At 26.5% G+C, this 126,320-nt stretch overlaps 8 protein-coding genes and 1 long non-coding RNA gene across 9 annotated transcripts; 6 read left to right on the top strand and 3 right to left on the bottom strand.

The window, feature by feature from the left end:
- Nucleotides 1-707: 707 nt before the first annotated feature.
- Nucleotides 708-1,908, top strand: LOC135929875 (uncharacterized). The gene is made up of 3 exons (XM_065466611.1): nucleotides 708-1,049; nucleotides 1,152-1,505; nucleotides 1,547-1,908. The coding sequence occupies exons 1-3, from the start codon at nucleotides 726-728 to the stop codon at nucleotides 1,673-1,675; spliced, it is 807 nt and encodes a 268-aa protein (XP_065322683.1). The 5' UTR covers nucleotides 708-725; the 3' UTR covers nucleotides 1,676-1,908.
- A 6,303-nt stretch (nucleotides 1,909-8,211) lies between these two features.
- Nucleotides 8,212-9,094, top strand: LOC135929559 (NADH-ubiquinone oxidoreductase subunit 8-like). Its single transcript, XM_065466200.1, has one exon. The coding sequence runs from the start codon at nucleotides 8,280-8,282 to the stop codon at nucleotides 8,982-8,984; it is 705 nt and encodes a 234-aa protein (XP_065322272.1). The 5' UTR covers nucleotides 8,212-8,279; the 3' UTR covers nucleotides 8,985-9,094.
- A 5,214-nt stretch (nucleotides 9,095-14,308) lies between these two features.
- On the top strand, nucleotides 14,309-16,411 carry LOC135930223 (zinc finger BED domain-containing protein 4-like). The gene is made up of 4 exons (XM_065467006.1): nucleotides 14,309-14,348; nucleotides 14,621-15,763; nucleotides 15,809-15,991; nucleotides 16,146-16,411. Exons 1-4 carry the CDS (start codon nucleotides 14,309-14,311, stop codon nucleotides 16,409-16,411), a joined length of 1,632 nt encoding a protein of 543 aa, XP_065323078.1.
- Nucleotides 16,412-16,867: 456 nt separating this feature from the next.
- LOC135929610 (fatty acid-binding protein, heart-like) lies at nucleotides 16,868-17,798 on the bottom strand. The gene is made up of 4 exons (XM_065466274.1): nucleotides 17,638-17,798; nucleotides 17,417-17,589; nucleotides 17,113-17,220; nucleotides 16,868-17,072 (listed from the first exon to the last, which is right to left on the bottom strand). The coding sequence occupies exons 1-4, from the start codon at nucleotides 17,705-17,707 to the stop codon at nucleotides 17,019-17,021; spliced, it is 405 nt and encodes a 134-aa protein (XP_065322346.1). The 5' UTR covers nucleotides 17,708-17,798; the 3' UTR covers nucleotides 16,868-17,018.
- A 22,632-nt stretch (nucleotides 17,799-40,430) lies between these two features.
- LOC135930224 (GATA zinc finger domain-containing protein 4-like) lies at nucleotides 40,431-41,080 on the bottom strand. Its single transcript, XM_065467007.1, has 2 exons — nucleotides 40,986-41,080; nucleotides 40,431-40,920 (listed from the first exon to the last, which is right to left on the bottom strand). Exons 1-2 carry the CDS (start codon nucleotides 41,078-41,080, stop codon nucleotides 40,431-40,433), a joined length of 585 nt encoding a protein of 194 aa, XP_065323079.1.
- A 7,827-nt stretch (nucleotides 41,081-48,907) lies between these two features.
- LOC135930225 (uncharacterized) lies at nucleotides 48,908-51,352 on the top strand. The gene has a single exon (XM_065467008.1). The coding sequence runs from the start codon at nucleotides 48,908-48,910 to the stop codon at nucleotides 51,350-51,352; it is 2,445 nt and encodes an 814-aa protein (XP_065323080.1).
- Nucleotides 51,353-62,813: 11,461 nt separating this feature from the next.
- Nucleotides 62,814-81,381, bottom strand: LOC135929950 (antistasin-like). The gene is made up of 4 exons (XM_065466708.1): nucleotides 81,240-81,381; nucleotides 72,362-72,550; nucleotides 63,925-64,032; nucleotides 62,814-62,953 (listed from the first exon to the last, which is right to left on the bottom strand). Exons 1-4 carry the CDS (start codon nucleotides 81,328-81,330, stop codon nucleotides 62,916-62,918), a joined length of 426 nt encoding a protein of 141 aa, XP_065322780.1. The 5' UTR covers nucleotides 81,331-81,381; the 3' UTR covers nucleotides 62,814-62,915.
- A 6,743-nt stretch (nucleotides 81,382-88,124) lies between these two features.
- Nucleotides 88,125-95,805, top strand: LOC135929743 (uncharacterized). The gene is made up of 6 exons (XM_065466445.1): nucleotides 88,125-88,263; nucleotides 88,303-88,393; nucleotides 88,613-88,771; nucleotides 91,542-91,645; nucleotides 95,074-95,265; nucleotides 95,595-95,805. The coding sequence occupies exons 1-6, from the start codon at nucleotides 88,150-88,152 to the stop codon at nucleotides 95,637-95,639; spliced, it is 705 nt and encodes a 234-aa protein (XP_065322517.1). The 5' UTR covers nucleotides 88,125-88,149; the 3' UTR covers nucleotides 95,640-95,805.
- Nucleotides 95,806-99,022: 3,217 nt separating this feature from the next.
- On the top strand, nucleotides 99,023-99,788 carry LOC135930081 (uncharacterized). Its single transcript, XR_010572725.1, has 3 exons — nucleotides 99,023-99,277; nucleotides 99,401-99,468; nucleotides 99,661-99,788. It is a non-coding gene; the product is annotated as an uncharacterized LOC135930081 (long non-coding RNA).
- The last annotated feature ends 26,532 nt before the right edge of the window (nucleotides 99,789-126,320 follow it).

A 126,320-nucleotide genomic window follows, 5' to 3' on the forward strand; every position in this document is an offset into this window, starting at 1 on the left:
TTATTGAAGATTCGGGATTTCAAAGAATTATAAATCCACTCCTATCTGGGCTCAATTTAGTTATAAACAAAGAAAATTTATCCAGAACTATTAATAAAACAGCCCAATCAATTAGAGACAAAATATCGAGAGAGGTAGAAGGAAAATTAATAAGTTTAAAAGTTGATGCAGTTCAACGACTAGATAGGTCAATTCTTGGTGTAAATATTCAATTTATATCAAAGTCCATTATAAATTTGAGGACTCTTGGAATTGTAGAGCTGAAGGAGAGATGTACAGGAGAATATATAAAAGAGAATATATTAAAAACTTTACTAAAATTTAAAATTAATATTCAACAAATATACACAATTACTTCTGATAATGGTTGTAATTTTTTAAGAGCTATAAAGCTCCTGCAATCTGAAACTGATTATGATATAAGGAGTGAATCAGCAGATGAGGAAAATATGGATGTAAATGTATATAAATATGATATTGATGATATACAAAATACTTTTTTATCAACTATTATATCCTATCCGATTTATAGTGTACGGTGTGCAGCTCACACACTTCAGCTGGCACTTCAAGATGCTATAAAATTATCACCTATTGTGGAAACCATTGCAAAAGCTAGGAGCCTAAATTTAAAATTAAGACATCCCACTTACCAAAAGTTATTAAAAAATATGAAACTCCCTAAGCCTGTGTTAGATTGGCACAGATGGCATTCAACCCATGATATGTTAGAAAGGCTGATTTTACTAAAACCCAATATCGAAGATTTTTTTACAGAGCAATCTGATTATTTATTGACTGAAGATTGGAAAGAGATAATAACGATTGTTGAAATTTTAAAACCGCTAAAAATCGCAACCAAACAATTCCAATCTGAACAGTTAACACTGACAGATTTTTATGCAGCATGGTTAAGATGCTGCATCGAACTGGAAAAAAATCCAAACCATTTTGCTCAATTACTATATTCTTGTCTTAAGAACAGAGAAGAAAGGTTTATAAAGAACGAAATTCTCTTAGCTGCCATATACCTGGACCCAAGATACAAGGTTAATTAAAAGCTTAGTAAATTAATTATTTTAGATTTATATTAAAATTGTTATTTTATGAAATATTTAAATATAAACAATATAAATCCTTAAATATTACAGGTATTACTTAGTGATGATGATAAGATTTGTGCGAAAAAACATCTTGTCAATTTATGGAGACGAATTAAAAGCTTAACAACGCCGATTTTATCTGATGATATTAGTTCCGATGAAGTTATTGAACAAGAAGATGATTTAGAGAAATTGATACAACTTAAAGAAAGGCAGGAGAAAATATTTAAAAGAGGGCCAACGATTGCTGAGAAAAGTATTGGAACAATAATTACTGGATTTAGCGATTATAAAAGATTAGATAAGAAGGAAAATATTTTGCATTTTTGGGAGTCTGCTAAGCTGGAACACCCTGAATTATATATTTTATCTAAAATCTTATTTGCTGTTCCTGCAACCCAAGTTAATTTTCATATTTTCACATATAAATACATTTAACATAGGTTAGCGTTGAAAGATCTTTTTCACATTTGAAATTCATTCTTTCACCACATAGATCGAGGATGAGTGAACAACTCTTGGAAGATATTATGCTAATACGTCTAAATAAAATTTTTAAAATTGATACATGACTATAGCTTTGTATTTTTAACTATATTTGCCTATAAATAAAATAAAAAATTTATTTTTTATATCAAATTTATGTCTAGTTTTTTATTATGATTTAAATATAGAATTTTTTTTATCAACTCAAAAATTCTTGAACCCGAACCGAACCCGAACCAAACCCGGGTTCAAAAATATTTCCCTGAACCGAACCCGAACCGAACCCACCTTTTTTTTTATACCCCGAACCGAACCCGAACCGAACCCTGGCAAAAATTTTGTCGGGTTCGCATCCCTGGTAAAATTAATAAAGGTAAAAAAAATATAAAAATATAATTTGCGAAAGAGGGTAAGGGATAAAAGAATGGAAACTAGGAAAGAGAAGGGAGAGAGAGAGCATAGACATAGGAGATTATTCAATGGAAGAGATGAAACTTAGGTAGTTAGAGCGAATGAAACTTAGGTAGTTAGAGCGAATGATGGCGGTAAATTTATACCAACACCTCAAGGAACCATTATAATTGAAAATCTTTTATAAAATATAAAATTGCCTCGATGTAATAATTGATTCATTTAATGATTAAATAAAGATTAATTATAATGTGTAGATTTAAAAATATATTTAGATATTTTTATAGGAACGTTCCGGAAAGTTCCGAAATGGAACCGAACGGTAAAAGAACAATTTTTGGAACTGGAACGGAACGGGAACACAAAAATGCCCTTGTTCCAGGTCCCTTACAATATATCTAATTCGTCGATGTTTGGCATTCTAAATATCTATATTAAATATATCTATATTAAATATGTCTATAACGAAGGTATTATATAAATTTTTACAGCAATATATTTTGCACTATTTTATCTAAATATTTTATTCTTACTCTTAAATAAATTTAGTTTAAACCCCTTAGACTTATCCTTAAATATCTTTCCTCTACCCATTAAAAAATTGAAAACAAACTGCTCCTGTCTCCCCACTTTAGATGATGTGAGCATCCATTCCTCCTTTGGATGGACCCACATCTTCTTCTTTTTTTAACACATATTTTTTTAAATACCTTTTTTATCCCCTCTTTTAGAATTTTTTTTAGACATTCCTTTTTTGGAAATGTGTTTTTATATATACACCCATAATTCTTATAATTAAAATTATACATGTTATATATAGATTAGATTTATTTTAGTTTTGTTACGGTGTGATTTAAATTTTTAGTTTTGTTTATATTTTATCACTTAAGTTAAATTTACATTTTTTATTATTCTATCACTTAAGTTAAATTTAATTTTAAACGAAGAACATTTTATTTTCGTTTTGCCTAACTTAATGATTGATCATGATTTTATTATTATGTATTTTATCGATCAATAAAATAGATATATATAGCAAACATTTTTGTAATAGGACATTCATTTTTATACATTCTTTTTTTGATTTCGCCAACGAACACTTTGATGATGTGAAATATTATGCTAAATTATATGTATCATACTGTGATGTTCTTCTTTGTACTTACTATTAATCTCATGTTCTGTTTATATGTTAATGAATAAATATACAGAAAACAGTCTCGGAATCTTATTATTTTTAGCTATACAATATATATTTTTTTTATGTTATTTTTATCCGAGATAAAAACATGTATATTATAAATATTTTTAAATTGAAATCGTTTTTAAATATAACACTCGAATATAATTATCATATATATACTATCCTTGATAAAATAATTATTATTGATGATTTATTTTAAATTAGAGTGCCACCTAATTTATTTTAAATTCAAAATGTTAATATACTATTTTATAGAGCTGCTTAATTTAAATATGATAGACTTAATAGGGTGCACATATATTCGATTCTTTAGTTTAGTGTTGTTAAACGACTGAGTCGAGTCGACTTAGTCGAAAACTGAGTCTAAGTTTTGGGTCGAAAAAAGCGACCCAAACTGACTTGAGTTATAAACTCGAGTCGTGAACTCAAGTCGACTAAAGTCGTGCAAGTCATAAACTCGAGTCGTGATTTCAAATTAGTTTTTTTTATTATTAATTAACAATACAATTATTTTTTTTAATTTAGACTTCCAACTTGAGTCGGTCGTGAATAATTACACAAGCATTAATTATTATTTATTTATTTTTAGTAAAATAATTTATTTTATTTATATTTAAAAAGAAATGATATAATTTAATATTTTTTATTTTATATTATATTATGAAAATAATGATGAGTATTTATTTGATATCTCTCTTTTAATAAAAAAATAGGCTCAATGTAAGTTAAGTAATATCATTTTTGTTACAATTAATTAGTGATTTTCACGCCCAAATTTTAAGCAAAATTTGATTTGATTTGAATTTTAAATGATTTTTTCTTTTTTGTTAATTAACTTTTTTTATTAATTCTTTTGTAAATTTTATTATAAACAAACAATTTTTAAGTTGAAATCTTTTATTTATAGGGTATTTTTATCATTTTTGTAAAATTATCTATTTTTTTAGTATATAAGAACTGAACTAGTTTAAATAATTTATTTTTAAATATTTATATTAAACTTTTATAAGTTATTTAAATGATCGTCTTTGTGATAATTGTCATGTTATTTTTTAACATTTATGAAATCTTTGACAGAAAATGATAAAATATAATTTATATTATAAAGATGTTAAATTATAAATTCAATTCAATGGTGATGTTCCTTTCTAAAAATGACAATTATCATAATCTGTATTTTTAAACATATTAGTTTATTTTTGACGCTAATGGGTAAAAATATAAATTGTAAATATGTTAAATTAAAATTTCAGTGAAGATGTACCCTAGATAAGTGACAATTGACATAATCGATTTCTAAAGTTTTTTGAAATTTTTTGACGCATATAGGTAAAAATATAGATTGTAAATACGTTTAAGTAAATATTCAGTGAAGTTGTACCATAGATATGTGACAATTGCAGAGTTGTTAAACGCTATTTTTAAAAGTAGCGCGCTACCGCTATAGCTATTTGTCAAAAAAAGTAGCGCGCTATTAGCTACCTTTTTCCAAAAGTAGCTTTAGCTACTTTTAAGCTACTTTTTAGAAAAAAATGAAACAAATTTTTTTTATTTTTTTTTTTGCTTATGTAAATGTATAATAAATAATATATAAAAATCAACATTTATAAATATAAAAATATAGTTAGTTTAGATTATAAAAAAATAAGCAATCTAAATAAATATTTATTTTAATTTGTTGCATTTTAATAATAATATATATAATATCTCATGATATTTATTGCATCAAACATTAAAATTTATTTATTAAATTCCTAGAATAAAATATAATAAAAAAATGTATATAATATTAAAAGTATTTATTAATTTTGTTCTTAAAAATACCCCTCCCCCTCCTTCCTTGATTTAATATTTTTTTAAAAAAAAATTTTTTCTCTATCAATGAAAAAAATAACAATTCTATTTCTATTTTACTTTTAAATCCTTTTGCCGAAAAAAATTTCTTTATTTTTTTAATATTAATAACTTCCATTTATTACTTATTTTTTGTTTTCCCCATAATAGCATAACTATATAATTTTTAAGCTAACTCTATGAATATGGATTTTTTTTTATAAAAAATAGGGGGTAATTATTAGTTCTTTCAAAACTATCAAAAGTCGTAACAATTTCATTAAAATTATTTTATTTATTCTATGACAAATATAAAATTATTCACAAATATTATTAAAATGAATATCAAAAAAGATAACGTTGTTTAACAAATTTATATTAAGTTTTATGATTAAAATATCGTCTAAAGTATATTTGTCAAATTTATTTCGTAATATGGTTACTTCGTAGTGCACTGAAGGATCTTTCCATCGATATATGTGAGCAAAGATCAACTAGAACTACTCGCTAGAGGGATATTTTGGATAAATGTAAAAATATTTTGATGGGAAGGCAATTTTAGGCTATACATTAATTTGTAATCTCCATTATCGAATTAGAGTTAAACAACAAATAAATGTATTTCAGCTTAAAATTAAAGTTGGGCCTACTAGAGTCAACTCCTGAGGTGACTAATGTCAACTCCTGAGCCAGCATATCTAATCTGTTTGAGCCTTAGCCAATTTTTACAACTTTAGGGCAAGAATTAAATTAACATAAATTATTCTCATTTTTCGATGATATATGAATTATAAATATCTAAAAATCGATAAATTCCTATAATAAATTTTTCCCAGAAGGTAATTATTTCGAATTTCATATCAATTATTTAATTAATATGAAATTGAATTACTCGTCCTCTAATTTTTAATTTTAAATATAAGTATACAATTTTTAAAAAAAGACTATTATTGAAATATTCGTCCTCTATGCATAAAATTGAGCAAAACATTAACAATAAATTATTATAAGTTGATTTGGGTCGATGCTCGGGTCGGTGCTCGGGTCTGTGCTTGGGTCGGTGCTCTGGTCTATGGATTTGGTCGACCAGGTCGGCCAATTTGGTTGCTTTGGTTTTGGTTCATTTTTTCGACCAAAAACCCAACCAAAAATCATGCTAATTCGACCCAACCAAGCAATTTAACAACACTAGCTATATTTAATACGTTATGAAGAAATAAATATAAAAATAAGGTATATAAATATTGTATTAGCAGAAAATAATCTAGGTTGTTTAATGTTTAGCCGCAATTTAAACAAGATTGTCTGATGAAAATAGACAAAAAAGATAATTTCTATATTAGGATTATATATTATCATAGTAATTTTATATATTTATTTCTTTCCCGATGACGGGGTAATAAAATGCCAATTTGCCTCGGTTTTGGGGGATAAATCTTTTTATAGAATTCAAAATCTTAAAATAAAATTTATAGGATGTCTAGTAATTTTTACTGATATTTTAATTTAACATATTTACAGTATATATTTTTACCTATTTGCGTCAAAAAATTTCAAACAACTTTAGAAATAACGATTATGATAATCGTCACTTATCTAAGGTACATCTACACTGAAATATCAATTTAACATATTTACACAATATATTTTTACCTATTTCCGTCAAAATATTCAAAAAACTTTAAAAATGAATATTATAATCTATGGTACATCTTCACTGAGTTTTTAATTAAACGTATTTACATCTATATTTTTACCTATGTGAGTCAAAAAATATCAAAAAACTTTAGAAATAACGATTATGATAATCGTCACTTATCTAAGGTATATCTTCACTGAAATTTTAATTTAACATGTTTACAATATATATTTTATCCATTTGCTTTAAAAAATTTCAAAAAACTTTAATAACGATTATGACAATTGTCACATATCTATGGTACATCTTCACTGAATTTTAAATTAAACGTATTTACAGCCTATATTTTTACTTATTTGCGTTAAAAAATTTCAAAAAACTTTAAAAATAACGATTATGACAATTGTCACTTATCTAGGGGAAATCTTATCTGAAATTTTAATTTAACATATTTACAATCTATATTTTTACCCATTATAGCGTCAAAAATAAACTAATATGTTTTAAAATACAGATTAAGATATTTGTCATTTTTACAAAGGAACATCATCATTGAATTTATAGTTTAACATTTTTACCCTTAGTACCAAAAATTTCAAAAATGTTAAAAAATAACATGACAATTGTCACATTAAAATATTATAAATAACATAAAAATTTAATACAAATATTTATAAATTATTTAAACTAGTTCTTTTAATATACTAAAAAAAATAGATAATTTTACAAAAATGATAAAAATAAACCTATAAAAGATTTCAACTAAAAGATTAATAATTCACAAAAAAATTAATTAAAAAAGAAGATTTTAAATTCTTATCAATTCAAATTTTGCTTAAAATTTTTACATGAAAACCACAAATTAATAGTAAGAAAAATAATATTATACAATACCTATTCGAAATATTCTATTTCTTTCTTTCTTTCTATTTATAAATTATTTAAACTAGTTCTTTTAATATACTAAAAAAAATAGATAATTTTACAAAAATGATAAAAATAAACCTATAAAAGATTTCAACTAAAAGATTAATAATTCACAAAAAAATTAATTAAAAAAGAAGATTTTAAATTCTTATCAATTCAAATTTTGCTTAAAATTTTTACATAAAAACCACAAATTAATTGTAAGAAAAATAATATTATACAATACCTATTCGAAATATTCGTCCTCTAGTCGAATTAAGTTCACGACTCAAATGGAAAACTCATGTTCTCGACTCAAATCGACATGAGTGCATGACTCGAGTTGACTGGAGTTTATGACTTGAGTTCACGACTTAAGTTCACGACTTGAGTCGACTTGAGTTCACGGAGTTGACTTGAGTTCACGACTTGAGTTCTCGACTCGAGTTCACGACTTCAGTGAGTCGACTTATTCGAATCAGACTCCGAGTCAGAGTCGGGTGAACTCGACTTTTTAAAAACACTACAGTTCATGCACTTCTAGCTTGCTCATTTCATCATTCCCAAAATAAATAGAATTATGACAATAACTAAAAGTGAAATGTCACTCTAAAACATATGTATTATTTTCTAACATAAATCTTCATGTTACTTGTAAAATCTTTAAACCTAAATTAAGATACATAAATTTATTACGATGTTTCACATTAATTCCTCATATAAAAACATTTTAATTCGATTTTTATTGTCTGGAAATAATTTTACTAAGCATTGTAATAATTTTTTAATAAATAGAAGCAATTTATCATCAGATAATGTAACAAATAAAATAGTAAATTCAAAAGGAGATTATATCATGATTAATAAAGATTTTGAAATGGAAATGATGGATTCAATGGGTAAGACTCCGTTAAAAAGTTTAACTGAACGAGGATTTCAATATTTATTCTTAACTGAGATGGTATCTGGAATGTTAGTGGCGATTGGACAAATATTTAAGGAACCAGCAACAATTAATTATCCATTTGAGAAAGGGCCTTTATCACCTAGATTTAGGGGTGAGCATGCTTTGAGGCGATATCCTTCAGGAGAAGAAAGGTGTATTGCTTGTAAACTTTGTGAAGCCATATGTCCAGCTCAGGCCATTACCATAGAAGCTGAAGAAAGAGAAGATGGAAGTCGTAGAACTACACGTTATGATATTGATATGACAAAATGTATTTACTGTGGATTTTGCCAAGAGGCATGTCCTGTTGATGCAATTGTTGAAGGTCCAAATTTTGAATACAGTACTGAAACCCGTGAAGAACTTTTATATAATAAAGAAAAATTATTAGCAAATGGTGATAAATGGGAATCAGAAATTGCAGCAAATATAAAGGCAGATTATCTTTACCGATAATGTGTAGATTTTAAGTTAAATATGTAATATAATATTTTACAATCATTATTTTTTAAATTAGTTATTATTTTTTGATTTATAATTCTTAGTTCTGATGCAATAAATATAATTATTTAAAAATATTATTTTACAATTTTTTTAAAATTATTGGATTCATTTTGTGAAAAAAATTATTCAAACATATTTTGGGAAACTTTATCTAGAAAAAGAATAAAAATTCTATTCTTTTAAAACTTTTCCTTACCCCTTTTATCTGAGATCTGACAGTTCTATATATTGATGTGATTTTTTTTTATGATAAAAACTTATGTAGGATATATTTTTCAGTCTTTATTATTAACTGATTAATTCTACGTAAAATGAATTAGCAATTATAATTAACTAACATCAAAGAATGAAATTTAAATCAGACATTTCTCAAATATTTTATGGATCAGAAACTATTTTTTTTTATGAGGTATCAATCAGAAATTTACCCTTTATTTGATAAGTTTTTCTCAAAATTTCAGTTTTAATTTTGAGGAATTAAATAAGAGCCTCTCAAAATTTGTTAAATTAATTATTAGTTTATTTTATTAAATCAAATTATATTTTAAAATATTCAACTTTTAAAATAAATTCTCTATTTTAAAATAAATTCTCATTTAGTTGCCATTTTAAAATATTTATCTTTGTACCAAACTGAATAATCTTCCAACTGGTGCTTATAAAGGCATCACAGTATTATATTTAAAAAAAATCCTTATTGGTATGATAATAACATTCAGCTATCTTATTTGTGTTATTAAACTCAGCAGCATTTGCTTAAAAGAAAAATAATGATCAATTGTTTAATTATGTACTAATAGGGCTACTTTTAAAAATATTTTTCCAAGGTATTTTTTGTCATATGACTTGATTTATAAATTCTTAAAGTATGAATGTGATAATTAAAAAGATATCATTATACATCACAAGGAAAAATCTTTTTCCTATACCATCTTAAAAACCTTTTAATAAAGGTAGACAATATTTCCAACCATAAACTTATCCCAGATTTTCTTAAGGTTATTGGGGGGGGGGGGGCATTTTTTAGTGAGATTTTTCCTGTAAATTGTTTCTCACCATAGTATATTTTCATAAAAATAATTTTGGGGTTTCATTTTATAAAAAATTCTATTTTCAAAAAAATATAAATTATAGTTATTTAAAAAATTAAACTACTAATTTTCTTTCAAATTCTTCTTTATAGTTGATATATTTTGAGAGGATAGGGGAGAAATTTTTATTAGCTTAAAATGAAATTTATGAGAATAGGCAAATTTGTGATAGAGGGGAGGTGATTTGTGCCAGTTTTGACTTTAATTTTCAAGTTAATTAAATGATATGTATATGAATTCTTCATAAAAAAAACTTATCTATCCTTGTAATTTTTCCAATACATTTACTATGAAACCTTCAACTGATTGCCTGCCTTATCTTCTGAAAATTTGGACCATTCATATGCATTTTATAGCTTTGTACATTTCCCATAACTACATAGTGAATCCTTCCAAGGGACTTTGAGTTTGGGATTGATTACAATACTATTTAAGTAGAAGCTAGGATAAAGAGTGCCATAACAGGCCAGCCATTATTATTTTTTTCTACTAAAATAATTTTAAAATATTTTCTGCCTAAAATTTTAAGATTTGATCTAGATGAACTTATTTACATAGTTTCTTATTCATTATCATGAGTGCTAATCATCCTATGAATTAAAAAATATTATATAATAGTGGTATTCTATTCAGCAAAGTTGTTAAAGTATCTAGATACAAAAATATGATATCTGTATCTAAATTAGCAATTTAAAATTCACGGGAATTTAAGTCTTGGGAAAATTACCAGGAAAAATAGCAAATGAGAAATCAGGCAGGAAAATAAGGAAGAATGAGAAGTTAAAAGAAAATATTTTATTTATATATATCAGAGACCTGCAGCTCCGGCCCTAAGCCAGGGTTTAGGAGGCTGGGCCGTATTTTAATTTTTTAAAATATACCCGGGCCAAGCCACCTTAAATTTTTTTTGTAAAAAAATCCGGGCCGGGCCTGAAATTTTTTTATTTAAAAAAAGCGAAGCCAGGCCTTCTTAAAGTATAAAACTCTTGCCGGGCCTTAAAAAATTTTTGAAAATCCAGGCCGAAAATTTTTTAAATAAAAAATCCTAGCTGGGCCGGCAGGTCTCTGATATATAAAATGCAATTGATATGAACATTGAACAATATAAGTCCAAATAGAAATGAAGTTATATTATTAAAATAGTTTAAAAATTATCCCCAGAATCAGAAATACATTCAATACTAAACATATTTATCTCTTCATTGGTTACTCCCATTTAATTGAAATCTGGAATGTTTATAACGATTTGAAACCAATTCTCTCACCTCTTACATGGGTAGTTAATTTCTTAACTTTGATTGTGTTTTTCCAAAAGCAGACTTTTCTAAGTCTGCACTGGATGAAGAGATTGAGAATAATTTTGCAGCTAATATACAGATTATTGGATTTGTACACACCCCATTCCACCATAATAGCCAAATATTTGCAATACCTTTTCATAAAGCACAAAATTACCAAAAACCTTATTTGCACCAAAATTCAGCTAAATTTGCCATTGTTGTTTCTAAATACATTTAGATGTAAAGATTGCTTAAACCATGCAGAATGGAAAAGGCTTGAAAGATTTTGCCAAGATAACTTGGATCCAAATGATTTGCTGTGAAATTTTTTCAGTTTGTTTAAATGTTGAATATTATCAGGGAAAAAGTATACTCTTTATTTTAATATTTAATCCGCTTGGTAAACAGAATAAATATAAATAAAATATGAAATTAATAAAATTTATACCAAGATTCAAGATAGAACGAAGATTCTAGAGGTACCAAAGCAATTGTAATAAAATATATAACTTTACTATTATCAGCATTATAAAAAATTAATTTTTTATCATCTTTCAAAATATGAGACTGTCTCTGGATCCTTGATGTTTTTATAATTTAATACGATGGCATAAAACAATAATCAAACAGACTTGTGGTATCTTTGGAAAATGTGATACCAAAATAAGATAGTGGTTACGTTAAAATTGAAGCGGTATTAATAGCTTATTTTTCACCTTCAAGTGCTAAAGTTGAACGATTATTTAGTAACGTAATATTAATACTGCGCTTTTACAATTGTAAATAGAAAAGTCAAACGTTTATCCCATATAAATTATAGCGTCTTTAGAAAGTTTCCCATTTTTTAAATTATTGTTTTAAAAATTATATTATACATTTTTTTAAAATAAAAATTCCTAAATTTCTATAGAATTAAATAATTTAGGAGGGGATTTTATCAAATTTAAAAAAAAGGAAAGCAAATTTTCCTCTAAAATAAATTATTACCTAATCATATTTTCTATGGATAGCTCCACTCCACTACAACTTTCTATGAGATTAGTTTAATATTATAATAATTTACTACATTATATTTCTTTATTATATTAAAATATTTTAAAATAAAAAAAATTATTTGACAATTATGAATGATAAGCTCTTACCTAGTTGATATTTACAATATGGATAAAAGACAACAAAAATTAATGACTTTATATAAATGTGATTAACTAATATTATATTTCTTTTTTCCAATAATTGTTAATATTATAACTTATTTTGTAATTTTATAATCATTTTTAACTTTATGGTAAGCTTTTCTATTAATCGAATAGTTAATTAATTAATAAATTTATTATCAATATAAGATATAATAATTTAAATTTTCATTATAATAAATTTTAATATATTTAAAAATGTTTGAAAAATATATAATAATACTATTAAAAAAAAAGAACGGAGATGGTGTGACGCAGGTAAACAAAAATGAAAAAGGGACGTAAGCGTTGTCTATGATAGCTCTTTGGCTAGAAGGCTACCATTGAAACTGACATAATTAGCTTTGTGAATCGCTGTGGATAATCATTGACGAAGAAAAAAACCCTCTCGAGGTTCTTCTGAGAGTTTGCTGATTTGTGATCCTAAGTTTTTGAAAAATGCTAAGGCGAGTTTGCTGAAGGTGCCAAGAGTGGTTGATATGATTGGGATGAAGCAATGATCGTTTATTATTTCTGTGTATTTAGAAATTTTAAACTGATAATTTAACATTATATTTTACAATGGATTTTTATTAGGATTAACAACAATTCAAATATCAACAAAAAATTGTGCGGAAAAGGAAAGCAAGGTATGTATGCTGGCAGAGGATTATATAATTTTCTAATTTTATTAAATAACGCCGAGTAAAATTAATTATCTTTATCCTTGATAGAATTGTAGTGGGATCTCTTGAAAATATTGTGATTTTATATGTAAAAATATAATAAAATAACTCCACAAAGTGTTAATACGCCCCCCGTGATTTTTTAAATATTTAAATTTTAAGTCTTTTAAGATATTATAGAATATAATGATATATTTATTAAAATGCAATAAAACCCCTTTTTTATTATATGTATTAACTCTAAATCCACTATTACTGTGTCCTTTCTTACCTTCAATGATAATCCTAAACTTTTCTGCTTATAATTCAGTTAAAAATAAAATATAGGGAAATTACACTTGATAAAAATTTAATAAATAAAGTAACGAAATTTCGGAAAATAGACCTCTCTTTAATTATTATTTTTACATAGTTAAGCTCCCTTTAGGATTAGACGATTCTATTTTTCTAAATAGATTTAAAAAATATATCCGTAATATGCTTATGTTGTATAACTTGTATTTGCATAAAAATTACAGTTAAATTAAGAGCTTCCAATAACTCTCGTAACTTAAGCCTGGTCCACTTCTTTAGTTGGGTCAAAAGGCTTAAAGGTAATAATTTTATCTCTTACCTTTCTTTTAACTAGGGCTGTGCCGATATTAAATATCGGATCGGATCGGTCCTGATATTTGGCGTTTTTCAAAAATATCGGATCGGCCCGATACCTGTAAAAACCCGATCCGATCCGATCCTTTTACTAAAAATGCAATTCTTATAAAACTTTTGAGTAATGAAACTTTGAATTATTATTTTTTAATAAAAAAAAATTTTTTTAAATATTTTAAAAAAAAATAAATTTTTTCGAGTTTCTATTTTACATTAATAATATTTTATAAATAATTTTTTTTTAAACAATGCAAATGTTATTTATTTTTTTAAATAGATTTTACAAGTTTTTTTATAAAAATAGAAAGGAACACCCAAAGTTTTATTTATTTTTAATTTTTTAAAAAAATAACACCAATTTTATTATTTATACTTTAAATAAAAATTATTTTAAATATGGTTTCTGAATTATGGAAATATTTTGATAAAGATGAAGGTAATTTTGCAAAATGCGTCATCTGCTAATTTCACGGGGAGGAATACTGAAAAATTCGTTCAATACAACTAACATTAAGAAACATCTGAAGCGTTGCCATCAAAAGGAATTCGAAGAGCTATCACAAAAAGAACGAGAAATATTAGAAAAAACAAATCAAATTTTTTAAAAAAAGAGCCCTGAAAGTCAGCCAACAATATCAGCCATTCTTAATAAAACTAATATTTGGAAACATTCTGATCCTAAATCAATAATAATTTCTAAATTTATAGGGGAAATGATAGCGTGTGACCATCAGCCGATTTCTATCTTGGAGGATATAGGCTTTAAAAGGCTTTTACATCATTTATGTCCAAATTACAAAATTCCCAATAGAAAATATTTTTCGCAAGGAGTTATTCCGGATATATATGAAAAACTCTCCGAAAAAATTCGTAAAGAAATTTTGGTTGACGATTCTTTTTTATCCTTTACGGTAGATATATGGACTATAAATTCAGGTGGCGATTCTCACATCTCATTAACATGCCACTATATAAACCAAAATTTTCAACAAATTAATAGAGTTCTAAATGTTAAAACATTTAATGAGTCGCATACAGCAATAAATATTGCTCAAATTTTAGAAGAAATTATTAATTATTGGGGTATAAAGAAAAATAAAATACACCTAATCATTAGAGATAATGCACCCAATATAACTTTGGCCATGAAAAATGGGAAATTTCAAAGCGTTTCTTGTTTTGCACATAGTTTGCAATTGGTTGCACAGGCAGCAATTTTATCACAGAGATCTATTATTGACATGCTTGCCCGGGTTAGAAAAATAGTAGGACACTTTAAACATTCTTCTATTGCACAAAATTGTCTAAAAGAAATCCAAATTCGATTAAGTCTAGCCCAGCACAAATTAATCCAGGATGTGCCCACCCGTTGGGATTCTACCTATTATATGCTCGAAAGATTGATAGAACAAAAAAGGGCGGTACAGCTGTTCATTATCGATAATCCTAATTTGGGAAATCTCTCATTATATGAGTGGGAATTAGCAGAAAGGGTAATTGATGTTCTTGAACCAATTCAGAGAGTAACAAAAGAAATAAGTACGGAATCATGTTCAATTAGCAATGTTATACCCTTTGTTGAAATTCTGAAAAGTGAATTAACAATTAATGGGGACACAGATAGAGGTGTGCAGACTATGAAGAATACCACTAATAATCAATTAACAACTCGGTTTTTTTATATTTATGATGATGACAATTATGTTGTCCCAACATTACTTGATCCTCGATATAAGGATTTCTTTTTGCCAAAAAACATATCATACATAGAAAAGCTCAGGACTGCATGTGAGTCTTTTTTTAAAGGTGATGATAATGTTCAACTTCCAATTTCTAATAAAGATTCGCCAGGTTTTATATTTTTTAAAATAAATTTAGATTTTATTGTTAACTTAGGTAATGACAATGAGAAAAATGTTCCACATAACATTAAAAAATGCAAATTTAATTTAAGGGTTGCTTATAAATTGAAAATCAAAGAAAAACTAGTAATAAATGAAATCGATAGTAATGTAAATGATGACCTGCCATACCTAATAGAAATCAAGGAATATTTAAAAGAATCTTTATATATAGAAAGTATGACAATATATTATATTAATTTAAATATTGCTTGGTTGGGCTATGATTGACCCATTTGTTTGGGTGATTTTTCAAAATCAACAAAAGATTGGGTTTGTATGAAACCCACTATTTTATAAATGTTAATTTTATATTTGTGTTATTTATTTAGAAAACTCGAATAACATTGATGATATTAATATTATATCCCCAGTGAATCCACTTGAATATTGGAGAGTTAATGCTGTAAAATTTCCAACTTTATCAACACTTGCACGTAAATTTTTGGCTCCTCCAGCAACAAGTGTCCCATCTGAGTCTGCCTTCAGTACGGCAGGGGATATTGATAGTCCTCATCGTAGAAGCCTATTGCCTGAAAATCTAGAGGCTCTTATATTTATTAAAAAAAATCTAATATATTATAATTTTATATATTAAATATTACAATTTTATAAACCAACATAAAATGGATATATTATTATATATTTTTTTTAAAATTATTGTTGAAATAAAAAAATTAAATTATGCATAATTCTTTTATGCATAAAAAATATTGATTTATTAATTACATTTGGTTCAAAGAGGGGTGGTAAAAAATTAATATAAATATCGGATCGGTTTTGAACCAATATCGGAAAATATCGGATCGGATCGGTAAAAAATATGTGGATCGGCACAGCCCTACTTTTAACATTAAAAGCGCTTTAACAGCGTTAAAAAAATCGACCAGCTTTTATAATTCAATTCAATGTAAACTTATTTTATAACTATTTTGAGTTAGTATATAATAAATTATAGATAAATCATAGGATATGTAATTATGAAGCTTATAAAACCTTAAATTTTTTAGAATTTCAAATAATCGAATAATTAACAGCGTTAAAAAAATCAACCAGCTTTTATAATTCAATTTAATATAAACTTATTTTATAACTATTTTGAGTTAGTATATAAATTATAGATAAATCATAGGATATATAATTACGAAGCTCTTAATTTTTTTAGAATTTCTAATAATCGAATAATTTCCAATTTAATATAGATTTTATTCAATTTTTTTGTATATCCTTGTGCAAGTTATATTTCCGGCCTTCAAGGTCTAAAAATAAATTCTAGTTATAATAAGATTTCATAATTACCATATCCATTTCATCTCCGTGGAATTCTCGTAAGATAGAAGAATCTTTTCCACCTTCAGAAGATTTTTGATTATGAATTAACTTTTCACCATCGCGTGTTATAATTGACTGTATTAAAAATACATAATATAAATTAAAGCATCTGTTATTAGAAAAAATAATTTGCATAAGTTTTTATCCATCAATAAAATGCATATAAAAGTTAGGCCTCAAAAAGTGACCACATCATAATCAAGTTATAGTTGGTTCCCAACTATTTAAGTTAAGTTTTTGTTTTTTTTAAATCAATAATAATCATTTTAACCTTACATTTGGTACCATCTGCTCTGTCTTCTTCAAATTCTTGCCCCAATTTAAATTTAATTGTAGTGCTTTTAAATAACATATCCGTTTTGATCGTCCATTCATCGCCATTAACTTCAATTGTGGTGACTGGTTTAGCTGCATCCGCCATTTTTCGTGTTAACAATCCAACGCCTAATAATATATAAACGTTCAAACGAATCTTTTTATTCATTTTATAACCTAATTCTTGCATATACTCATCAAAGTTTTTGCTAGAAATTAATTGATATTTCCCAGTAATTCCGGCCATTTTTTATAGGAATAATTTTCTTATGAAACTTGAACCTATAATAATAAACTAATAAAATGATATGATTTAAAATTTGAATAAAATAATATGAAAAATAATTTTATTTACATAAGCAATTACTATTAAAAAATAATATTTTTATATTACCAAAAGTTAATAATAATAATAAAAAAAAATAAAATGCTGGCATTCTTAGCTATATGAAAAAGAGAATTGTAAAAAAAACGCGTGATAAAATATGTTTTAAAAACTCGGATATGCAAATTAAAAAAATTTTATTTCGAGGGAATTATTTCTCTAAATGAAGGATGAATTTGACACAATCATGTTTAATTAAATATTTGATTTAAATTTTTAAGTTATGAAATATAAAATATTTTCATTTTCGCTATGATCTTAAATCAAGATAATTCTAAGTTTAAACTAGTTCAACTTTTTATGCTAATCAAAGAAAAATATTTTTCTTAAATTTATTTATGTATAGATAGTTTTATGACAGATAAAAAGAATAAAAAAATTTCGAATGTTTATAATTAAAATAATCTTATTTTAAAAGGAATTACTTATAATATGTTCGAAATGTAGCGAAATATTTATGAGAAATCATATTCATTTTAGTTGTATTTTTTTTATTGAGAAATTAATAAGGTTTGAGATTTTAAAAAGTATAAAATTCCCTATATTATCAAAAAATATATAAGGGAATATTTTCATCTATATTGTATTTTATAAGCTTCATTTTAACTTTTTAAATTTATATTCAAAGGATTCATTCTAAATTTATTGTTTATTAATACATAGAAGACTACAGGGTAAAGAGAGACAGGGTAACAATGTTAACTAACATAAATAATTTTTAGCCATTGAATATAAAAACCTTAAAATTAGGGTGAAGATGTATTTATATAAATAGTTTCTTACCTATGTTCATGTTTGGCGATTTGATATATTTTGTCAAATAACCGTTTTTTACACTTAAATGATAAAAATCACTTTCTAGTATTTTTTGCTTTTAGCAAAATATATTTATCCTAATGATCTGAAATTTTGTGCACATATGTTTAGTTATAAAATAAAAGTTATTGGACGTTTGTAACTTTGCCAGAAGTCATATAATAACGATTTATATAATAAATCTCATCTTGGTGTAAAGCAGAAATGGGTAAAACGGTTAAAATGTTTTATCTGATTAAAACTATAAAAAAATGAATGTATAAATACTAACATCAACACCATATAAGAAAATATTTTTGAGCAAGAGAAACATTAATAAGTAGATTATCACCCCTTAAAAATATTGATCACTTTTTAGATATCACCTTTGTGAAAATTTTAGTTAGAATTACTTTTTTGGAAGGCTAATTTTAGATATCTTCATTTCTTGCTCATTTTAGATAGAATTATCTATTTATTGCTAGTGTTTAAAAAAATTTGAGTATGAGCCTCTTCATTTTGAAAAACTAGTAATGCAAGTGAAACAGGTTAAATAATATAAATTTTAGAGCTTATCTACACATAATCCACGACAATATATCCTGTTAAATTGAGAATGATGTTAACTATAAGGAAATTATATATACTGAAAGATATGTTCCGAAATTGTTAAAAACTAAAAAAAACACAGAAATAGTGTTAAATAAGGGAATTTCAAAACTATGGAAAATATGCAATGAATTATGATTGACTTAATCTAAAATAAAAATTACGTCCAATGATGACTTCTTATAAAATAAAAGTTTGGAATCAAGTGAAAGAACCAATAACTTATGAAAATAGAGCACTGACTTTGAAGATTTCATTAATAAAAATTTTGATTGGTTCATTGCAATCAGGAATTTCTCCCCCTTAAATTAATGACGATTTATTCACTCCTGTCCTATTTGCCCCCATTCCCCTTTCTACCAAATCAAAAATAGCAAAAAAATGGAAATCAAAATTAGCAAAAAAAAGGAAATTCAAATTAAACTACCTTCTACCCCCTCAAACCAATTACCCACCACACACGAACTCCCCTCACATACTCTCCTTTTCCATGTCACAGAGAATTTGAGTCATACCTACCCCTTCCGTGGTGGAAGTTTCGGATTGGAATAATAACAACCTTGCCGCTTCTGTCAGCGATTATTACAAAATATAACCATTTTATAATGTTAGGTAGTGTCAACAAATCTTATATTTATATTAGTTCACCAAATATGTATTTTCCCCTATAATTAATATATGGAAGGTGGTGATTTACTTATGTTTTGGATGAATATTTATGCATCTACCTAATTTAGTAGTCATAGCTTTGTGGGGAGCACAAATTCAATTAATATTAAGTTAACCCAAGCCATCGTATATAGAAGACTAGTCCTAGTCCACATCAAGTTTGTACCATATTTAATTAAGATAAATCAAACAATTTATGTTCAAATTGGACAAACACGTTATATTTTTTCTAAAAAATTTTTAATTCGGCTTACCTTTTTTTCTATTTTGTTTTTTATATTTCCGTATGTGCAAAGATTCACCCGCCGATACTACTTTTTTTGCCGATATAGATACCCTGATATTAATCTGATATCGATTCTTATATAAAAACAATTATCTAACATACACATCCATTACATGGTAATAGGTTAGAAGTGTCCTGAACAAAAACACCACGGACCAAAATATCCCCTGACAAAATGACATCAAATAAAAACAAAATACCCTCCAAAAAAAATACTAGACAAAAATACTAAAGTTTAAAAATTTTTTAAATTTTAAAAAGGGGGAAGCAAACCCCTCTCAAAACCCTATACCTACCAAGATAAGCAGCCAATAAGTTTCTTTTAGTTACAATTACAGTTCAAAGACCTGATCCTGAGATAGTGAACAGCGTTAGCGGTTAGCTTAGACCCATGCAACAAAGATATGGGATAATATTTATATTAGATGAGGAAAATTACTAGAGTTGTTAGAAGTTACTTACTAGTTACATTCACAAGTTATATTTCAAAAATAACTAGTTACATTATAAGTTACTTTATAAATCATTTATATAACGTATCATTTTGTTATTTAATATAAAAAAAATTACGATTTACAAATCTTAATTAATGGTATTTAAAAGAGAATATACAATTTATATAAAAATATAATTACACAAAAAAATCCAGAAAATAGAATATATTTACACCGATATAAAACCGTATATCAGGTCAATTCAGCGAAACATTTATCGCGAATGTCATTTATCGCTCAGGAATTTTATAACAAAGGAAATATCGAACCAATTCCGCGAATTTTTTCAGCGAAATTAGCTAAGACAATATCGCGAACCTTATCGCGAACCTTATCGCGAATTTACTTTTGTGAAATCTTAAACGCGAATACTTTAGAGCTAATACAATTTAGAGAATCTTTTATCACGAACCCGTTATAGAGGAACTTTTATCGCGAACCTTTTATTGCGAATTTTCTACCATGAATGTGTTTGCACGATGTCGTTATCGCGAGCGTATTACCGCGAAACAATAAATATAGAATATATTTATTTAAAGGAAAACAACATGTTTAATATTAATTTACCCACAAAAGTTCTTTAAATCATAAACGCGAAATGTTTTATGGATCTTTTGTTATTTATTGTATATTAAGCAGAGACCTGCAGAGGTACCATTTGCACGGCCCGGCCCGGTTTTAAATTTTTTAGGCCCGGCCCGGTCCGGATATTTAAAAAAAAATTTTTTAAGGCCCGGCCCGGATTTAAAAATTTAAGGCCCGGCCCGGATATTTTTTAAAAAAAAATTTCAAGCCCGGCTCGGAATTTAAAATTATATTCGACCTGGTTGGTATATACAAAAATTCACCTATGAGGTATTTTACCATATTTTTCAGCGAGTATTATCGCTTATTATTTAAAAAATACATGTAAAAAGCTAATATTTTGAGAATATTATATTGAATTTATAAAAATTATAAAACTGTTATTTATAAAAATGGATATTTTGAGCATATACTATATTTTATATTGCATTTATAAAAATAAAACTAATATTCATAAAAATGGTAATAATATTTGTCATATACTATATTTTATATTACATTTAAAAAAAATAAAACTAATATTTAATTTATAAAAATGGGAAATATTTTGAGAATATAATATATTGTATTTAATTTACTATTTAATTTATAAAATAAAAATAAATCGCTATTTAAAAAAATGCATGTATAATAAATAGTATTTTGAAAATATAATCTAATTGCACAATATTAATATAATTTATTTTATAATATAAATTTTTAACAAAAGAAGATAATTGTATTATATAATATTGTAAAAAAAAATAATGAAAAATGTTGGATTAAAAACTTTCATGACTCAAGGTAAATATAATAAATGCAATAAATATTTGACAGTTTGCAAAGTAAAAAACCAGCATGATTGACAAAACCCTATACTCAAGAAAGATATTAAAAATTCACAAATTATCATGAAGAAAGAGAAGCATATCTACCTTTTCAGGTTGAAGATTACTTCTTCTTTCTTCAAGAATTCTCCCAGTAGTGGAAAAATTCCGCTCACAGCTTGCACTTAAAGCAGGAATTGCCAATTTTGCTAAAATTGTAAATTCGCTTTGATGAGCCGCCCACCACTCTAACAAATTATCCACCTTAAATGTTTTATCTATTTTTTATGTAATTATAATATTCATCATCGGGTATTGACATATTACCAGAATTACCATCGCCCCATTTGTCATAAAACGATTCAGTTTATTTAACAACAGTCCTAATTTGACTGGTCGATGGTATTTCATTTACTTCCTGAGCCTCTTGTAATTTAATATAATCTTTTATATAGTTTTCCGTCATTTTGCGATCTGTCCCTGACTACATACGTAATTGGTTGAATTTGGGACAGAGAAAAAGAGAAATAAAATGATACTTGTGTAAAACAAATTTTTCAATTAAAAAATGCTTTATATTAAGTAAAATCAATTTTATTTCTCCTTTTCGCTTTGAAAGGTATTACAAACTTTAAGAAGTGATATTCCTTTATTTGATTGTTTTGGTAAAATATATTTTAAATATTTAGATATGAATTATAAAAACATATATTAATAATAGTTGAATATTGGGGCTTATTTAAGATATTCCTTTATTTGATTGTTTTGGTAAAATATGTTGTAAAAATTTAGATATGAATTATAAAAAAATATATTAATACTTTGAATAAATTTGCAGGAAATTAATAATTAGATCGATCTGTGGGTTGTTAGATAGTGTTAACCATCACCCAATATTATATTAATCATAACTAAAATATAATATAATCTTATAACTATTAACTCATAATGTAAAAATTTTTATAAAAAATATTTAGGCCCGGCCCGGCCCGGCCCGGGTTTAACAATCTTAGGCCCGGCCCGGATATATTTTAAAAAAAAATTTTTAGGCCCGGCCCGGATATGTTTAAAAAAAATTTTTTTAGGCCCGGTCCGGGTATATTTAAAAAATTTAAAATACGGCCCGGCCCTGCCCGGGCCGGGCCGGGTTTAGGGCCGGGCCGGGTTTAGGGCCGGGCCGGGTTTAGGGCCGGGCCGGGTTTAGGGCCGGGCCGGGTTTAGGGCCGGGCCGGGTTTAGGGCCGGGCCTGCAGGTCTCTGATATTAAGTAAGTATGTAATGTTTATCTGATGTGATAAAAAAAATAAATTAGCTAAAATTTTTCTGGTCTCTTCTCACTCATGGTTGTAAGTAACGAAGGGCCATTTTGGTACAGGTTTTGCCTACCCCACTAAATTTACCCTCTTCCCCCACATAAATTTTTAAAATATGTCATTAAAAGTAAATTTTAACAAATAATAAAGTATACTGAAAGCTAAAAAAAATTTAAATTTTATCCGAATTATTTTTATTAAATTTTTTGAGTTATTAAGGCATAAAGTAGTGATAAATTTAAAAAAAATCATCCTTATGCACTTAAAAATAAAAGAAATAGTAAAAATTTTTGAAATTCTGAGATTAAAACTTATTTTTGAGAATTCCGTAAAAAATACTTTATGTAGTTTTAATTCTGAGTAATTAAGGGAGGAAAATAATATATAATGTAGCACTAAGCATTGTAATTAAGCATTACATATTTACTCTAACTTCAGAACTAGTGGTTTTCAAAGTTTGGCAAACTTCATGCGCAAAGCCATCTTAATATTAGACTCAAAATCGAAATTTTTTGAACTAATATTTTATATCTAAGTAAACATAAAAGATTAAAAAAATCTTATAAAGATCGTAAATCATAAGATTCAAAATATTTTGAATTAGGGAAATCCCTTATTCACTTAGATGTGATTTATTTTTGAATCGCCATTTACAATTCGATAAAGACAGTCTAATAGCTTAAAACTATGTTGGTTAGTGTCTGGTAAAGTTGATTGATGAAGCACCACAGATATCAATTCCGCCAATAAGGATCAAGATTTAACTAATGAACTCAATGATTAATATATTAATAAAACCTAGCCTAGATTCCTTGTGTGCGATTCTTATAAAATAAGACATCGAGGAAGCAAGGGGCAGGATAACAAAATTTTTATTCTAATAATAAATTTTATAAACCAAAATTTATCATTATATAAATTTATTAAAATATTATTCAATTAAAATGATCATAAGAATAATTGTTTCTAAATAAAATTGTCCCTATTAGCAATTATCGCGATATTAACCTCATGATATTAAATTCGCTGCGATTTGGATGTCGTGATAATGACTTCGTTACAAAAAATTCGTGATATTTGTTTCTCGATATTAATGTGGATTCGCGATAAAGGTTTCGCTATAAAATCCATTCGCGCTAAACGACATTCGCGATAAAAGATTTGCGAAAAAGTGTTTCGCGATAAAAGTTTCCCAGAATAACATGGAGTCTATCATTTTAATATGCACTGATTATTTTTATAAAAATTTTGGCTTAATTAATTTTTATTTGTCTTTAATAAACTATTTTCAAAGTCTAAAGGATACGCCTGTTTCTCATTAAAAATAAGCCTCTCTAGAGTAATAAAATGTTCTATGGGAGCACTTAGTATGATTACAATATTATATTTAATAAGAAGTAATTATTTAATTTCTTTTTAATTAGTTCAGATGATGCCCCAGATTTATTTTGTAAATTCCACAATGGTCGACATCTTTACACGGCCATGTTATATGCTCTCTTATATATAATTATATAAAAAGATCTTATTGGCATCTAATGTTTATACTAAGTATAGTGAATTACAAGAGCATCATCATCCTGGGAAGGTAGTTAAAGTAATTTTAATTATTAGGTTAGTTTATTTAATTGATAATTCTATATAATATTTAGCTAAACAAAAATCTTGTTACATGTACATCTAACTAAAATAGTACATTTATTTAAGACATAATATGTGAAAAATTTATCATGGTGATGTATTCCTATAACTTGGTTGTGGATGATTTAGATGCTGAAATATATCTTTTTTTTGAAGGCAGAGGAGTAATGTTGTTAAACGGCACGTGGGCTGACTTTTAAAAACAATTCGATTAAGATTTAGCAAAAATAATATTATGCAAGCCTCGAGATTTGCCTAATAGAAGTCCAAACCAACACGAATTTGGAACATTTATAAAAACAAGAATTTGAAAGAAAAATAAGTAAAAGTTAATAATTTTTTTAAATAACGACTATAATTCAAAATTTTTAGAAAAAAGTAAAACCCTGGAATTAATTTTATAAAAATATAACCTAGCCAAAGGCATATAAAGCTTGACCTACCAATAAAATTACCCCTAGCAAAATCTAGGGTACGGCTATGATTCTATATCTGTCTGATTCATTTATCAATATTAACTAATGGCCAGTATATAGAATCAGATATTTTATAAAAATTCAAAATTATAATTAATTTAAAATTAATCTATTATGATATAACATAATTAAAATTAAATTAATTATTTGAAAACTGTTATATTTTATATATTTTAAAAGGTTATAATATTCAACGTTATTTGAATAACATATTTATCATTCAATAATATAACGTACTTATATTAAAAGGTCATTTAATTGAATACTTATAAAAGTTAAATTGAATAATTAGAGAATAGTACATATATACAAGAATTGATATTAAAAGACAATCATTAAATTGACCATATTTTTATGAAGTTTCTAGGTATAAAATTGGCGACTTAATAAAAAAAACGCGGTCGGTTAAGTTAAATAATAAATAGAATTGTATAATCTTTTTTTTTAAAAAAAATATATTTTTAGAAATTATGGGTGATATTTCAAAAATTATATTAATCTAATTTCGTAAAGAGGAAATTTCTTTAGATGATTATTTGGATTATATTAAATAAATATATTTTGAAAAAGAATATTCCTCAAACAGACGCAATTTTGAAAAAATTATTCATAGCATATGGATGAATAAATATAATAAGATATAAAAAAATTACTATTTCCAAGGAAAATTGATGATGGGCAGATTTATATAAAATTGCAAAACAACTTTTTAAAGATGAAAGAACTGTCTTGGCATCAAGAATTGATTTTATTAGGTTAATTCGCGGACCAACAGAATCAGTAATGAGTTATTTAAAAAAATATAAAGGAATTAGCCCTTAGATGGGAATTTGAAGATAATATAGAATTACGAATTCGTGATCAATTAATCGCTGGATTAAAGATGTTGCAACTAGATAAAGAACTACGTTTAAGATACCCAGACTAGAAGTCTGCATTGGGCGGGTTTTTGGACCAAAAGCCTGCCCACCCAATGTTTTAAAAATTTAAAAATATTTTTCAAAAAATTATATACCCGTCTAAGATTCCTTGGCCGGATGCCCGCCCATTAGTTTTAATTTTTTCACCCGCCTGGCCATTATTTATAAAAAAATTTTAATAAGCATGTAATAAAAAATATTTCAGCAATACACCTCTACAAAAATTTAATAAAAAAAATAATTAATTTAAATTATGGACAATTTATTTGATCAAATAGAATATTTATGAAAAAAATTTAAATATAAAATTGATATTTTATGTAATTATAAGCAAAAGTAATAATTAATCGACATTTTCTGGATTCAAACACGTTCTTCTTTGTTCTAAGAACATTCCAACAATGCTAAATCCTCATTCAGAAGAAGCACTAGTTGCAGGATTTGCCAATATTTTTCTTGCTAATCTTGATAGCTTTGGCAAATCTCTTTATTGTCGTTTCCACCAAAGTAGAATTTTGAAGTATATTCTCTTCCTCAAGTGGCTTTCAGTATTTTTTTTTTATCTAGATTGGAAAAAAAGTATTTCAGAAATACTTTAAATGACATAAAGCACACTTTAAAAATTTATGTTGGGGGGGGGAAGGGGGATTTACTTATTCTGGTAAAAAACCCAAAATGTTCCCTCCATACTTACAAGCATGAGTACCAGAAAGACTAATATATTTTCTATCACATCAGATGAAGGTTAATGCTTACTAAATAAACAATATGTAATAAAATATTCTTAAAACATTCGCGTTTTTAAAAAACTTTGATTGGTAAATTGATATTGAATATATCAATTTCACTTAAATAAATGAATTCGCAATTTTCGCGGTCATGCGCTCGCTATAATAATTTCGCGCAAATACATTCGAGGTAGAAAATTTTCTATAAAGGGTTCACGAAAGTATCGCTATAACGAGTTCGCGATCAAAGTCTCGCTAAAATGTATTCTCTCTAAAGTATTCGCGGTTTAGGTTTTGCGGAAATAAATTCGCGATATTGAGTACGCGATATTATCTTCGCTAAAATGTATTCGCTATAAAGTATTCGCTATAAAGTATTCGCGGTTTAGGTTTCGCGGAAATAAACTCGTTACGAGTTCGCGATCAAAGTTTCGCTAAAATGTATTCGTTATAAAGTATTCGCAGTTAAGGTTTCGCGGAAATAAATTCGAGAGTTCGCGATATTGTCTTCGCTATAAATGTTACGCGGAATTGGTTTCGCGATATTACATGCGCCATAAAATTCCTTCGCGATAAACGACATTCGCTATAAAAGTTTTGCGAAAAAGTGTTTCGCGATAAAAGTTTCTCTGAATTGACCTGATATGATAGAATAGTATATGTACAAGAATTGATAATAAAAGACAATAATTAAATTGACCATATATTTTATGAAGTTTCTTAAAGATATAAAAGTAATTAGTTATATTCAAAAAAATATAACTAGTTACAATTTTTAAAATATAACTATTTTTGCAAAAGCAACATCTTTATCAACACTAAAAAATATTAATTTTATTAGATACTAAACCCATTATACTCGATAAATCCAAAAGATGTTTAGGCTGCTGGCTTACGCAAGTAGCCAATGTATTTTAGTTTTTATAGAACTATGCGGGTCTGGCCAAGACCTGATATTGATCTCGTGTACAGCATTAGAGGTTGTCTAAGACTTGCGCAACAAAGATGAGGGTTAGTTGTGCACAGTAGCAATATAATAAAACGAATAATTCTAATCACTCATAACCAAGAGAATCACAAATAGTCAAATAATTTTATTTGAAAATAAAATAAAGTACATAATGATACTATATTGCCTTAGGATCCCAGTGCAAACCCTAACTCCAATGCTATAGAGTCATTTCTCATTGCCAAAACCTCACATCGTATCTCGCATATCCAAAGGTGCAGTAGCTTGGTAATGGATGGGGCTCGAGCCCCCTTAAAAATTTGAAGAGTCTTTCAAAATTTTGATTTTTTTAATGCCAAATGTAATTTTGATAATTTTAGTTGGTAATTTTGAATAATGTTATCTAAAATTTTGAAAATAAATAAAAACTGGTAATTTTGAATAATGTTATCTAAAATTTTGAAAATAAATAAAAACTGGTATTTTTGAATAATGTTATCTAAAAAAGGTAAATTTGAAAATAATTAAAAAAACAAAATTTGAGCCCCCATAAATTGTAAAGGCTAGTGACACCCTTGCAAAGGTGCAAGGCTTCAAATAGCAAACTTATTCAATGATAACATTTTTGCTTATTAAATTTCTATCATATTTCAGCACCTTACAAACACCTGACCCATTTAGTAAAGAATTACTTACGCAATATAAAGAGGCATCTGAAAATCTCTATCCTTAGATCGATGGCCCATATCCTTCAAAAACAGAAATAGCAACAAAAAGAAAAGCCACAAAGCCTTTAAAATGAGACTTATCTAACAAACTAGATAACTTGAATAGTTGATCTGTCATATTCTTGCTATCCCAAAGATAATCTGGCTTTTTATAACAATAATTCATACTTGATCCTGCCTTAAAAACACCAATGGTATTATATAGATACTGATAATCAAATTGAACCAGTATTTGCACTACGACCTTTATGGCGACAGATGTTAAAAAAGCAATACTATCTTTTAGAAGCGATTCTTCACCTAATTGAAATCTGTTTTATAATCCTTCAGGAGACACTCATAACAAATTTTTTTTTTACCTTTACTATATATTCTTTAATATTCCTTACTACAATTTAATGATTATATATTTTTCTTTTTTTTCTTTTATCCTTTGACCGAATGAATGGCCACCAATAATAATTTTACAACAACAATTTAAACTCACATACTCTACTATTTATTTTTTCTTTCTGGTTATTTTTTTTACCATCTCAACCCAATTTTTACTTTAGCTATATGCTTTTTTTTAAATCTCTTAACACCTTACTTAAATCTAATTCATAATTTTTACATTTTCATGTTTCTATATTAGAATATACTAGAATGTTTTCCACAGATAACCTTTTCCTTCTTCTTTTACACAAACTTTTTTTTTTAATTATTTCCAACAACCCTTTTATACTTTTAAAATAAGTAATAAACTTTTGGCATATCATCCTTACTTCTCCAGAATCTAATTTTATCTTAACTTTATTCTTTTTCCCACTATTTTTCCCTACTTCTATGATTTATTACCCTTTTCTCTCTCGTTCCTTTCGTTTGTCAAATTACCCTTTATCAATTTTTATTTTGATATTTACAATACGCTATATTTATGAAAATTAAATAAAGTCAAATTTACCCAGCACCAGCTGTCTCCTTAACTTATTTTTTTCAAAAAAAACTTTTCTTTCTTTCTCATATTTAAATTTGCTTCTTATAAAATAATTCAATTCAAACTTACCCCTCGTTATCTGTACCAAATAACTCTCCAATTAGTTTGAGAATTTCTAAGACAAACAACTATTAGTTAAAGAATTTCCAAAAAAATGTCCCTATTAATTTCAACAATTTTAACCACACGTATCACATAACCCTCAATTATTCCAAAAATTTTCAAACATTAAACCAAATAACTCTCGAATAGTTTACGAGATAAGAAAATACAGATACTCTCAATAAATTAGAAACACACCAGATAAATGTCCTAAAATGCCAACATTTCCCATTTCTTTAAACTTCATTTAAGATATAACTCCTGGAATATATTTTTCGGTGTAATTTTCTTATTGATCCCTTACATTACTCGACCCCCTCTCAACTTTTCTGCTTTTATCTTTCTTCGAAGCTGATCTCGGTGTGAATACCTTCTCTCCCGTCTGAAAGTTCTACTCTACTCAATTTGCTTACCATATTTTCTAAAATCAAACCGGACTTCCATTTTTTTTACTTCCAAATACTCTCACCCATATCGTCTGTCCTATGATAAATTCACGACGATCCCTGTTCGCCTTTCTCTCTGCACGGTTGGCCTAGGCAAATCCAACCAAATCCAAATTGTTCTTCCCACTTTTGTAATACGCTACTGCCACCCAAATCTTTCTGCCTGCAACTTTTGATTTCTCAACCATTTCTTGACCTAGGTTATCATCCGCTCCGCCTGCCCATTCGAACTCGGGAGACATGGTGGCGCTAAAACGTGCTTCGCTCTGGTTTCCGCAAAGACCCTGAACTGTCTATTGATAAAGGCTGGACCTCCGTCCGATACGATTGTTGAACCGACTCCGAACCTAGCCCATAGACTTTTCAATGTTTTTATCATCGCTTGAGTTATTAGGCCTCTAACTTCTTCATACTCTACCCACTTTATGTATCCACCACGAATATATATATCTTGTTTTTGAAATCAAAGATATCGATATGCACACGCTCCTACGGCTGAGTTGCTTTCAGTGAACGCTTTCCTTGTCTTTCAGAGGCATCGAGCCCAGGAATTACATCTGACAAATCCCTGGCTAATATTTTCAATGTCTTTATCCATTCCCGGCCACCATATATATTCACGTTCCCATTGCTTTATTCTCTCCATTCCTTGATGCCCAGCATAATCATTGCCATCACTGTTTCCCTTAACTTGATCGGTATGTGACTTCAACTTCTCGGCACTAAACATTCACCTATTATCGCCAACTCCTTTTCTATATATTTGAAAGTTTTATTATAATCTTGCCATGTCTTCAGTCCCTTTAAGCACGCTTTAATTTACCTCAATTCACGCCTTGAGGAAGCTCTTTTATTTCCTCTCACGTCACCGGCCCACCTCTGGATATCCCAGTCATCGTTCTGATCAGTACTTGCTCATTTTCTTTGTCCCATTCTACAGGTTCATTTCCTTCCAAATCCTCTCCAGCTCTGCATCTAGATAAAATATCCGGCAAATTATTTTTTTTCCCTAGTCGATATTTCACTTGTACATTAAAACTACCTACTAGAAATAACCATTGGACGATAGCATTAATTCCTTGTTGTCCTTTTTGAATAGTTGCACTAGCGGTGTAGTATAAATAATAAACCGTCGTCCAATCAGATACACTAGAATCCAAAAATAACGGCTAGATCTTCTTGCTCAATCACGGAATACCTGGTCTCTGCTACGCTAAGTATCATAGAGAGGTGTTAAAGATGTTTTGAATGTTAAAACTTTTTGTATTTTTTCTTTCTTTTTATTTTTGTAAAATTATTTAAATGACCTTTGACAAATAAGGTTTGGACGACCTTTTCGTATTCATTATTTCTTTATCATTTTTTGAAATTGACCTTTTAAAAACTTATTATACTTTTCTTTTTTTGATATGTAAAAACTTATTTTTTAACTAACTTAATTTGTAAATAATATTATTGTATATATAGAATGTAAAAAGATATAATTTAGGAGTGTTAATAAAAATAAATAAAATATAAAAATCCATAGCCTTCCGTAGAAAATATTATGGTGACAGAGAAGCTACTTCAGAGATTTTTTTAGATATTTTCAAAGACAAATTTTAGATATGATTTTGGATACTGGAACATGGTGAAACTTGACGAAAGAGGATTATGGAAAATGTTGTTTATTTAATTCTAAAACACGTAAGAGATGATTAAAATATAAAATTAAAATAAATATAATAAAATTTTGATAATAAAATATTTAAAATATGAATAAACATATTTTCATATTTATCATTTAAAAAGAATAAACCTTCATAAATTGAATAAAAGAATCTACATGATTTTATAATTAATGGGGATTCAGATATAATTATTGAAATTTTATTTAATTTAACGTATATATTTTATTGGAATAAGAGTATCGCCTCTGATGGCGATACTCTGAGATAAAATTTTGTTAACTTTCTCTTTATATTTTTTTTATTATTATAAAATTAAATTGAATCCAAAGTTTATATAAAATGAAAGTGATTTTTCCAATTTCGTTAATGTAATACATATCATCAGTCATTTACATAAAAATTAATACATTTGTTTAAATAAATCACTTTATCAAATAAAATATACATTAAAAAAGTGTACATTACAACACCTATATGGACAATAAAGATAAAACAAAATCCATAGATGAATTAGAAGATTATTTAATATATCATGATAGTAAAAAAGTTTTATAAATTTACAAGATGATTTATTTTTGCTTATGGACGCAATGTTACCGAAAGATGGAAGTTAAAGTTATGAAGAAGCAATGTATATATTAAAATGTTTTTGTAATTATAAAGAGGTAAAAGCGATAAATGAAAAATCTAGATCAAATAATATATCTTATCCTAATAAAAATTTTAAAAGTCAAAATAATAAAAACTTGAATAAAATTGAATTATTTAAATTAATACCAAATGTTAAAAAAGAAATAAATTCTTATAAATTAAAAGAAATAAATCATATGATAACAATTGAAGAAATAATAGTGATTAAAGACAATAATGAAATAAAAATTAAAGAAAATAATAAAATAAATAATTTTATAATTAATAAAAAATTTAAAAAAACTTTGGAAATAAAGAAAATTAAAACAAATATTAAAAAGAGAGGCAAGGTAATTAAATATCCTGATATTGAAAAAGTTTTTAAGAGTATGATATGGAGATCGTATGTTGAAAATGGAGGGAGAAAGAGAATTTTTTTTATAAAGAACAAGTTGAAGATAAATATGATATAAAAAAATTGTTTAAATTGAAAAATAAAGGAGTAAAATCTAAAATCTAAAAATAAAAATAATTGAAATAATAAATAAAAAATCTATATATATAATCACCATAATCATCAATCTATATATATCACCTTTCTTTCTATTTCATTGGTTTAAATTTATTATCTTTGTTTTATTAATTAAGTAATCAACCATTTTTAATTAATGATTTTTATAATTTTACTTGATAAAGTAAGAAATAATTTATAATTTTTAATTTAATAATATTCATTCTTACCATATTATTAGATTTTGAATTTATTCAAATTCTTTAGTACAACTACCTTTTATATTAAAACGTCGTCAATTTCCTAATTCAGTGTCAACCCTTCGATCATGTAGGTTTATATAACCTGTTTTATACCATGGAAAACTTAATGTCGGGTTAAGCAAATGTACCTTTCAAAAAATACTAAAGTTATGATTGTACCTTCAAAATATGCTCATAAGGTAAGTAATTATTATAATATCAATTAACCATTTTTAAATTTTTATGTAGATAAAATTATTTCTTACCCTGTCAAGTACAATTATTTTATTTTTTTTAATATCTATTAATTCTCATTTTAAAATGTGATCTATAAAATAATCGTTAGGGAAAAGAAAATAAATTATCAAATTTTTAAAAATGACAAATTAGTTTTTAAAAAAAGGTTAATATTTACCCCGTTCATATAAAAATATGCACATGAGATATTGTGAGAAGAACATAAATAAATATAAATTATATTTTAAGTTAAAGAAATAACCTTTTTTAAATTTTTAAGAAGATAAAATTATTTCTTACCCTGTCAAGTATAATTATTTTATTAATAAAATTTAACTTTATTTAGCAATTATCATGGAAACTATGGAAAATCATTTTTAATTAAATTTTTAGGACGATTTCCTATTCTCCCACCTTTTGTTATTACTATTAATAAAAGTCAGTGTCAAACCTTCGATCATGTACAATTATTTAAAAAATAATTATCTTAATTAACCTTCAAATTTATTGGAATTAAAATGCTCAAATAACTACCCCAAGTAATTATTAAAATATCAACTAAAAAAATAAAGAAATATTTTATTTAACCAATCAAAAAATAAATATATAAAAAAACATATAATATTGGAAAAATTTATGATTCCTATCAATCTTACCCTCTCAAGTATAAGATTTATCTTTAAAATAAACTAAATTATTTTAATTATAATATTTCACACATTATTATTTAAAATCAAATGGACTCTATATACCTATTTATTTCATGGAATTAAAATACTCAAATACAAACTATGTAACTATGCCACAATAGGCCAATCAAATTCACTACTCCTTAGTACATATTACATTTTAAATTTAACAAATAAATTTAAATTATATTTAGTCAATTGAACATTAAAAGTCATAACAAAACTTTTCTCTCACCAGTAATATGTGATCTCTGGAATACCAATTTAGCACCAAGTAAAATCCAAATTTTTAATTAAAACGTCGTCAATTTCCTATTCTCCCATCTTTTGTTATTACTATTAATAAAAGTCATTCGATCATGTAGACATCTCAATTATTTAAAAAAATAATTATTCAACCTCAAATTTATTGAAATTAAAATGCTCAAATAACTACCCCAAGTAATTATTAAAATAAGCAACTAAAAAAATAAAGAAATATTTTATTTAATCAATCAAAAAATAAATATATAAAAAAAACATATAATAGTGGTAAAATTTATGATTCCCATCAATCTTACCCTCTCAAGTATAAGATTTATCTTTAGAAATAAACTAAATTATTTTAATTATAATATTTCACACATTATTATTTAAAATCAAATGGACTCTATATACCTATTTATTTCATGGAATTAAAATACTCAAATACCTAAACTATGTAACTATGCCACAATATGCCAATCAAATTCACTACTCCTTAGTACATATTACATTTTAAATTTAACAAATAAATTTAAATTATATTTAGTCAATTGAACATTAAAAGTCATAACAAAACTTTTCTCTCACCAGTAATATGTGATCTCTGGAAATCCAACCTTTTTAAAACGTCGTCAATTTCCTATTCTCCCATCTTTTGTTATTACTATTAATAAAAGTCATTCGATCATGTAGACATCTCAATTATTTAAAAAAATAATTATTCAACCCTCAAATTTATTGAAATTAAAATGCTCAAATCTAACCCAAGTAATTATTAAAATATCAATTAAAAATATTTAAATATTTAAAAAAACCATATAATAGTGAAAACATTGATTCCCATCAATCTTTCCCTCTCAGGTAAAAAATTTATTTTTACAAAAAGTCAAATGGACTCTCTATATACCTATTTATTTCATGGAATTAAAATACTCAAATACCTAAACATTTTAACTATACCACAATATGCCAATCATAGTCACTACTCCTAAGTACAAATTACATTTTAAATTCAACAAATAAATTTAAATTATATTTAGCCATTTGAACATTAAAAGTCAATAAAATACTTTTCTCTCACCATTAATATGTGACCTCAGGAAATGATATACAATACCTATTTATCCGTATCTTCCTACATTTATGATTACAAATTCATATATTTTATGTTCATATATTTTACATTCATATATTTAACATTAGATTTTATAAAATCTATATATATTCACAGAAGATTCTCCTTTATTTTTTAAAAAAAAGGTATTAAAAAAAAATTTCTTATAATAGTTCAAGATTTTTTTATTCCCGTCATACTTGACGGGTTATCCACTAGTTATTATATAAAACGCGACAATTCAAAATATTCTATTATTCTATATTCCAAATTATGATTATTATTCTTATTCTATGAATGATTTCGATAAATTATTTATTCCATTATCATTTAAATTATTTCAAAATTATTTTATTCGAGATATATAGATCATAATATCTATTTACAAACATTGATACAAATGATAATAAATAACGAGATAAACAAGATAAAGTGAGGATGATGTTCAATTAGACGATAAGGATAACAAGCTACGAACAAACCAATGAAAAAGATATGACTGAGGATAAACAACGAACAAAAGATCAAATGAAAATTCTACAACAAATAAAAAATTTTAGAGGGGGAAGCAGTGAACAAGTTCAAGGTCAAAATTTGCAAATTCAAAGTCAAGTTCAAAATCGAGAATATGACTTACGACATAGTAAATGATTGTTATAAATAAATAAAAATTTTGTAAAAAAATATATATATAATTTTGAAGGCCAAATGGAAATGGGATAATCATACAAACAGCATATCAACAAACAATGTTCAACCAACATGTTTCAACAATGATGTTCAATAAACGATTCAATAAACGAAAATTCGATGGTCAAACAAACAAACTCAAGACGACTAACAAATGACTAATGGAGCAATTGAGAAACAAATGACTGGTGATGAAGATAAGAAACTGAGGAAAGAAGAGAGGGAAATGTTAAAGATGTTTTGAATGTTAAAACTTTTTGTATTTTTTCTTTCTTTTTCTTTTTGTAAAATAATTTAAATGATCTTTGACAAATAAGGTTCAGAAGACCTTTTCGTATTCATTATTTATTTTTTATTTTTTGAAATAGATTTAAATGACCTTTTAAAAACTTATTATACTTTTCTTTTTTTGATATGAAAAAACTTATATTTTAACTAACCTAACTTGTAAATAATATTATTGTATATATAAAGTGTAAAAAGATATAATTTTGGAGTGTTAATAAAAATAAATAAAATATAAAAATCCATGGCCTTCCGTAGATAATATTAAGAGGAATTACATCAGTCTCTCAAATTCATCAACACAATCAAGGCTCCTCCTGCATTTTTGCTAGACGCGTCCACAGCCAATAACATCTCCAATTCATTATTAAATCACACTAAAATAGGTTCTTCTCCAATTCTAGATTTCACATCTCTCAATTCAAATTTCTCTCCTTTCTTCAATAATTGATATGGCACTGCTATTTTAGCAAATCCCTCTAAGAACCAAGCTTTATTATTAGGTTTCAACATGCTCGTAATTCCGATCTTATTTTTGTTCAATGGTCTCACCTCCTTTTCCGTAATTTTGTACCCAAGATATATCACTTACATCACCCCCATTACACTTTTTCCCCACTAACCCACAATTATTTTTCTTTGAATCTCCGAAACTTCCTCCAATCTTCATTCGTGTTGTTCGGGAGTACCTTCCGTTACCAACACATCTTCCATATAGTAGAAAACCCCTTTCCATGAATGGCCGCCATGGTTGGCTGGAAAATAGGAGCTGATACACTATGTGCAGATGGCAATCTACAAACAGCTAACAATCCCTTAGGTGTAGTAATGGTTAATAATCTCTTCACCTCCGATTTCACACGCAGCTGCAGATATGCATTTGAGAAATCAATTTTTGAAAAATAAATACTTCCCTTTAAATTAGCCAATATTTCTTCAACTCGTGGCAATGGATATTTGACTTCCACAACCCACGGATTTAGCGTGACCCGAAAATCTGCGCATACACGGAGCCGTCCATTGGCTTTCTTCACAGGCACTAGTGGAGTCGCCCATTCGCTGTATTCCACGAGACATACAATGACCTTCTGTACCTATTGATCCAATTCCATTTCTCTCCATTCAAACGGTACTCGTTGCAACGCACAGAACTTCGGTACATAGCCATCCTTCAATTTAATATCCACTTCATAATTCCTAAGACATCCCAACTCTTCATTAAAAATTTCTTGATACTTCTTTATTAATCTCTGAACTCCTTCTTGCACTTTGATCATTCCAAATTCCCCTTCATCTTCTTCTTGAGCGCCAAGTCCCCTCCACCGTTCTGCGTCTCAGCATCTATCACCTCTTGATTTTCTTGATAACGCGATACGTTCCCTTTTCCATCTCTCTTAATATTGATAATCTTTAAAGTCCAACTTCCCCCAGGTAATATTTACTTATTTTTTCCCCAAAACCATTTCCCCATATTTCGCTCTATAATTCTTCCCCCTATCTCACTCTTAGAATTCTTTCCCCCTGTTTCGCCTCTAGAATTCTTTCCCCCTATTAAGCTCCTATAATTCTCCCCCCCCCATTTCGCTTTTATAATTGTTTCTCCTCTTCGCTCCTAGAATTATTTATCCTAATTTCACTCCAATCATTATTCCCCCTTAGTTCACAATTCAACATGGTCTCAACTCCCGGCAACACATTCTCACTCTCAGACGTCATAACTGCATATTCATCACTAGTTATTGGTATACAACTCCACCACGAAAATACTCCAAAAATCTATACCATGAACCAATTCTAGTGATTCAGTCCCACCCCTACACAGCTTCTATATTTTGCTTGATAATCCATAAATCCAATACCCAAACCCTCTCACCCGATGATGCTCCACTTATCACCCTATCCATAGACGCCGTTCTATCAAATTGCCGAATTCTCAATCCCTCATTCTATCATTCCCCCCGGCCTATTACTCTGATGCCTATTGTATCCAATTACCGAGATCGCCTCTCCCATATCAAACAACATAGGAACCATTCTCCCATTTAAATTTCTTACCCCCTCCTGTATATTTACACACCCCCCTTATTTATTTTACCCTGAGAAACTTCTATTGTCATTCTTAACCGCCTCGACCCGTATTTTACATCATCATATAGTCACAAATTCCTACGGTCCCTTGCCACATGTCACCCTTTTCGGCTCCTTAAATATTCCATACATAGCTTCCCAGATTCTTTTATATTAGACACCCGAGCCTCTTCCATATTCTCTCTCTCAATAGTCCTTACATTTAAAACATTCTGATACATCCCTTTCTGTGAAAAACTAACCCCCTTTGTTGTTGTAACTGCTCGTAATACATTCCTCCTTATTATACCCAATCTACAACAACCTATGTCTTACTTCTATTCTCCTTCCCCGCGAGTTCTCTCTTGGCTCTCTATACAATCTCCATGCTTGATTATTATCAAAATTCTGCCTAACAGAATTATAAACTTATTTGCTTATATCACAATCTGTCCATCCCTTAATTAACTCCTGAACCGGTAACCATATTATCTTACTCATCACATCTTCCTCCACATTATGTCTCTTAATGGCCAAAATCTGCCCCTTTAATTTTACGCTGTCCTTCTCATTCTCTTGCCCCAAATTGAACTACATATCCATATTACTAAGATTACTAAAGCTCCAAAAATATTATATTGTATTTCCCAATATTTTATAAATTTCAATGTTTTCATGTTTGCTTATAAAAAATTAACTATCATTTTTAAAATGAATATTTTAACTGTGTAAGATTAGATATGTTATTATCAATATAGTAAATAATCCAACAATACACATATACATCCGTTTTCCACGGTGTAAAAAAAAATTCGGTAGTACTAGTGTGCAACAGGATTTACTGTAAAATATACAAAAATTCGAGCAGTACTTCCATGCAACAGGTCTTATTGTAAAAATACAAAAATCGAGCAGCACTTCCATGTAACAGGTCTTATTGTAAAATATAACAAAAACGAAAAGGTGTCTTACAAATAAAAGGACTCTCGTTAGGCTTTAATATAAATCCGCTTCTTTGCGTTAATATGAATCTGCCCTCTTTGCGTTAATATAAATTCGTTATTTACAAAAAAATCGTAGATCTGTCCTAGCCACCACTATTTTAAAACTAATCTAAAATAATACAAATTTATTTTACTGGCGATAATATCAAAACTATTAAAAATATACATTTAAAACTAAACAACCTATATATTTTTTAAATAATCTACAAAAATAAATAAACACATAACTTCATTAATCGATAAAAATATAACAACAAATATAAAAAAAAATATTATTAAAACCTTCAATTACCACATGGCCAATAATGAAATAAATAAGATTTTTTTCTTCTTTTTTTCTTTCCAGTTATTATTAGTTTATTTATTTCTGTTATATAACAATAACGATAGTAAGAAAAACGGTTTTAAGTTATAATTATTTTATTCTAAAACTAAAAAATGATACTAAAAATAAATATAAAATAATATATATGTATTATAAAAAAAACAATTTAAACGAAATATATATTTTAAGGCTATACAATTTAAGTTAAATAAAAATATCAATCAATCAACATTCCCCTTCTTCTGAAAAGCCTTCCCATAATCCATCTGAGCTATCATAGAAAATATGTCGAAATGGTTGTTCATTTTGATTGTTCAAGTCGTTCATAAGTCATTGTAGTCGTTAGCTTGATTCTATCACGTTGGTTTATTAATATCGTTTTGAGTACGCTGGCTCGTCCAGTGTCGACCTGCACAGTAGTAGTTTAATTTCAAAGTAGTCATAAAAGCACTGTCATCACTTTTGTCTGTATTTTCAGCCAGGTTGTTGACATTAAAATTATTCTCATTATTATATTTGACAGTGTCAACTTTATTTTCCCCAATTTTTTCAATGTTCATATTACAATTATTGCTATCGTAGAAGTATTGATTATCATACTGGATTTGTTTTCTTTGATTAAAATCCTTCCACCTATTACGATCGTCATATTCGATTTGTTTTCTTTGGTTAAAATCCTTCCGATTACGATCGTCATATTCGATTTGTTTTCTTTGGTTATCATTTTTATGCCGCCTGTTGTTTCCTTCATAACTTGAATTGTTGTTGTAAGATCGGTAATTATTATGATTTTGATCGTCACATTGAATCTGCCTCCTCTGATTATAACTAAACCAGGCGTTCTTCCTACCATAGTTGTGTTATAAGATTGATTATTATTATTATGAAAGTTTCTGTTGCTGTTGTTATACCGATAATTGTAATTTTGATGGTTACTATTATTATACTGATCATTTCTATAGTTGTTATTATAATTGTTATTGTTTCTAACGTTAATATAATTCATATTCCTATTGTCGTTAACATTACTAAAATTGTTATCACCATGATTTCTATTCCTACTGTCAAAATTTTGTCTCGAATAAAAATTAGGTCTATTATAGTTACTATTAATCTCATTCCTATTTTTGGGTATCTAAATTCTTATCATTATTTCTATTATTGTCATTATTTTTATTAAATTGTTTATCCCTACTAAAAACATAATTAACATTGTCACTTTCTGATTTAATGTTAATACTATCTAATTTTCTTCCTATTTCAATCATTTCATCTAATGTGTAGTTAATATTTTTATTTAATTTATTTTTTATATCATTTACACTAGATGTTCTCAATTTTTCTTTTATGCGATCATCATTAATAAAATTACATTGTCTATTTAATTTAGACAATCTAAAAAACCAATCCAAATAAGATTCATTAATACCTTGTGAAGCTAGGTTAAACTTCCCTGTCAATATCCAAACATCTTGACTGGGTAATAAAAATTTTAATTTTTTAATAATAATTTTATAATCTTTGATATCTTCCTTAGTACTTAATGACTTAATTTTATCGTATAGGTGATCAGATAAATTGCTCATCAATGTTTCAATTTTTACTGAGTCGGATAAAATTGTTTGAGAGAAATAATCGTCAAGTCTTTATAAGTATATGTCCGTTAAGGGTCCCTCCAACTTTGGGAACTTAACTTCCCTGTTGGAGGATATGCTAATTTTATCATCCATAATGCAGATTTTTATTTTAAAAACTTATTTAAATTAGCAAAGATACATATTGTCACTATTATGTATTCAATTTTTTTTTCAAATTCCAAATTTTTATTTTAAAACTTTATTTACATTAGCTAAAGAAATTTTTTTTTTTACCTCGTATGTTTTTTATGTCGAATAATTTTTATAATTTATTACTTAATTCCAAAAAAAAATTTTTTATTTTTTTATATTTATCGGGATATGCACAATATATATGAGATTTTTTTATATATCATTGTGAGTTATTATTCCGGGGCACCATGTTATATAACAATAACGATGGTAAGAAAAACGGTTTTAAGTTATAATTATTTTATTCTAAAACTAAAAAATGATACTAAAAATAAATATAAAATAAGGTATATATATGTCGTATTGGGATATGGAATCTCGTGGGATTCGGAATCCCAACGTGGGGATTCGAGATCTTGAATCCCCACGTTTTTTTGGAATCTTTTTTTTAAATTAAAAAAAATATTTAAATATTCCGAATCCCCATCCCCATGGGGATTCGGAATATTTTTTTTAAAAATTATAATTTTTATTAAATATTTTAGCTTTGTATAAAAATTTTAATATTTAGAGAATTTCTTAAGAATTTAATAAAATCTTTCTTTTCTTTCTTTCTTATTACTTTAAGTGATCTTTCTTTTCTTTCTTTCATTACTTTCCTAAAATTTTTTATTTTAATATTTGGAGAATTTCTTATGAATTTAATAATCATCTGTCTGTATACATTTTAATACAATATTTCAATTTAATGAATAAAATTGACTCGTTTATTACTATATTTCGATATTTTTATTTTGTATAAATTTCAATAATATATTTCAATTTATTTCGACAAAGGTTAAAAAAATCACTTAAACTTTAAAGATGGGGTATATTTTACCCCTAATAAATACAAAATTTAAGATTTTATGCTAATTTTCCTAAAATTGCTTAGATTTTAAGACTATATTTCAATTTAATGAATAAAATTGAATTGATCCATTAATACTATATTTATTTAAAATAACATAAAAAAAACATTAAAAAAAAATAATATACCCGACTTAAGCAATAACTCATATTTTAATTTTTCTTTCTTTCTTATTACTTTCCTAAAATTTTTGAAAAAAATATTCACAAAAACAACAAAAAAAAATTGAAAAAACGAAAAAAAACAACTTTTTTTTAAATCTAGCTATTTTTTTATATAATAAAATTAAACTTAAACTCTGACTTAAGCAATAACCCATATTTTAATTTTTCTTTCTTTCTTATTACTTTCCTAAAATTTTTGAAAAAAAATATTCACAAAAACAACAAAAAAAAATTGGAAAAACGAAAAAAAACAACTTTTTTTTAAATCTAGCTATTTTTTTTTATATAATAAAAATAAACTTAAACTCTATTCATTTTTCCCTTTAACCACCTTTTATCTTTAATAATTTATTTTATCATATAAATGTAATTTCATCAAAACTCATTTTTTTTAAAAAAAATCCCCGAGCACAGATTCGTGGTTCAGACCCATATATTTTAAGTAATTTCTTATTGAACTTATTATAGATATAATATTGAATAGGCAACAAGCCAAGCGATACCTCGCGATGGAGATGCTATTATTGGGGGGGGGGGGGGTGTCAGGACTAATTTTATGTATCAAATACGCCTAATTCTACTATAAATATATTTTTATTTATTAAGAAATTTTTTTAATTTAATCTTAATTTTCTTTCTCCTGTTTTTATAAGTCAAACCCTTATTCGAAATATATTTTTTTCTATTAAATTTGTTTTTATTTCTAAAATAAAATAATATACTTTTTTTGTCAATTTTTGCCGTCTAGTTTTTATTTTCTTTATTTGTTATATAATAAACTAATTAATATAAATTTTCAAAAAGGATAAAAATCATAAATATTTTCGCATGAATATATATTTTAAAAAAAATCGGAATTAAAAAATAAATTATTACAACAATTATTTAATGATACATGACATTTAGTTGAACATTTAAGATTGTTCTTGTAACATTCGCATCTTTTGTTCATGCAACCCATTTTGCAATTACATAACGACGTTTTCCCATAGTTTGTAACACTCCGGGAGGCTCCTATATATTGTTAGCAGTTTAAATAAATAATTAATATATTTTATATAGATGAATTAATTTGAGGAGTATGTTACTATAATAAAAAAAGCTTAAATTATCTATGATTGATATACCTTTGTCGGGAACTTCAAAATCATTTAATTTTATCGTTTTATACAGACTAGAGGCAATAAACGGTGTTGAAATTCTTCCAGCACACGTACCTACCCATATTTTATTTTTTTCAATTTTTAATATTTTCCCTACTAAATTTTTAGGACAGATATTAGTTCTATCTGTCCTATGGATAGGTAATAATACGTGATCACCTAAGATTAGGTTATTTTCTCCAATTATTTGAAAGTAAATTATGTTTTGACGCCCTCGATCATTTAAATATGAAATAAAAGAAGGGGCCCTTTTTAAAATATTAGAAATACTATTCCCAATATTATTGGTAGCACAACTATTTTTCCATATAATTTTGTTGCCAACATTTTTTGAATAAGGACTACTAGTAATATTATGGACAATTTGAAAACACGAATCTTTGTTTGAAACCTTTGCTATTTTAGTAGCAATGTATTCAGCGTTCACATAATTTTGCTCATCGGCAAACAATAAAAAAAGTGACGGCTTATCTGTGAAATAAATAAAAAAAATTATTTAATATCCCCTCTTTCCCTAATCGTTAAATAAAAATATAATTTTCCTTGGTTCCACGTCATTACAGAGAAACCATTACATAGAATGTATTTTACAGAGTAACCTTTATAGAGAAAACAAAAATAGAGAATTTATTTATAGAGAATGTATTTTACAGAGAAACTTTTACAGAGAAATCAATTATAGAGAACGTCGTTAGAGAATTTTTTTATAGAGAATGATTTTACAGAGAATGTTTTTACAGAGAAGGATTTTATAGAGAATTTTTTATAAAAAATTTTATTTAAAGAATATGATTAATAAAAAATTGTTAATCTATTAATGTGTGAATTGTGGCCAGTCAATACAGGACCAGACAATACTCATCTGTCTATTATTATTCATCGCCTTTATATATCTATTAAATAAAACTTAAGCTCTAATTTTTTGTGTGAATAATGCTAAATGCCTATGGATAATATATATGTCGTATGGGGTTTCGGAATTCGTGGGGATTCGGAATCTCTCAATTTTAAATCATTTACTAAGGGCGATTTTTGGATTTTAAACATCTGATTTCACAGGAATTAGAAATCGGTCCAATAGATAAAATGTTAAAGGGTGGTGGCTAGTCTTCAAACATGGTCATTTATGGCACATTTCCCCTAATGGTAGAACAAAATTTTGACATGATTTGTGAGGAATTCGCGAAATTTATTTTTAAAGATAAGAATAGTTTTGTTAAAAGTTACTTTGGCAATGTAACTGTAACTAGTTAAGTTAGCTTCTAATAATTGAAAAACTTTGTATAAAGATAAACAATTTTCTGTGCCGATTGTAATAATTTTCTTACAATAAAAAATACCCAATTATTCTCTTATATAAGGTAATTATAATATTTAATATTATAATAAAAACTGTAATTTTTTTTCCCCTATGTATGCAGAGCCTAAATAATGATTTCACAAATTTACACAAAAATGTTATATATTATATAGATTTACTTTTTATAAAATAATCATATTCTTTAAATAAAATTTTTTATAAAAAATTCTCTATATAATCATTCTCTGTAAAAACATTCTCTGTGAAATCATTCTCTATAAAATTATTCTCTATAAAAAAATTCTCTATAAACGACATTCTCTATAATTGTTTTCTCTGTAAAAGTTTCTCTATAATTGTTATCTCAAGGGATTCGAACCAAACCCGAACCATATAGTTTTAGGTATCTAATCATATATTATTTTTTATATTATCTATAAAAAACCAGGAGCTATAGCCAATTTTGTAAAAATCGGTTCGACTAACCCCAGTCCTACTTTGGATTTTTGTGAATAAATTAAAAGGAAATGTATTAGAATACAATATTTTTAACATCTAATAATTATATGATAAATGTCATTTTTATATCTTACCTATTATTTTATCTTCTTCAACTTGAGGCAAAGGAGCATGAAAAGGCTCAATAATGGTTAAATCTAAATCCGACTCTTCTGATTCACAAGTAAATAAACATTTGCTATCTAAAATTTGGACAAATAATTAATGGAAATGTTGTTATTTTATATCTTACCCATGACGTTATACTCTTTGATTGGACGAGTTGCACTAACATGTTCAATATATGCTAAATCTAAACAATATTATTTAAGAAATATAAACTTTGGTAAATTTACCGCTGCTATTACTATTTGAATCTTCTTCTTTAATATATGTATTTAGATTTTTATATTGTCTAACATCTAACATTTCATGTAGAATAAATTTAATGAAATTATAATTATAGCTTACCTAATTCTGTAGGCTCGGTAAGGAGCAGAGAATTGCCAGGAATGTGATCAATAATGGTTAAATCTAATTAATTTTATTAACAAATATTTGAGTAATTTTTACCATTGCTATCGATCGAGTCCTCCACATCAATCGTATGAGTATATTTCTCTTTTATAGCATCTAAAATTTAGACAAATAATTAGTGGAAACATAATATTTATATCACCAATTTCAATTATCGAAGAAGTACTATCGGATTCGGAAGATGTATGGTCTGGCAACTGATAAGGTGTATCAATCATCCACATATCTTATATTTTTAAAAATTATTCAATTTATGCATTAAAATTTATCTTTAATACCATTATTTGATGTCGAGGGTTCGTTAGAATCGAAAAAAACTAAATTTTTAAAAAAAATTAAAAATAAATAACATTATTTTTTACTATTGGCCGCCCTTGTGTTGGAGAATCCTTCATCTTTAGAATATGAAAGAGATAATCAATGTAAAAAACAATACCATTATCAGAACATGATGTTAAATCCATTTCATTTGTACTAGAGATTATTTCTTGGTTATGATCACGAGCGTAAAATACCTCGTAAGGTGTGCTTTTAATGATTCTACTATAATTGTTATTTATTTTAGAAACAATTTTGGGAAGCTGGTGGGCCCAGTCAGTTTTTTTAGTTTCCAGCATATACGCAGATATGCGCGTTTCCAAGGTAGAATTTGCTCTTTCGATGAGCCCGTTTGTCTCAGGGTGCCTAGGCCTGGAATGAATAATCATTATGGATGGAAACTCCGTATTTATCATCTCTGTAAATAAGTTCTCTAAGAATAAGAATTAATTAGATATTTATAAATAATAAATTACTCTTAAATTCCCTACCATTGTCACTCTGCACAATTTTTGGAGGCCCAAATTGATAAAATAAGTTTCTTAAAATATCAACAATTCCTTCCGCTTTTTTTGACGGCAGAGCACTAGCGCATGTAAACTTGCTCAAATGATCTTTAAGGTGGAATATATATTTATAGATACCATCTGGTGTAGATGACATATCAATTAAATCTATTTCCACCCGCCCCCAGACGGAATGGCTTACTAAAGGTTTTCCAACTGGCGCCTTTGGAAGATTTTTTTTTATAGAGCAGATTGGACAATTTTGGATATATTTTATAACGATCTTTTGAGGAATTGAAGCATATACGGATTCTATATTTTTAATTGTTGTGTTGACACCGGGATGATTATTGTCATTATGGTGGACTTTTAATATGGATTGAATATTGGATATGATAATAATGGGTTTTTTTTTTTTTACAAAATAAAGACTCATTTTCTAAATAAAAATAAGAAAAAACTTTAAATTTTAATTTTGCCGGTATATTTAGAATAGATTTATATTTTGGAGTTTTTAATATCGTTTTAAAAATATTATAATCATTATCAGTTTTAGGTAAAAAAATATTAGGCATTGAAAAAAATTTTATCAATTATTGCTCTTCCAACTACTTATCAACATTCGCGGAAAGCACAATTTTCGAGCAATAAAAAAAAATAAAAAACAATATTTTATTTATTTTTGAGCATATCTCATCTTCCGGTTTTTATATTTTCTGGATTTTCTTATTCCCTGAGCCTCTACTAATGCCCGGTCATAGTTATCGAAATTGACTATTCTTTCCTACGATGATTTTCTCCAACAATTTCTTATATAAGGTCGTAGATAATGTTCTCTCCATTCACGGAAAATATCGTCCCTTTTCAATTCTCCCAAAAAAAAGACATCTTGTCCAATTAAAATGTCGATTTCTAAAATATAATAATCTACACTCTTCAAAGATGATATAATATTATGCCGACATATTCTAAATAATCAATTATCGCTCTTCCAACTACATATCAACATTCGCTTAAAGCACTATTGAGGGAGGCTTGTCCTATCAAAACTTTCTTTTTCAAATAGTAGAAGCGCTTAACTTCTTTTGTGTAACGAATAGTTCTAAGACAACCTTAAGATTTCCCTATTTTGCGGCCGTAGAAAAATTTCCTTAAGTTTGAATTCGTTTTACATCTCCACACCCTAAAGATTTCCCCGACAAAGTTTAATTTTTTTTTTGCATTTCTTGGTTTACCAGTATTTTCGATTATTTTTTTTTTATTTGCCAATGCATCTAATTTATTATTATTTTAAATTTACCAACCCTCCTAATTTCGATTGTTCATAATCTTTCTTTTTTCTTTCAATTTTTGATTTTTTCTTTCCCCCTTTTTTCTTGTTTATACCCCCCCCCCTTTTTTTTTTTGTTTGTAATAATACTTTTTATACTTTATGTACCTAGTCTTATTTTATAAATATTATTGTTTATTTATTATTATTTTTTTTTTCAAATTTACCAACCCCTCTAATCTCGATAATACTTCTGAAAGGATAGATCAGGTTTTCCTCTCATCCAAATTTTGATTTTTTTTTTCCCCATTTCATCTTTTTTTTTTTTCTTCCAATCAAAATTATATCCGTTAATATATATATTTTTTTTTGTGTTTTCTCCCTTTCAAAGCCATCTCATGGTTAACTCTTGTTGTCAAGTATGCTTAAAAATAGTTTCGCTTAATTTAAATGGCGTGTTTAGGAAACATGGTTCACCCGCGTGCCACAATTCTGGAAAATTTCCCCTCTCTTACGGCCCAGATCCTTTAATTAACGCTCCTCACTCGTATGACCCCATTCCACCATGTTCCTCAAGCTCTGTTGATTTATTCCTTAATTCGCATAAGCCCCCTGTTCTTTCTAGGATCCCTATAGCCGCCCGAGAGTCTATCTCTAGGTTCCTCATGTCACTTATAAATAATTTGAATTCGGATTTCTCCTCACTACCATTATGGTTAGACCTGGTTAGTTTTTGTTTTCGAGTCCTAGTTAAACCCAAAAATAAAATAAATAACTTATCTGCCTTAATTAAGGAAAAAGTTTCCAATTTTGGAAATACAATTATCGATGAATTTTCTCCTTCGTACGCTTTAAACCCCAACTCCTTCCGTCACAAATTGATCTCTGAAAAATTAGATCTTGGAGATATTAGCGGTGCGGCCCGAATATTGTCTTCCGATGACTCTATTTCACCTATCAACGTTACCATATTTAAACAACTACTTGAAAAACATCCACGAGCGTCCCCTTTTAACATCCACCCGCATGCCTCCTCCCCTATTCCCTTTACCTGTGACGAAGTACTTAAGTGCTTAAAGTCCTTTAAAAAAGGGACGACAGGGGGGTTGGACGGCTTCAGACCTGGTTTCTTTGTGGAGTTAATTCAATGCCCTGATAGTGGCTTCATTGACCCTTTGTTGAAAGCATTAACCGAACTGTGCAATAATATCCTCGTACGCGAAGTTCCCCTTTGCATTCGTCCTATTATTTTTGGCGCCCGTCTTGTCTCCCTGACCAAACCGGATGGCGGCGTTAGACCCATAGCCATAGGGTCATTCTTTCGTCGCTTAGTCGCCAAGGCTATCGTAAATAGGATTCGGCCTAAGGCTAGTTCCTTCTTATTTCCTTCACAGTTAGGATTTGGAGTGAGAGGTGGGTGTGAAGTGGCCTCACATGTTGCGCGTATTTTTATAAATACTGAGGCCGATAAGGTTTTCTGCAAGTTAGACTTCAGAAATGCCTTCAACACCATCCATAGGAGGGCATTCTTACCATCTTTTTTACACCATTTCCCAAAATATGGGAATTTCCTTAATTCCTGTTATGGATTCCCTTCGTTACTCAAATTCGGGGAATTTTCCATATCCTCCGAAGAGGGGATACAGCAAGGTGATCCTCTAGGCCCTCTGCTCTTTACTATAGGGATTCATGATTTGATCAAAAATTTAAAGACTAATTTCCAATTAGACCTTAATTTATGGTATCTCGACGATGGCTCTTTTGGCGGTTCTTTATCCAATGTTATGTCGGCCATAGAGTACGTTGAAATGGAAGCTTCGAAAATTGGTCTTTCCCTAAATAGGAAAAAGTGTGAAATTTCCTCCCTCAACAATAAGGATTTTATTCCTCCCTTAGATTTTACAATCATTCCGCACGAGGAACTCTGTCTTTTGGGTTCCCCTATTGGTTTTTCAACCTCCTTTTGTCAAAAAACTTTTGACGATTTGATCCATTCCCTTTCCAATTCACTCAAGAATCTTCCTCATCTCCCCAAGCATCAGTTCTTCTTTCTCACCAAAAAATGTCTTTTTCTACCTAAATTCTTACATTTATTTAAATCTTCCCCCGTTTTCCAGTACAATACTCTCCTTAAGGTCTTCGAATTAAAATTTAAACATTTTATCGAATCCCTTTTAGGCTTAAATTTTTCCGATTTCAATTGGTCCCTCGCCTCTATGCCCGCTTACCAGGGTGGACTGGGATTGTTACCCCCCTTCCTTATGGCAATTGCGTGTTTTCTTTCATCTCGAATATCCTTCGCCGATTCCATTTCCTCGCTTATCGAGTTGGACGATCCCCTTCTATCTTCAGCTAAACAAGAGTGGCTTACTCTAATCACCCAAGGCTCCGAGCAGCCAATTTCCTGCCATCTAAAGAGCTTCCTGGTCCCTATGCTCCAATGCTCGTTTGAAAAACTTTGTATGTATCCTGAGCTAACTAACCTTCAACTGCTCAGAAACGCAAAAAAAAACTCTAACGGCCATGAATGGCTAGACGCGATTCCGAGTGGTAAAAAGGAAACGTTACTCACAGACGATGAGTTTCAAACTGCCATTGGCCATAGGCTTGGTTGCCTTATCCCTTCTGTGGACACCTGTGCCGCCTGTCACAAACAGGTTGATCCTTTCTCTAGACATTGTTTCTCGTGCCTCAAAGTCAGTGGCCGTTTCCTGAGGCACGACAACCTTAATAGGTTAATCGGCAAAGCCTTGATTTCGGCCGGTTTCCCCAATAGCTTGGAGCCATTGGGTCTCCTAAATGCTGACGGTAAGCGCCCTGACGGCATGTCTTTAACGTCTTGAAACTAAAATTATATAAAATTATTTTATTTTTAGAAAAATAAAAATAAATTTGAAAATGTAAAAAATAAAAGAAAATAAAATATCTCGAAATATATAAAATAAAAGTTATTTAATTATAAATCAATCAAATTTTTCAAAATTTTGGAAATTTTTCTTTAGTATTAACTTGTTAAGGCCAAAATTTATATTTATACAATTTCATGAAAATAATAAATCAAAAAAAAAGCATAAAATATATAATTTTTTAGCTAACTATGAATATGTATTTTTTTTTATAAAAAAGTATATTTATGATATGTACCTTATCTAAGTTCATTTTTTTCAATAGAGCAATTTAGCTCCGTGAAGTTGGCCGAACGATTGGAAGCACTAACGATGAATCATATGTCATTTTTTAGTGCTTCGTTAGTGCTTCAATCCGTATAGTAGCCGAATTTAAGGAAAAAAAGTTATAAGCAAAAATAAAAATTTGTGCCAACTTCACGCTTAAAAGTCGATTGGAAGCACTAACGATGAAACTTATATCATTCTTTAGTGCTTCGTTAGTAGAGGTTAGTGCTTTAATCAGTTTTGTAGCCGAATTTAAGAATAAAAAGTTATTAGCAAAAAAAATAAAAATAAACAAATAATGGCGACGTGCCAAAACAAAAACTATAGGAGTACTAAACATCCGGTTTTCGCCATTATTTAGTGCTTAATTAGTGTATTTAAATTCCGTAATTAATTTACTTAACCGCCTTATAAAAAAAAGTTATTAGCTAAATAAAAATTATGACGTCACGATTTAAGCGTGAAGTTGGCCGAACTTTTGGAAGCACTAACGATGAAACTTATTTCATTCTTTAGTGCTTCGTTAGTAGAGGTTAGTGCTTCAATCAATTCCTTAGCCGAATTTAAGAATAAAAAGTTATTCACGAAAAAAACAAAAATAAACAAATAATGGCGACGTGCCAAAACAAAAACTATAGGAGTACTAAACATCCGGTTTTCGCCATTATTTAGTGCTTAATTAGTGTATTCAGATTCCATTATTAATTTTGTTAACGGTCATATGAAAAAATTATAAAATGCTAAAGAAATTTTTAGAGGTCAAATTTCGGCTAGAAAATTATGAAAGCACTAACGATGAAACTTGTATCATTTTTTAGTGCTTCGTTAGTAGTGATTAGTGCTTTAATCGGTTTTGTAGTCGAATTTAAGAATAAAAAGTTATTAGCAAAAAAAATAAAAATAAACAAATAATGGCGACGTGCCAAAACAAAAACTATAGGAGTACTAAACATCCGGTTTTGGCCATTATTTAATGCTTAATTAGTGTATTTAAATTCCATTATTAATTTACTTAACCGCCTTATAAAAAAAAAGTTATTAGCTAAATAAAAATTATGACGTCACGATTTAAGCGTGAAGTTGGCCGAACTTTTGGAAGCACTAACGATGAAACTTATTTCATTCTTTAGTGCTTCGTTAGTAGAGGTTAGTGCTTCAATCAATTCCTTAGCCGAATTTAAGAATAAAAAGTTATTCACGAAAAAAACAAAAATAAACAAATAATGGCGACGTGCCAAAACAAAAACTATAGGAGTACTAAACATCCGGTTTTCGCCATTATTTAGTGCTTAATTAGTGTATTCAGATTCCATTATTAATTTTGTTAACGGTCATATGAAAAAATTATTAAATGCTAAAGAAATTTTTAGAGGTCAAATTTCGGCTAGAAAATTATGAAAGCACTAACGATAACTTGTATCATTTTTTAGTGCTTCGTTAGTAGTGATTAGTGCTTTAATCGGTTTTGTAGTCGAATTTAAGAATAAAAAGTTATTAGCAAAAAAAATAAAAATAAACAAATAATGGCGACGTGCCAAAACAAAAACTATAGGAGTACTATACATCCGGTTTTGGCCATTATTTAATGCTTAATTAGTATATTTAAATTCCGTAATTTATTTTGTTAACCGTCATATGAAAAAATTGTAACACGCAAAAGAAATTTTTAGAGCAGCAATTAGCGAATTTATTGATTATATGCTTATTTTCGCTAATTGCTGTTTTATTCGTTGAAAATTATATCATACATTTTTTATATTTTTTCCTTCTTTATTCTTCCATCAATATTGTAGTTTAATATTCGAATAAAAATATAACACTCTTATTCTATGACAATTGTCACTCTTCTATGGTACATCTTCACTGAAATTTTATTTTAACACTTTTACAATAAATATATTTTTATCTATTTACTTTTCAAAAATAACAATTAATATTTTTCTATGATGGTACATCTTCACTGAAATTTTATTTTTACATCTTTACAACATATATTTTTACCTAAAAAATTTATCAAAAATAAGGATTATGTTATGTTTAATGACTTAATTTAGTCGACTTTATTAGTTCTTTTAGTCGACTTAATTAGTTCTTTTAGTCGACTTAATTAGTTCTTTTAGTCGACTAAATTGGTCGTTTTAGTCGACTATATTAGTCGTTTTAGTCGACTAAATTAGTCGTTTTAGTCGACTATGTTAGTCGTTTTAGTCGACTATGTTAGTCGTTTTAGTCGACTATGTTAGTCGTTTTAGTCGACTATGTTAGTCGTTTTAGTCGACTATGTTAGTCGTTTTAGTCGACTATGTTAGTCGTTTTAGTCGACTATATTAGTCGTTTTAGTCGACTAAATTAGTCGACCAATTTAGTCGACTAATAGACTAATTTAGTTGCTAAAGTTTTTAGTCGAATTTTTCGACTAAAACTATTAGTTAGTCGACTAAATTTAGTCGATTAACAACACTAATTTATATTATCGAGTAACAGTTTTCCAATAAAAAGATATAACGCTCGAGGATTATATTTTCGACCACTAAGTGGAGTTGGACTTGCATTTTATTAATAACTTCTTTAGTTGTTTTGATAATTTTTAGAGAAGAGTTTGAATACAATTATTCATATCTATCTATAGAAACATAATCAATTTGATATATTCTTTTCTTAAAATTCTAAAGAGGTGTCAGAAAATTTGAATTATTGATATGCTATATTGAATCAGGGTAACTATCAGAATTCCTGCATAATTATATTGATAATAATGAGATCTAAATATATAAGTTTCATCGTTAGTGCTTCCAAAAGTTCGGCCAACTTCACGCTTAAATCGTGACGTCATAATTTTTATTTAGCTAATAACTTTTTTTTTATAAGGCAGTTAAGTAAATTAATTACGGAATTTAAATACACTAATTAAGCACTAAATAATGGCGAAAACCGGATGTTTAGTACTCCTATAGTTTTTGTTTTGGCACGTCGCCATTATTTGTTTATTTTTATTTTTTTTGCTAATAACTTTTTATTCTTAAATTCGACTACAAAACCGATTAAAGCACTAATCACTACTAACGAAGCACTAAAAAATGATACAAGTTTCATCGTTAGTGCTTTCATAATTTTCTAGCCGAAATTTGACCTCTAAAAATTTCTTTAGCATTTTATAATTTTTTCATATGACCGTTAACAAAATTAATAATGGAATCTGAATACACTAATTAAGCACTAAATAATGGCGAAAACCGGATGTTTAGTACTCCTATAGTTTTTGTTTTGGCACGTCGCCATTATTTGTTTATTTTTGTTTTTTTCGTGAATAACTTTTTATTCTTAAATTCGGCTAAGGAATTGATTGAAGCACTAACCTCTACTAACGAAGCACTAAAGAATGAAATAAGTTTCATCGTTAGTGCTTCCAAAAGTTCGGCCAACTTCACGCTTAAATCGTGACGTCATAATTTTTATTTAGCTAATAACTTTTTTTTATAAGGCGGTTAAGTAAATTAATTACGGAATTTAAATACACTAATTAAGCACTAAATAATGGCGAAAACCGGATGTTTAGTACTCCTATAGTTTTTGTTTTGGCACGTCGCCATTATTTGTTTATTTTTATTTTTTTTGCTAATAACTTTTTATTCTTAAATTCGGCTACAAAACTGATTAAAGCACTAACCTCTACTAACGAAGCACTAAAGAATGATATAAGTTTCATCGTTAGTGCTTCCAATCGACTTTTAAGCGTGAAGTTGGCACAAATTTTTATTTTTGCTTATAACTTTTTTTCCTTAAATTCGGCTACTATACGGATTGAAGCACTAACGAAGCACTAAAAAATGACATATGATTCATCGTTAGTGCTTCCAATCGTTCGGCCAACTTCACGGAGCTAAATTGCTCTATTGAAAAAAATGAACTTAGATAAGGTACATATCATAAATATACTTTTTTATAAAAAAAAATACATATTCATAGTTAGCTAAAAAATTATATATTTTATGCTTTTTTTTTGATTTATTATTTTCATGAAATTGTATAAATATAAATTTTGGCCTTAACAAGTTAATACTAAAGAAAAATTTCCAAAATTTTGAAAAATTTGATTGATTTATAATTAAATAACTTTTATTTTATATATTTCGAGATATTTTATTTTCTTTTATTTTTTACATTTTCAAATTTATTTTTATTTTTCTAAAAATAAAATAATTTTATATAATTTTAGTTTAAAATTTTTTTCAATGCCTAATATTTTTTTACCTAAAACTGATAATGATTATAATATTTTTAAAACGATATTAAAAACTCCAAAATATAAATCTATTCTAAATATACCGGCAAAATTAAAATTTAAAGTTTTTTCTTATTTTTATTTAGAAAATGAGTCTTTATTTTGTAAAAAAAAAAAAACCCATTATTATCATATCCAATATTCAATCCATATTAAAAGTCCACCATAATGACAATAATCATCCCGGTGTCAACACAACAATTAAAAATATAGAATCCGTATATGCTTCAATTCCTCAAAAGATCGTTATAAAATATATCCAAAATTGTCCAATCTGCTCTATAAAAAAAAATCTTCCAAAGGCGCCAGTTGGAAAACCTTTAGTAAGCCATTCCGTCTGGGGGCGGGTGGAAATAGATTTAATTGATATGTCATCTACACCAGATGGTATCTATAAATATATATTCCACCTTAAAGATCATTTGAGCAAGTTTACATGCGCTAGTGCTCTGCCGTCAAAAAAAGCGGAAGGAATTGTTGATATTTTAAGAAACTTATTTTATCAATTTGGGCCTCCAAAAATTGTGCAGAGTGACAATGGTAGGGAATTTAAGAGTAATTTATTATTTATAAATATCTAATTAATTCTTATTCTTAGAGAACTTATTTACAGAGATGATAAATACGGAGTTTCCATCCATAATGATTATTCATTCCAGGCCTAGGCACCCTGAGACAAACGGGCTCATCGAAAGAGCAAATTCTACCTTGGAAACGCGCATATCTGCGTATATGCTGGAAACTAAAAAAACTGACTGGGCCCACCAGCTTCCCAAAATTGTTTCTAAAATAAATAACAATTATAGTAGAATCATTAAAAGCACACCTTACGAGGTATTTTACGCTCGTGATCATAACCAAGAAATAATCTCTAGTACAAATGAAATGGATTTAACATCATGTTCTGATAATGGTATTGTTTTTTACATTGATTATCTCTTTCATATTCTAAAGATGAAGGATTCTCCAACACAAGGGCGGCCAATAGTAAAAAATAATGTTATTTATTTTTAATTTTTTTTAAAAATTTAGTTTTTTTCGATTCTAACGAACCCTCGACATCAAATAATGGTATTAAAGATAAATTTTAATGCATAAATTTAATAATTTTTAAAAATATAAGATATGTGGATGATTGATACACCTTATCAGTTGCCAGACCATACATCTTCCGAATCCGATAGTACTTCTTCGATAATTGAAATTGGTGATATAAATATTATGTTTCCACTAATTATTTGTCTAAATTTTAGATGCTATAAAAGAGAAATATACTCATACGATTGATGTGGAGGACTCGATCGATAGCAATGGTAAAAATTACTCAAATATTTGTTAATAAAATTAATTAGATTTAACCATTATTGATCACATTCCTGGCAATTCTCTGCTCCTTACCGAGCCTACAGAATTAGGTAAGCTATAATTATAATTTCATTAAATTTATTCTACATGAAATGTTAGATGTTAGACAATATAAAAATCTAAATACATATATTAAAGAAGAAGATTCAAATAGTAATAGCAGCGGTAAATTTACCAAAGTTTATATTTCTTAAATAATATTGTTTAGATTTAGCATATATTGAACATGTTAGTGCAACTCGTCCAATCAAAGAGTATAACGTCATGGGTAAGATATAAAATAACAACATTTCCATTAATTATTTGTCCAAATTTTAGATAGCAAATGTTTATTTACTTGTGAATCAGAAGAGTCGGATTTAGATTTAACCATTATTGAGCCTTTTCATGCTCCTTTGCCTCAAGTTGAAGAAGATAAAATAATAGGTAAGATATAAAAATGACATTTATCATATAATTATTAGATGTTAAAAATATTGTATTCTAATACATTTCCTTTTAATTTATTCACAAAAATCCAAAGTAGGACTGGGGTTAGTCGAACCGATTTTTACAAAATTGGCTATAGCTCCTGGTTTTTTATAGATAATATAAAAAATAATATATGATTAGATACCTAAAACTATATGGTTCGGGTTTGGTTCGAATCCCTTGAGATAACAATTATAGAGAAACTTTTACAGAGAAAACAATTATAGAGAATGTCGTTTATAGAGAATTTTTTTATAGAGAATAATTTTATAGAGAATGATTTCACAGAGAATGTTTTTACAGAGAATGATTATATAGAGAATTTTTTATAAAAAATTTTATTTAAAGAATATGATTATTTTATAAAAAGTAAATCTATATAATATATAACATTTTTGTGTAAATTTGTGAAATCATTATTTAGGCTCTGCATACATAGGGGAAAAAAAATTACAGTTTTTATTATAATATTAAATATTATAATTACCTTATATAAGAGAATAATTGGGTATTTTTTATTGTAAGAAAATTATTACAATCGGCACAGAAAATTGTTTATCTTTATACAAAGTTTTTCAATTATTAGAAGCTAACTTAACTAGTTACAGTTACATTGCCAAAGTAACTTTTAACAAAACTATTCTTATCTTTAAAAATAAATTTCGCGAATTCCTCACAAATCATGTCAAAATTTTGTTCTACCATTAGGGGAAATGTGCCATAAATGACCATGTTTGAAGACTAGCCACCACCCTTTAACATTTTATCTATTGGACCGATTTCTAATTCCTGTGAAATCAGATGTTTAAAATCCAAAAATCGCCCTTAGTAAATGATTTAAAATTGAGAGATTCCGAATCCCCACGAATTCCGAAACCCCATACGACATATATATTATCCATAGGCATTTAGCATTATTCACACAAAAAATTAGAGCTTAAGTTTTATTTAATAGATATATAAAGGCGATGAATAATAATAGACAGATGAGTATTGTCTGGTCCTGTATTGACTGGCCACAATTCACACATTAATAGATTAACAATTTTTTATTAATCATATTCTTTAAATAAAATTTTTTATAAAAAATTCTCTATAAAATCCTTCTCTGTAAAAACATTCTCTGTAAAATCATTCTCTATAAAAAAATTCTCTAACGACGTTCTCTATAATTGATTTCTCTGTAAAAGTTTCTCTGTAAAATACATTCTCTATAAATAAATTCTCTATTTTTGTTTTCTCTATAAAGGTTACTCTGTAAAATACATTCTATGTAATGGTTTCTCTGTAATGACGTGGAACCAAGGAAAATTATATTTTTATTTAACGATTAGGGAAAGAGGGGATATTAAATAATTTTTTTTATTTATTTCACAGATAAGCCGTCACTTTTTTTATTGTTTGCCGATGAGCAAAATTATGTGAACGCTGAATACATTGCTACTAAAATAGCAAAGGTTTCAAACAAAGATTCGTGTTTTCAAATTGTCCATAATATTACTAGTAGTCCTTATTCAAAAAATGTTGGCAACAAAATTATATGGAAAAATAGTTGTGCTACCAATAATATTGGGAATAGTATTTCTAATATTTTAAAAAGGGCCCCTTCTTTTATTTCATATTTAAATGATCGAGGGCGTCAAAACATAATTTACTTTCAAATAATTGGAGAAAATAACCTAATCTTAGGTGATCACGTATTATTACCTATCCATAGGACAGATAGAACTAATATCTGTCCTAAAAATTTAGTAGGGAAAATATTAAAAATTGAAAAAAATAAAATATGGGTAGGTACGTGTGCTGGAAGAATTTCAACACCGTTTATTGCCTCTAGTCTGTATAAAACGATAAAATTAAATGATTTTGAAGTTCCCGACAAAGGTATATCAATCATAGATAATTTAAGCTTTTTTTATTATAGTAACATACTCCTCAAATTAATTCATCTATATAAAATATATTAATTATTTATTTAAACTGCTAACAATATATAGGAGCCTCCCGGAGTGTTACAAACTATGGGAAAACGTCGTTATGTAATTGCAAAATGGGTTGCATGAACAAAAGATGCGAATGTTACAAGAACAATCTTAAATGTTCAACTAAATGTCATGTATCATTAAATAATTGTTGTAATAATTTATTTTTTAATTCCGATTTTTTTTAAAATATATATTCATGCGAAAATATTTATGATTTTTATCCTTTTTGAAAATTTATATTAATTAGTTTATTATATAACAAATAAAGAAAATAAAAACTAGACGGCAAAAATTGACAAAAAAAGTATATTATTTTATTTTAGAAATAAAAACAAATTTAATAGAAAAAAATATATTTCGAATAAGGGTTTGACTTATAAAAACAGGAGAAAGAAAATTAAGATTAAATTAAAAAAATTTCTTAATAAATAAAAATATATTTATAGTAGAATTAGGCGTATTTGATACATAAAATTAGTCCTGACCCCCCCCCCCCCCCAATAATAGCATCTCCATCGCGAGGTATCGCTTGGCTTGTTGCCTATTCAATATTATATCTATAATAAGTTCAATAAGAAATTACTTAAAATATATGGGTCTGAACCACGAATCTGTGCTCGGGGATTTTTTTTAAAAAAAATGAGTTTTGATGAAATTACATTTATATGATAAAATAAATTATTAAAGATAAAAGGTGGTTAAAGGGAAAAATGAATAGAGTTTAAGTTTATTTTTATTATATAAAAAAAAATAGCTAGATTTAAAAAAAAGTTGTTTTTTTTCGTTTTTCCAATTTTTTTTTGTTGTTTTTGTGAATATTTTTTTTCAAAAATTTTAGGAAAGTAATAAGAAAGAAAGAAAAATTAAAATATGGGTTATTGCTTAAGTCAGAGTTTAAGTTTAATTTTATTATATAAAAAAATAGCTAGATTTAAAAAAAAGTTGTTTTTTTTCGTTTTTTCAATTTTTTTTTGTTGTTTTTGTGAATATTTTTTTCAAAAATTTTAGGAAAGTAATAAGAAAGAAAGAAAAATTAAAATATGAGTTATTGCTTAAGTCGGGTATATTATTTTTTTTTAATGTTTTTTTTATGTTATTTTAAATAAATATAGTATTAATGGATCAATTCAATTTTATTCATTAAATTGAAATATAGTCTTAAAATCTAAGCAATTTTAGGAAAATTAGCATAAAATCTTAAATTTTGTATTTATTAGGGGTAAAATATCCCCCATCTTTAAAGTTTAAGTGATTTTTTTAACCTTTGTCGAAATAAATTGAAATATATTATTGAAATTTATACAAAATAAAAATATCGAAATATAGTAATAAACGAGTCAATTTTATTCATTAAATTGAAATATTGTATTAAAATGTATACAGACAGATGATTATTAAATTCATAAGAAATTCTCCAAATATTAAAATAAAAAATTTTAGGAAAGTAATGAAAGAAAGAAAAGAAAGATCACTTAAAGTAATAAGAAAGAAAGAAAAGAAAGATTTTATTAAATTCTTAAGAAATTCTCTAAATATTAAAATTTTTATATAAAGCTAAAATATTTAATAAAAATTATAATTTTTAAAAAAAATATTCCGATATTTTTTTTAATTTAAAAAAAAGTTTCCAAAAAAAACGTGGGGATTCAAGATCTCGAATCCCCACATTGGGATTCCGAATCCCACGAGATTCCATATCCCAATACGACATATACATATGTATTATAAAAAAAAACAATTTAAACGAAATATATATTTTAAGGCTATAATAACAATTTAAGTTAAATAAAAAAATCAATCAATCAACAATTTCCTAGAAATTAACCAAGTATCATGAAAAAACTTAAAGCACGATAGGGGATTTTTTTTTAAATGTATTTCATCAAATAAAAAGTCAAATTGGTCTAAAAAGTAACTACGATAAACTAGAGACTCCTTCCTATTTAATCGCTCAAAATTAAAATTGAAATTCTCAGAAAAAAAATCGTTAGATTCTCCGAATAAATTCTTAACGCTTAAAAAAATACTGAATGCTAAGATATTTTTTAATGTTCATATAAAATACAAATTGCTCAGGTATAAATGAATCGTAAAAATATAAGAAACACTCAGAAAATGGACTTAGATTTTAAGATAAATATCTGTAAAATTCAGATAATTCTACTCTTATTCTGAGCGTTTCAGTTTGAGCGTAATAATATAAGCCTTATAATATCAATTTCATTTTTAAAATTATTGCCAAATTGGATCGAAGAAAGGGTTTAATAATTTAGTATCGTCATCAAAAAATTGGTACATTTGTGGATATTAGGTACAGATTGTTAACATTTAATCTATTTTTGAATTTTACTTATTTGATTGTATATTAACCACGTTGTTTTAATTTATATTTTTACGATTCGATTTTATAAATATCAGAGCCTGCAGGCCCAAAACCTGGTTTGAACTGTAAATCCAGCCGGGTCAAAAAATGATATGAATTAGCTGATTTAAAAAATTTTAAATTATAGCAATTGATCAGTTAAAAAAATGTTAGAAAATCATATAATGAAGAGTTTAATATTCCTTATTTTTAATTTTCCTATATAATAATTTGCAATACATCAAAATAAATTTCAAAAATTCCGGGTCTGGACAAAAAGATAAAATAACTCGGCTTGGGATAAAAAATACCGGCCGGTCTTAAAATTTTTCTTAAAATCTCTGGCCGGGTGAACATAAAAAAGAATTCCAATCCTGGCTAGGCCGAAAATTTCGATTTCTGCAGGTTTCTGAAAATTTTAAAAATTTTCTATAATAGGAAAAGATCATAAGATTAATGAAAAATGAAAGAAAAAGTTAATATTCCGTTGTAGAAGAAGGATCCAACAAAGAGAGAAAAAATAAATCAATTCAAATATTAAAAATAATTTTATACCATATTCATTTAAACATTATTTGTTAAGAAATAAGGTAAATACTCTGTTAAAAAACATTTATATGAACTAGACCATATTTGACCGGGTAAAATTAACTTACTTGATTAGTCAAATACAAATTTTGATTTTGGATAACTATTTTTATTGATTAAAATATATTTATTAAATCTAAATTGAATTTGAATAGGATTGTTTAATCAAAAGCTCTGTCTCTATTCTTTAGACTTTATCTTTTTCTTCTTTTCAGGTCCTTTATAATATAATATAAAAAATAAATAAGGATTATATTTAGTGGCAAGGAAAATTAATTATTTCAATCTAATTATTTTCTTTATTTAGAATTTTGTATGAATAAGTCTAGACTTTTATATAAACTAAGCGAAAGCGCGCTAGTGAACCCTAATAAAATTTTATAATAAGTCACTAAAAATATGATCTTAATTGGTATTGAATAAATATTAACTATAAATTAATAGGTAAATTGGTAATATATGCAGTAGGACTTAATAAAACCCCTGGATTGATCCAACATAGTCTTAGGACTTATTCGAATATAATTATGACTCGTGACTTCGTCGAATCTCATTTATATAAATAAATGTCCTAAGATTTAGACGAATCTCATCAAATCCAGTTAATATTTTCAATGATTTATATTTGTTTTTAATGAACTATCTGGTACTTTCATTATTTGAAATATTTTGTAACAAAATATTTTCTCAAAACGATTGTGATTAATATGGGGTAATGGAAATTCTCTTTTATTACAAAATATTTAAAATAAAATTAATAAAAATTCATTTTAAAAAACAATCACCTAAAATTTTGTTTAATATTGTTTAATAGGTATGTTATTTCCTATATTTTATTTTATTTATAATAATTCTTCAGAGCTCCTTAAATCATTATCGTCCAAGTCATTATAAATCTTACTTAGGTGCATTTTATTTATTATTACAAGCCTTGTGATGTAGAGGGGTTTTATTTATATTTAAATAATATCAGACCAAGTCCAAGGTCATACATATATTTGACTAAGTTTTAAGTGGCAATCCTGGAATTATTCCACGAATCCTATCATTATGAACGTTAAAACGAAAATATGAAAATATATTTTATATTTGAAAATAATTACTATCCAATAAATTATTTATAACAAAAAAACGAGCAGAAGTTAAGAGAAGATGATCAATCTAAATTTTATAAAATTTCAATAATAACTTTGACAAGAGCACATTTCACAATTATTAGAGTCTTTTCGTCTTCCATGTGAGCAATATACACCGCAGGTGTCCAGAATTGGGCATATCATTTTAGTTTTCGGTGTAACTTAAATAAGTAAATAAATTATTGAGATATTCCTTTTTCAAAAACAGTCATTTTTTGTTTAAAATATACTTGCCATTTTTTAGAAATGCAATGACTTTTTGCAAACACATAAATGTCCATTTATAAATAGTGAAAAATATAAACATCATGCATTTTTTTAGTCATGGTTTTAATTTTATATGATTTTATTTGTTAAATTTTGTGATACATCTTTTTTAAGAATTAATAAAATCTGATAAATTTATCAGTTAAAGTGTGACTTCTTTAAGCATGTTATTTATTTTTGCCGATAAATATTATTAAGACTATTTGCTTGAAATAACCATATTTAGAAAGTGATTATTTCATTATACATCTTCTTGTCAATAAAAATTACTATAAGTTATTCTTTAAGTTCACCATCTCATTAATATAGTCACTTTCTAGAAGGGATTACTAATCTTAGCCTATCAATAGGTTCTAATTGAACCTTTTTATATTTTCATTTACATACAAAAACTTTTATGTACATTTATAATTTGTATTATTATTTAATAAAATATATCAAAGAATAATTATAAAATATTTTGACCAAAATTTTCAACGTGAACATTTCCAAATTCCCGTTATCATAATCTAGTGTAAGAGAAAGTAGACAATTTCAATTGGTATTGGAGAAGGAATTAGCAGATATCAGAGAAGCCCCTTCATAAATATATTCGAAACTAAGAATTTATGAAATAAAAAAGCTTAGTTTGTGATCCAGCTCATAAAAAGGACAAAAAATAAATTTTTATTTGAATATTGCAAATTTTTTTTAGTAAACAGCCTAGTAAATTTTTTCCTAATTATATAAATTCTTAAATTTTTTCAATAAAATTAGATACCTTATAAAAGTGCTTTAGGTTTTTTAAAAAATCTCTCAGTAATGTGACTAATAATCTATTCTATTAATCGAGGTATTATATGTCTATAAAAAATATACTTATATATATCCTTATTCATATTTTTAATATTGAATATTTCCAATAAACCAAAAAATAAGGAAAAGATAAAAAGTTTAAAATTGTTCTATAAGTTGCACTTCTAAAACTTATTGATGCACATTTATAATACATTTGAAACATGATTGAACTAGAGTCCATTACGAGAGGAACATTTGAAACATGATTGAACTAGAGTCCATTACGAGAGGACACGGATTAAACCTAACTCGCCACTTTCAATACCCTATAAATAAAAGGACCAAAATATTTCAGTTTTCTTTTACAAAGGTTCGGGAAATGTTTCTTTAGGCTATTCCTTCATTTATCTGCAGTTAGAATTAACTATTTATGAGCTCAATTCTATTGGAATCCGCTTGGACTATAAGATCACGTACCCCATACATGTTTGGGCCATATCTTTTGTAAAGACATATCTTACATAGTTACTTTTGCAGTGGAGGGCGAATCACCAGGCAACATGTAGGAATCAATCATTTACCAAACATTGAACTTTACTCACATCCTCATAATTAAAACCACCTGATTCCTTAAAATTTGGTAAAAATTAGTATGATTTAACTAAAAAAAAATTTTTAAGTCGGGGATCCAAACAATCTCTCAATATACTGGAACTTAAGAACTATCTAAAATAGTTAATTCTTTAGTTTATCAAGGAATTAAGTTCTCATATTCGGGAAGACTAGGGACTCCATTTGTTGGGCGGATTGAGTTTTATGTTTTATCTAATATATTGAATATTTTATTCTAATGAATGTATTAAAATACATTATATACTAATCCACAACTCTCTAACCTTAAAAACATAAAGAATTAATAATGCCCATTTCAAAACAAAGCATATAATATTTTTTTCAAATTTTTAAAAAAATAACCAATTAAGCGTTTCATATCATAACACAATATTAAATGCTACTGCGCAATTTTATCATATATTTTCGGCTCGTGTCATTTCATAACGCTATACATTGTCAGTCCGATACTTTGTCACGTATATATTTTATGAATCCGACACTTTATCATCTGTCATTTGATAATTGCCACTTTGTAGCTCATAAAATCTTAAGTTAAAAATTATATTCAAATCTAAATATATATCCCATGCTTATTTTATTTGACCTTTAAAATTTTTATATTGCTATATTTTTCTAGATTAATTTGTTAAACATTGTAAAATATTTATAAACAATGATATAATTTAAAACATTTACTATGATCCTTTAGAAAAAAGGAAAATTCCTAACCTGGGATATCTCATGTATTGATCTTCTTGCCCCTTCCAATATAAATAGAGATTCTCCCATAAACGCAGAGTCGAATAAACTCGCTAAATATTCGCTACACTACCTACTAACTAAACATTCCTACCCATATTCGCCACAACTAACTCGTTTGGATCTCACGCTCTCGTTTTTCAAAGAGTTGGAGTACTAGATCTCCTCTAAAACCGAGGATCCCAACGAGGATTACCACCTACGTCAGAGGAAGATTCTAAACTTTGTAAAAAGTAATTATCCCAGTTTTATATTATCAATAAACGAGACCCCATAAATGAAAAGATTTGAAATAAAAAAAAAAATTTATAGTTTTTTCAATCGAAATTTTATTTCCCTTATATATTTTTTTAAATTATCATTTAATCATAGGAGGATTGCCGGAGTGGCCTAGTGGGTTTATGATGTATGCTTGGAAACCGAAGGTCCCAGGTTCAATCCTGGTAAGGAACGTAAAAATTTTCAGGTTTTTCTTTGATAACGGATGTGTAAGGACATTTATTAGGATGAATTTCTGAGCTGAAAAACGCCACCTTAGTCACCGACAGACTTGGACGGCCGGGTGCTAGGATACTTGTCCAATAAACCAAAAATGAAAATGGCCAGCTGACCTCGTGGGCTATTCAAGGATGATAGATGGAATCGATAAAAACACTCCGGTGGGATATCTGTTGATAGAACTCCGGTGAGATATCTGTCGATATTGATACTTCAGGGTGAGATCAAGACATAATGGCCTGGATACCGATACTCCGGTGGAAGATTCAAATGAAATAGATAAGGAAAACTCAGGTGGGGGATATCAGAGATAAAGTGGAGAGAAAGTTTACCACCAAAAAAAAGTGAAAGCTTAAGATAAAAAAAAATTCAATTATAGGAGGAGATGGAGGAAAAGAATTCACCTATGAATGGGAAACCTTGTATATTAGATATAGTCAGATAACACATCATAACATAGTATTTATAAAAGGTTGCCTAATAAATCTTGCGTTATTAAATGACGCGTTACAAAGTATCAAATTACAAGGTGACGAGTTATCAAATAGAGTAATAAATATTACTCTGATAAAATGTCAGAGTAATTTAGTACCCTAGAGATAAAGTGTTGGAGGGAAAAAGGCCGGAGTGATATAGAGTCGAAAGAATTGGATTGATAAAGTATATGATTAATAAAGTGCCCATGTGTTTAAGCGTCGCGATGTTTAAAGTGTCTAATAATTATGCTAAACCCATATTCTTTATTGTAATAATTCATATTCATAAATAAAATTTTTTAAGATTCTAATGGCACCCTAATATAGGGTATATGGCTATAAAACATGCTATGTATTGACTGGCCTGAAGAAACTTGTAAACTTATCTAGCTAATAACGATTATATTTAAAACTTTGATTGAAATTTAATTTTATAGAATAAGGATCGGGCAATGCATTGTTATTAAATTTGTTTGAATAAACTAATTCTCAACCCCTTTTTGTGAAAAAAAATAATAACGGTCAATTCTTCTTCCACCTATTCAAGATTTATTAATATATCTCAATCACTCCCCGATATCTTTCTAAAATTAAATTATTTAAAAAACTCAGGTACAATATCATACTTTTCAATTGCATCAAAAGTCAAGGTCGATCAACAACACTCTTCAGTAAACAAATTATTAAGCCTCTTTTACAAAAAGACTCAATATCTAATATTCCAGAACAAGCGATCTTTCAATAGATGTGCCTAAGACCTGACCACTATCCCCTGGGTTATGGGCAATCCCTTATTTGGGATTATACAGGTGCCTCGTCCTTCCCACATAAATAGCCGCCTGCTTACTTAAGCAGAAACTAAAAAAATAAATAAATACAAAAGCCTAAACAATTTTATATTCTCGCCAATTGCAATTTCTACCAACGGAAATTTTGCTCATATCACTTTAAGTTTTTGAATAAATGTAACTCACAAAATTAAATTAAAAACTTTCGAACCTAGTGAATTCCTATTCCTTAGGCAGGACATACAAATAAACATTTTTAAATTTAGCTATTGTTCCTTTTAAACTTTTCTTAAAATTATTTTGGTTTGAAAAAACAATTTCCATTTTATTCTTTTTTTTATATAGTTTCATTATATTCATATTGTATATATTTTTAAAGTTTTAAAACAAATATAAAATAATGATCAATTAAGAAAGATATAATTTAGTCACTAAAATGCACTATATATATTTAAAATTTCTTATATATATTTTTTTAAAAAATAAATTATTCGGTCTATAATGTTTGAATTCGAATTTTATTAGGCAGTTTTTAAAAATAAAATAAATAAATACCATATAATTCTGGCTTAGTGTGCATTAGCACTCTGCTCTCAAGAGAATAAAATCATATTTTAAATATACGCAAAACTATAGGCCAAGATGGAGTTAATTCTTAATTAGTATTGAGGAGTAAGGACAGTATGAAATAAAAACGCGATGTGGTGTGGTTTAAATAATTGAGCACAACTACAATAAATGCTAACAACGACATGGATATATAAAAATTAAGCGCCTACGTATGAATTTGCTGTGTAAGGAGAGGGGGGGGGTGGCGATAATAAAAAACTGAAGATAATTGTTGTAATATTATTTAATCTTGTTGATTATTATTTATTTTCTTGGGGTTAATTGAATTTTATGTACAATTATTTTATAGGATATATTTTATATTTATATGAAAAATAAGAAAACGTTTCAACTTTTTTCGCGTTTAAAAAATCTTTAAAAAAAATAAATAAATATTATTTTTCGTTTATATAAAAAATATAAATTTTGATTCGCGTTATTTAGTTTGTTTAGAAAAATAAAGATATAAAAAAAAGAATTTGTATATCCTCTAATAATTAGTTCAGTGCCAATTTCCAATAATTAAATATCCTCAACTACTGGTGCATTTTTTTAAAGAAACCTAAAAGTAGTTTAATCGATTTAGTCAATTACTACCAATATGATCACAAATTTAGAAAGTATAAAAATTATAGCAGTAACTCCAAATAAGTTACCAATGCTTACTATGCATTTATGAGATTCTATAAAGCTATGATATGCACACAACCAGAGTAGGCATGTTGCTTAATAAAATTAACGGTTATGAAATATAACGGCTAAGTTACCATCGTCCCCTCAAAAAAACCAAATGGTTATGTTATTTTTATTTAGAACATGTAACAGTTACAAAAAGTTATTCATTACATTATTTACAATAAGAATAAATGAAGATAAGGATTTTTGTTGATTCACTTTTCTGTAAAATTTAAAATAAAAATCAGTATAATAAAGAAACTAAAACTAATTTTTAATATTTTAGGGTCTATTTTAATAGGTTAATACTACCAATTCAACGTAAAGCAATTTTCTAAGTAAGAATCTAATTTGCTAAATACCGATCAAAATTTATTAAAATGTAAAAACACCCTCTTATTATTTAACATAATTTATTAAGGAATAGCGTGGGAGCAAACAAAATATAAATTTGATAGGTACCACCTTAAGGTAGTACTAGTACCTATCATTAACCATTTTAATAATAAACAAACATTATCAATAGGTACTACCAAATTTATTTATAATATATATTTGAAAAATCGCATTTTTAGAAAGCGTCTGTAACCTATTCGGCTAGAGCGTCGTTACCAATCCGACACTTCTGGGTTCTAATCCCAGCAAAGATCATGTTTTTTTTCTTAACCCAACTTGGTGGTTCCGTCCTTTGGAGAATAATGTATAGGAGGCCGGACTCGACCACGTGATTCCGTTGTAATATAGATTAAATAATAAGGGTCTTATCTTATTACATTTTAATAAATTTTGTTTGATAATTAGAAAATTGTTAAAGGTTGACTTGGTAGTATCTATCATTACCCTTATAGTATTCATTCGACAAAGGACTACTTTTTTAAATAAAACAACTGCATACATTAATCTATCTGCCTTGGTAAATTGTGAAAGAACATCTTAAAATTATAAAATATAGGCTGAGGGAAAATATGAAAAACTAATTTAGGGAATTTGTTTTATTCACGTTAAAAGAGAAAAGAATTGTTGATTAAAATAGAACCATATCTGTTTATCTGTTATCTGCGCCAAAGTTTGTTAATGCGAGTTCCAAAGTTTGTTAATGCGAGTTATTAGCTTAAAAATTATATAATATTCGTTTAATTCATTATTTAAATTCTATTTGGGAAACTATATTTGCAACATGCCTGAATTTATATGTATACAATAAGTCTTATACTCGGTGCAATATAATGTATTGTTTGTAGATTTTATGCAATAAGTAATAATTTTATATGTGCAATATATATTTTATTATATACGGAATTTAAGTATGTTTTTTATATGTTCAATTAGTATGATTTTATATGTGCAATTCTTAAAATAAAATGTGGGATTATCATTACATATGAGTCTTTTTTTTAATAAAAATGTAACAAATGTATTATTGTGTTAAATCCACCGTTTTAGACATTTTTCTCAAAAATATAAAAAATAATAAAAGCATACATAATATGAACAAGTAAGAAGTTCCGGTTGAAGGCCGGATAAAAGTGGACTAGGCCCGAAAATAGGGATATGGGGATGAGGCCGCAGGAAAACATTTGCTCAGAAGGCCGCAACATCGCCAGTTCACCTATGATTATACCCTTTCTCACGAACAAAATTTATATTCAGCTATATACTTTTTAAAAAAATAAATTTTATCATGAGATCAATTATTACTTTGAATTTTTTAAAATATGCTTGAAACAGGAATAGAAGAAACATGACATATATATAAATGTAAAGTGTGCACAAAAACATCTGCTCAACATCTATCAAATTTAAGAAAGATGGGGCAGAAGTGATTTTGTTACTGCAATATCATTAATTTTATTGAGGATCCTGGGGCTGAGATATGTAGCATTTTATTGATGCCATTAATGCTATCTATTATTGGAGAGTCTCCTAATGCTTTAAATTTTACAAAACACTATGATTATCTCTATTATTATATCTAAATTTAAGCTTCCTGAATCCAAATGATCTGTTTACAATCAAGTTGGCCTCATTAGTAAATTTTATTTTACATCTATTTTCTTGTGTTATTTTTAGTGTTGTTAAACGGCTCGTTTTGAGCCGATTTTTAAAAACGGCTAACTCAATATTTTAGCCAGAAAAATATTATGAAAGCCTAGATATTTTGCCCATAGATGGCACATAGTATTGAACATCTATTGGCGAAATCTCGACGCTTAGGCAATATTTTCCTGGCTATAATGTTGAGTTAGCCGTTTTTAAAAATCGGCTCAAATCGCGCCGTTTAACAACACTAGTTATTTTAATCCTATTTTTATCAATATGTGATGAAATGGAGATCATATCCCCACTTTAAATTAATTCTTTTGTAGAAATCATGAGCTCACATCGATGTTGAATTTATTAGGGGAGAGATTTTAATTACTAAGAGTAAATAAAATAAAATATTTTAAAAATTATCTTCCATACATTTTTGCTTTTTTGTAAGATGAGTAGGATCCTGAATGTTATCATCAAAAAAATATGTGTAAAAAATAATTTAAAAGTGAAAAAATTGAAATTATTTGACAGGATAAAATATAAATTAATATAAAACTATATTTTTGAAAAATATTTCCGTCATCTGTATTTATTTTGCTTAAGATGGGGGGGGGGAGGTGGCTGCGTACGCTTATGATATAAAAGATAAATTATTACGAGATTACAAAAAAATTAATTATGAAATCATGGTAAATTATAAAATTTATTTAATTATATAACATATTAGCTAATCATGCTTAATTATAGAAATATAATTTATTAATAAATCCAAATATGTGATATAGGCTGTAAACCTAAACTTTCAAAATACAACCGATATGTAGCGGGGTTTACCAGCTATTGTTCTACATTATCAAAATTTATTTTTTATAAATATACTCTACTTTATAATTTCTATTTTTAATTCTTCTTAATTAAATGTGTAGATTTTTGTAGTTCCTGCATTGTTAGAAAAGTAACAAAAGTATTCTTTAATTATTATAATGATTTACCATTGCATTCACAGATATTACAGTCACTTGAGTCTTTTTTAAAACCATCTTTGCAATACTTCAAACACATAGACGACTCGGGGCATTTATTTGTTTCTTCTAAACATACACTACAAATGTCACAACCCATACCATCTTTTTGATAACCATTAGGGCATTCAAGTGTACATTTTAAATTTTGGCATTTGGCTAAAATAGAGAAAATGTAACTAATTATAATTAAATTATATTTTAAAATTGCAATGGCTAAATAAAGAGGTATTCAGGTAAATGAAGTTGGCAGAACGACTTATTTAATAAATTTTATAACCCATAACTTTATTAGTTCATTCATGCTTCAAACTAAACATTTAAATCAACCGTTACTGAAACTAAGTGTTTGCGAATTATACTTTTTTTAAAATATCTGTAAAAATATAAATGTGGAACTTTATATAATGCAAACAGGATAAATTTTTTTTCTTTTTAGCTTTTCACTTTTCTGGTGGTAAGCTCCTTCAATATTTCTCTCCACTTTATGTTATTCATGCTATCTCTTTTATCTAATTTATATTTCTTCATATTGGCTAACTTTATAGCCCCATTGAAGTTTTGACCTTCCTCTTTTACATTTGCCCATCACTTCCAAACAACCTTATTTCGTATATAGTCTATAGGACTTTTCATTATGTGCCCATCTAAGTCTGTTCACCAATATCTTAGTCTTTATACCCACTACCTTTAAACTTCCTAGTATTATACTTCGCACCTTATCTTTTAATCATCCTCAGCATTCTCATTTCCATAGTTTGTAGACATCTCTCGTCTGATTTTTTGGTTGGCCATGTTTCCGAACTATATAGAATAGTTGGTTGTACTATGGAACTGTAAATTTTTCCCTTCAATTTGTGTGGAATTCTTTTGAATCACCCTTGATTAATTTTACTCTTTATCTCTTTCTCTATTGTGCCGTTTGTTTGTATAGTGGGGCCCAAATATTTGCAGCTTCAATTGCGGATATCTGGCATTCATTTATATCAATGCTCTCTGTATAATCTCCTCCTATCACCATATACTCTGTATTTTCTCTGTTTACTTTTAGTCCACGCTTTTCTAAAATATTTATCCAACTCACTAATCTTTCTTTCATTTCATCCTTGGATTCGGCAAGTATCACAATATCATCTGCAAATATCATATTCCATGGGGCTGTTTGCGGTAGACTGTGATAATACATCTATTACTGTTATGAAGAGAAGTGGGCTTAGAGCCGACCCTTGATAAACTCCCTTGGCTATTGTGAAGCCTGCTGAAGTACCAGTTGTGCTAAGGACCATTGTTATATGGCCCATATACATATCCTGCATTATTCTTATATATTTTTCCGTAACTTTTTTGTGGCGTAGCACCCATCAGATAAGTTTTATTGGGATTCTATCGAAGGCTTTTTCTAGATCGAGAAAGACCATGTGTAACTTTTTGTCATTTTATCTGTATTTTTCACTCATTTACCTAATTACGTGGATTGCATCAGTCGTTGATCTTCCAAGCATAAAGCCAAACTGAGTCTCTCCTAGACTATGCCTCTTGTCCTTTTTTCTATTATTTCGTGAAGTATAAGACAGGGACATTAATTTTATGTCCCTGTAATTTTGACAATTGTGTGGATCCCCTTTATTTTTGAAGATAGGAATTAGATAGCTCTGCATCCATTTTTGAGGAATTTCTTCATTTTCCAGTATTTTATTGTACAGATTGGTGAGGAAATATATTCCTTCATCTCCTAGTGATTTAAGGCTTTCTATTGGAATATCATCAGGACCCCTAGCTTTGTTGTTTTTCATATGTTTAAGGCATGTGATTATTTCTTGTTCTGTTATTGATTGTATTAGGTTTTAAACAGGATACCAATAATACCGTTATCAAATTTAAATTCTAGAATAGAAACATTGAAACTTATATATGCCGATATTTATTAATTTATTATAGGATGCCATTTTTTTTAAATTCAGTCTATTAAAAAAAAGGGTTTATACAGACAGAGTATCCAGTTTAACGGGAATTTTTCACAAATATCTTCTGGTAAAAAGGATAAAACAAATAGAAAAATCAAACACTCGCTAGGGACAATCGAGATTGATAGCAACCCAATAGAATAAATGTAGTTGCATTAGTAGTAGATATGGATGTTGTAGGTTTGTTAAGCAAGGTTGCTGTGGGACCAGTAGTTAGAATAGTATTGGTACTTGGCAGCTTCATTTTTCTTATTACAGAGTTGATTAGTTTGATAAAGTATTTTAAATCATATTTTCTATCATTAATTCTTTATAAGATATTCAATTTGGCTAATATTGACCTTGGCCAAAAATATTTTTAGCCGTGTTTTTTGTAAATTAGTAATTTTGCTTTATCATAGTCATTATTTTTAAATATTATTAACTTTTACTTATTTTTCTTTTAAATTGTCGTTTAAAGTGAGGGGGAAAATTAGCTAAAAATGATATTTACGTGAACGATAAAATTCCGGAAAACGGATAATTTCCACTTGCCCCCCCCCCCCTTGGCTGTGCATATGTATGGCTGGTAATTTTCTCTTTTGCGATAAAATTTAATTTAATGAGATTAAGCTATAATTCTCACTAGATAGCCCATTCATTATAATAAAATAAAAAAAGCCGGGACTTCATACCTTTTATGCAGTGGTCATTTTAAGATTAAGTAAAAGTAGTTCTTATAGCTATATACCAACAATCCTGGGTTTAATGACAAGACTTTCAGGTATATTAGCAACTATCGATTTTAACTCACAAAACACAAAACTTTTCATTTATATTTGTTATAATTTATATATGATTTTAAAAAAATTAATTTTTACTATAAATCCATATAGAAAATAAATTATTTCTCTTACAAATTGAATATGCTCATTCAGGACAATAATGTATTGTATCGAATCTTTGCCCTTTTTCTGTTATTCTGACTTTAGCAATATATTACACAATAATTTTTTTTTTAATCTTTTTTAAATTTTAATTAAAAAAATTTTATGGGGTATCACGTCAATTCGGCGCGGAAAATTCGGCGCGGCGTCAATTCGGCGCATCGTCAATTCAGCGCAGCGACAACTCGGCGTAACGTCAATTCAGCGCGGCGACAACTCGGCGTAACGTCAATTCGGCGCGGCGTCAATTCGGCGCAACGTCAATTTGGCACGGCGTCAATTCGGCGCGTATCTAATACAGTTGCAATTTATTATAAATTTATTAGTATAAAAAAAAGAATGATTAAATAGAAATGATTTTGAATGTTGGTCATATTAATTATTTCTTCGTATCTTTTTTTACAAAAATCTCAATTTTATTTACTAAATGTGTAATATCAATAAAAAAAATTAACAACCAATATTTATACCGATTTCCTTGCTGGACCAATTTACCACATTATAAGGTAGGGGAGACTGGGGTTAGTCGGATCGATTTTTACAAAATTTAGCTCCTGATTTTTTTAGATAATATAAAAAATAATATATGATTAGATACCTCCTAAAACTATACTCTATAAAGGTACCTTATAAAAATTTTAAGGATATAATCATATTTTTTAAATTTTACTTTTTGAAAAAGTAAAAATAATATCCAAAAAGCCCCAATAGCGGGGTGAGGCAAATTCAAGGGGTTTCCTAATCATTGGTTTTTTTAGCCATAATAAATTGAAATGCATTTTTATTTATTAATAATGATACGTATAGAATAATTTTATTGTTTTATTGTTAAAAATATCATAATACTTATAAATTGAATTATATATAAAAATTGAAACTTAATTTAGGTTAATTTAATAAACATTTTGGACATAAAGGAGATGTTATGATTTCTTAGCATAAATCCTAAATACCAATCATAAACAGCCATGAAATTGTTTTTGTGCGTTAATTCGTTTTTGATTATTTTATAATAGAAAAAATTAGTTAAACATAATATATATTTAAAATGATTAATAGAATTATTTTAAGGATTTTTAATAAATCTAAAAAATGAATCAGTCTTAATTTGAATTTTATTGGATCAACATTAGTGTTGTTAAACGTCCGATTTGGGTCGATTAAGATTTTAGCCATAATAACATGTAAGATTAGAGATAGAAGTCCAAACTTTTCTTACATTTAGCGCAAAATCTCGCTTACATAATATTGGCTACTAATCAAAAAAGGGGAGACTGGGGTTAGATACCGGGGCTTGGCAAACCACTTAATCTCATCTTAAAATTAAATACACCAGAAGGTTAAAGTTTTATCATAATATAGTTTTTATTAGTTTACGTCTATAGACAAAAAATCTTTTGAAATAATTATTAAAAATTTTATTTAAGAAATAAAATATTGATGAAGTTTTTATAATTTGGGAAAGTTATATGAGTATTTATTATCCAGAAATTTAGAATTAGCAGGGCTTGCTAAACCATACACGTCTATTATGGCAGTTAATAATGAAAAAAATACAAAATGTTTATTAAATTAACCAAAATTAAGTTTCAATTTTTATATATAACTTGCCTTAATTTACCCGCTATTGGGGCTTGTTGGACAAAATTGTTCTTTTACAAAAAGTAAAATTTAAAAAAAAATGATTATATTCTTAAAATTTTTTATAAGGAACCTTTATAGAGTATAGTTTTAGGTATCTAATCATATATTTTTTTTATATTATCTAAAAAACCAAGAGCTATAGCCAATTTTATAAAAATCGGTCCGACTAAACCCAGTCTCCCCTACCTTATAATGTGGTAAATTGGTCCAGCAAGGAAATCGGTATAAATATTAGTTGTTAATTTTTTTTATTGATATTACACATGTAGTAAATAAAATTGAGATTTTTGTAAAAAAAAATACGAAGAAATAATTAATATGACCAACATTCAAAATCATTTCTATTTAATCATTCTTTTTTTATACTAATAAATTTATAATAAATTGCAACTGTATTAGATACGCGCTGAATTGACGTTGCGCTGAATTGACGTTGCGCCGAATTGTCGCCGCGCCGAATTGACGTTGCGCCGAGTTGTCGCCGCGCTGAATTGACGTTGCGCCGAATTGTCGCCGCGCCGAATTGACGTTGCGCCGAGTTGTCGCCGCGCTGAATTGGCGATGCGCCGAATTGACGCCGCGTTGAGTTTTCTGCGCCGAATTGTCGTGCGCCGAATTTTCCGCGCTGAATTGACGTGGAACCATATGCCTAAGCCAATTACGATATTACCCATTCAAAATTTTTTTTAACCCCCTAAATATTTTTTAAAAAATGGATATTTTAATCAACAAAATTACCTTAGAAAAACCATATATAATACAAGTGCCTGCTATCATGTTGCAAGTAAGTCGTGAGGGAAATTTTATTTTGGAGACCAAGCCTAGTTTTATCTCCCCCCCCCTCCAAACATTTTTTTACTCACCATTCTCCTGTGAGTCTATCACCTACACCCTAAAAGAAAAAAACTAGATAAAAACCCACGGAAAAATAACCCACGAAAAAATAACCCTCGGAAAAATAACCCCCGGAATTTTTTTCCCCATGTTCATGAAATTTACTTTAAACCTATTAACAAAGGCATATTTTTATTTACATTATAATAGATGCACTCATCTTTATAAGGTATAGTATAGACAAATTAATATATTTTTTAATTATAATATTGCAAATAATTTTTAAGTCAAAAAAAATATTATAAAAATATATTATATTAATGAGATAAATTTTTTTAATATGGCCCTAATTCATTATTTGAAGATTGCTCATATACCCGCCCATTAAAAATTCTTAAACAAGATAAAATGGTAATTGAAGCTTAATTTGACGTGCCCGGGACTGGAAATTGCCCCTTGCTATCTCTCTTGATAATTGACATAATTTTTATCAAAATAATCAAAAATATACTTACCATTACTCAGGAATGTTATTGCATTGTCCATATCGCATAAGGAAACAAATGCTAAGCGGTCCATCGTGCTAAAAATGAAGAGTTTATCAGCCTGTATTGGCTTTCTAGCTTCTGAATTCTCTAACAAATGGTAAAAGTATCCTCTGATCAGAGACCTTCATGGGCTGGGTGATGGTGATAGGAGGAGATGAAACAGAGAGCATTGATATAAATGAATGGCAGATATCGGCAATTGAAAGCTCCAAATATTTAGTCCCCATTATACAAACAAACGGCACAATAGAGAAAGAGATAAAGAGTAAAATTAATCAAGGGTGATTCAAAAGAATTCCACACAAATTGAAGGGAAAAATTTACAGTTCCATATACAATCAACTATTCTGGAAGCCTGGCCAACCAAAGAATCAGCCGAGAGAAGTACAAATTATGGAGATGAGAATGCTGTGTGTGATTGATGGGGTATCAAGAAAGTATCAGGTGCGAAGTGCAAGAATACTATTTAAAGGTAATGCTTATGACTAAGAAAATGGTGAACATATTTAGGTGGTATGGGCACACAATGGGAAGGCCTATAAACTATATAGGAAATAAGGTTAAGAGTATGGAAGTGATGGGCAAATGTAAAAGATGAAGGCCAAATCAATGGGGCCATAAAGTTAGAGCCAATATGAAGAAATATAAATTAGATAAATGAAATAGCATGGTTGCGATAAAGTAGAGAGAGATATTGAAAGAGCTTACCACCAGAAAAAGGTGAAAGCTAAAGTGAAAAAAAAACTACTATAAAAAATATATCTTGTTTTGATTTTACCTATGTATGTTTATATTTAATTAATTTAAAAAATCAGGGGAAGAGTTTCATTTTTATGGAATATTTTTACAAATTATATTTATTATTATATTATTCAAGATTTGAAATGGACATTTTGGTTTTAAAATAAAAAAAATACAATCTAAAGTTTAAATGGCGATACACTTACATTTTTTAAAATTTAATTTATGAACGTGGACTTAAATTAATATAAGAGTGGAAGCTTCTAGTGAAAATGAAACAACATTCTTCAATAAAAGATGGTATAAACAAAACCGTAGAAATCTTAGACTATTCGCAAAGTCAGAGTAATCAGTTTCTAATGTTATAGTAGTCAACTCAAGTTAGCAGATGTTTTTCAACAATAAAATTTTTACTTTCTCCATATATATATATATGTAATTTGAGGTGAATCTAGAAATTATAATTGTAAAGCTCACCTCTATTTTTTTAAGTAATTAATATTCAATATTGCAGTTATTAAATGATGTTTATTTATTATAATTTATAAATTAGATATTATCTATGCGCAATAAATGATAGAATAAATGTTTTATATTTTTATTGAGGAAATAAAAAAATGTGCTTCTCTATTTATAATTATAATGAGGTTTGTATATAAAAGAATTCAACCCGTTTTTAGAGGTTTGAACTGAACCAATATTATTTTTTAAAAACCGAGCCTGAACTCTGGACCATATTTCTACCTGAACCCGAACCTAAACCGATGAGTTATTGCTTTCGGTTTGGATTTCTGGAATTTACTATATTATTTATAGATTTGTTATTTTAGTTACACAGCTATTAAAAAACAAAAAAAATAAGCATATTTTAATTTAATTTCAAATATTATTATCAAAATATTCGCTTGAAATTCAAAAAAATATATCAAAATTTTAATGCAGCTGTCGCCTATAAGAAATTTGAGAGGTCCTGCCCGTGGTTTTTTATGTATAACTTGTCCGCCTCAGACCGGCCCGAAATTCTTTTATGTATAAATTGCCAGACCCGACCCGTTATAATTTTCTAAGGTAGGGATTGACAGATCTCTAATGTGCATTGAGCATTAGATTTGGCAAATGAGTCAATATAAAGTATATTTAAATATTATAATTTTATTTCATATATTAAATTTTCTGACATTATATTATAATGTATTTTTTAATGGTAAAAAAAATATCATTTTTTTGTACTTTATGGTTAGGTTATATCTTATATAGGCCAAATATATTGTAAAATTTGCCAAAAAAATTTATGAAAGGGGTTAAGTCTAAAAAACTTAATTTCTTATGAATACTTATTACTTATATTTATAAATAAAATATGATTTTTGATTAGTTTAAGTTAAACGAACTATAATTATAATTTGATAGTTAACTTCTGGAAAAATTTCAAGGTCTAGGTAAAATAAAAGAGATTCATCATTTTATATGTAATCTAATTTTTGACATAAAATTGTTATCTTAATTGAGCAATTGATAAAATTCCCAACGGTTCATATTGTGATTCGGTTTCACCATTAATCCTCCTTATAGTAGGTCTATATGAATATTAAATTTGCTATTCATTATTTAAATTTGTCATTATCAAAATGGGCGGTTAGCCCTAAAAGGAGAACTTAAATTGAGCTAAGAAATAAATAAACATTAGTGTAATAATCAACTAGTTGTTATTAACCGTTATATAAAAATTAACCATGAGAGCATATAAATTTAAGCTGTATTAAGATGTTATCTGTGACAAATGATTAAAAATTTAATTAACCATTAAAATTGAAATAAATAACTATCAATAAATTAGAATTTTTTTACCAATCACTCTTGTCTTTAATATATAAATAATGTTTATTTTTACTTTACCCCACCCTCTAAACTAATTTCCCTTCCCCCCTTTAAAAAAAATGGAGGCAAATAGCTCTTATCCTTCTTATGTAATGTGGGAGTGATGGAAACCTTTATAAGGATTGGTAAACATATGTACAAGATATAAATTAACTTAACTAAACCAAGTCGTGCTTTCTAAAAGTTGACCTCATCATAGATGAGCAATATAGGAGGGTTTAAGCCCATATAGTCTAGATTTTATAATCTAAATTTGATGGAGATTTTTTTTATCATACAAAAAGTATTATATATTAATAAATTGAAATATAACCTTGTATATCATCTTGTTTTTTAGCTGAATACAAGTCCGATATAACAATCACAAATATCAAGAAGAGAATAAAAGAAAAGTAGGCTTTCATTTCATTTAAAATTAATGCGGTGTATAATTTTTATAATATAATTTATTATTATTATTTATTTATTCATTTTTAATTAAAATTTTCATTGTCAATGTCAAACTAATAAACATTTAAATATAAATATCAGATGTTTTTAAAAACGATTAATTGACAAATTAATAATTAGGCATAACAAAAGAACATTTACAAAAATAGTAAGAAAAAATTCGAATTTAAATGACTATACTGAAATAATTAGATTTTTTTAGCCGATATTTATGGCTTTAGAAATTCAACTCCTAAAACTTTTTTTAGTAGGAAAGAGGCTCAAATTTAATTAGTCTATTTATATTACTGTAAATATAAATATGCCCTTTTCTGCACAAACTATATGCAAAATTATTTCCATTTAGATTGCTTTCTGCTATTTTAACTTATTTTCTTTTTATAGAATAAGCTTTTATTTTATAATATCGAAAGTATTCACTCTTATTTATAAGGCGATATATAGAGAAAAACTTTTCTCAAATAGGCAGACACGCGAATTGGCTATTTCGCTTTAAGTTTGTTAGCCTAATTTATGTATAAGTGGGTGTTGCGATTAGACGAATTGTTATAAAATCTTTGACCTCGTTTTTAATTTACTAATTAGATAGTCAAATTTTTTCTTTCTACAAAAATTAACTAACATTCTAAATAGACTGTGATGTGAGCAGCAGGTCGAGCCCGACTAAGGTAGGCATTCGGAATTTTTCGAAAAAATAAATGGCCCATTCGGACTCGAGATTGTATAATTTAAATTTTTTGAAGTCTCCAAACATATTTTTATGATTTTTCATAATATACTTCTTCCCTATATAAAAACATCCAACAATTTCTATGAAAAAATTAAAAAAATATAGCATGTAAAATAAGTAAAATTTTAACAAATACAATAAACCCGAAAGGAAAAGCATGTGGAAAAAATACTCGACCCAAAAAACTGCAAAAAAAACCATCACGCAAAACAAATTTTAGGAACGAAAAATTGCGGAAAAAGAAATCACAAGAAAAAAAAATTGGGATAAAAATTGAATAAAAAAAACTACGGAAAAAAATCTCTATTATTAAAAAAAATTGCAACAGAAAACTATCTTTTAAATAAAAGGTAGATAATGGGGTTGTTAAAAGGCCTAATTTGGGTCGATTTTTAAAAACGAGCCTATTAAGATTTTAGCCAAATAATATATATAAGCCTCGAGATTTGGAAGATGTCCAAACTTTTCTGCTATCTATGGATAAAATCTCCAGGCTTATATAATATTATTTTTAAAATGTTAAGTAAATAAAATTTCTAAGGCGACTATTTGGTAATATTTTTTAATATAGTTTCTTTTATTGTAATATTAAATATTAATAAAAAAAATTCTTTTAGTTTGATAATTAATATTTTTTGTAGCTAAACCGAACTTGGTTTAAAATATTTTTCCGAATTCATAACAAATCTGAACACAAATGTTTAAGACTCCAAATCAATTTTCTCCGAATTAGGGTCAAAAATTCGTCTACTTTTATACAATTTATTTATAAAAGAAATCAAAAAATATTAGAGAATTATTATTAAAAAATTAGTCTGCAGGTCTGGATCTTAAAATTTTAAAAATCCAACTGCACTGGTTTATTTTTATTTTACAAAACTGTCGCCGAGCCGATTTAAAGAATTATTTTTTTAAATTATTTCTTACTTATTTTTTAAACGTTTACTTTATCAGATAAATTTATCAACAAATAGTCGCCTAAAAATGTTTCTTCTACATTATTTTTAAAATTTGTTTGTTTCATATTTAATTATTTTTTCTTTTTATTAAAAGAGATTTTTTTCCCTCAGTATTTTATTTTTTAAGTTTTTTTTCTCCTCCATTTTGTTTCCCTTTAGATTTTTTTAGCGTATTTTTTATTCCAAGTTTTATTTCCCTTTAAAATTTTTTTAACCGTATTTTTTATTCCTAAGTTTTCTTTAGATTTTTTACGGTATTTTTTATTCTTAAGTTTTTTTTCTTAGATTTTTTACCGTATTTTTTATTCCTAAGTTTTTTTCCCTTTAGATTTTTTACGGTATTTTTTATTCTTAAGTTTTTTTTTCTTTTAGATTTTTTACCGTATTTTTTATTCCTAAGTTTTTTTTCTCTTTAGAATTTTTTACCTAATTTTTTATTCTTAAGTTTTTTCCCCTTTAAAATTTTCCCTCCGTTTTTCAGCAGTTTTTACATAGTGTGTTTTTTCCCATTATCTTTATAAACATACAATTGAAAAACAAAAAATCTAATTACAATAAGATAAAATATCAACCATTTTTCAGTTAAGTCCAATAAGGAGCCATATCCCAGTTTCTATCTATATTATCTGTCGAAAGAAACATCCGATGCTTTTGGAAATGCCTTGATTTTATTGCTTAATATATTTTTGCAACTTAAATTTTGGCAAATTAGGGAGTTGCCCGAATTATCAGGAGCCCAAATTAGACAAGTTTGACTGTATGTCCACAAATATGCCTGATAAGATAATATAATTAAAAAATTGGCGATATATTTAACATTGCCATATACCATGAGAAGGAATTCATGTTATGAATCCAATTCATGATATTGTTTGGTAAAATATTAAGCGAAAAACAGCAATATCTGATAATTTAAGTGATAGCATAGGACTTATACCTTTTAACTCTCCAAGCCCAAATTCATTAATGATAACCAAGTAAATATTATAATATAATCGTTATTTGTTCGAAATAATAATATTTTAGTTTATGGAGCCTTTGGCAAGGGCTTAGTAGATCCTTTAAGGTGAGCTCCATATGGATCTGTATATGAGTTTATTTAACTCCAAATAAATTTAGACTCAATTCAAGGATTTTATAGATTTTGAGTTTTGCCAACCTCCTAGTAAACAGGATAAAAATTGAAAAATAAAAATTAATTTTATTATAACACATATACTAAATATATAAATACCTACAATTACGCCAAAAATATCCTCAAGTAATTTAGAATATTATTTTGGATTCAATCAAATTGATTATCAAGAAGTTAAATGTAGAAAAAAAAATTTTAATATATAATACCGAAATAAATATATATTCTAAATTTAAAAAATATTTTTATAAAACACAATAATCTTGTTCTTATTAAGCACTTGTAAAATATAGCTAAACAGATTTTAGGAAAAAAGCATGGCTACTTCCCAAATTCAAATTTAGAAAATATAATGCTAATAAAAGCAAACATATGATTGAAAATTTTTTTGAAGTCTCATTTTCTTTGAATAAATATATAGATAAAAATATTTATTTGTGTACTTTACTTTATATTATAAATCATTTTTAAAAGTATCAGCTAAAGAGCAGTGTTTCCTTTTTTAATTTGGAGCAGGAGGGCACTTCTTTTAAAAACTTAGTAATGGAGCAGAAGCTAGCTCTTTATTATCTTTTAAAAAGGAGCACTAATAACATTGTCTACTTTTAATGTTTTTATTTTTTTTGTAATTTTAATTTATAACACAAAAAATTGATTTATGAGAATTTTCCTGAATGGACTTGGTAGAAAATAACAATTAAATGATAGTTTTCTCACGTATGATAGACAAGGGAGTCACTAGCCTTTACAATCTCAGGGGGCTCTTTTTATGGGGGGCTGCCGGGTTTTATATAAATATATTATACTCTTTTAATTGAAATTTGCAAACTCCGAACAATTATTCTGAATTTCATATTTTGCCATTTATTATGTATACAAATAATGAAAGTAAAACAATACAAGACATTTTTAAAGATAATATTTTTTAATGCAAAATATTTATCTATTTATTACAATATTAAATATTTTCTATCGCGGATATAAAAAAAATTTTGCGTCTATAGAATTACAAGTGACAAAAAAGGCTAATTAAATCATCATGCCTCAATTGACAATGGTTTTTAAAAATCGCGCAAAGCAATATAACTCTTAACAACCTACATTGGCAAAAGGTCATGAAGCTATTACAAGGTTGAGTTACCATTTTAGACAATGTTTTATAGAATGGACCAATAAGGAATAATTTGTAGGCCTAATCAAATCAATAATTCTTGAAGAGAATATAAACGACTAATCATAAAACTATATGGTGATTAGAGCTTCATCTTAGATTTCATTATAGAAGCTAGATATGCAATCAAGTAAATTATTCTGAGATAATAAATTTTTAAATATTATCTTCCATTTTTAATGATATATAAACGACTAGACAGTTGGCCATTATTGCTCATCTAAATTATGCAATGAAATGCTCTTCTCAGCAGGTGTAATAATCTTAAATTATAATAGCCACACAAATAATTAATGCTGGTTAATTTAAAGTGATAGCCATAACACTCGCAATGTAAACTCATATCAGAATTTATTATGATAGGTAAATTGATAAAACAAAAACACAAAAATCTTTAGAAAAATAACTTAACAAATATATTGAAGTCTTAAGTTATTTACACAGAAAGATGTTATATTATAAATGAATCGTTTAGTAACTAGAAAATAAGTTCCAGAAAATATCAACGTGTTCAAAATTTAACTCAAAACTGTTATTCAAAGAAGAAAAAAAATAGCTTTCTTTCCTAAAAACACGCAAAAAAGGAAAAAAATATTTAATACGGGATAAATAATACAATTTTAATTTTTAATATTAAATTTTTTTAAAAAATAAATAAATGACGTTAAAGAATTGAATGCAAATTATTACTTATATTTATTAACAAAGGTATTGATTAGTAAAGTTTATAAAATATTAACTGTAATATACTCTATAGCTTTTAAATTTTGTCTGTAAAAGTGGTATTTTTCCTAGTATTTTGTAAAAAATTATATATAATAGAGGATTATCAACGTTATGTCTACTTACTTTTTATAAAGAAATTTCTTATATACTTGTTTGGACCTTGGAAATATTTTTAGGAAGAGGCATGGTAATTAAATTTAAAAATGGATTGATATTGAACTCTCCTAATTACAATATTAAATTGATTAATTTTCAATTAATAATGATTTTATTTATTTAAGGGTTATAAAATCATTTAAATAATTAAAATCAATTAAGCTTAAACTGTTAATGCTAAATTGATATTTAGACATTATGATTGTTATTCCATTTAATACAGAATTTGATTGTGCAAGCTGACATAGTGTAAAAATAATTTATATGTATTAATCTAATCTAATGATAAATAACACTCATTTAATAAAAAATTTAGATAGTTATTAATTTTTAAATAATAAAATCAAATCCCTATATAATGCTTAATAGAATTATTATTATAAAAGAAACCGTTCAGGGGGGTGTTAAGGAGGCAGGGAGTAAGATAATAATTAAAAAAGGTTACACAAATTTTATTTTTTATTTAAGAATTTTAACTCCTGATTCTAATAAATTTTACATCTATATATGTGTTATAAAATTCAATTTAACAATTTATTTAAGGTTTAAAATAATAATCATTAAAAGGACCAAAGTATTAAGAAACTATTAAGTTATAATGTAGAGTAAAAGAAATAATAAAATTAAGGTAAATATTAAGTTAATATAATGTAAAATAAAAGAAATAATAAAATCAGTACGTAAGGTAAATATTAATTTAATAGACGGTGAGTAAGAAATAATAAAAATCAGTTCGAATACATTAACAGGGACTTCAAAAAAATTTATCTATAGTTCAGAAGGGTATTAGAGAGCCATTAAAAACATTTATTCGCTCCATTAGTGACGCTACTGATGATAGAGTTGATAGACTCCCAAACATTATGTCCTTAATGACTTACTGGTAATGTTGTTAAAAATCCCGATTCGGGTAGATTTAAATAAACGGCCCGATTAAGATTGTAACCAAGATAACATTATGAAAGTCTAAAAATTTTGCACATAGCTGGCAGAAATGATTGGACATCTATTTTCCAAGTCTTGGTGCTTACATAATATTATTTTAACTAAAATCTTAGGGACGTTTTGAAAAATAGACCCAAATCTGGCTTTTTAATAACACTATTTAATGGGAGGCAAAAAAGATATCCTAAGTTATTGTAGCTAGCTTTATGCTAAAGCAGTGTCAAGCAGCCTTTTATTACATGTTGCTATAGAGTATATCGATTTTATTTTCTTGTGGGACTTCGTATAAAACTTCCTTAATATTCCAACATGGTAAAAAAAAAACCTTATTTATTCTATTTCTATTCTATTTCTTCTTATTCTATATTCTTCCCTCTTTTCTCTTTACTAAATCAAATTATCTACTAAAACGGTATTAATTTAGTTCCACTCACTTATTTAGTTTCACCTGGGTAGGTTTGTGTTTATCCTTGAGAAAAAAATCGGCATAATTATATGAAGAGTAGGCCTTCGTATAATTTACGTTTGCTCATTTTGGGCAAGTTTATGACCAACCTGCTAGATTAAATGAGATAAGAATAAAGTCATTTTACATTTATGTGTATCTTTCTATATTTTAGTTTAAGAAAAATTTCATATACATAAAACAATTTAAAATATGAAAAACAACTTTTATTATTTTACTACCTTACTCAAGCTGAGGCCTTTTTAATTTTAATAACTGCATATTAACCAAACTTTAATAATGATTGGCCCTTGGTGGGCTAGTATCTAATTTTTCGAAGGTCAATAATATAGTGAGTAATTTTCTGATTACCCTATATAATATATACTATTTTTTTTCCATTAAACTATGTTTCAAGATAATATTAGATAGGAATGAATGGTTAATATGTTTATAGAGATTATCAAATCATATGGCGAGACATAAAATTAGTCATACATTCATAAATGCCAAAAGAAAAATTACCCTTGCCAGAAATTGGACCTTCTGCTCCTCCCCCTTATGAGGCTGCTATTAGCCAACTTAATTCCTTAACGGGACCAAGGAATGATGCACCTAAAGTATTATATTATAAAAAAATTTTATATCACTCTTATTAGATTAAGGATCTTGATAATAAAAATAGGAATTCAATCACTGGATTATTGACAGATGTAATAGGAGCAGGTGTACATAGAATTAAAGAGACAGGTTTAGATTATATTATAAATTTGGTTATCAGCCATTAAAGTCAAATAAAATTTCTGAATAAGCTCCACCTTTATTAATTTTATATACATTTAATATAATACCACTTAGTTTTTATGCCACTGAATAAAGTTCTTTTAAAATATATTTCTATTTATTATATGCTTTTTATATGACTTAGTATATAAAGAATATTTTTATCAAAATGATAATAACTAATAGGGAAATATATATCAAGCAAGGAACATAAATATATTCAAACTAACAATATAATTCAACTACTTTCTCGTTCATCTGGCCATTCCCTCCAAATATTGCAAACTCCTCAAGGACAACTATTTTTGGATGGGCTTGGACGTGAAGGCCCTTCATCATATAATAGTTTGTTTTTATATATTATTCAATAAATTTCATAAATTATTAATTAGGAAAAACATTATATATTAATCTTTTTAAAATTTAAATCTGTAATATATATAATTTAGTGACCTATTTAAAATTAAAATGAATATTTAATTTACATATTGAAAAGATTAATTTGCAAAAAAAATATTACATTCATAGATTTTGTAACTTTGAATAATTTATTTCAAAAAAATGAATAATTATATCTTTTAAATAATAAAATTTAGTGAAAATTGAAAATTACATTTTTTATATTTTTTTATTTCCAATATATATGTGAATGTGTTGCTGTAAAATACTATTTAAAAAAAATATTTATGTGAGCTAAGTAGATGTTTGAGAAAAAAAAATATCTGCTCAGATAGATGGATTAAACAACAACAAAAACATTCATTTTTGATTTTTTAAATAAAGCATGTTATAAGATTTTATAAAAAAATATATTGAACATGTTTAATTAATAAACTCACTATATTTGGTAAAATCTAAAATATTCCTTGCAAAGCAGCTAATAAGTTTTTTTTAGTTTATACCAAACTATGCATATTAAATTAATAAACTCACTTGGTAAAATCTTAAGGCTTAAGTTTCTTTTAGTTTTTACCAGACTATATGGTTGAGGCTAAAGCCTGATTTCATGCTCATGGACCATGTTAGAGGTTAGCTTAGAGTCAACAAAGATAAGGGTTAATATTAAAATAGTTGAGGGGAAATACTAATATTTATATATAAGAATATTCCCATTTACCATAATAATCACTCAGATATGCCAATCTCCTAAATTTATTTTCTATAGCAAAAAACATGACTAAATCTTCAGTCAAATATGGTTAAGTCTTAAAATCCCTCAAAATTGTCAAAAATTAAAATGATTATAATTTAATTTTTGTACATTATAAAAAAAACTAATGTCTCATATTTTATCACTGTTTTGTTTTGCGATATTTTATCAAAATAAAAATTAATTCAGATTGTAAAATTTGAAAGCATATTGAAAATATTCTATTAAAAAATATTACGAATGTTGAACTAATAAATAATTTGATCTATTGACCTATTGTGCAGAAGATGCTAGTGTTAGTTTTGGCAAGAATCAAAGCATAATTACCAAATTTCATCTGAGTAATCTATATTTTTCACATGTTGTAATATATAAAATAAGACAAAATATTTTACTGCTTGATAAAATATTGGCAAATAGAGTGAAGGAAATTAAAAATTATAAAATGCATTGACTGAGCAGATATTTTAAATTACATGCTGTAGCTTAATTTTTCTCCTTTAAATTTCAAGCTCTTTAATTATTTTCTTTTGTTGGAACATCCACAAATCATTGTAAAAACATTTTTATAAATTACAGAAGCATATCATGGCTTGATCATAACTCTATGTGGAAATTTTGATCAAATGATAACATATAATGAGACAATGATAATCAACTTTTAGTAATAGAAGATATGATGAAGATCATATGGGCTCAATAATTTATGAAACCATAATAAAATTTTCATATTGATTAGTTGTAGTATATAAAAAAAAGACTCATTATTTTCTCCAAACTATTATACATATATTGAAAAATTATATAACTATGATGACAATAATTATTAATGCATTCCTTGCTCAATAAATAAGTGTAAATGTGCTCAATATTATCTCCAAACCATCACACAATATATAGAAAAAGATAGATTAATATTTTGATAATCAAGCCTCAACCCTGATACTATGTAATGTTGTATTTTCAGTTTCTCATTCAAACACCGCCCGAGCGTTTTTTTTACTTAATGAATAATCATGAAGAAAATATTTTTTCTCAATTTGATTCAGTTTATTAGAAGCCTAATTAATGGTCAAACAGAATTTTAACATGAATTGCATTGATGTGATATAAATTTTTAAAGAAAGGATACTTAAATAAAATAGATTCATTGGTTAAATTTAAATATATAAAAATTTATTTAATTTTTTAAAAATTTCGACTTGTAATATGATATGATTAATATTAAAACAAAGGTTGATAAATTCAATTTGTTATTTATTATAAGAGAAATAAATAAAGATCCCTACATTTGTAATTAGACAAAAATTTCATACAAACATGTTATATAACATATGATAATGCTTGTTTCGTATATTCCCGTTCAACAATTTTACTCTTTAAAAATCCTCCAAACTGACTTAGGCTAGGATTGCTAATCGTCCTCTTTTAAGAGGCCATGCCTTTTGAGATGTCTAAAAATATGTCCGGTATCTATTTTAATTAAATATTATTACGGGAATAGTATTGTTAGAATTACGTCATTAAGTTTTGTTGTCTATATTTTTTCTCTTTAGCTATTCTCCTCATCATACTTTTATTTACATTTAAATATAACTCTTAATCATTTGTAGTATCAAACAAAAACTTAAAAAGAATATCTAAAATGGATAAAAAATCCAAATACAATGAAAGATAATTTATTAAATGTGAAGTTGCTTTGAATATTTTGACTCTAAAAGAATTGGTATGTTTCCAATAGATGGAAATTAAAAATGATCCCAAGTGTGGGCAGATTTAAAAAAGTCTAAGTGTTTTGAAAAATAAAATATGTTATTACCCTAACCCCTTAATAAACTGATTTTATGCAGTTATAGTTAAATAAATATGTGATCAAGTATATTTTTTTTTATTATAATTTAATTTTAAGTTTACATAATGTAATTATAAATTGGTTTATAATTTATATATTATATTTGACGCAAGGTCTTTTCACGATATACAAAGATTCCTTTAGCCACAAAATCACGTTGCATAATCAATTCAATTACATCGCCATTATTAATGGAGCGTTAACTATAATTCAAGGGGTTAAAAGTTAATTAGTATAAATATTTGTTTGGTAATAAAATGATCAGCCAAGGTGATACAAAAATATTTATAAAATTTAGCCCTGCCCTAATTTTTTATATATATAATTGACTTAATCCTTAAGTGCTCCCCCCCCCCAATGATTTAAATTTTATAAATCAACTGATTGAAACATTTATTTTCATGATGTTCTTGTCCTAAAAATAGCTGAGGCAGGCGCATCTTTAGATATATTTGGGTAAACTAGCACCCCTTTTTAAAATATAAGCACCCTATTTTCCCAAAATTAGCACCCTAGAAAAATTTATTAGTTATCAAAAAATTACGGCAAAATTATCTGAAAATCGCAGGGAAACTACTATATTCATATGTACATCCTGGAATACAGTTCTCGTAAAATCAGATCGTTTTTAAATTTTTTTGAAATATGCTATGTTATTTTTTCTTTCCTACAACCTAAATTATTTTTATATCTTTTCTGCAATATAGTTGGAATTTATAATGCTTACAATTTTGATAATATTGTAGAATTATATTATATAAAACTATATGATAATAAAAAAGATTTGTAAAGTAATAAAAATAATATTCATATCATATATTCATATATTCACACAACCATACTAAACAAGGAAATCAATAATATAATAATAATGGATAATGATTATATATATCACAAGTGTAGATATATATAATCATTGTAAAATATATAATTAACGAATATATCATAATATATTACTTTATAAACATATATATATTTCCATTATGTCAATATTAAAAATTTATGTAAAATCATTCAATTATAAATATAATTTCTAATTTACTACATTTCCCATCATCAATTGAATAAAACTAACTCTTTTCAACATCCATACGGTTTTTCATCATTTACCTTTTCCATTTGATATAACCTTTTAGCCCACTCTTTTTCCCCAATCAAAATTTTGATCTCTCAACAGAGCATCAATATTGGCTGCTTTGGTACAATTACCTAGAGTATTAATATCCTTTTCCTTGAGTTATTGATCTCACCTAAAGAATCTATAACGATTCCCTTGTAAGATTGATCTCCCACTGGAGTATCCTTATCGATTCCATTGTATGATTGATCTCCCTCCGGAGTATCCTTTAGATTCCATGGCCCATGACAACGTCTACATATCAGAAAATTTGATGGAGGTAAACTCCCCTACAAAATTTACCCCTACTCCCCTAAAAATATTCCATGCCCTTCGGCCGCGATAAACCACGATGCTATGTGATATTAATAAAAATATCTTGTTACCATTTATAATCTCACAAAAATTTTATTTACATTCTTATGCTTATTTAGGCTAGAAAAAGCAATTAAATCTCTAATTCTTGCTAATAATCAATCGGTAATTGAAAAGCTGTTTGGACTAGTGATCTGCATCGGGCCTAATTTTTTAAGCCTGGCCCGCCCGAAATTTTTTTAAAAAAAGTATTGCCGGCCCGGCTCGGCCCGAACCCGAATTTTTTTTAAAAAAATTTACCGACCCAGCCCGGCCCGAATTTATTTAAATATAGAAACTAATCTTTATAATTACTCGACATATGTTATATGTCGTTTATTTTCAATAAATAAAATCAAATATTATTATTTTACATAAAAAATTCAATATAAAATTAATAAATTTAGATATATTTAATACAAATTTTAAGGTCCGACCCGACCCGGCCCGAATTTTTTAAAATATTAGGCACGGGCCGGGCCTAATTTTGCAGATCTCTAGTTTGGGCCACTTTATTGGGATTGATCATTGAATGAGAAGAAAATAAAATCTGGGAATATTCAATAACTTTGGATGTTTGCTAATTATTAAATAAGAATTTAATTAAAATTTGTTTACCTATTGAAAATCTTATTTTTAATAATAATATTGTATTTTGCTAAAATTTTAAATGATTTAATATATTTTTACTGAAATTTATTATAAAAATTAATCATATATAACCTCTATACTTTTAGAAAATTAACAAATAAAAATAAAATATTTTACATGTGAAATTGTAAAATATTATGGTAAAAAAGTTAATAAGAGAAGGCTTAAAATTCAAAAAGAAAAAATTTATAATTTTTTATTATTTGCTAATAGACAGTTTAAAAAGAACAAAATTCAAGTCACAAACTACTCCCCAAAAATCAATACCTACCTACAAAAATTAATGCCTATCTCCTTAAAAAATATCTACCAGACACTGACCCATGAGGTCACCATTATCCTTGAATAGCCCACAAGGTCACCATTATGTTAGAACGGCTCAAAAGGTCACCATTATCCTAGAGCTGGCTAGAAGATCGCTTTCCGTTGGATGGCCCATGAGTTCACTATTATCTTAGAACTGGCCAAGAGATCGTTCATACTTGAATGACCCATGAGATAATTCGTATCTCTTATTTATCCTCATCATTATAGCAACAATAGTTGCTACCTCATAGCCCACATAATTAATTTTTATTTCCTAATTTGAATGTCATCTTGGATTTGCTCCAGGACATTCATATTTCCAGTGTTATCGAATTAGATTGGAACCGATATTTAGTGTTTTTAAAATTTATTACATCTCCAACATGAAATATCTAACGAGTCACATTAAGCTTGCTTTTAAATGGCTCTATCAAGATTTTGTCCAAAAAATTATCCAAGTTTGGAGATTTTGCCCACAGATGGCAGAAAGGTTTTGACCACTATTGTCAAAATTTCGAGGCTATATAATAATATTTTGGCTAAAATCTTGATAGTCGTTTTTAAACATCGGCTAAATCGAGCCGTTTAACACCACTAAATTCAGCCATAAACATTGTCCATATTTTAAATTAGATAATTAACTTTTTGGGAATATTATCATCAGTCTTTTTTGAATAGAAAATATTAATTTTATGGCATTTATTCAAATATAGATGGTAAATAAAATCAATTTAAATATCCGTTATTGGATCAGCTTTATAGTAATATCTTATTGGATCGGTTAAAGGTTTGTGGATCGGCACAGCCCTAGTTTTTTAAAATAAAAATGTTAAAGTTTAGCATCCACTAAATATTTATATAATTACTAATTAAAAAACATACCAAACATGTTTGTTTTTTATACATTATAATTATTTAATGATACAAAGGTTGGTAAAGATAATAGATTATTTTAAATTTTTATTGTTTTATGAAAAAATCGATGCCACTTAAAATCAAATTGAAGGATATGCCCCCCCCCCCCACCCACTAAGGCCATTTTTCCATTTATGAACATATTTCATGCTCGAAAATGTTGTTTCCTCCTTTTAATTAGTATGTCTAAAATACATAATGAGTTATGCAGAAATACGAGAAATGGTTATAATTTTTTATTGAAAAAACTAGATTATTGGAAACTTTATTGATTAATATATTGAAATAATTTTTAAATATAGGCTCAAACTGGTCCTATAGATCAATGCTATTTTAACGTTCGTGAGGTGATAGGCTCCAATTCTAAATACGTGGTTTTTGAGTCAGATAAAGAACCGGGAAGGTATATTGCCGTTAACTCATCCGGCAAAATTAAATCTCCCTTGACTACTTCATATGCTGATACGGAAGCCCATTTCGCAGTCAGATTAATCGTAAACTTTATGCAATTTATTCACTCATATTATCATTCAAATGAAATCTTTTTATGGCCAATATTTAGGGAATAATAACTATATTCATCATATTTAAATAATTAGGACACTATAGAAGTTTAGCTTATAAATGGTCATTATTTATAAAAACTAGTTACCTTTGAAAATATTTTTATACTTAAATGTTCTCAAAATTATTTATTTACAAGTAAAACGATATTTAACAGAAGTTTGCTTATAACTATCTTATTAATGTAGAAAAATGATTAATAATTATATTTAAATAGGTAATATTTTAACATGACATTGTATTTGTATTGATATGATAGCATTCTCCTAATGACACAGATAGAAACTCTTACACGAAAAAGTAAAATCAATTTATTCCTTCGACACTATCAATATTTTAGTGCAATTGAATCGTTCATATTGATTAAAACGACGGTGATAGTATAATAAAATATTATATATTTACATATAAAATTTAATTCTTTATTTCAATTTATTGTATTAATTCATCTCCGACTTTGGACACCTGAAATTTTAAGAATTATTTTTATGAAATAATATTATTTGATTTGATTCCATTAAATAAAGGAATATTTATAATTTACTTTAATCGAATAGCTGTAGTGCAATAGGCTTTAGCATTAAAAGGATGTTGTGTGATGGCTTTGCATAACAAGGTGATATATTTTTTATGTTAAGACTCCCCCTCCCTCCCAAAAAAAATTTTTTGGACCACAAACCTGGCCCCCAGAAAAATTTTTAGTGCCCAACTAGAGTAATCGCTACTTTTAAAAGTAGCGCGCTACCGCTATCGCTATTTGTAAAAAAAAGGTAGCTCGCTATTAGCTACTATTTTTAAAAAGTAGCTTTAGCTACTTTTAGGCTACTTTTTATAAAAAATATTTAGAATTTTTTTTTTAGTAAATAATATATAAAAATCAAGATTTATAAATATTAAAATATAGTTAATTTTGATTATAAAAAAATTTATGGTAATTTGTTGAATTTTAATAATAAAATCATTTCAATGTTATCATCCCCATGTCTAGAGCGATGATCAGAAAGTATATAAGTTTTGCCTTACTCAATAATCTCTCGACACTAGCACTTGAGGGCAAGGGAGTGTTTAATCTTATATACATTTTTTTAACATAAGATAGAATATCAAAAATACTCATTTCAGTATTTTTTGACTTAAAAAAGGAATCCAGTGGATTTTCTATTATACACTCTTTTATTTCAAAAAAATTATTGTCGGATGTCTTCGATGATGTAATTGGGCCATCTTTATTTGGGTTAAGACTATTCAACTTAGCCATGAGCCTATCGCGTTGATCTATAGCATCATGGGAATTGATGTATGGCCAGTTAAGTTTAAACTTTGGAAATCATAGCTGCCAAGACATTTTCATCACTGTAGAGGTTGGAGAATCTATGATGGATTATCAACCAAGGTCATTGGCTGAACTGTATCAATTATAAAATCCACAATAACTTTATCAGTTAATTTCTGAGAAATATTGGTATTTGTATTATTAATTAATTTGGTCTGAATTGAATTAGTCTTTTTGGATGTAGATTCACCTATGCGAAAGTTATTTATAATTTCCTTAAAACTATTAGCATGAACAGTCTTATAAAATAAATATTATTATTTTATGTAAAAATGATAATTTACCTTTAGGTGTTTCTTGAGGTTTTAGCTACTGGATTGATTTGATGAAATATTTTTTTTACATTTTAAACATATAAATTTGAAGCCAGTATTTGTTTTAATATTTATCTTGAAAAATTTTTGAAATCTAGGGAATGGGAAAGTATTGCTATGAATATCATTTTCTTCCCTGGTATCTTCCATTTCATTAATATCATTGTCTGACTCTGAATCACTTTCAACGATTTGGATATCCATATGAGATGCCCTTTAAAATTATTAACAGGATTTAGGTTTATAATACAAATTGAAAATATAAATTACATGAAAATATATTTCAATTTCAAAATTAAATAATAAATCATAAAAATTATAATTAATTATATTTAAATTTTCGTGCTTATACTTACATTCATTATATTTTTTAAAAGTAGCGCGCTAAAAAATTAAATAATTTCAAAAAAAGTAGCCGCTATTAACTATAGCTACCAAAAAGATAGCGCGCTCCTTAACAACTCTGCCACAAACCTGGCTCCCAGAAAAATCTTTAGTCCCCAAAAATGGCCCCCATAAATCCCCCCTCCCCCCTCCCATTTAAATTTTTAATATATTATTTTTTAAATAAATTTTAAATATTTATTCAAAAAACATGTCTAGTTTGTAAATTTCTTTCTATCCGGTTTTTTTTATCCAATAATAAATCATCATTTATTCATATTTTATCATCTTCATATGTGTTTGTGTATGATATTATTAGGCGGTCACGTTTAAATTTTACTTATTTCAATGATAATTATTTTATTTATTATGGTTCAATCACAATATTATTATTATAATATAACCAGTTATTTAAGCGGTGAATGAATTATGAAGAAAATACTGAGATATCAACAATTTTGAGCCAACAAATTAACCATAATAAAGTTACGTTTAATCACAGGTGATTCAAAAGTAGGCTTTTATCTTCGACAAAGAATATCAATTGAAATTTGTCGATCCAACTGCATATCCATACATGATTCATTAAGCCCCGCCGACCATATTTAAATATATTATTTTAAATTATTTTTTTAATTTCTCTTCTTATAATTATATAGAATATAGATATAGTATGTCAATTATAATTTTAATATTCTTTTAAATAGTATTTTCATCATTGTTTTGTTTTATTTTTATAACTGTCCATTGAGGTTTTTTAAAAATGAAAGTGATAATATAATTTTTACTATCTTAAATCAATATTTGATTTGATGCTATTAGCTACCTTTTCGTGGGATTGGTTTAACAAAATTTAGGGATGCTGCAAAAGATGAAAACATAATTTATTCTTCTGGACTATTTATAGCAATGTTTCAATCCTGGATTAAATAAAATAAAAACTTTTGTTATAATTTCTATTTTTTTTAATTTATCTAATGCATTGTATATTTTTTAGACATTTTAGAGTATCTTGTAAATATGCAGGTCATGTCTTAAGAGACTTTTAGACCAGAGGTGGACTGGTCATTTAAAAACATTTTGCATCATTTATGAGAATTTTTAGGCTATTGGTGAAGTATTATTTTAATTTTCTAATAGAACTCTTAATTCAGAGTTTCCTCTCATAATTCAGTCGAAGCCTCTGGTCTTTTATCTCAATGCTTCAATATAAATTACATTATATTAGCCATTATAATTTATGAGATATAACAATAGATCCACGAAATAAGTATCTGCAGTCAGTAGGTATTAATCTATTGGATACTAAAAATTGTATTGATTCCACTATTAATATATTAAAAAATAAAAGAAACAATAATTTTTTTGATTTGATTAGAATTAAGGTTTAAAAACTTTTAGCAAAATTTAATCCCACTCCCCACAAATCATCAAGGGTACGTAAACGCCTAGTCAAAACCAAATAACAATTTTATTGTGAAAAAGACTCTAATTTGAGTTTTAAAAAGGATTTATTATGAAATTATTGATTACTTTTGTTTGTGTTAATCGTTTTTTAGATATTTACACAAGATGACTATAATCTTCTATCATGTTTTAATACATTGTCCACCTTTGACCCAGATTATTTTATATCGGATAAAATGACCCGAATTATTAAACTTAAATATGGAAACGTTACATCATGAAATAAAAATCACTAAAGGATTATTAGCTGCAGAAGTTAAAGAGACACATAATTTTGAAAATATCCTTAATATTATGTATAAAAAAATATCATCATGCATTTAAAGAATTGTATAAATTCTACTCAACACATCATCTTTAGGGTACCAACGGTTTCTTGTGTGGTCTCTTTCTCTACAATAAAGAGAGTTCTATCTAGCACTGGAGGGTCGATGAAAGATCCACGTAAACAAAATTTAGTATTAATGGCTTTTGAAAAATAAATAACATAAAATTTATCCTTTAATTCATTTATGTTAAAATTTAAAAATAAAAATCGAATGCTTAATTATTTGTTTTATTTTAAAGGCCCCCTCATATAAGTAGCTGGTCCCCCTAGCTGAAAATTCCTGGCTACGGCCCTGTTAGACCGAAAAGTAATATAATTTGAATCAGTAATATTTTGAAGTATTGTTAATTTCTTATTCAAGTGATAAAAAAACTTTTCAAATTATACGGCATATGTACAATAATAAAACTTAGAATATATAATTAATAAATATCATATTCAAATAACGATAAGTTTTCAAATATAACAATTTTCATTGAGTGTTATCTCAATTTTTTAGTGGACAGATTTAAATGATAAATGGGTTCCATGTCTATTCGGCGAAACACTTTTTAGCGAAACTTTATCGCGAAACATAAATCACGAAGACAATATAGCGAAAACTATTTAGCGAAATATAACGCGGCCTATTATTATTTTTTTATTTTTATTAAAATAATTTATATTTAATGTTAATATTTTATTTATCAACAAATAAACATATTATTATGATATATATTTTTTATTTATATTATTATATTATGAAATAAAAAATGGATTACTTTTATTTGATATTTTTTTAATGAAAAAAATGATATGCTACTATTGTAAAATTATTTTTGTTACAATTTATTAGTGATTTTCACGAACAAAATTTTAAACAAAAAATATTTTTTGAAGTTCAAAAAGATTTTTGAACATATTTTGATAAAAATTTTAAATCTTCTTCGAGGAATTCTTTTGTGAATTTTATTATAAATAAACAATCTTTTAGGTGAAATCTTTTATAGTTTTTTTTATCATTTTTGTATAATTATCTATTTTTTAAGTATAATAAAAGAGGTGGGTTTTCTAAATAATATTTTAAAAAATATTTTTATTTAACTTATTTATGTTATCTATTTTATATGATCTTTTTAAGGAAAATAATTTAATCTGACAATTTTTATATTCGTTATTGAAGATGTTCCTTAAAAAATGACAATTATCATAATCGGAATTTTTAAACATATTAGATTTTTTACGGTAAAATATGTATTTTTAACATGTTAAATTAAAATTTCAATTAAGATGCACCATATAAAAGTGACAATTATCATAATCGTTATTTTTAAAGTTTTTTAAATTTTTTTGACGTAAATCGGTTAAAATAAGTAGTGTTAGCATGTATTAATAAAACTTCAGTGAAGATGTACCCTAGATAAGTGACAATTGTCATAATCCTTATTTTTAAATTTTTTTGATGCATGGGTAAAAATATAGATTGTAAACTTGTTAAATTAAAATTTCATGAAGATGTACCACAGAAATGTGACAATTGTAATAATCGTTATTTTTAAACTTTTTTTGACGTAAATGGGCCAAAATAAGTATTGATAACATTTTTAAATAAAACTTCAGTGAAGATGTATCTAAGATAAGTGACAATTGTCATAATCATTTTTAAAGTTTTTTGACGCAAATGGGCAAAAAATAAATTGCTAACATGTTTAAATAAAACTTCAGTGAAGATATACCCTAGATAAGTGACAATTGTCATATTCGTTATTTTTAAAGTTTTAAATTTTTTTGACGCAAATGGGCAAAAATGGAAATTGCTAACATGTTAAAATAAATAATCAATGAAGATGTACCATAGATAAGTGACAATTGTCATAATCGTTGTTTTTAAAGTTTTTTGAAATTTTTCGATATGGGTAAAAATGTAGTAAAAATGTCAAATTAAAATTTCATGAAGATGTACCATATAAAAGTGACAATTGTCATAATCGTTATTTTTAAAAGTTTTTAAATTTTTTTGAAGCAAATGGGCTAAAATATAAATTGCTAACATGTTATAATAATATTTCAGGGAAGATATACCCTATATAAGACAATAGTCATAATCGTTATTTTTAAAGTTTTTGAATTGTTTGACGCAATTGGACAAAAATATAAATTGTTATCATGTTAAAATAAAATTTCAGTCAAAACAAATCTATATTTTCATGCTCATAATCGTTGTTCCTTTTGCTTAAAATTTGATAAAAATATGCAAAGTGATTATTAAAGATAGTTGTAACCTATGTTAAATTATAAACTTTTAAGATATGGATTCACAATCTTATTCCTTTAATTAATAAATTTTAATTCTACATTATAAAAAGGTATAACCTTGCATTCACAGTTAGCAAATATTTTTGTATAATCGTGGCAAAATAGTGCTGAGTCTGAATTCAGGGTAGGATTTTTATAGAAAGAACTTAAAAACCATATGAATATTATTTAGTAATATGATACAATCAAGATCCTATAAATTTAATGTTAAGATTTTATTTTTATATGGTTAAAATGGATTACAATCTATATTTTAACCATTTATATCAAAAAACTTTAAAAATAACGATTTTAAAAATTGTCATCAATGGTATATCTTCATGAAATTTTAATTTAGCATGTTTACAATCTACATTTTTACCCATTTGCAACAAAAAAACTTTATTAACAACGATTATGACAATAGTAAATTATGTATGGTACATCTTCACTGAAATTTTATTTTAACATATAAGCAATTTATATTTTTGCCCATTTGCGTCTAAAAAATTTAAATAATTTTAAAAATAACGATTATGACAAACTTTTCTATGGTGCATCCTTATAAAATTTTAATTTAACATGTTTACAATCTATATTTTTACCCATTTGCGTCAAATAAATTAAAAAAAACTTTAAAAATAACGATTATGACAATTGTCACTTATCTAGGGTACATCTTCACTGAAGTTTTATTTAAACATGCTAGCAATACTTATTTTACCCCATTTTGGTCAAAAATAATTCAAAAAACTTAAAAATAACGATTATGACAATTGTCACTTTTCAATGGTACATATAAAATTTTAATTTAATTTGTTTACAATCTATATTTTTACCCATTTGCAACAAAAAAATTCAAAATAAACAACTATTATGACAATTATAACTTATCCATGGTACATCTTCACTGAAATTTTATTTAAACATGTTAGCAATACTTATTTTAGCCTATTTACGTCAAAAAAAGTTATAAAATAACGATTATGACAATTGTCACTTTTCTATGGTACATCTTCATGAAATTTTAATTTAACATGTTTACAATCTATATTTTTAACCATTTGCGTTAAAAAAATTTAAAAATAATGATTATGATAATTGTCACTTATCTAGGGTACATCTTCACTTAAGTTTTATTTAAACATGCTAGCAATACTTATTTTAACCCATTTTGGTCAAAAATAATTCAAAAAACTTAAAAATAACGATTATGACAATTGTCACTTTTCAATGGTACATATGAAATTTTAATTTAATCTGTTTACAATCTATATTTTTACCCATTTGCAACAAAAAAATTCAAAATAAACAACGATTATGACAATTATAACTTATCCATGGTACATCTTCTCTGAAATTTTATTTAAACATGTTAGCAATACTTATTTTAGCCCATTTACGTCAAAAAAGTTATAAAATAACGATTATGACAATTGTCACTTTTCTATGGTAGATCTTCATGAAATTTTAATTTAGCATGTTTACAATCTATATTTTTACCCATTTGCAACAAAAAAATTCTATAAACAACGATTATGACAATTGTAACTTATATCTATGGTACATCTTCACTGAAATTTTATTTTAACATGTAACAATTTATATTTTTGCCCATTTACATCAAAAAATTGTAAAAAACTTTAAAAATAATGATTATACAATTGACCCTTTTATATGGTACATACTAATTGAAATTATAATTTAACATGTTAAAAATACATATTTTTGCCCATTAGCGTTAAAAAATCTAATATGTTTATAAATACCGATTATGATAATTGCCATATTTCTAATGAACATCTTCATTGAATTTATAATTTAACATCTTTACAATATAAATGATATTTTTATCCTTTTGAGTCAAAAAATTTATCTTAAAAAATAACGAATATGACAATTGTCTCATTAAATTATTTTCCTTAAAAATATCATATAAAATAACATAAATAAGTTGAATATAAATATTTTTAAAAAATATTATTTAATAAGAGATAATTTTACAAAAATGATAAAAGAAACTATAAAAGATTTCACTTAAATATTTATAATAAATTTCATAAAAGAATTCCTCAAACAGATATCTTTACAAAGAAGATTTAAAATTTTTTTGTTAAAAAATCTTTTTGAACTTCAAGAAATATTTTTTACTTAAAATCTTGGATGTGAAAATCACTAATAAATTGTAACAAAAATAATATTACAATAGTAGCATATCATTTTTTATTTAAAAACATCAAATAATAAATAATATCTTGTTTTCCTTTAAATAAATGCATTCGCAATATATTTATTGTTTCGCAATATATTTATTGTTTCGCAATATATTTATTGTTTCGCAATAATGCTCACGCGATACTTCGCGCTAACATATTCGCGATAAAAAATTCGCTGTAAAATGTTCGCGTAAAATGTTTTGCTCTAATAAATTCGCGGTTAAGGTTTCGCGAAAATAAATTCGCAACAATGGCTTCGCGAAATTGTCTTCGCTTTAAATGTTTCGCGGAGATAAAACGCAATTTCGCGATTTTACCTTCGCTATAAAAGTTTCACTGAATTGACCGACCTGATACGGTCTCATCATCCCCTTCAAACATAAATTTCAATTTAATAACACAGGCAGAAATTAAAAAGACAAATATAAAAATTTTAAAAACTTCATATTCACTCCTGTAGTAACCTCTACAATGGGCATTTTTCGCCTTCAACATTTATGTTTTAAAAAAATCTGGGTAATAAAATACGACTTTTCACAAATGAACCTAGAGATTTTCTTTTTATTCGACAAAAAATTCAAATAGAAATTTTTAGACACAATTATGGTTCCTTTTTGGGGACTCAATTATAGAATTTTATTTTTAATTATATAATTAAAAATTTATAAATTATATTTTTTTTGAAGCGATAAGTTTTACCTAGTTATAAATATATTTTACCATCATTTTACTTATGAAATTTAAAAAATTATTGAAATGGCGGCAAATATAGATTTGTGCTCTACTAAAGCATCCTGAGATCTTTCTTTTGTCTTAATTTCAATACCAATGCCTTTTGATCTCGTAAGTATATCTAAGGTAAACTAATACCCCACATCAGATTTCTAGTCTTTTTCATCAGTTGGGCAAGTCCTCAAATAAAAGAATCTAGATACTGATTCTTTGTAAAAAAAAGATCTCATCTATGAACCAAATGTAATAAAAAAAAAATTCATACTGGGCGAAAAATCGAATTATGCATTTAATTTTATTTTAATATTTTTATTTCTACAATTAAGGCTAAAATTTAAAAAAAAAAGAATAATATTTTATTAGATTTCAAAAAAATATATGTAAACAACAATATATATGTTGGTATGAATATTAAATTTTCAGAGAATTGTATCCGGATACTGATTTATATGCATTTTAAAATTCTGTATTTAACATACTAGATACTTAGTATCTTATTTCATAAGAAAATATCTGTGAATATATCTCTCCTGTGATCCCTTCTTTATCTGTCCAATAAAATATTATAAAACGAGTATTTTCGATTTCTTTATTATTAATATATTATATATTACAAATCAGAGGATACCGTTATAAACATTTTACAAACCAAGAACTTAATTTCGAACATTTTATAGACAAAGAAAACACGTGATTGAATATACTATTTTTGAAAAAAAATTATTTTTTTATTGGCGAACGTCTACAAAGGATGCATTCCTTTAACAACAAACGAATTATTGAATTTTTACTGAGATATTGTTTCTTTTATTATTTGAAAACAAGGGTTTTTTGAGTTAATGTTTTTTCAATTTGTTTTGTTTGTGTAATACTTCATGATAATTCATGTAATATTTATATCATTCTTGATGAAGTCTCTGAGTGTAACAAAAAAATCAAATAAAGATTATTTTTTTTACTATTCTTTTATTTTTAATATATTTAATTTATTTTTTTCAATTCTAGATGGTTTTTTGCATATCATTTTATTTCATTATCAATCATTAATATTAAAAAACTTCTAAATTTAGCATATGAATGTATTGAATATGAAATGAATAACATTTATATAATTTAACTTTAAGTTGCTTGACGAAATTATATAACGAGTCAACAGAGTCATTTATAAATTTGTGGGCATTCTTTGCACTCTGCAATAATGTTATGTTCATGTTAGTGATTTCTGGTATGACTAAATACTGCTTTGCAAAAATGCATTGCTAAAGTTATTAATCATAATCCAAAATTTTATTATATAATCGTTTTTTAAAAATAATTTTCAGAAACATTTTTTTTAATATACATAAATCAATTTAATATTAAATAAAAAATTGAGATTAAATATCAAATAATTTATAATTCTATTTATACTTAATATTAATCGGTAAAAAAATATATTTACTAGCTTATTACAATCTAAATTATTTTTTTTAGATTTTATAATTTAACAAATATATATCATAAGAGAACGTTAAATGCATATGAAAATATATTATAAAACCAGAATGATTATTGGTTAGCGCTTTTTTTCATATTTGGGTGTAAATACATATGGAAAAGCTAATATTTAAAAAAAAATAGTGCTGTAAACATTTCTAAATCGAACGCGTTCAACGTTCATCGACAAAAATCGAACGCGTTCACGTTCATGAAAGCGTTCAAAATTTTATTTTTAATCTAATATAAATAAATGTCTTATATTTTATAACACAATATATTAGCCATGTTTAAAAATAATAGTTTTATTTTGATAATATAATTATAAATATTTATTTATAAAAAAGTTTACTTATTAATTTTTAATAACAATTCTTTTACAAAATTTTTATCTGATAGGCAAGAACGCTTGGCAGTTAATACAGCATTAGCTATACTAAAAACGCGCTCTACCTGGGCAGATGAGGGGATTGCAGTATTATACTTAATAAACAATTCTTTTAAAGCTGGGAATTTATTAAAAACATTTAATGTTTTGTCCTTCGCTTCAAAAAATTGTGACAAGTAATCATCCTCCAATCTGTCCTCTACTTCCTCGTCAAAAAAGAAGGATATCTCGGAATTAACAATTACATTATTATTTTTAGGATTTTCAATGCCTTTTTTCAATAACGCGATAAGTCTATTCTTTATCTGTTCGTTCTGCGTTTATCCAAGCCATTGAAGCTTGAATATTGGATGTATAATTGCAGATAGAATATATTGATCTTCAAATATATGTTCAAATCTTTTAAAAAAATATATGTAATTAATCTGATAATGATAGGGTTAATACCTTTTATTAATCCCATTTATATTGCTTCTATCAATGGCTGACCATATTTTAGGCCATTAATTTTTTTTAACTTTAAAATACTATCGGTTGGCGTCAAATAGCCGAAATGCATTTTTTCCTCACTTTCTAAAATAGTGAGCGCAGTTGCAATAGGTTCCATGATTTTTTTTATTATTTTTAAAATTTATTATAATATTTATTCTAAAAAATTTGATCGTTGGTTGAAAGCCTGGGTAATCCTCTCATTATATCAAACAAATTAGAATCTTTTTTTACTAATGAGCCTATCAATTTCAAAGAATTATAATATGAATTCCATCTTATAATAACAGGCCTTATAAGCAACCTTGATAAATTATTCTTTAAATCAGCAGCAAATGATGTAGATTGATTTTGTTTATTGCACTTATCAAATGCACTTTTTAATATAAAAGATATATTTTCTAATGCTTTTTCAGCATCAACACTTGCCACGAAATTAAGATAGTGGCAAGCACAAGAGTGGTGTTTGGGCAGATAAATAAATTTTCCTCTCTATTTTGATTTTCAAATACCTCATTTAATGATAATGATACAAATTCATCTTCAGATATTTTTCCATATAATCTATAATATTTTTAAAAATTAAAATATATACTATTTATTTATACCTAAAGGCTTTTAGGAAATTTCTTGCATTATCGGTGACACATAATGTTACCTTATTATGTATTTTAAATTTTTTGAGAAGGTTTGAAATTGTTTTTGCTAAATAATCGGCAAGCCAAACATGCCGATTTTCTTTCTAAAGTGACTGCATCCAACCAGTGGACAGTCATTCCTAAAAATGAACTAATAATATATTTTAACAAATTGATAGATTCAAGTATTTTGTAAAAAAATACCGATGGTATGATGACCATGAATCTGCTGTGATACAAAGAATTGTTTGGTTAAGCAAGTTATCATTTTATCTATCATGATGTTATAATCTTTAGATATTTTTGTTACAAGGGTTGGGCGTGACATAACCTTCTTATTTGGTTGTAAAGTGGTTATCATTTTTAAAAAGGCAGGCTTTTCAACTATATTAAATGGCTCTAGTTCTTCTATCACGAAATTGAGAATTGCATCATCTACTTGTGACTGAATTACGTTTGAAGCATTTTTTTTTAATTTAAGAGGGTCTGTTGTTTAAATTCCTCAACTTTTAATTTTTTTTAATTTTATCACTTAATTTGTTAAATATTCATTAATTTCTTGCAGCATAGTATGATGAGAACTCTGTAAAAATAAAGGAATTCTTTGATAAATTATGCTACAGATATATTTTATCAAATTGGTAATAGCAAAGTAAATGACTTATAAAATAATTTCAGAGTGGGCAGTACCACTAAAACTTATATCTAAGATATAAGATCCTTTTGTATCTTGTACTCTTTGACATTTTTAATAAGATACTAGATCTGTATCTAAGATCCTTTATTTTGAAAAGAATCTTATCTTTTTCATTTTCTTGACAAAATATACAAATTCTTTTTAATATTCAAGTTTAAAATTTTACATATCACAGTTTATATCTTATTTTCTACAGGAAACTTGTATTAATTTTAATTTCTCTATTTTTTTCCTTCATATTTTAAATACATTGGAAACCAAAATTAGTTCCCATTAAAAATACCAGTCTCTCTTCCCTATCTATGCTAATAATGAACTAATACTAATATTAAAAATTATACTTAACTAATCATTAAATATTTTATTAATTATTGTAAATATTCATTCTTATTCAATTTTAATATTATAATAATTGCAAATTCTTTTAATTCAATAATCATTATATTTTAAATATTTTTATAAAAATATTAAATTTATATTTATAGCAATTTAATATTAAAATTATATATTAAAATTTTATATTACAATATATAAATTTATACTTCAAATTGTGTTAAACAATTAAAATATAAAATCCTTGATAAAAAAATAGTAATTAGAATTCAAAAAATTAAAAATAAATTCTATTGTATATATATATAATTTAATAATTTTTACTTATAATAATTAATAAAATAGATTATTAACTGGCTACTTAGTTATACTTATATTATATAAAATAATTAATATTACAATCAAATGTCGTTTCAAATTTGAACTTGATGATTTTGAAACTGAAATAATGCTTTTTGGGCACATTTTGTATTTGGTGAGTATTGAATTAGTTCCTTTAATAGGAACTAACAGTAAAATATTTTTCAATTTGGGCCATGGTAATTTTAATTCATTTGATATTGAATTTTCAGAATCTGATGATGATGAAATTATAATATCCATGCTTATGCTAACCTATTAAATTATTAAAATATAAGTAATAAAAATTAATTAACTTAATGGTGCTTAAAAACTTGAAATATGAAAAATGAAAAAGCAGCTGATTAAAAAAATAGAAGACTTTTTTCTTAAAAAATTTGGATTAATATTAAATTTTTTAAATAAATAAAAATATAATGTTTTTAAAATTGAACAAACGTTAAATTTGAACGCGTTCGTCAAAAAAAGAACGCCGTTCATCTGTTTCTTCAAAAAAGCGAACTTCTTTCACGAACACGTACAACACTAAAAAAATGATAGCTTTCTTTGATATTTAATTTAGTGTTGTTTAATGCTCGTTTTGACCAATTTTTAAAAACGGCTAACTCAATACTTCATCCAGAAAATATTACTCAAGCTTGATTATTTTGCTTTTAGAAGGAACAAAGGTCTAGACATATATTATCGGATTCTAGGGGCTTAGGCAATATTTTTCTGGCTAAAATATTGAATACCCAATGACTAAATCCTGCATTGCTGGCGATATCGATGGGAAATTATTTCTGGTTTATAATTGTCATTTACGTGTTAAGTATTATCCTAATTAAACAGCTGATCGATTTTTAAAATCTGTATATGAGATCAATTTTTATTTATTAATTTTATCTTTAATTCAATTCATCATAATAATCTAAGAAATAAGGATTTTAATAAAGAAAATTTGATCTCATAAACAGATTTTAAAAAACTGTCAGCTCTTAAATGGCGATTGCTATCGCGCCTATTTTTATCTTAATAAATTGTAGCTTAAAGCACTTTTTTTATGAAATTGTGTTTTAAGACGTTTGCGTTTCAGTTTGACAATCTTGATCAAGTAGAATATATTATATTTAAATATATGTAAGCATTTGCATAATCTCATTCATAAAATTAGTTGATAATAGAAATGGTTGCATGTTCAAAAAATAAAAAATAAACATAAATTTGAAGGTATTTTCCCCTCCTGTTTTTTAAAAAAAATTATATTGGAAGGGGGTAATACGCTTAGTCCCGATCTTCATCTATATTGGCTAATGAGAATAAACACATTAAAAATTCAGGTAGTGAAGAGAAAAGGGTTGAATCTCTTAAAAACTTTGTTAGACCTCGTGGGCGATACATTAGTTTGAAGTCTCATCTAGATTCCGTTCGTTAACAACACTACTTAAATAAAATAAAATATTATTGTGATGAATAATTTTAAAAGGTATTTAAGAAAATATTACTAACTAATAATTTTAAAAAATATCCATAGAAATCCTAAAAATATTCTATATCATCATGGTATTACAAATGGTTTTTAAAATAAACTTTATTTAACTTAAACTAAATATAGGGTCAGGCAATGCAAGATATTTTTTTTATAAAGATTTGCTGAAAAAATATTTGATAGGTCAAATAAAATTTTGTGCAGATATTTGGCCTTTTAAATATAGTAATATAATATATTATTTTAAGATACAAAAAATATTCCTTATTTTTTAAAAGAATTAATTAATTTAAATAATTAAAATTGTATTATTAAAAACATCATTAGCTCAAGAAATTTTGATATAAAGAAATTGATTTTGAAAAAGGAAGACCAAAACCAATTTTATAAAACTTGAAAAAAGAAATCGAAAATTGCTAATTTTTTATCGATAAATATGGAATATATGAGGAGTTGTTATTGGATGTGAATTTCTAACTCTTTATATTGTTAGTCATGTCTATTATTCCCAAAGGAAAAATATATTTGAAATGATAAAGGATTTTTGGAACAGCGAAGAATCAACCGCTCATTTACAGTCGATAATTCAATTAAAATCATTTGGTAAAAATTGAATTGAAAATATGATAGATTCGATGCGCAAATTATCAATCGAAATTTTAGTCAAAAATAAAGATCAATTACGTTATTTATAAATCTTAATATTTCTATGGTCTGACTAATAAAAATATAAAATGTTTTTCAATTGCTTACCTAGAGGTAAACTTGATTTAACGCTTCTGTATCATATCATTACAAAATATAAATATATATTTAGTTATTTATATTATAGATATCTTTAAATATAAAATAAGATTTTCTATATAAAATTTTTAGAAAAATTTTCTATATTTTTAAATAAAATAATTTTTAAAAAGGTTCAGCCCCCATATACATCTTTAAGTCGCCACCTCTGGTTGGAACTGGGTATTGACTCAAGCCATTCAGAGCCTATTTCAAAAATTATTAAGTTAGGGTTGACTTCAAGGTGACCGTTAGTAAGGAGATTATCAAGGTAACGGGCAACAAGTGGAGAATCTAATCCAAACTTTTTTATGTGTGGGATGTTGGTCTGATATAACATGGTGGGAAAGAATACTGATTCCCAGATACGATTCCAATTAATACCAAGAAATAATAGAGGAATTGGATTTGTGTTTAATATAAGAAATTATCTATGGATTCCTAAGCATAATAAGGGTGGATCTAAATATATCTAGTGAATGCCCTTCCGCGATAATAAACATGATTATTAAATTTTAAATGAAATAGTGGCACGGCTATTATAAGTAAAGTTTGAATATTTGGGATACTTTGAATAAAAAATAGGAACAAAATGGTCTCTTTTGATGACTAAATGCTTTCTTGAAGTCGAGTTTTAAAAATAGTTGGTCAGGGTTCATCTTAGAAAAATAAATAAGAACGGCATGGGCTGAGTATTCAGAACCTTATTTAGGGTTGCTCAAATGCTAATATTTTTTTACTATGGGGTGCCTATAAAAGGAATTTTAAAAACAAGCTCAATTGCATTTTCTGGTTTTTTAATAATAAGTGCTAATAAATGTTTTCGCAATTTTAAATTCATTTGAATTTTTTAAATTACCTCAAGGTTGCTTAAAAATAAAGAGGTTTACTTTTTATTTTATGTCCTTGCCAATTATATCATCTTTGACGCCAATTATATCATCTTACCTATATTAAAAAACGATTCAAATTTTTACATGCTGGTTATTTTAGCTCTTATATAGGCTAAATATGCAGATTTAACCTAAAGCGGTCAATAAAAAATGATTGAAACTATTGCCCTTAAACATTTTATTTCATAAAATATAATCGTGGTAAAAAAAAATTGTATAAGTATATAAATATTTATAAGTTTCAAAAATTAAAATAAAACAGGAAATATAAAGTAAAATATTATTCTCTTTAAATTAAAGGTTTTTAAATATAAATTAATAACAACTTAAAATTACTGCAAAGGATAAATTATCAATTAGATTAAATATTGTATAATAAGCAAATTTGATTATATTGTTGTAAAGATAGTCATTTTTTATTTTTCTTATATGAATTTAACCCGGCATGCCTTCTATTATATTGGTCCGACCAACTATGTAACATCTGAAGATAAGCTAATGTAGCCAAAGATTTTGCTTGCATTTGACGAGGGGACATTCCATAATTATGATAATTTGCTAATTTTTCTTTATTTTTATTTGATTTAAATTTTTTCCTAATTATTCTTCTTTTATCACTGTTCACATATTGTTCCTTGTCAAAGTTAGGATCACGATCGGGTATATTTATATCAAAATAAGTATTATTATCAGTATCATTTTGGTTGTACAGGTAGTATTCAAATGAGTTACTGTTTTTATTTCCTATTTCTGTATATTTTTGGTCTAAAATATTGTCATTGAGTTCTAGATTCACTAAATCATTACTATGAAATGGAACAGGAAATACAATAATTGACACCCCGTCATTATTATTTTTTCCTTTAATCTCTAAAAACTTATGATTCTCAAGTAGTTCTAAATTTTCTCTAGGAACGTCTTTATTGTAAATATAATATGTATCAACGCTTCTTTTTCGTCTCCTTTTTCCACCAGGTCCCCAATTAGATGAAAAAAATAGCTGTGGAAATGCTGGGATAAGCTTATTATTAGGATATGGATATCTTGTGTTCAAATAATTAAAATTCTGTAAGTTCGGGATCTCTCCATCGCTATCCTTTTTTGAATCGCTCATTTCTCTTGAATTTTTTTGATCTTGGGTCCAATCATTTCGGCCTAAATTTATTAAAGGATTCCAACTAGCCGAATAGAAGATTCTTTTGTTTCTAGATGTATCATATTTATTTGATTTTCTTTTTGCTACATTGACCTGATTCACAGGCTTGAAAATATCATTATAATCACTATCGTCGTCATATACCTCATCCACATGCCTTTTGTGTTTTTTAAATTCAAATCCTCTATTACTAAAATGATGTTTAATCTTATAAATACTAATTTGGTTAGGTCTGCTAAAATAATTAATTGCTATTAATTCTTGGATTAAGAAAATATGAAGACAGAGATAAGAAAGGATGGGATTTTTAAATATGGTGTATATAAGGGAAGTCATATATGTTTTTAAGTTTTTAACCGAAAAAGAAATTGATTTAGTTGCACTGTTTTAAAAATATTAATATTTAAAAAAACAAGTCAGTTATATTTAATAATAAATAATTATCTTAAATAATTTTATTCGAGAGATATTTCTGATAAAATTATAATTTAGATTAATTACTTGTATATTGGTTTTTAAGCTTATAGTAAAATGAATTTGTGACTGATATACACTATATATATTAAATTTCATTTCATTAATTAAAATTATAATAAAAGAAGTATATAATATAAGATATTATATTTCATATATAGTCTATAGTATAAGCTGCGGAAAATTTTACTTACTAGATGTTAAACAAAGAGAAAAATTTAGCTTTATTAATAATTTTTTAATTAATTATTAACAAGTATAGGTAAAAAGAATTTTAACACAATAAAAAATATAAAATTAGAAGTAATATATACATTATTTATTCCTGACTAGAAAAGGTTGTTGTTCGTCACAAGTGACGGTAAATCAAAAATCCCCATTTTTCTATTAAATAATTTGTTTAAAAAAATAATATTTTTATATAAAATTTGAATTGGTTCTAAGGTCTATAGTTATCTTAGTATAAATACACCCATTATAAAAATTTACTTAAATGGTGGCAGGAAGTTATAGCTAGAAAAATTAATATTAAATATATTTATATGTCAATTTTACCGGGTGCAGATATATAATCAGTGGTGTAGCCTGGGTAATGAAAAGGTTTTGGGAGCTTCACCCCTAAACCTCCATTATCCGGGCTTCATTCCCCTCCCCATTTGAAAACTTATGATGTATTTATATCACATTGGAACTACTAATTCTAACATCGATGTCAATTCGTGCTTTATTAGTGTCAATGTGAACTTTAATTAGTATTTAGGAAAAAATGCAGCAATAAAATATTTACCAATTTTACGATTAAAGCAGTGCTTAATTTATATTATTTTAATCCGCTTCACGTTTGGTAGACAGTAAAAAATTTATTAGAGAAATAACAAAATTTTACAAAATCGACATCATGTTAGAATGTAAAATTTAGAAGAAATGAATATCTGGTTTGCGCTATTATTTAGTGCAAGACTAGTACTTAATTTCCCATTCAGTTTTTCAAACCACAAAAAAGAACTGAGTTATATACAAAATGAATACGTCACGCTTTAAATGGAAGTGGGCTAAGCTTTTTGAAACACCAATTTTTATACTTGTACCAAACTATGAAAAGGTGCTTATTACATTTTATTGCTTTAATCTGTTTGGTATTGGTTTAAAGTGGGAAAAATAATTATTAAACTAAATAAAAAAATCTAAAATTGGCATCCCATAATGTCAGAACCGAGAATATCAAAGTAACTCGTGTGCTAATAATTAGTGTCTTATTAATTTTTCAATCAATCTCTAACCATAAAAAAGTAACCAAATTGTAAGCCAAATAAATACTATGATATCATGCCTTAAGCATGAACTCAGCCAAACGTATGCAATCCACAAATGTGAACCTAATATTAGTGAATAATAAGTGCATTTTGTTTCAACCCGTTTGGTAGATTTTATAGAAAAATACATTAGTGGCAAAATAAGAAAAAATTGGCATTATGCTAGAACGGAAATTATAGAAGCAGCAAAAAATCTCGACGCCTAAATAATATCTGATTACAGACCAGATTCTAAGCCTATTTGATAAAAAAATTTAACCTCCCCCCCCCTCCCAATTTTTTAAAATTTTTTTGGTTTTTACTAGTGATATAGAAAAGTGTAACTTGGTTTTATTAGGATATGAAGACATAACTGAATATTAACTCTGGAACAATACATACTACCCGTAATAATATTGTTAATGCTATATTTTTTAATAGTTTTACAGTGCTCAATCTGATCATAATATCAATTGTAATATAGTTATAAATAATTGTTTTGAATACATATATTTTTTAATATAAACCCATTAAATTAAATCAATATTGTTATTATCATATAATATTTATAAAATCCTTAAATCATTTTATTTCTTTTCAGCTATCTTCCATATAATTTTATTTAAATATATTGGATCACATAATTATCTTTTTTGTAAATTTTTATGTGTGGTAAATTTTTTAAATAAGAATATTGTAAATTCCAATTTTAAATTATTTACTGCCCACTCCCCCAATGGGCAGTGCCTGCATAAATATCATTCTAGACTAATAAAAAATGCAATCCTATCAACCCTCTTATCCCCAAATATGTTTACAATATAATATATCATTATAAAACTCGAGCATTTTCGATCAGAAGTTATTTGGCGTGGTTTTAATAGAAGATAATTCTAAAATAAACAAATTATATAATAAGCTTTATTGATGAACTTTAATATTATATAAGAATTAAAGTTTACAAGTTTTACAAAAGAAAAAAAGGATTTATAATTTATTTATTTTTGATAATGTTTGCTTTTTAATTATTAATTAATTTTTAAATGGAGATGATGTTATTATTGATGAACGTCCTTTTTTCATAATTTCTCATTATAATTTTAATAAGATATAAAAAATATGGGAAAAAATTAAAAAAATTAATGAATGATTTAAAAACTTATTGTTCACAATTATCATGTACAGCATTATCCCAGAGTAAGAATCTTAATAAATGCAATCAGTATCATAAATCCTTGTTATAAATCTATAAAACTTATTTATATTTATTAAGGGTTCAAAGTTGGTCAAAGTATCAATTGAATGTGTGGGATGATTTATTTTAAATGAAAAAATCTAGCAAACTTTTTTTTAATTTTTGTTATAAAAAGAGATTATTTTGCTTTAAAATATTTAAGTATATACAACTGTTTTACAAATTAATCTAATATGTAAACCTATTTTACTTAAAAATTTCAAGTCTCAAAGTCACATAGTTTTAAAATGCAAAGGCTGCCCAGAATTATCTCTACAATTTTTATTTAATATAAATTAAAGTATAATAGGTAAATCCACATTTAATTATTTAACTATTAAATTTGTGACTCGAATTAATTTAATATCTTTTATTTTAAATCCTATTTAATTTTTAAAATAAGTATCAGCGAAAATGAAAATACAAGTTTTTTTGTGTATGAGGAAGATAAAGTAGAGCATATATTATATACATATATATAACTTGAACTTTATGTAATTCTTTATTACGATCAAATAAACCATTTATACAAATTAAATTATTTCTAATTAATCCGATAACAACATCATGATCATATACATCCTCATCCCATAATCCCGGGCAATCATTTTCGAACTTTTCTTTATCTTCAAAACTATATGATATGGATTGATTATTCTTGTCTGTCAGTCCCCAGTTCGGTAGCTAATTATACTACATATAGTAATTGAAGAAAAGGAGTTCCTATATTAATTATTTTTATAAGAAATTTTTGCAGGATTCTATGACATTAACATTTTCTAAATGTAATTTGATAATTTTTCTGCTTAGCTAAAAATAAAACCAAAATCATAAATGGAGGGATTTCATCCTCCAGCAAATTATTATAAGCTTTTTAAAGTATGATATTAATTATATTTGCAATTATTACATAAATAGACTATTACATAAATATGTTTAGTTTAGATATTATTGCGGTCATTCGACAATATTAGAAAATGATTAATAATAAAAATAAATTGATAGTGTGATATATAAAAAGTATTAGTCAAAGCAAAGTATTTATTTGTCGTGCATAGGCCTATTCAAAAATAATTCAATTACGAATACGAATAATAAATTATTTGTTTTATCTGAATACGAATAATCATTTATTCGATTCGAATAAAACGAATTATTCGAATAAAACAAATTATTCGTAATATTTAATAAATTGTTTAATAAATCTAACATTTGTCATTTCTATTTGTTGACCTGCCAATCTGACAGGTGATGTGTTTGTGTTTATAAAGATTCTAGCACAAATTTAAAAATCTCTGAAGTGAAAATTTAAATTTTTATTTGCCACATTTTTTGAACATCACGAAAAGTTTATTTTTTGAATCTCATAATAAATTATATTAAAAATTATATTAAAAATTAAACAAACCAGAGGTATATAAAAATATATTACATCTCTAACAATAATTATTGTTATCTAACCTAATTATGTTAAAGGAGAATGCTTCTGATGAAATTATGCTTGATGTTGAAGATGAGAAAATTTCCTCACAAAAGAGAGCAATCATATGGGATCAATATCAAATCCTTAAAGAAGGTGAAAAGGCTTCTTGCAATCATTGCAAGAGTATTATAAAATGTAAAGGCAAAACAACCTCTCCTCTTATTAATCATTATAATAGGTTTCATTCACACTTTAGTAAAAAAAATAATAAAATTGACATTTTTTTAAAGTTTACACCAAGTTCTTCAAAAAAATTAATTTTAAGGATAATTTATTAAAATTATTGATAAATAATAATATACCTTTTAAAATTATTAATTCAAATGATATTAAAAATTTTATAAGTGATCTTGATTGTTCTGTAAAATCATTATGCTCCAATACTTTTAAATTGCACATGTATAATATATTTGCAGATAAAGAACAGTTGGTAAAGGAAAAAAATATAAAAATAATAGTCAGTTTAATTTTTCATCTGACATTTGGACTAGCAACACAGGTTCCTTTTTTAAGGCTAACAGCCCATTTTATTGATGATAATTTTAAAATAAATAACATAATTTTTGATGTCAGTCCAATAAATGAAACACATTCAGGTGAAAATATATTAAAGCCTTTGTTAAAATAATTAAAATTTATAATTTAGAGAATAAAAATTTTTATATAACTTTTAGATAATGCAACTAATAATAAAAATTTATTGATACATTTTCTTTAAAATATCCATTAATAAAAATAGGGCACATCCGATGCTTTGCCCATATAATTAATTTAATATCCAAAGAAATTTAAAAAATTTTAGATCCTTCAATTCTAAAACTAAGAAACATTATTAGAATGATTCGTATGTGGTGGAATGCAAATGCATATCGGATCCCCATGCTCTCGAAAATGGCAAGGGATTATCTATCCATACAAGGAATATCAACTGCTTGTGAAAGGCTTTTCTCAGTTGGAACTAATTTATTGTCAAAAAACCGCATGTCATATAAGGAATAAAAAAAACTCTTTGCCTTAAAAATTGGCTTAAATTATAAAATAAATTAATAATATACATTTTAATTTTGTTTATAACTTGATTATATATTATTTATTATCAAATTATTGATTACATATTATTATATTTTTTTCTGTTTTAATAAAAAAATTTGTCAATATATTTGAGTATGATTTATTTTATTAAAAAAATTAATTCGAATTATTCGACAAATAGTAGATTTTATTATTCGTACGAATTCAAAAACGAATCGAATATGAATAATGCACTATTCGATTCGAATTCGTTTTTGAATAGCTCGTGCATAAGGTTTTTGTCAAAATATTTGTATTTAAATTTATTTTTGAAAATATTTAGGTCTTACTATTTTTATTTATAATACATTTTTTTAAAACGTATTTGTATTTATATTCAAAATACTTTTTTGAACTGTATTTGTGAAAATTTGCCAACTCAGCCTATAACGAGGTTTTAACAACACTATCAAATATTATTACTAATGAAATCATTTAAAATAATTAGTAAAGGATTATATTTTTTTTTAAATACGTTGGCGGTTTATATGCAATATTTCTTAAGAATATTTTTGTGTTCTTCAACATTTGAATTTTTTAAATATAATTTATATATAAGAAATTGGGCTATTTTTTTAATAAGCAATTCTTATAAATTTTTATACATCTTGAATGCTCAAAAAATTCATATTTTTGTATTATTTATTTCAGCACAGTGATTCAATAGCATTAGGCTCTATTTTGAATCATTTCAGCCGATTCCAGAGACGGCGAAGCCGAATTTTAGCCGAAAAATATCTCAGCCCATACAATTTGGTAAGATATTATTACATTACATATATTGCCTTATGCACAATGCCAGTAATATAATATAGGTATATTAATTTATAAATATTTTTATTAAGAAAGATCATAATTTTATCATCCCGGGCCAGGCAAGGGGCCAAAATAAATTCAAAAAAATTAAGCATCGCCGGATTTGTCTAAAAAATATCTAAAAAATTACATAGGAAATGATTTTTTTATTTAATTAAAATATAAAGATAATTAGAATTGCCTGTGATAATGAAAGCAATTAGTGATCTTATTCATAAAATGCATGTAATTTATATACTTTTTATAAAATAAATAAAATCTTTGGACCGTGTTTAGGCTGAAAAATTAGTAAATTATGAACTGGACTTATGCCAAAAAAAATAGATTTTGCAGAGCTCTAGAAAATACTCTTCTAATTCGGCTTCAATAAATAGCACATTTCTATTAAAAACATTTCAATATGTGCCATTAAAAATATCTATAAATTGTGTAAATTAGAAAAAGTTATATTATAATTGAATATTTTTTTAGAAGGTAGAAAATAATTAATTAAGTAATGGAATAAAATAAAAATGTAATTAACATTGATGTATTTTTATTAATAACTAAGGATCATACCCTCCTATCGATTGATGTATTTCTTATGTGACGTATTACTCTTGTAAAATATAATGCTTAATTACTTTAAATTTATTTTCATTATGATTTCTTTTTTGATTGACATTGTCCTATGTATTAGAAAACTCAAATCTAAAGCCCTATATAGAAGATAAATTTTGTTAATAAGATATTCATTCAAATTCCTTACCCCTATTAATAAACTAAAAAATCTCCCCTCCTTACCCGGATTGATATGGTCTTAAAATGGAGATTATGAGATGCTTATATAATTAGCTTTAATTAAAATATCTCTGGATAGAACTGGCATATTAATTATATAAATATTAAATAGTATGTGCTTAAACTATGACTCGAAGCATAAACTAGACAATTGCGTTGAAAGGATAAGATTATTTTTTAAAGCATCGTTGTTAAACGCCTATAAAAACTGAGACAATCAGGATTTATGAAATATTATATTTAAGCTTACATGTAAATCTTATAATATTTGCAATCCAATCTAGGTTTTTATTTTATAATTCAAATTTTGGCTTTGAATCTCCAAAATACAAGAAAAGGGTCATAAAGTGTTCAAAAAATTATTAGCAGTCGATTCGTACTAGCTATAGCAAAATCAATATATGGGTTTGAATATTATTTAATCAAAACTTGAATTATATAATTCCTTACTCTTCTTAAGAAATATAATCTTTGAAAATTCATATGAATCAAAATCAAAGGAATGAGAATTAGAATCACTCGACCTACCGACCTGAACAATTGGTTAAATTGGGTTGGGTGATTATATTTTTTGGGTTAGGTGGGAAAATTTTTTTTCAGGTGGGATGAGTTCGGAAATTCTATTTTTAAAATTTTGAATTTAATCAGCGATATCAACAAATCCTAAATTTTTTTTATATTTTGATTTTTGAATCAGGTTGGGTTGAGAATATGGAATTAATATTATGCTCAAATTGAGTTACTGCTTTTTTTAAAAACGAAATTTGGGATTGGGTCTGGAAAATGTTTTGTTTCCAATGGTTATGTTGAAAAAAATTATCACTTCCAAGTCTATACTAAGATAATTTTGAATAGAGATACGTGAAGCCCGACCTGATTTGACCGGTTAAGAATTTTTTCACGAGCTGTCCGGTCTGAAAAATGTTATTTTTTTTTTAATTTCCCGGCCCGAACCATAATAATTTTTAAAAAATTATCTCGAACCAGCCAGACCCGTAAAATATTTATAAAACATCAGGGCCGGCCGATTAAAATTTATGAAAAGTCCGTCCCTGATCGTTAAATTATTTTGTACAAATTTTCCGGTCATTAATATCTTCCCACCTCAATGGTGGCCACCTATTTCTACAGTAACCGTTTTATAAATCAAATGTATTTGTATCTATATTGTACATTTGTAATTGTGCCATATAATATCATAAATAAATAATTTTATTTTTTGTGAATTTACTATATTATATTTATAGATTTAGTATTTTAGTTAGACATTAACAAAGAAACAAGTATATTATATATCAAATTTTAATGCCCGGGCTGGCCCATTAAAATTTTACAAATTTAGGAGTGGATGTCTTATATTTTGTGAATATATTGTCCGACCCAGCCAGGCCCGAAATTTTTTTTGCATGAATTGCCTAGACCCGACCCAGTACGTTAATTTTTTTGTCAGGCCCTGCCTGTTATAATTTTGTTTAAAAATATCCCGCCCGGCTGTTTTAATTTTTTTAAATTTTCTTGGCCTACGGGTCGGGTTTCTGACGAGTCGGGATATTCAGATCTCTATTTTGCAATTCGAAATATTATGATTTCATTATGCAGAATATTGAAAGTTTTTATTGTAAAAGTTTCTAATGAAATTATTGGGAGGAGATTCTGGTTATTGAACTAGACGAGTATTCGAAAATACAATATTGCAAAAAATAATTTTTTATTATAGAAAAATCACTATAAATTTCCCAAATATTAAATGCATCTTATTCCGCTTTCGGGTTTTGTTTAGTATTATATGTAATCATAAAATTCGTCTTTATTAGACCATTTTCAGACAGAAGATTTTTCAGAACGGTTTCTTAGGTATGTTTCCACCAATATTTTTTTATTTCCAAACAAAGGATTATAATTTGTCGAATTAATTTTTTTGTATAACATAATATTTTTAATCATGCCCCATTTAATCGTTTAAAAAACAAATGATTTTTATTTTTATTAACGATTAAATAGAGTCTGAGATGCGACCACTACTTAGTTTTTTATAATATAAAAAAGTTTAAATTAGAAATTATTATCCTTTGTTTAAAAATTTAAAAAATATGTTGGAATTTGAAAAATAGCTTTGAAAAAATGTTCTTTCTCGAAATGGACTTATCTCTTATGTCTCCACAAGGCCTCAACATTTGATTATTATATCTAGATCTTTCATGTATTCCCCCCTCCCTCAGATATATTCACTAAAAATTTTTGCAACCCCAATATCTCACTATTAGTCCAAGCCCTTATTAACTCTTGGATAGAAAACCAAGTCACTTTTCCCATCACATCATCCTCGCCATTATGCCCCTCTATTTTCAAAGTTTGTTCCTTAATCCTCATATTTCGACTCTTCCTAATTCTCCTTCCCATGACTATACTACACTCAACTTATAAAAAAAATTACAGCAGGGAGAATTATATTAAATGTTTCTCTGAAATGTCATGGAATACACCAAAATACACTATTTTTAAAACAACATTATCCCTGCCATATGGATAAATTAAATTTTTAAGCTTTAATTTGGCATCATAGAAAGTAAAAAGAATTTACCCCCCCCCCCTTTCCATGCTCATGACAATAATACTCCCCACCCCACCCTCTGAAAAATTTACTCACCTTCTATCCCCCCCCCCCCATAAATTATTTCTAGATATATTTTTCCCCGGCCCTTTAACTATAAAAAGGAAATTAAAATAAAATTAGCAACAAAAAGGTACCAATCAAAATAAGCACCGCTCTCTTACCATTCTTCTACCCCTATTTAATTTTAATGTTAATCTTTTATCATAACCTCCCCCCCTTCTCCCCCTGGTAAAAATACCTGATTGAACTAGACTAAAATAATTTTAGCTTTTATAACATTTCATCTTACAAATAGTCCACTCCTCCATTATTAATTATGATGAATATTTAGAGATGATATACTATTTAATAAATAGGCCGGGTTGAGATTTTATTAAATGACGAAATGTAACTTTATTAATTGAGGAATATAACTGAAGCAATTGAAATATAAGGGAACTTAAAAATGAAATAATCAAAAATAAGAACAAGGTTTTAAATAAGGATAGAAGAGCATACAAATACTTTTCTAAAAATGGTAATAGTTTCTATAACAAACAAAATCCTCATTTTTTACAAGCTATGGAAAAAGTTTGGAAACGGCTTTTTTACTGATAGAGAAGCTGTATATCGTTTAACATATAGGTATATAAAACAATCTTTCTCAAATTTAGAGGCAAATACAAAAATTTTTATTAAAATTTTATATTTTATAAAAATTGATTATATAGTTTTTAATCTTATATATAAAATATAAGTTTACAAGTTATATAGTATAGCATAACTATGATTCTCATAAGTTATTTCTATTTTAATGACATGGATTCGTGATAAAAATAGATTAAAAAATATTATTAAAAAAATTAATGTACATCTATATTTTTCAACACTAATGTTTAGAAGAATCAAATTCCACAAAATTCTTGATTAATGTATTTAATAAAATAGCACATTTATAAATGCAGTACAAATCGTGATAATAATTTTTTTATATATCTAATTCTAAAAGCACATTATTTTACTGTATTTTTTTAATTATATTTATTTATTATAAAAAAATAAAAAAAATTATTACAATCTCATTATTCTTTGTAAATTATTTCCTCTTACTCTCTATCACATTTCCATTCATCATACAAAATATTTTTTTTTCTTTCATAAAGGACATCAAGGAATTACTAGAATGAAACAATGGGAAAGGGAATATAAATATGGTGGCCAAGTATGAATGAAGAATATAATAAATTAGGAAAAAATTGCGAAATTTGAAATGCCTGTGCCAACATGCCCCTTAAAGATAAAAATAGTACCGCAAACCAAAGGACCGTGGGATGAATTCACCTGGATTTCTTTGAATGGAAAGGCAAAAAATTTATTTTAATGATTGATTCTTTCTCAAAGTGGATAGAGTTTGCAGAAGTACATAGATTAACCAGGAATTGAGATGCAATATCGTAAAAAAATATTTGCAAGATTTGGAATACTGAAAATTATGGTATCGGATGGGAGTCCAAAATTTATTAGTACTGGATTTAAAAAATTTTGTGTAAAATTTAATGTAAATCATATGGTTGCACCACCATATCATCCTAGTTCAAATAGATAGGCTAAAGATGGTGGCTATAGTAAAATATTGGTTAGTAAAAACTAGAGAAGACCGAGGGGAAATTGATATTGCAATTGTATTATAATAAGGCTCTGGGCAATGATAGCAAATCACCTGCGGAAATATTATTGGGCAGAAAAATAAATATGTGGGATTTAGGAGAATAATGAGAAAATAAAATATTATACAAATCAATTAGTGTGGGTTAGAATGTATGGAAAAATTAAAAAATGGGAAAAGGGAAGTGTGGTAGAAAATTTGGGGAAAAATTGTGTTCGGTATCAAAGTGTGGTAAAATTAAATCGTTTGAATTGTATATTTATGAAAAAAAAATTGGGGTTATATCACTATGGGTCGCTTAGTCAAATATTGGAGATGAGATGAGATCATCATATATAAATTTTGGTTAAAACGCTATTGATTGCTTATTTTAAATGTTACTTAGTAAATGTATTATATTAAAATAAATACCAATTTATAAAAATACAGATTCACATGTGCAGTTTGATAAGTTAAACTTTTTATCGGGAAAATTGTGAATATTGTTGAAAATATATATAATTATTAAATGGCAACAAATGGTGATAAGAGAATAGATAAGAAAAATTAAGTTGGTAAAATTATAAAATTTTAAAGGGAGAAAAGTAAAAATGGAAAAAAGGAAAGTAATACTATAAATTGTGTTTCATCAAAGGGAATAAATTATAAAATTGTTAATTAAATTTATGATGAAATGGTGGAATAATGACATTAAAAAATTTATAAGGGAGTAAAAGGTATAAATATAGTTTATTAATTAGTTATTAATAAAATATTAAAAAAATGATAGGATTAAATGAATATAATTCAATTGTATCAAATAATAAATAAAAGAGGGGTAATGTGAAAGTTATTTAAAAATTAGAAATGGAGTGGAGACTTATTATATACGTATAGCGAATACCATGTTACAAATAATGTGGCTCCCATGGAAAGTTCGCTTGCTAAATATAGTATGAACTCTCAGATCAAATTGGAAATGAGAAAAACTATTTCCTCGCCAGACAAATTCCCATTCAATCAATGATTTCCCAACACAACAAATTCGTCTGATTTGTTATTCTTGTGGTGGAAATGAAAGTAGTTGGTTATCCAAGTAATCAGAACCAATGTAGATCAACCTTTTATAATCCCTTGACAGTATAAGGAATGACCCAAGCTTTTCAATCTTCACCCAAATTAATGGTGAAGAAAGTGGCGCCGATGCCAATAGCTCAGCAAAAAAATTTCAATTTCAGAAAAATTCTTATGAAACGAGTTTATGAACCAAAGATGCGAAGACCTACGCCCAAAACAATTTTGGTTACTGAAGATATGAAAGAAGAGTTTGCGGAAATGACCATTAATGAGCTGGATAAATAAGGAAAGTACAAAATCATTAATTAATAATATAAATAGTTATTAAAAATGTATAATGTAAAATAGGCCTGAAAATATCTATGAAAAATAAGGAATATGTTCTATGTATATGGATTTTTTAAAATTATAATAATATATATTTGATATAATTGCATTGATAAATTATTACGATAATTATTATTGATTATTATTATATTTTGAAATCCTAAATGTTAATTTTTTTAATGTGATAAAATTGAAAAAGAAATAAATAAAAATGGATGTAATTAAACCTTGTATATTAATTTTTAATAATTTTGGGAACTATTGTAATAGTTAGAACTAGCACAAAACACTGGTATATTTTAAAATTATTACTTCCAATTGTTCAGCCAACTTTAATGGAGATATATATAAAGATAACCATGGAAAAGTCAATAATATATAGTATTATTTATAGGAGGACCAGATCTATGACCGGCAAAGCGGAATTTGGGGGCTAAAACCTAAAAAAATTTCAACAGCCCCCC

Source organism: Gordionus sp. m RMFG-2023, chromosome 5 (assembly GCF_954871325.1).
Source record: "Gordionus sp. m RMFG-2023 chromosome 5, tfGorSpeb1-WG-v2, whole genome shotgun sequence".
NCBI lineage: Eukaryota > Metazoa > Nematomorpha > Gordioida > Chordodea > Parachordodidae > Gordionus > Gordionus sp. m RMFG-2023.

What these genes read in the sequence shown, in the direction of transcription:
- LOC135929610 (XM_065466274.1), bottom strand. Translation starts at nt 17,707, where the DNA reads ATGGCCGGAATTACTGGGAAATATCAATTAATTTCTAGCAAAAACTTT. An exon ending in TGAGTATATGCAAGAATTAG is followed by an intron (nt 17,590 to 17,637) that starts GTTATAAAATGA and finishes ATATATTATTAG; the next exon opens with GCGTTGGATTGTTAACACGA. An exon ending in ACGGAGATGAAATGGATATG is followed by an intron (nt 17,073 to 17,112) that starts GTAATTATGAAA and finishes ATTTATTTTTAG; the next exon opens with ACCTTGAAGGCCGGAAATAT.
- LOC135929875 (XM_065466611.1), top strand. Translation starts at nt 726, where the DNA reads ATGTTAGAAAGGCTGATTTTACTAAAACCCAATATCGAAGATTTTTTT. An exon ending in ACCTGGACCCAAGATACAAG is followed by an intron (nt 1,050 to 1,151) that starts GTTAATTAAAAG and finishes TAAATATTACAG; the next exon opens with GTATTACTTAGTGATGATGA. An exon ending in TTGCTGTTCCTGCAACCCAA is followed by an intron (nt 1,506 to 1,546) that starts GTTAATTTTCAT and finishes CATTTAACATAG; the next exon opens with GTTAGCGTTGAAAGATCTTT.
- LOC135929559 (XM_065466200.1), top strand. Translation starts at nt 8,280, where the DNA reads ATGTTTCACATTAATTCCTCATATAAAAACATTTTAATTCGATTTTTA.
- LOC135930224 (XM_065467007.1), bottom strand. Translation starts at nt 41,080, where the DNA reads ATGAATTATATTAACGTTAGAAACAATAACAATTATAATAACAACTAT. An exon ending in CATCAAAATTACAATTATCG is followed by an intron (nt 40,921 to 40,985) that starts GTATAACAACAG and finishes CAACTATGGTAG; the next exon opens with GAAGAACGCCTGGTTTAGTT.
- LOC135929950 (XM_065466708.1), bottom strand. Translation starts at nt 81,330, where the DNA reads ATGAAAGCCTACTTTTCTTTTATTCTCTTCTTGATATTTGTGATTGTT. An exon ending in TAATATCTGTGAATGCAATG is followed by an intron (nt 64,033 to 72,361) that starts GTAAATCATTAT and finishes TACTTATTTAAG; the next exon opens with TTACACCGAAAACTAAAATG. An exon ending in TGAAATGTGCTCTTGTCAAA is followed by an intron (nt 62,954 to 63,924) that starts GTTATTATTGAA and finishes TATATTATAAAG; the next exon opens with GACCTGAAAAGAAGAAAAAG.
- LOC135930225 (XM_065467008.1), top strand. Translation starts at nt 48,908, where the DNA reads ATGGTTAACTCTTGTTGTCAAGTATGCTTAAAAATAGTTTCGCTTAAT.
- LOC135929743 (XM_065466445.1), top strand. Translation starts at nt 88,150, where the DNA reads ATGCCAAAAGAAAAATTACCCTTGCCAGAAATTGGACCTTCTGCTCCT. An exon ending in AGGCCCTTCATCATATAATA is followed by an intron (nt 88,772 to 91,541) that starts GTTTGTTTTTAT and finishes ATTTGACGCAAG; the next exon opens with GTCTTTTCACGATATACAAA. An exon ending in ATTTCGCAGTCAGATTAATC is followed by an intron (nt 95,266 to 95,594) that starts GTAAACTTTATG and finishes TTGATATGATAG; the next exon opens with CATTCTCCTAATGACACAGA.
- LOC135930223 (XM_065467006.1), top strand. Translation starts at nt 14,309, where the DNA reads ATGGTTTCTGAATTATGGAAATATTTTGATAAAGATGAAG. An exon ending in TTCTAATAAAGATTCGCCAG is followed by an intron (nt 15,764 to 15,808) that starts GTTTTATATTTT and finishes TTGTTAACTTAG; the next exon opens with GTAATGACAATGAGAAAAAT. An exon ending in AGAATCTTTATATATAGAAA is followed by an intron (nt 15,992 to 16,145) that starts GTATGACAATAT and finishes TTATTTATTTAG; the next exon opens with AAAACTCGAATAACATTGAT.